The sequence below is a fragment of the Corvus hawaiiensis genome, chromosome 1 (assembly GCF_020740725.1).
Source record: "Corvus hawaiiensis isolate bCorHaw1 chromosome 1, bCorHaw1.pri.cur, whole genome shotgun sequence".
In the NCBI taxonomy this organism is placed as follows: Eukaryota; Metazoa; Chordata; class Aves; order Passeriformes; family Corvidae; genus Corvus; species Corvus hawaiiensis.
In genome coordinates this window covers 42,750,225-42,894,403 of record NC_063213.1, presented here as the reverse complement: position 1 = coordinate 42,894,403, position 144,179 = coordinate 42,750,225, and positions in this window count along the sequence as shown.

The following is a 144,179-nucleotide window of genomic DNA, read 5'->3' as shown; positions in this document are numbered from 1 at the left end:
GATTGTCTGTCCTGTAATCCTCTGTTAGAGGTAGAAGGATCCACCATTACTGGCATCTGTTCACACTATTAACAAGATGAAAGATTTTTTTTTGGTATTGGTTTTCACAGGAAGTGGTTACAGGAGGACTTCACAATTATGAAATACTATGAGAGAATCAAAATGGTTAAAATATATGATTCTCTCTGTTATGTGTTTATATGGGTGTTAAAACGTCCAAGAAAAGTTTAAAAATGTAATACAAATATATAATACATAAAAAACCTACCACTGGACCTGACTTTAATCTGAAACATAGCCTGAGGCAGCAGGCATTTTCTCACTGAGAGCATTTGGTGATTGACTAGCATCAAGGTGTTAGCTCTGCAGCATATAGACTCAATTCACAACTGAGATCACCTATTACATGGATTGTTTCAAAAGCATTTGGAGGCTGTGTGGGTGAGAGAGTCTGTGCTCTGGTCAGATCCAGCAGAGCTGTGAACAAACCTGTATGGACGTGTCCCTGAGTGCTGCCTGCAGTGTAAACACGGAGCAGTGTACACATGTGTATTTGGTGCAGCTGAACACATGCAACTCTGCTAAAATGAAATATAAAGGAATAAATGTGGATGGAAATGCACCATGGAAGGCACTGATCCCATGATGTTGATTTTACAGTGACTTAATAGTTGTTTAAAAGTTATGGTAAAATATTATTGTAGGGTTGGGGTTTTTTTTGTTTGTTTGTTTTTAAGTCCTCATCTTTAAAAACAGCAAGATTATTTATCTGACAAGATCATTACTCTCATATCATTACTTCCCAGGTTAAGTTAGTGACATTGACCATCGGGTCTGAGGAATAGCTGCAGGTGTTCTCAACTAGCACAAACACTGCTACAATTAATTTACTTCTGCAAGACTTAGACCTTGCTCCTATAGCAAATAAAGTGTTTCAAGCAATTGTCAGAGCATTAGTTATTCTTAATGAGAACACTATTGACTATGATTACTCAGGTGCTTTACCCTTCTAACATAAAGCTGTAGCTTGTTAGTGATGATGTGAAAAATAGGTCAGGTGAAAATAATAGAGGCCAAATTCTGAGATCCTTATTTCATTTTTATGCACTTTTTGTCCTTTTAATTATAGATGGATCAAGCTTTCAACAGAGAGATCAGTTAGGAAATTGGCAGAGAAAAACAGTCTTTAGCTCAATACTCTTCACTGATTTGCTTTTTAGGTAGTGGTATTTCCTTAAAGGACTGTAGGTCTTTTAATCTTCTCATATGCTCTGCACTATAGCTTTTTTCATTTGCTTCATCTCAGTATTTTTACCCTACTTTCTTCTTTTATACTTCTTTGACTGTTTTAACCCTATATTTGCCATAATTCCAGACTTTACCTCCAAGGCCATCAAATAAAATAAATCCAAGATGACAGGTACTGTTACACCTGTAACGATGCTCAATTGTCTTCAAAGCTGAAAGCTCTTAAAGTGGGATTTGTATCCTTCCATTAGACTCTTTGGAGTCCCAGGGAAGTTTTAGCTCCTGCATTGTGTGAGCCAATGCCAATTTAGTGAGGCAGGGTCCAAAAGCTCAAAGCTTTTTCCCCTTTTCTCTGTAAGAAGTGACTCACAAGCTTGGTGTACCTCGACTTGTGGGTAATACGATTGTGTTGACTGCACAGCCTGTTCTTCCTCCCTCCCTCTCTGCCTCCCTGCCTCTTGCCTGGAGCTCTCCCTATCCCTGATACATGACCACTAGCATAATTTTGTTGTTGTAGCCACTGTATTATTTCTGTATATTGTATGCAAGATAACAGTTTAAATAACAGAAAAAAAAAGGTCATCAAGATTCACACAGTGCAGAACTGTCACTGTAAGTACTGAAGTGTTCTGAATACAGTAGAGTTGAGGAATCATATATTTCTGAGAATGTTTTAGAATCCTAGATCATGATTCATGAATGTTGTGTCAGCATTATTTATTGTATTTTTTTAAAGAAAAAACACTTAAAAATGTGATACAGGCACACTTATTGTATGCTAAAACAGACTTAAAGCAAGGGGCATTATTGGTAATTGATTACCTTTAAACATGAACAGCATTAACTCATCCCTTATTTCAAGGAAAATTTAAACAAATATGTGACTTTAAATGTTCAGAAGTTTACAATTACTGAACCATTTTTCATTAGCCATGAATAATTTTTCCTTCCTCTGTGAGGATTTATAAAACAACCTGGAATGACGTGTGGAGAATTAGCCATTTTTAAGATTTCCATGCTTGAAAATTTCAATCAGCACATATGGCGAAAGCTCAGTTTATTTTTCATGCTGGCTTAACTCAAGTGACTGAATTGATTTTACTCATGCTTTCCAAAATAATTCATCACTGGACTGAGAAGAGGTGCAGACATTTTTGGCTTGACAGAATTTGCATGAGAAAGTTAGGAGCCACTGATGCAGGGGAGGGCTGAGCAGTGGTTGGAATTCCTCTTTAATGACAGCGGTCACTACCAGCTGGATCCTGAAGAAGCTTGATCTGCACACTCAAGTGAGCAATAATGGAGGATTCCAGCAGAAAATTAATAGACTGACAAATACTTTTTGTGCTTGATGAACTGTAATTGCATGGGAAGGCCAAATGCTAATGGTAAAACATAGCCTAACAAAAAAAGATTTATGCCATGGATATGGGGATCATTATTTGACTGGCTTCTCAAAGCAGCAGTTATAATCAGGGAAAAAAGCCTCTGTCAATCCCTTAAAAAAAATAAAAATTATGAAAAATGAACCACTTCTCATGTTCTCTTTTGTCTTTTTTTCCCAGCACCTAGTAAACTACAAACAGAAAATTAAAACTAGTTAAAACAAAGCAAGTAAAACCGTGGAAATTTCATTTCTGGACAGAACTCCGTGGTGCAATTCTACCTTGTAACAGTACACAGTCCAATCCCCAGTAACTCAAATGGTAAAAAGTACCTTGGCTTATCTGTGTTTAATATCTGGTCCCATTCTGTCCTTTATAGAGTTTCACAGAAATGTGTTGCTTTTCCTATTGGATTGGTTAGCCAAATGAGACTTTTGGCAAGCTCTGTGGAAATTACATCATACAAAAGAAAAGTAGGGACTTGTTGGCAGATCCCAGAAACATCCAGAACAAAATGGTCCATCACAGAGAGTGGTCCTGACCCCAAAGGCAGTGGCCAATTGTCTTAGCCTGTCTGGGGCAGCATGGGTGTGTTAACTGAATCCCTGGGCTAATAAGTCATGTTTCTCAGCAGCGCTAATTGCCTCATCTGTAAAACCACCTTGATGCACTTACATTGTTTGTGGGCAGTTCTTGCCAAGGCAATGATTTTGGAGAACCTGGTGTTCTTGTTTAGTTAAAACAAACAAGAGATGGAGACAAAGCTTCTGAGTCCAGATACACCACAGAGGAGAGGGGGGGGGGGGGGGGGGGGGGAAAAAAAAAAAAAAAAGGAAAAGAATGGTAAGTGATATAAAGGGAAATAAGTAAAATCTGACCATAAGGAAAATAGGCTTAGACTTTACAAAGGCTTCTAGCTATTGGTACAAGCAGGTTTTAGAACAGAGTGCTTATAACAGCTGGGCAAAAAACTGCAGGTGCCCCTTCAAGTGGATCTCCTTAGATCTAAAAAAAGAGTTTATTATGCTATTTGTGAGTCTAAGCATCTAGACTTTAAGGATACAGTCCAGAAAATGTCCCTAAATTTTTGTAATACTTCTCTAGGAGTAGGTAAGGCAACCAGTTGTAATTCAGACAATTTTGTTACTATTCCTTACAGCTTTTCCCTAGCCGATAACTGTTCAGAGCCTTGCTTAGTTCTTCCCTTTCTTCCTGAAGAGCAGTTAATTCGGTTTCATACCTTCTGCTTGTTTGTACAGGAAATAAAGCAAAACTCTTGCTGGTTTGCACTGTGAAAATTCTCCCTGAATTTCAATTAATGAACAGGTTCATTGAAAACTCTTCACTAGCTAGTGAAACATAATTATCCCTGGAAGAGCTAGGGCCAGTTCACTGTGTCCCTGAATGGAGTAGTGTCTCTCTTTTCTGAAGCCTTCTGGATTCAGCCCTTAGCTATATCATTGTTACAGATTAGATAAATTAGAGGAGAAATGAGCAATATAGGTGAAGTTTATTGTCATTTTTGGGTTATGGATTGTTCTTCTGTATCCTGTCTTTTTCTTTCCTAATCCACCATAACTGTGCCAAAGTATATGAAATGGTGTTTTTTCCATGTCTGAGAACAGTGAAGCCTGCTGGAATTAATAAGTGAATCAAGGGTAAATGAACTCTGAAAGCGAATAATGAGAAAAATCTCTAGATAACAAACCTTTTTATATGCCCATCAAGAAGACCAGCAACTTTTAAATGAATTGCCATTAAATGCATACAATGTATCAAAGAAATTTTAATACCTACTTTATGCCTTAAAACATTTTAGTGCCTCATTAATACACTTCAGATCAGCCAGGTTGTTAAGTGTCCATCACCAAATAGTGATAGAGTGCAAAATTTGCCTTCTGTACCAATGAAGTGTCCCCTGACTCCAGTTAGGAACTGGTGTTTTAAGGTTAGCAAGATAGAAATTGCCAAAGAAATTGTACTTTTATTAAATGCTGTTAATTTTTATTCTTTCTGAGCCCTCGAAGCTGTTCAAGTGTTTAATGGCACTCAGATTAGATGTCCAAAACTGTGCTTAAGTATTTCCCTCTGTCTTCTGAAAGAAAACCTGCCATTTTTTAGGAGCATTCTTTAAACACTAATTTGTTCATATTTTCCATACAGATATAAAACATGCAAGTTGTAGTTGGCTTCCAAGTACCATGACAAGTGTTTTGATCTTGTCTGTGCAAACAGGACCAAAACAAGTTATACTGCAGCATGGACAGCCATATCAACAAGAGTTCCTTCTGAGCTGATGAAAAAGCCTGTTTGGTTAGGTTTTTTGTGAACTATGCAACAAATGGTTTGTGCCAACTCAAAGCAAGAGTACAACTGAATCACTGCATAGGCATGTTTTAGTCCCAGGGCTGCTGACCAAGAGTGTTTTGGCATCATGTTAGTAACTGGACCTTACATTTGAAATTCCAGCTGAATTGCATGCTGACCTTATAGGCAGACCTTAGTGTTGGTAGAATTCACCACCTCATAGAAAGAATGTGTTTTATGATGGCTCATAACTTGAAATAATTTCTGTGCTATGTAAATTGTGTTCTAATTTTTGTGAAACAAGATATTTCAGTATTAGAATTGAATGCTGGCAATTTCCCTGTGGTTGAACTGCACCTTGGTGATTGTCAAACATCATTCTGTTCTGACTGGTGTACTAGTTTGAAAACAAACCAGTGGGAAGCACCAAGTCAGAATAACAATTTAATGGAAATTAAAGAAAAGGGAAAAAAAAAAAAAAAGGTAAAAGAAAACACTGTCAAACTGACAGAGTCAAGGTACAACCTGACACCCTGTTAGGCAGGGTGGTGGTAGCAGTCTGGTAGAATGGTGGCTGCAGTCCTCTGAAGCAGTGATCCTGTAGTAAAACAGTCTGCTCTTCCTCAGGAAGTCCAGTGGTGGCTGTATAGCTCCTGTCCTCTGGAAATCCAGTGGGAAGCCGGTGTCTCTGGTGTTCAGCCTCAGATTATATCCACGATGGGATGCTTGGTTCCTCCCTCTGGGTGGAGCATCTCACAATGGGGGTAACGAGTCATGAGGCCAAGTGTTGATTAGGCTCATTAACAGGAGATAGTCCGGAGGGAGTTATCTCTGAGTCAGGAGGCAGGACAATGATGGGCAATTAACAGAAAGACAGTCTGGGGGCAGGAGGCAAGGAAACACTGCCCCACCTGATTTCAACAGCTGATGGGGGTGGTAATAGAATACACTGCAACCCAGGACAACTGGTCACTCCTTTGCTAAGTTTGCTTTGTGTTTCTTCAGTATGGTATTCATGGTATAGGGGCACTTGAGTCAAGGAATGGCTGTCTCAGTTCCACTACCAACAGCTTGACAAATCAAAATTTGCATGTAGTTTTCATTCTGAGATTTGTTAATAATTTTTCACTTCTGTATGCCTCTATTTATATAGAGCTACTTGAATAGCCCTTCAATTTCAAGTATCTTGCATTTACTACCATTGAAAGAATGTATGTTTTAGATGTTTGATTGACAACTGGGTAGTCTACTTTTTAATGTGAGGGTTTTTTTGGATTGATTTTTACTCATATTAGTAGTCCATTGTTCTTCAAAGCAATTCTGGCATCACGCTCCTCACTGCTGTTAAGAAAGAGGACATAAATTAGAGGCATTGGGATGATGCACATGGTTGATGCTTGAGGGATTGTGGGCAGAGCATAGTCTGAGAGTGTTGCAAATGGGTAATTTCATATTCATATAGATGGGTGCTATCTGTCTTGTTGTAAAGTTGAATATGAGTTGGAACATATGTAAGGAGACCAGGAAAGGGGAAAGACTTGGCTAATCTGTAATCTTTGATGCTTGGTTACTCTGCTTATGGTATCAGGTTCTGAAAAAGATTTTACAAGTCTTTTCTGTTAAATTACTTTTGTTATTTTCCTTGAAGACTTGCATTGCTATCCATTTTAATAGGCTTGATTAAATATTTAATATTGATTGTATTGAACTGGGAGGCTTATGATATTTCTGCTGTGTTCCCATTCTGTTTACTGCTAACAGACTGTGACTCCACTAGGAAAATCCCTTAAAGTAGCATTTTTTAGTAACAGCCTCCAGACTCAGATCTTTGGCAAAGAGGACCAAAATGTCTTTAATGTCTCCATTATTTTGTGTCTTCTGCTTCCCTGGTATAGCATAGAGAACAAAAGTGACTTTCAGAGGCCACTTGTTTCTCTTACCTCCATGCTCTGCATAAAAACTATCTGGTCTGAGCTAGAGGTATTCCTTTGCAGAGGAAACTATTGTTTGTTTGTTTGAGTGTTTTTCCTATTATGCCAGGAATATTTCCTAATATTTCCTATATTCATGTTTATAGATGGTTGCTACATCAATCTGTGTAATACAAAAACTAGCACAATAGGGCTGGAACAAAGATGAGTAAATTAACCATACAGTGGCATTCTGGAGACTGCAGATTTAGCAAGGACAGTTTTAATCCATCTAATTATGCTTTATGAAAAGCCTGCTGAAAGAAAACTTTTTTCCTCAAACAGATACTGAACAAGTATCATCAGCTTAGTGGTTACTGATGACCATGCATGAAGATGGGTATGTGGGAAGTTTTACTAATAGCAAAAAAATCACTCTTTCTTGGGTCTTCTCACTGCTTTCAAAATCCAGGATAGGGGTCTAGGGACTAATTGGCCTATTACACACAAATCTCTTAGGAAGGCTGTCTTGCTACTTGATGCACTCAGGACTTATATAATTATATATTTTAATTATAGAGTGGTGAACTTGCGCTCATAAAAGGAGAGCAGCTTCCATTCCTCAATGTTTACCTAGTTTTAAAGCCAAGTTTGTACTTCTAGAGGATCTGTGGAGGTTATGTTCCTAAGGACTGGATACCTTAGCAGAAAAAGCTGCTGATCACTCATATGTCTAAATGTTGTGACAATTTGAGGACTGATTAAAGCTGAAGCCAGAGCGGGAGGTTAAATGGCTCTTTCCCAGTGCCTGGTCCAAGCAGGGAGAGTGCAATCCAGCAGGAGTTTGGTAGCAATGTAATCCACCGTGTTCTTGGTCCGCTAACCCCAGTGGTGAGTTTGCCCTGTACATTGCCATGATGGAGTGTGAGCGCTTTCTGAGCAGATGCTATTCAAATGGAGGAGGGTAGAAATATATTGAAACAGATGAATTCTTCTCCTGAAGAGCTTCTTCACTGCCTTCTTTCTCTATTTGGACCAGTTGGTATAACCTCATTGGGGTACCCACATGGCCCTCAATCTAATCAAGAAGTTAAATGAATGAGTCAACTTGAAAAGAAGTATGAAAGCACCATGTGAATTTGTGACAGGAGGGGAGAGGGAAGTGAGAAGAGAGCAGCAGTCAAAACCTATTTTGATAATTCCAAAAGTCATCCTCTGGCATGACAACTTCTGTCTAGACCTAACAGAGCATCCTTCACATCGGAGCAATCCAGCCACTGTGGTCTCAGGACAGGGAACAAAGAAATAAGGATGTGTGTGTGTGAACTTGTGGTGTGATTTCTCAGCCACATAGGGATGGTAGAGGGCAGCACGGACACAAAGCAAGAGCACCCACATTTCCAGCAAGATGGGGGTGCAAGTAGGGGAAACTGCACTCCCAGAAGAGAGTGGTGAGGGCTCGTTGCCCTTGAGCCCTGTGAGAGAGTGGTGTGTGTGTAACTGTGAACGTGGGGGGGTGCTGTAACTCTTGGGACTAGTTACAGTGTGCTTAGAAATTTATAGGTATTAATTAACATTTCATTCTAATAGTGTGGTTTATGTGTTGTGATACTGATTCTGAATGTATAGTTTGCCAACTGTCAGTTAATCACATCAGTATTAAATCATTGGTTTCTTTGTTTGTGGTTTGATTTAAAGCGTGTGAACTGAGCAGTTTTTCCTTGTAATGCACCCTAAGAAGAAATCCCTTGTGCAGCAGCAAGGTGATTGCTGCTGAGTCACTGCCTTCAGGTGGCTATCTTCAGCTTTGAGTAGGGAGTGGGCTGTCTTAAAACATTCAGGTTCTGAGGGAAAAGACAAGCCCTCTTGCTCTCTTCCTGTGGTAGTTTTCTATTTATGTTGAATGGTATATCTTTGAGTAAACACAAGATATGTCTTGCAAATAGTTGCTTGGGCTCTTTATGCAATCATCTGTTTTGGATTTTAGTCTTCCAGAGACTAGCTTAGACTAGCAAAGAAAGCAGTTTTTGAAAGTGACAGTCAAATAGATTTAAAAACCCAAACCAACCAAACAAAAAAGCCCCTGGACAATTCCCTGTGTAAATTGTTTTCCCCAAAACCATATGGACCAGAAAAGTCCAATAATTAATTAACCATTATATGAAATATTATTTTATTTTGAGCCTTGTTATTGGTTTCATAATTTCTTGAAGGTAATTAAAATTGTGTGAGTTTTAAAATTATTTTTCACCGTCTACAAAATCCCTTTCCACAATAAACAAGTGCAGGAAGTTACTACTGCAGGAGGAGTGTGCTGCGGTTCTGAGTACAGATAAAGAAAGTCTCTGAATAGGTACAAAATGGGATGCAAGGAAGAATTATGAGTAATTGTCCTAGTTGGTTTTGTGATTTTCCAGTGGCATGCTCTCCAGGCTAGTGCCTAGGTTTCTGGATGGTCTGTGGCAGAGCGATCAAAGATGTGGATCATAACTGTAATAGCAAGTGGAGGACATCTAATTAAAAATAAGCCAGGCAGGCCATGTGATACTGTCTCTATTTCCAGGCCTAATATTAGCACAAGATGAATTGTCTAATTACATGCTTCCTAATGTTCTTCCAAAATAGTGTTTCATCCCACACAACATTATGGTTGCAAGTAAAAAATTATTTAAAAATTTTACCTCTTTTTAAAAGAGGTAAATGCAAATAATCTTTGTAAAAATGATCTTTGGAGGAATTACTTCTTTGCTATGACAGCTTGGTTGTCAGCTGCTGAATTTATCCAAATCCATGTGCCTAACATGGGTAAGAGGTCTCGCAGGCAGAGAGGAAGTGTGTGAATGAAACTCTGATTTCTGATGGTAGCAGCACCTCATGATGAAAAGGTAAAGCTTGTAAATATTTACAAGGGAAAACCTGTATCGTGGTGCAGGTTTTTGTTCTCAGTTTCAAGCAACTACTGATTAATCAACACATACTTAATGTTTACACCTCATTAAGTGTAGCAGTAGTCAGTGCTTTTGTTTCATGTAGACCCTGACATATCATTTGGTAGAAGTCTAATGTAACTCACTTCATGGCTTTTTTTCTTTTCCTTTTTAAATTTCCAATGAAATTTCTAGTGAATAAATTAGTAAATTTATCATTTTCTCTATAATAGTGTCACATGGACAGTTTGATGAAATAGCTCATTACAGTCAATGAAGTGAAATATGAGTTCCATCAGCACATTTTCATCAAACGGAGTTACAGAAATTAGCTTGCTGTTATCAAGGACTGTGGAATACAAAAATAAAATTAAGCAAGCTATTAGAGGATAGATTTAGGGAGGGTCCCAATTGAGTTGGAACGCAACTGCCACTGTGAAAAACAGAAGACTGCTGTATGCTTAAATGAATTGTGAAGCATCAGTATTAATTGTTAATGATGTACTTTAGAGACAAAATTAAATTCGGAACCACCTGAGTGTACATGAATATCACACACTGCGCAGCCACTCAGCCAGGAATGAATGAAAAGCGAGTACTTGCTGTTCTGCAATCACTGTCAAAGTTTGTAACTGAGCTAACCTGTCTTCAGCAGTGTTGCTTCTATGAACTCGTAACAGGCAAAATAGATGGAAATTCTCTACTCTCAGTTATCCTTTCCCCAAGTATTTTCCAAAGTCAGAATGGAGAAAGAATATGACTCTGAAGAATCTGTTGTGCTCAATCTGGGAGAAATAAGTACTGAAATATACCCTTGCACACTGGGGTGTAGCTCTCTCCTGCCAAACTGAGAAGCTGTTGACAGACAATGATATGATTCTTTAAGCGCTAATTTTTAAGTCAGCAACAGTCAATAATCTGTGATCAGGTGCGATGTACTCAAGCCTTCTCATTCTTGGAATACTACTCCCAATATTTAACTTTAACCTTGGATCTTCAGCTGATATTTAACATTTTGTTTTAATAATTTATTATTAGACTTCATTTGCTGTGTGCAGAGGGAATTATTTCAGCTGTTTCCACTTATTCATGTTATTTTTGTATGTAGTCCCTTTCTAATTTTACTCCTTAACTAGACTGGGAATGAATTCTTAGTGTCTTGATAATGATGTTACACAGACTAAACACTCCAGGCAGCCAAATGCCAGTTTCATGTGACATTTTTTGCAGGTGTCATATGTGGTAAAGTTCTTATGTATGAAAGTAGAGGAGGCAGCCTAAATCCTGCCAGGCGGGAACTTGAAGGGATTACTGCACTTAAGAAAGCTTGGAGGCTGCCTGACTTCTTGGTGAAATGAGAACTGGCTCACTGTCATACTTATTTTCTCTTGAAGGTTATTGTCCTAAGCAAATTCAGTTTCACAATTATGACTCAGTCTCTAATGAATTCTGATAGACTAAACTGCCCGCTCCATTTAGAAGCATGCATGTGTAACATTCTCTCCTCCACTGAGTCATAGGACTTGACTAATTTTGGAGACTAAAATTAAGTTTAATTTTGGGATGGCATTTCCCAAAAGGGACATGAAGCTATAAATAATGGAAAGCCGTAACCAGTAAAAACTGTTTGCATTTTGATTGTGCTGTCATTTCTATTATGTAATAGTTTCAAAGTGTAGAAACTCAGGCAGTTTTGTAGTTGGGGAATGTTGCGTGGACCTCCAAATTTAGTGAAATACCAAATTTATCCATAAATGTAGCATCACTTGCTTACAAAAGTAGGATGGTATTTTGTCATTTTCACAGGTCTGCTTCAGCTATCCACAGAAAGCATTCCCACAGCCATTTCTCACACGTTTCTTTCTACCCTACTGGTGGACTAGAAAAGCAAGAGAGGATTTGGGAGATGTGATGCCAGTTTTGCTCTTCCCCTGCCTCCCTGCTCCCACATCAAAGGAAATATTACTATCCCTTTCAAAGAGGTGTGATTTTGGCCTGGAAGGAAGGTAAGGAAGGAGTCAAGATAGAGGAGGATTAAGATATACAGTGACTAGGCTAAGGTGAAATACAGTAAGAGATCCATATACTTCTACTTGGAAATTTTTTTCATCCTATTTAGTGCCAAATTTTTAGAATCAACTGAAGTGAAGTGAGACTTAGAAGTTGAGAACAAGATATTAGAAGTCTGTTGCAGATATACAGGCGTAGAAAATAGAGATTTCTGATAGGCCATAAGATTGGGCAAAAAGTGAAGATAGGCTCAGGCAGAGGAGGAATCGGTGGAAAAGTGTGACTGATACTTGGTAAGTATAGATGACTGAGACTGAGACACTGTCAGGGTCATTGCCTATTGAGAACCCTGTAATGGGAGACGGCAGAGGAGTATTACACCCCAGCTGCTGCCCTCATACCTTAAAAAACATTTATATATATTTATATTTGTCACTTTCTCCCACTGACATGTCACATAAGTTAATAACTTTCTGTGTACGGGGATATAAAGAGTGTATACTTGTATATAGGCAAAAGGAAATTTAGTATTGAAAAATTTTGAGAATACCTGTCACCACAGAATCATAGCGTGGTTTGTGTTGGAGGTACCTTAAAGATCATTCAGTTCCAACCCTCCTGCCATGGGTGGGGACACCTTCCACTAGAATAAGTTGCTCAAAACCCCATCCAGCCTGTCCCTAAACACTTCCAGGTGTAAGGCATCCACAGCTTCTCTGGGCAGCTTGTTTCAGTGCCTCACCACCCTCATGGTAAAGAATTTCTTCCTACCCACTTTAAGTTTGAAGCCATCATCCCTGTCCTGTCACTGGATGTCCTTGTAAAATGTCCCTCTCCAGTTCTCTTGTCAGCCCCCTTTAGGTACTGGAAGGTGCACTAAGGTCTCCCTAGAGCCTTCTCTTCTCCAGGCTGAACAATCCCAATTCTCTCCATCTGTCTTCATAGGAGAGTTGCTTCAGCCCCCTAATCAGCCTTATGGTGCTCTTCTGGACAAATTCACATTTTTGTTCCTATTAAAGCTGCTGATGTCATGGATCTGCATTATAGCTCCCTGAAGGTTACTCTAATGAACAAATCTAGATTCAATTATTCAAAAGTGCTGGAATTCTGCCTGTACAATTTTCACTTCACTAATGGGCTGGGCAGATTCTGATTTTTCTCAAACAGTTCACAAATGAAGCTTAACATCATGTTGTTAACTGCTTTTATTACATTTCCCATAACATGAAGCAAAACATAAATTTTAAATGCAGGAAAATGAAAAAATCGAATAAATGCAAGTCTGAGGTTTTGTTCAAAATATTCTGGTGTCATTATTGGCTTTTTGCCATTTCAGTTCACATCAGCTAAACACATTTGCATTCTGTCTGTTTATATAACTGACAGTTTAGGAGAATGCAGGGTAGGAGTTAACCTGATTGACTTCCATTTACCTTCAGACAGCCAAACTCTGGTGAGTTGTATGTGATCATGCAGAATTTCTCCTTCTCAGCTAATTTGTATCTCACATTGCTACCTCTATCAAAGCATGGTATGCACACAGGCACAGTATCATATCAGTATTATTTTATGCTTCCATTTAATGGGTTTCAATATATTTGCAGTTTGGCCCAAGTGGCATGTTCTGTTGTCACAGCCTTCTACACTGTGCTCCATCACCCTTTTGTTCCAGCTCAAATTCTCCAGTAGATCAGGGGAACTTTAAAGAAGGATGCCAAAACTTATTTCTCTTCAGTTTGCATAGCCTCAATTTACAATTTCATTCTCACATGTTTCAAGCCAAATGTTCCACTCTTGTCCTCTGTGACAGAGGATCTTTCACAACCTGGAAATCACGGCTGAAATTGTAGCACACCTTCAAGCTTGTGCCTGCAAACACTGCAGCCTGAGACTTGAATTCCGTAAGACCTCTTTTGGATAAATCCACTCGCCCTCTGCGGTAATGTGTCAGGATCAGAGGCAAGCTTTGGAAGCAGCCTGATCTACCAAGTGACTAAGCCACTAGTAAAACCGAAAAGAAACCTTTTAGAGACCTGTGGTAAATTGTTTGAATTTCACTGGCTTAATCCCTCAAGTATTAAGCAAACAGTCATGAATTGGGACTTGAGGAGGAATCTGAACAAGCCGAGGGTTAGGGTAAATGTTCGTAAAATTGGAGTGGTAAAATTAGAATAATAAAACAAATCCAAACTGTTAAGCAGGCTGATTAAACAGTAAGAGCTCATTTTCCCTTTCTGCTATTCTAGTAATGTTATGTTCATTTTAATGACATTCTTATATCTTTCAGGGCTGTAAAAAGTTCTGTACATCTTTCTGACAGTGATAAGAAGCTAAGGGCATGCAGCAGGGGCCTAAATGACCCTATGATAAATTGAAGCAAGTCTGTTTCTGCTAGACTGGTAAGTCATGACTCGGGACTGGGATGGGAAGCCAGTGCTGCTGCTGGAGAATGACATCCAGCACAGATACCTCACTGCTCTTCCTTTGTGCTCTCTGCATCTGGAAAAAAGGATGATCACAGCATTGTACACAAGAGCAATTGAAATTGTGACCTCATTTTGGATGTTGTGGGTTTCTCCCCTTGTAGGAGCTTGTCTGTCTCCAGTGACTCGTAGAAAGCCTTTGATATCCATTGATTAAAAGTGGTGCCTAGGACTGATTAATGCAAATGCTTTTGTTGAGTGGCATATAACCATAATTCCAGTAGAAAAATTTAAAAGTTTGGAGAGCACAGGCACTATTCTGGTTTACCTTTATCTGAGTAAAATTTAAAGGTTATTACACTAACCAACCACATACAGTAATCTCTGTGGAAGGATCCATTGTGTGTTTGTATTGTGCAGGTTTAAAGCAAGCCATGGCACTTGGTATTTCTGTGGAGAGAAATTTGTGATACTACTGCAGGAGTCTGGTTTACAACTATCCTGGGTTTCCATGGGTTTGAGGTACCTTAGAGATAATTTAGTTCCAACCCTCCTGCCACGGGCGGGGACACCTTCCACTAGAACAAGTTGCTCAAAGCCCCATCCAGCCTGTCCTTAAACACTTCAGGCATAAGGCATCCACAGCTTCTCTGGGCAACCTATTCCAGTGCTTCACCAACCTCATGGTAAAGAATTTCTTCCTAATATCAAATCTAAACCTACTCTCTTTCAGGTACTGGAAGGCTGCAATTAGGCCACCCTGAAGTCTTCTTTCTCTTTTCCAGGCTGAACAATCCCAATTCTCTCAGAGTTCCCTCGTAGGAGAGGTGCTCCAGCCCTCTGATCATTTTTGGTGACCCTCCTCTGGACTCGGTCCAAGGGTTCCTGTCCTTTCTGTGCTGGGAGCCCAGAACTGTACACAGCACTGCAACTGGGGTCTCAGCAGAGCAGAGGGGCAGAATCCTCTCCCTTGCTCTGCTGGCCGCGCTGCTTTGGATGCAGCCCAGGACAAGTTTGGCTTTCTGGGCTGGGAGTGCTGGGTCATGTCCAGCCTCTCACCCACCAGCACCCCCAAGTCCTTCTCTCCAGGGCTGCTTTTGATCTGTTCACCCCCCAGCCTGTGTTGATACCATGTTGATACCAGTTGTTCTGACCCAAGTGCAACACTTGCTCTTGGTCTTGTTAAACTGCATGAGATTCCCATGGTTCCACTTCTTGATCTTGTCCAGGTCCCTCTGGATGGCTTCCCATCCTTCAGGTGTTCCAACTGCACCACTCAGCTTGGTGTCACCTGGAAATTTACTGAGGGTGCAGTTGATCCCTTCATCATAATATCTTCTTTGCAAGACTATTGAAGGCATTTACTGTGGTGTCCTTAAATCTCAGCTGTTCTTTAAATTATGAATGTTATGTGTCTTTTCAGCTTACAGAAAGGATAATGTGACCCTGATCTGGAAATAGCTCAGTTTTTTCTTCTGTAACTTCAGGAACTAATTGAAATTTCCTTTCCTTTAAATCCTCCTTGAACACTTGAATTGCTCTATTTATACACATTTGTAACAATATGTTTAATAAATTTAACATGTTAATTAATCCAACAGCATGGTTATTCAGCCTGTTAATTTTGTAGTAGCAATTGTTCAAAGAAAGACTTATGATCAGGGAAATAGCCAAGGACTAGTCCAACATCCTGAATGGGATTCTTATTTATTTATTGAGAGTTATGGCTGAACTACCTCACCCCCAAAAATATCCCCACCAATTCCCCCGCTAACTTTAAGTGGTGTAGTAATATTTACTTACAGAAATCTTGTTATTTTTTTCAGAGAACTGTCTTTAGAACATTAACATAACCACAAAAATATGTGGTAAAAGCAACAAAAAAAAGAGATAAAATCATTCACTAATGAGGCTCTATTGAATAGAGGTGGGTAAGAGTGAGCGAGAGAAACCCAAAAGAATATTAAAGGAATGAAAGATACCTTCTTCCTACATGAAAAACTGTAACAAGCAAAAGTGGTATATTCTTTTTTCCCTGAGAGAAAAATATGGAAAACTTGCTAGATTTCATTAGCAGGCTTGCATCTTATGATTGTAACTTCTTCAATATCTTTAAAATGAAACATCTTATAAGAAATTGTTTGAACCAAGGTTGTTGAAGTAAACTGATTTTGCCTTTTAGAAACTACTGATTCCTCCAAGAAAATTCCTTCTTTATACCTGAGATTTTTCTGTCTTGTGGGTCTGGTGCAGACATACGTGCCATTCTGACAAGGAATGTCCTTGGCTTTTCCAAATTTTGACTTCTGTTTTAGTAAAACGGAAGAATTTTCCTAAAACCTGAAACCAAATAGATATGGTTGTCTGATCTGGAGTTTCCTTAAGAAAGGTACTTGAATTTCTAAACAGCCAGGTGGGACTTTGACCCAGAGGGAACACAATTAGGTATTTTTCTATAGTCTGCTTGTGGTCTTTCTTGCAGCTTAGGAGCTAGCAAATACCAGGTTTCCACCAGAAACAAAGTTAAAACCACAGCAGATCGTTTGACGTACATTTAGTCCACGCAAAAAATTGCAGATCTTGAACTGGTTTGATTAGGAATAAAATTATGACTGCTTTTCTGAATCTTCTTCTCTGCTTTGCATTTAGATGGTCTTGCTTTTGAATTACATGCAGACATAAATGAAAGATTCACAAAAGAGAGAAAGAACACATTACATATGTCACTCGGGATTGATTCTTAAACTTCTTTGGGACATAAATAATTGAGTGTTTGCAGTATCAGGGAGGGTGGAGATGATGGGTAGTATATTCTTTCAGTGGAGACAGGAGTATTGCTGTCCCATTTGCATATGATATTAAGTAATACTAAGTGTAACACAACAGGAAAGAATGGATATCCTGGGACAGACTGTTCTTATGGTCTGGTAATTAGGCCACTCCTGTGGTAAATATGAGTGTCTTGATGAAAATAGCCAGTATGATTTGGGCAGCTGGAAAAAGAGAATTTCACTTCATCTCTCAAGAAATAGTTATTCAGAAAACTGAATTACAGGATCTCCCAGAAAGTACAAGAGCAAGAGGAAGGGGATAGAAATGGATAGATGTATTTTCTATTTAAATATATTTTTTAACTTAACTGGAAGCATTTGCCAGTTTCTAAGCACTTTCATCAATAATGTCAGATCAACTGAATAAGCACTTTGGGGAAATAAATTAGTTACTAAAAAAACCCAGTTGCTCTGGTATACAAAATTGCCCAAGTTTGCTGACAGCCCTGTCAGTAAACTGGTCCCATTCTATATATAAAATTGCCTTTCCAGAAACTCTTAAGCAGTTTTATTGCCACAATCTCATCTGATGTCCCTGGTTTCTATTAATTAATTAATTAATTAATTTTTATTACAAAGAAATATTTTTAAGGTTCTCATTATGTGGATCTACAACTAAACACCAAGTGTTTTGGCTTATAGCTAAGTGTCAGTAAGCAGATCAGAAAGCATCAGGAACGGCTGGATTAATGAAACATGAGCTTTGATCTCTTTCTCTTTTCTCTGCTATGTTTTTAAGTAGTCCTTTGGGTTTTGGTCCATTACTAGGTTTTGTTTGTAGATTAAGGTTGTAGGTTAATTAATTAAGGGCTAATGTGCAAGGTATTTTTGCAAAAATAGTTGTGCTCTTGTCAAGTGCATTAAGTGCTTTGGAGGATTTACAAAATGTTTAGTTACAGTGCCCATAGCTACACACATTTGAACAGCAATGTTCAAGGTGCCATACAGACCATTAGTGAATGATAGTTTTTGCCTCAGCTCACAACAAAGTGTGACTTTCAAGATTCATCTTTGTATTCAAAGGTGTCTGAGACATGCTAGCATACATTGCTGTGCTATATTTGAAAAAGAAACACGTGAAGATAGTGGCATACAGTGATTTTTTTTTTGCTTTTAAACAATTTTTTTCTCACAAATATTTAGAATCTTGGAGTGATGGAAAACCTTTAGGTTGGAAAGGCCCTCTGGAGGTCATCTGGTACAAGCTCCAGCTGAAAGCAGGGCATTGGACTGCGTTAAACAGGGCCCTGTCAAGCCAAGTCTTTAATATCTCTAGCAAAGGACATCCTGCCACTTCTCTGGAAACCTCTTCCAATGTTTAACTGTTCTCACAGTAAATAACTTTTATGTAATTTCCCAGGTTCTGCATGTCGCTTTTTGCTCTGTCACTTTCCTTCCTTTGGGAGAGAGTACTTACATCCTCTCTGTGACTACCTCTCTTAGGTACTAGAAGGATAATTTATACTGCTCCAGTCCCATTTCAGCTGTTGTCTTTTTACCATTTTGTTTTAACATCTGGCATAGTTTAGTTTAATCTTAATAGAGTAGATTATTAATGATTACGATGCACTAAAACCAAAACTATTAAATGGAGGGAAGAGTCAGTATCCCCTTTGCCATTTATGGGAATAATGCATTTCCTATGCCGGGAAATAAAACTGCAGGAGATCAGAAAGAGGTACTCCACTATATCATCTGCTTTCGGGAAAGAAAAGTTCATTGTAAGGCACCCGTACTCCACCTCTGAATTTAAGCAAATTCTAGCTCATAGAAATTCTTCTTGCAGACACAACAGTGTGACAGGTGACTGACATGTCACTTTGCATTAGAAAATATGTGTGACTGACATGAATGATATAAAATGTCAAGTAAGACACTTGTCAAAAGTGGACAAAATTTGGACCTTTTTAAATGTAGCAAAAGAAACTGTGGCTTAAAACCAAGTTAGGCAGCCTGGGTTTTGTTTGGTTCTCCTTTTCCCTGCTAAAGGTGACCTGAGAATATTAACTTCTATTACAAAGGTTTTTATAAATTTATACTGACAAGCTCTCTCAGTGATGATCAGGAGATGTCATCATCCGGAGGCAAGTAAGGGGACTTTCACTCACGTTTCTTGCTCTGTGTACACCTGAAATCCCAACTTCCTGCTCTGAAGGTAACAATTCCTACATTCCTAATGCTTCCCTATAGATTGTCTCCAGCTCATTCCTGTGTGAGGAGTCATAGGAAAGCAACAGAACTGTGCAGCTGCCTTAATTTTCCACTTTTCTCATCCCTGCTGTTCCCATCAGCAGGAAAGCCTCCAACACTTGGATAAGATGCATAACAGAGTTTCTGTGCCTTACACTGTGATTCTCTGTATCAACCCTTGGACCAGTTTCATCTCTGTAAGGAGATAAGGGTGCTCAGCAAGGGACAGCACTTGATCTTACATGGTGCTGTAGTCACTGTTTACAATATCAGATCACAATCTTGTCATGTGCACTTCTTAGCTCTGTGGGAGAAAAATTGTGTTCTAGACTTAAGGGTATATAACAAGTAGATAATATAAAAATAAGTTAAAGTCATAGTTATAAAATACAAGTAAAAGATCTGAAGTGATTCACAAGTAAGATTTTTATTATCTGGAAAATATTTAATTGGCTAAACAACTCTTAGGGGGTTTTACTGTTGACTTTGGGGAAGCTGGACTATGGCACAGGTACATGTCTATAAGGAAACTTCCGTTTAGATATTCTGGAAAAGAGCTCTCCATGGCTGCTCTTGCTGTGCAGTGCAGATTCATTCTTCAGTGCATCCTGCAGTTCTGCCCTTATTTGCTCTGAGAGATCTAGCCCAGACACACAACTTCCTGCATAAACTCTGGTTTTGATGCACTTGTGGACAGACTTGTTGAGTTCCAAATAAGCGGTAAAAATGGTTACTGTGTATTAGACCACATACATTTGCGGTCCTCTTTACATGAAAATACTCCTCATCATTTTAATTTATGAATAATTTTAATACTGCATAAAATGAAGACTAGGTCCTGAATTTTTGAAAGATATATTTTGTTTGTTAGCTGAGTGCAAAATAAAATGGTGATTTAAAATAAAGCCACCTGCTTCTCTCCCGTGTTTATGAACATAAATGCAATTAAATTCATTTCTGGGATGCTTTCTAGATAGTCATATCTTTGTGCCATGATATAGCTACATACATTTAGATGTAAAATTTAGTGGGAGGGAAGGTGGTCTGTAACAATAAGGCTGTTATGTGGTACTTAAACTATTTTGGTTAATTCTGCAGCAAATATCAAGTGATGACAGGGAATATTTAGAGATCTCAACTCTCCCTCTGGTTATTTTTTCTGCCTGCTAAGGACTCATCTCAAAAAAGAATAGGAAGCCAGATTTGTCAAAATCAGTAAAATAAGACATTGTATGAACTATGCTGCCTTCCCAAAGTTTATTACTAGTATGGCATAGGCTGGCTCATCATGCTTAAAGATAAAATGGACAAGTACAAATTAGGGGATGATGTAGCCAACAGTGGTCTAGGTTAGGAGGCAGAACTCTTTCATCTATGAAATACAAACTGTGCACTAGAAAAAAACCTTTGACTTCTGGCTCAAAAAACCCAACCAAAATTCTTGGGGGAAGGAGAAGATTTTGAAAACACAAACATTGCTACCTCCTTCATTTGGGCGGGAGCTGTTGACTGACATCGACATCCTGACCCATTTCATATACTAGATGTTGAAGCCTGATTTATCATTGCAGCTCCTTTCTTTCTTGTGTTCCTTACCTCTTGAATATTATAATTTTCAGCAAGCATTTACTTATCTCTTTTTGCTCTTCCCCCCCTTCCTCTGCACAAGGATTCTTTTATAGACCAAACAACATAATGTATTGTGGTGCTTCAGCAAACCCAGCTGTGGCTCCATGTGTTCCATACCCTAAATAAAACATGTAAGGCAAGTCCTCAGGTCATGCAGTTGAATATCTGCAATCAATCTTTACCATGCTGGGGTGTATCAGTCATATATAGACCATGGTAGCAGCCAGCATCTTTCAGCTAGGATTATGCAGCAAGAATAATAAAATATACAAATGCATAATTTTTACACTTCTTGCCACACACACATAAATCTTTTCAGGACACTTATACAGTATTTGCACAACCTGATGTATGGAGTAACTTGTAAAGTATGATATGTAGAGAGGAAAAAGCCAATTATTTTTCTCTTAACACATGAATGGATGCTGTTGCTAGAAATTTTAAAGAGATGACTAATCTGCTCAGAACTGGAGCAAAAAGACCCAGTGTTCTGGGTTGCAAAATCTTCATTCTCTGTAAAGGCATTCTAGTAGAAGAGATTGTGGGATAGTAAAGGGGATGGCAATGAAAAGGATATTTAGGGAAGGGGGAGTAAAATGTAAGTAATTTACATTATGTCATAAAATAGGCTTTGCAAACAGCTGGTTTTTAGCTACAACAGTTCAAGAAATTAAATAGTGCTCATGCAATCAGATTCATAAACTCCCAAAAACTGTTCACTAACCATGAGTGAAAAAGAGAAAGATACTCAGTTGAAGGAAAATGCCAACACATTTCTCAGTCATTTCAGATGTTAAATAACTGCATGTTTTTGCAGCATATGTCTCCACGACCTTTATAGCATGGATTGAAGGATATTTTCATAGGATGTCAGAATGTTCCTCATAAAGGAAGAAATGACATATTTTTAACCTGCCCACCTTCTGAATTGTGAAGCAGCATATCATTGGAAGGCTAATAGCACAGGCTGTACCCTATATATAACACAAGTACAAATCCTATTTGTCATGAGCCCCTTCACTATGGAAAATAGGTCATCCTTAAGCATTAGCATTAGGGTTCTGCAGACCTGGTTTTGTCCTTGATTCAGTCCTTAATTTTTCAGCAAGTCATTTTTATTTCTCTGTGTCCAGAAGTCTAAAGCCATGGTGTTTAGTCACCCCTTAACGTAGTTCAAACCTGAGGCCATCTTCTGCTGTTTGGAGAGGATTTAGCACAGTGTGCCCCAGATTCTGTTTGGATCATGTACATGCTACAGTAACCATTATCATGCAGTATTATTTCTGGGTCTGTCTTTGCTGAAAAGACAGGCATTGGCTTAAGGCACACATAGTAAGCTTCATGTATCTAAAAAAGGGAGGATCTTCTTCCGTGTATGTGAAAATAATTACGCAATTACATGTGAAAGAGGAGGAAGATATAGGAGAGTGAATAAAGATGGCAGGAGCTTGAGGGCACAGGTATAGGAGTCATTCTTACACAGTATCCATGCACCAGCTGAGTTCCAGTAGCTGGTCACATGTTTGCAGTCGGCTCTTGGCCCTGGAGAGGTAAATCCTTCTTTGGGGATTCTCTCTGACAGTACAATGGAGTTCCATTTGATCCTGAAGCACCAAATCAATTAAAAAAAAAAGTAGCAATATTTAGATTAATAAAAGTTGAAGCAACAACAAAGTATAGAAATACTGTCCTTTTTCTTAGGCTTTAGAATTCAGAACTGGAGACTCTGAAACCGAAATTGTGTTTTGAATTAATAACCATTGGGAAAGTTTTGCTTTGGTGTATGCAGTCAGCACATGGAAGCATTGGTTATATAGCTATACAATGAACAAGAGTATCTTCTGTATCATGCCAGTAAAGGAAATTAAGAACACATATTCTGTGGAAAAATACAAAAAGCAGTTTTGACCTAGACTAGATGGAGACATTTTTTTTCTAATATAAACCTAAAGAAAAATAATTCTCTTATGAAAGTAGAAAGGGAAACAGGAGGTATTCAATGATTTACTTCTGACAATACCTTCTGCACATCCCACTTAAGGCAATATAAACTGTGCTTATGTCTTCAGAATCAGGATGGCAATAAGCTGTGATTAATACAACTTTAATGTCACATACAGGAAGTCAAGACTAATTCTTCACTTTGAAAACTAAGGGCCTACAGATGGGCTGACAGTCTGAAATACAAATTTCCTCAAAATTCTCTGTTTTGCTTATCCTTATCTCTAACTTTTCTGATTTTTTTTTTCTTTTAATTACATGAGGTTTTCATTTAATTTGTAATCATATAAAGGTGGATGTAGTTTTTCCTGATGGGTTCTGGGGCCCAGCTGCTTTCCTTTTTAGACTGAGTAGTTGGTTATCTCTAGGGTTGGAGACCAGAATAAGTGTCTTTTCTGTGTTACTTCGCAAAAAGGTATGGTTTCTGATTAAAATAATGTGCATATTCTCATAGTATTTTTCTTGATGCCTCTCAATTTCCAATGAAAATAATTTTACCACAGAGTGTTCCATGATTGTAGATAATTCTTACATTTAGTCAGAGACTACTCACCACTGTAAGTTAGGCAGCACTTAAAGACTGCCCAAAGAGGTGTTTTTTGTTTTGTTTTGTTTTTTTTTTTAGGGCAGGAAACAAGCAAACAGCAAAATCCCTCAAAACAAACAGCCTAATTTTAAACTGGGTATCTTGTTTCACAAGATTGCAATATGTTTGGTCTTCTTGCTATTTTTGTGCAAGTCTGGGACACTGAGAGACAGTTTGTGCCAATATCAAGAGTAGATCTGTGAATGAGAGGGATTTATGCCCATTATGGAGTGACAAGTTTCTAGAGTCTTTCCAAGATTAATTTCACTCTTCAGAATTTCTGGTGGAAGAGTTGTCCAGAGAAGCCTGAATCAATGCAGTGAGATAGGCTGTCAGGTTGAACAGGAACTCTGTTCTTACTCTGGACCAAAATGAACCAACATCTGCTTTGTTGTAGTCTTGCTGACTTTTACAATGGTGTGTGTAACTCCCCATGAAATTAGATTGGGCTGAAGCTGGCCCTGAGAAAGTTTAGAAGGTTTGCACCTGCCCATATTTAAGAAAAATGGGCAGAAGTCCATTTTCTTAACTCCTGGCATTAACTGCTCAGTCATCATTGTATTCTAAAATGAAATGTCAACTAAAACACATGGTAGTATCTTCTGCATTAATACAGGAAAATGTACTTTCAATAGTAAAACTGCATGAAAGATGTCTATGCTCCTTTTCTTATCAGCTGTGACTGTCAGCACTTTGCCCTGGTTTTTACAGCTATCACACCTGGCTAAAGATGTGACTTTGGTTAGAAGATCTATCATGGTGAGAGATCAGGCAACAGTTGGCAAACAGGTATGATGCAGTTACTCTGGTGTCTCTCAACAAACATATTCAACTTCCTTGAACGGCAGACCGATCCACAGGCTACTCCATGTGTGTCTGGATAACAGAGTAGGAGAGCAATAAGTATCTACTAGATAGGACATGTTAAAGGCTGTCAACTTTTGGGACTGATGGAAGACTAATCTTTCAAGATCATTAGTGAAAGAAGGTCTTGAAATATTCCTCAGTTTCTTTGTTCTGGATAATTTTTTTTTCCTTAGTGAGTACTGAGCATAACTCTTCAAAGCCCAGTGCAGTCATGCTGTGATTCCCAGTCTGGTTCTGCACAATCCAGCTTACACCTGAGGCACTATAGCTATATTAATGCAATGCTCTGCCCCAGCTAATTAACTCTGAGCTAGCTCATGCTTCTCAAAACAGTGCTGTAAAGCATCTCAGTATTTACTTGTGAGGAAGAAGCTGGTGTAATGGAGGGCCGTGGCCCTGCTTTCCACTTTCCCATTAGTATCATTCAATTACTTACGTTTGCCTGGGCACCTGACAGGGTTGCAGCTACTTAGCTGGCTTTGTTCACTTGGAAACTGTGAGGAGGAGGCTTTAGGAAAGCATTATACAAACACTAAGCTTAGAGATAATTTGCAATGTAGATAGACATGTACCATATGGATAGACAAAACAGATGGTGGGTGAGGGAGGAGGAGAGTTAGGAACAGAAGCACAGAACAGTGAACAGATTTCCTCCCAGTTGTCCTATAGTCTAGTACAGGGTCAAAATAAGAGCCCAAATTCCTTGGCCTGAAGGCTGGTTTCTTATCAGTGTTGCTTAAGTAAGGGAGCATTCATTTTTTATTCCCCAACTCATTTGCCCACTTTCAGTATTGCCATTACCTTCCAGAGAATTTGAACTGGAGTTTGTCTTTATGTCCGAAGAGTTTAGAGATTTTCTATTCACAGTGGTTCTCATCAGGAAAGGTCAAAATAAATGACATTTTTCATAGTCAGTCTAGTTTAAAACCTGGCTGTGGTTCATGCATAACAACAGCAACAATTTGCATTTATATAGCACCTTTCATCCCTTAGGACCTCACAGTGCTTTATAAGCCATATGTGGGAATAACTTCACTGAAATAACAGTTGAAAATCCTCCTTGAAGTCCTGCAGCCTGAGGGATAGCTGAGGGGCAGCATACAGTCCAGCACTGTTACAGAGCCCATAGAGGAAAGCATTGGGAAGGTGCTGTTTCTCACTGCAAAATGCTGGTAGATGAAGGGAAAACAGAGTTAAATTGCATAGGAGGAAATTTAGCTTGAATGCATTTTGAGAGGGCATTAACCCCACAGAAAGAATTGTGATAAAATTTCAAGATCATTGGTCATCAGGGCTTTGTTTTTCTGATGCTTCTGTAGGATGACACCTCTGACAGTACAAGATGTTATTGTACTGGCTCAGGGTGAACATATCCATATATTTTTCTATTCACACTGTCCACAGTCGGTATATGTATTTGGGTTAGAAGCTGCATAGTGAACTAGGCTTGGTAATATATATGGTCCAAATATCAGGTGAACCTGTCTCTGCTTCAGTCTGACAGTATTAGCATGGAGTTTTTTGGTTACACAAAATGCCTTCTCCTCCAAAAAGACCCCCCACAACCAAATTTGTATAGTCTCACACATTCTGCTTGCTTAGAGAGCAATGATGAAAGTACTTTATTAGCACAGACTAAGATGAAAGTGTTATCTACCAGAAGATTTACAATAAATGGAAAAAATTCTGTTATGTGGGTTTGACTTAATCAGGTAAAAATGTGCATTGTTCTCATTCCTAAATTAATCACTTCAGCTACTGAAAAATAAGTTACATACATCCCCGTACTGTCCTTTGGAAGTGATTGAGAAGTGAGGGAGCAAAGGATACAAAGCAAAGGACAGGCTTTCTGTGATGTCAACTTATCTCAGTGCTTTTCAAGGTGAGTGTGAGGGTACTTTTTTGTGTGTGTGTGTGTTATTTTCACTGAGTCATAGGAAAAAAATAGTTTAGAAATAAGTTTAGCCTACCAAATATGCCATTAAGTTTGCTATTGTCCTAATCACTGGCCATACAATTCCTATCAGGAAGCAGGCAGAGTTTAGTGTATGCCTTGAATCAGAGGTAGGCTTGTACCCTACAGCATTCAGTGAAACCAGCAGTAGTGCAGCTCTTTTTTTAATATCTCAATCATCTCTGAGGGCACTCCTCATGCTCTCCTCAAGGACATCTGTGACAGTGCCTGGCTGGCTTCAGCAGGAGTCAGTAGTACACACCTTCTACTCTCAGTGCTGTACGGGCCACCCTCTCAGGGCTGATTCATCGCTGCCACCTTTGTCATCGCACTCATAAAGGTGAGAACCAACATTTCTGCAGGGAACTATTGAGTTATTAAAACCCATGATGGTGATATTAAAAATAATATTCCCCTGAGGACATAATTTGTTTTACATGAGAGGAGGGCTGACAAATGCCCCTGAGAAAGCCTATTATTGTTACTGTTAGAGTGCAAAATGTTGTAATGACAGTCTGAGAGGAAACTGGCTGCTTAAATGACAGGTTACCAAACCTTCCCCCAGGCATAAAGTGCCTTCTTTTTTTCCTAGTATTTTATATTTTACTACTATGACTAGGGAACTCTTTGTAATAAGGTGTTTAGTTCTTGTGACTAATTTGCTCAAAGAAAAAAAAATGCCTGTAACCTATAGTTATTCAGCACTGCTTTTCTTGAACCGTATTTCACTTAAGAAGCACCTGAAAAACATTTTTTCCCCCAGCCCTGCCTTTAAATAAATATTTTTTAGTAGAGGTGTGTGTTTGGTTCACTAAGCTGTGTGGTATTGTTTCAGTTACTTGGCTGGATGATTGAAAATGAGTAAAGTGTAAAAGGAGAAGACTTCAGTATGGAAAAGGAGAAAAGCGAGAAGATATAAGTCTACAAAATTGTAAGTGGCACACAGAAAAATAGAGAATAAAGTAACGGAACTCTGCCATAGGGTGTTGCATAAAATGAAAATTCCTATGGGTGCTTAAAGTAAATGTGCAAACATATGGGACTAACAAAACAACAACAAAATAGGTATCCCCATGCACAGGTGTGTTTCCTTCGGTTCATGAGATCCCTGAGCTACAAAACACTGGGGCTGAGGACGCAGTCTGAAGAGGTGTCACTACAAATTTACACTGTTCTTGTTCCCTTCCCTTGATTTTGCTGCTGGTGAGGTTACTGGGCCAGCTGGATCTTTGGTGTGGTCAAGTGTCTTGTTCTTAATTTACTGAATTTCGTGTTGTTCAGACAAATTATTCCTGCCTATCAAATTTGTAGGTGCATGTTGTATGAAGCATTGCAGGACTCATGCTTTCTAGAAATGTTAAAAGTAAATGGAGAAAAAAAAAAAAGAGAGAGATTTGTTTATATGCTTTACAGGAGGAGATTGAAAGATGTGGAATTCTTGATATCCCGGTCTAACTTCATCATGGTCCCCTGTGCTGCCTTTAATGCAGATGAGCTGAATCTGATGTGAATTGAGAATGGCACAAGAGTCCTCCCACACTGAACTGACTTTCAGCAAAAGTCACAGTCAGAATAGGAGGAGTGGGTGTCCCCAGGCTGGATTCTGACCTGGAAAACACCTCTACTGCTATTTCTGGCTATGGAATGGAGGCAGAGCCCCAAGATAAACCAGTGCTTCAAAATATGATTAGGAAGAAACTTCCCTTCTTCTTCCTTGCTACCTACCCAAGGGATCTAAATGCTTTGACTAGCTCAAGGGATACCTTGGGGCAAAGCATTGTTTCTGATTCTTGTACTTGGTGGGACAGACTTCTAGATTTCTCTGGGTTTAGAGGTGCTTTGACTTGTTGTATATAATGGAATTCTCCCTATCAGCCTCTTTCCTTCTCCCTTTTCTCCCTTGCCTCGCTCTGCTTAACAGACTGAGCCTATGGGGACCCTGGAGCTCTCTGTGGCTGTTTTATTCATAGATTTAGCCCCTTTCTTAGTGCAGCAGCTTCATCAAATATTTTTCAAGGACAACTTTTCTCCCTAAAGGTTTGCTCAGCAGCAATGACTGTCTCATCTAGGTAATCTATTCTGATTAATTTGACTTTAGCTTTCTTGCTGCTCCAGTGGAGTCCAAATTTGTCAAGGACTTAAATATATATGCACACATACACATCAGGGAAGTTTCAGGAAAAAAAAAAAAAAAACAAAAAAAACCCCCCCCCAAAAAAAAAAAAAAACCCACCAAAAAAAAAAAACAACAACAAAACCACCAACCAAAAAACCCCCCAAAAAACGGAACACAATGAACTGCCTCCTAATTTTATTAAGAGGCTCAGTCTTTGGGAAACAGACTGCTGTTACCAGCCTGACCGGAGCCGCATTAAGCGAGATTTTAGGAGTTGAAGCTGCAAACACTGAGTAATTTCTGACATAACCGCAAAGCGTCCAGGGTCACCCTATCTGTGTGTGTATGTTGTATTTATATATTTATTTATTTATGTTATTTCCCCGGCGGTTCAGGTGCGGGCCGCGGCCGCGCTGCCCTGAGGGCGCGGTGCAGGGCGGGCTCGCGGCCGGCAGGGGGCGCTGCCCACGCGCCTGGCGCTGCTGGCGGCGCCCTCAGGGCGCGGCCCCGGCCCCTGGCACGGCGCTCACCCAGGGCGGGGGACCGGGCTGGGGTCGCGTCCAGCCGCAGCCAGGACGTGCAGCCGCGAAGGTGCTGCACTTCAGGGGCTCGGGCCGGCCCCCGGTATCAACACAGGCTGGGGATGAAGGGATAGAAAACGGGATCGAGAGCGGCCCCGCCGAGAAGGCGTTGGTGGATGAAAGCTGCCCATGAGCCAGCAGTGTGCGCTCACATCCAGAAAGCCAGTGGTACCCTGGGCTGCATCCAAAGCAGCGCGTCCAGCAGGGCGAGGGAGGGGATTCTGTCCCTCTGCTCCCGTCTGGTGATACCCCACCTGGAGCACTGCATCCAACTCTGGGGTCTCCAACACAGGAAGGACATGGACCTCCTGGAGCGAGTCCAGAGGAGGGCCAGAAGCTGGTCACACGGCTGGAGCACCTCTCCTATAAGCAAAGGCTGAGAGTTCAGCCTGGAAAAGAGGAGGCTCCGGGGAGACATTATTTCAGGTACAAAAAAGGGCTTTTAAGAAAGATGACGGCAAACGTTTTAGCTGTTGTGATAGGACAAGGGGAAATGGTTTTAAACCTTTGAAAGAGGGTTTGCTTTAGATTAGATATGAGGAAGAAGGTTTTTACAATGGGGCTGGTAAAACACTGGAACAGGTTTCCCAGAGAAGTGGATGCCCCATCCCTGAAAACATTCAAGGTCAGTTTGGACAGGGTTCTGCATAACCTGATCTAGTTGAAGATGTCCCTGTGCCTCAAAAGGGGAATCAGACTAGGTGATCTTTAAAGGTCCCTTCCAACCCACACTATTCTGTTATTCCATGATTCTATGATCTTCTTGTTTTCCCACACTCTTCTCCCTCTCTGTATTTGCTTGTTTTGCTAGAAACATGTCTATTTTTTGTAATCTATTCTGGTAGAGGAACCTAGTTTTTATAAACCCTCTTACATAGGTCTTTCTTACCTATACTCCTTGCTCATAAAACACACTTGACCTTAAACAACACTTGACCACTTTACTGTCTTAGTTTAGCTTATTTAAATGGGAATTGATAATGGAATTCATAAAGAAAGGAGTTAAAGCTTTTCTCCTATCATAAAACAATACAAGCATCACTTTCTTGCATAACTAAAAGAAAACCTGAGGTAAAATGAAAGAGGTAAGGGGACAGAGTACTCTTAAAAATGCTGATAGGGTCTTGGATGATATCAGAAACTGAAGGATAATGTCATTAGAAAACACCTTTACTGATGGGCTGTGATGAATTTCTAGCTCCCCAAGAAAATAAGTCAGTCTTCTGTGGTTTCTCTGCCTCTCCTCCCACAGTGAATGCATGTTTGAGTAAGAGCCTGTTTGACAAAGGAAGCATAAAAGGGGAAGAGAAGGTAAGTCTGGTCTTCATACCCCATGTGGAATTAATATTGGAGTGACTGTGAGTTAACTAGATCGCTTACAGGTATCTTTGTGAAGCTCTTGAGCTGGCAGTGAAAACAAATTTCTCTACCCATGCCTTCAGAGGAAGAGGTTGTGGAGCTCATTATACAGCTTCAGAGAAGGTGGCTATAAATCAGTTTTTGTCCCCTTCCTCCCATGTTGTCTGTCCCTACAGACACATCTGTGCCTGACCCCATAGTGTAGGTGCCTCAGCTGCCCTATGATTCAGGTCCCTTCTGTGGGATGCTTTCACCTGCCCAGCTGCCTTTGCCACAAAAGCTGTTAAGGTGTTGTGCTGTTGCTCAACAACACAACATTAGGTATTGTTGTGAATACCTAACCCTGGTCCTGTGTGTTAAGTGCTTGCTGCTCTGAGCTGCCATTCAATCCAGGTGGGACTGAAAACATTCTTTTACACACCCCCCGAGGGTGTCCTAGCTTAAAAATGTGAGCTGCAACGAGTGACTCTCAAGAGGGGTATCAAAGCTGGGTTTGGAACAACTCACTTAAATAGGGCTGATTCCCCAGAGCTCAGGAGGTCTGAGCCCTTGTGATACTTTTTGTCTTGGTTAGCACAGAAAGGCAGATGAATTTCCCAGCGCTGTGATCTACAGAGTTTTCCTAATTTACCATTTCCCTCCTCTTTGTTCTAAGGTTGTGTAGCTTTGGAGGGTCTGCTCTCCAGGACTCTGTCTCGTTTCCAAGGGCATACCAGAGTTGAGACTGCCATGCCTTTTAGGTCACTTGGTGCTTTTGGTATCGGCACTTCACTGCAAACAAGAAGATTGTGAGAATTGATTCCAGCTAGAATGGGATAAACAGACTGGGTCTGTTCAGAGAGGCAGACTCCAGATGCTTGTCTGTGTGGTGCATTACCTTTCCTTACTTGTTCAAGGGCACCATTGAAAGGTGAACACATTTGGAAGCATTAGCATTCCTCCACACCTTCTGAATAATTTTACTATTTTATAGGAGTTAATTTTGTTTGAATTTCTTCCTGTTGTTTTCTTTCCCAATCCCCACCACTTAGGAGGTCAACAGAAAGCTACAGCTTGCCTCATATTTATTCAGTGACTTATTCAGATCAGCATCTGTCTCTTCAGACTTCTCACATTTAACCCCTTACTTTGGGTAGACCTTTGCTTTTATGTTTGAAGATAATTCACTAAGTGTCCTCTGCAGTCTGATTATGACATTGAATTTGGAGAAAGATTTCTGCTTCACAAGGTTGCAAATCATTCAAAGGATTGTTGTGTACTTGTTTTCTTCTCTGTTAGGCATCTTGTACTTCCCATAGAAGTATAACTTTAAAAGCAATACTTTCTGTGTTATCATATCTAAGTAAAGGCATTAAAAATATCTGTATTATAGCGTTGGTAGATTAAACCCAGGTTGTTCCCACAGGAATCAAATACTCAAATCAATACTTCTTTCCAGGCCAACTTTATTATTTTTAAGCAGCTTTTTATTGTTTAAAGAATGTGTATCTGACAGGAATTGCCAGCCAGAGCTCTGTCTTAGGTAATAAACTAATATTCAACAGAAAGAGCTATTGGGCAACTATCTCCTGATTTTTGGGAGGAGGGGCAGAATGATTTGATTTTACTTCCTATTTGAATATAGTCTTTTAATAAGACTTTCCTGCTGTTTGCCATAAACTTTTGCCTCTACAAAGTGACTTGTGAATGGGAGGGAGACAAACTTGAGGCAGCCTTATTCTGAGGTGCACCTAGCTCTGAATAGCTGCTCTCGGTGTTTAGGCTGTGAGTAAAAACCATCTCCTGTCCTTTTTCCGTGGTGCTAAGTGAAAGTGGTACAAGACATGTAGTCAAGGTGCTGGGTCTCATGGGACCCTTGTGAGCTGTAGGGTTCATGCACTGTGTCACCATGTCTGGTGGCTTCAGAATGAGCAGGGGGCAGCAGCCGGTCCTCACTGCAAACACAGGATCCAAAAGAAGGCATGCAATGGGAATTCTCTGTAACATCTTCCCTTTGGTCCCTCTGCGTCTGAACAGACCTGATAAAGCCCCTTCATGCACAGTGCATAGATTTTTACCCTTCTGTTCTGTGCTCAGGACAGAGGGCAGATATAGTAGACATAGAACTTCAGATGCAGGTATTATTTTTCTCACTGAAGAACAGGTTTGCATTTATCAAAGATTTCAGTGAAGGGGTTTCTGGTTTGTCTTCCACAAAAAAGGATGATGTGAATATTCCATTTTAACATTTGTTCTATGATTTTTTTTTAAACAATTTCTCTGTTGGGAATTTGCTAAATTTTTTAAACGCAGCAATCTATAAACATTGTAAGTACATCAAACACTACTTGTTACTCCCAAAAATGTTACTCTCTTCTTTCTAACAATTTAAAAAGGATTTAGGAACAAAAACCTGCCAAACCTAAATTTCTCTAATTTTAAGAATTGACCTACAGTGACTCTTTTAATGCACAACAAGCTAATAAATTAAGAGGAGCCAGTTTTTATTCCTTCTAGTGCTTCTGTAGAGTGATTCTCCACAGCTGAGACAAAATTCAAATATTATTTGTAAAATTATGAATTTGAGAATTTAATTAGGAATTTGAATTTGATACTTACTTGGAAATTTGTTTCCATTTGAATTAATTTAAGCCTACCTTATTTTATGAGACCAAATGCAACAGCAGACTGTAGAGGAATCCCAAATTTTAATTAACAAAAACTTTTATTTGTTTTAAAGCACGGGAAGAGTCTCGTGCTGAACAATATTTATTAGTAATGTCATTTGCAATTAGGGCCAATATTTGAGTGTGTCATCTAGGTAACTAGATGAGTGCTAGATAAAGAGTGCGGGAGAATTAAAATCTAGATTTCAGAGTGATCTGTTGAATGAACAACTTTGTTTATTGTGCTTGTAAACTCAGCCTTTCTTTGTTTAACAAGAGTAAATATTTTTACAGATGTAAACACACAGCCCATTGTGTGGTGATAGAATTCAGATGATTACCTTCCCTGGACAATGTTAAAGTATCTGTATTATTTTTCATGATCATTTCCTTCCAAGGATGACACAACATGGAATGTATTCACTTGCAAACCATGCTGCTTTGGCCAGGGAAACAGCAACTTCCTTTCACAGTTTTCATCTTCATTTTTGTAATAAGGTGCGTGTTTTGGCTTAGGAATTATTGCAGCTAAATGATGAGGAGGCAAAAGTTAATGACATCATCACCATGTCTGGAATTGTCTGGTGAAAAAATACACTGTGCCATGGTGTGCTCATCCTTATTATGTCTAGTGGAGACCCAGGGAAGCAATGCTGGCTCAGGACAAGAGTTGGGGTGGGCACAGCCAAGGCCTCTGCACAGAAGGAGCACAGAGGATATGCTCTGCAGATGCTTTCCCACACTTCCAGCAGGAGCATGCACTGCAGAAGGCAAAACTAATGGATGGGTCACAATCCCAATTGGTCTCTTAATAAATCTGTACCTAAAAGGAGAAATCTGGGAGTGTCTTTGCACATGATTTGTGAAATTTCTCAGCCCAGATGGGCTTCTATGTGGGTTTAAAGTTGTTTCTTAGTGCAGCTGCCTGCATCTGTAGAATTGGTTAAGATTTTGCATGGCCCTATGTTTTTTGTGTGGGGTTTTTTTTATTGGTTCCTCTTACCCCCACCCCCCAAAGGGGTGGAAACCAACAAAAAAAAAAATCCCTGACTAATAAATTTGTTGGCTTTTGAAAAGAGAATTTCCTACCACTCAAAGACAGGCCAAGACAAGATTTTGTTCCTGAGAACATGACATTTGACATGAAGACAAGACCACATTCTTCTGAAGGTAATACAATCTCAGGACTATATTCCTGGTGCATGACTGGATGTTTTCTCCAAGAAAGAATTGCTCTTTTAACTTTGAGAAAGAGTTAAAGCAACATTTTCTAGGGTGGGGATGAAGACTAATATTAACTGCTTTTATGGCAGCATGCAGCCAAAAAGGAGTATAACTGATGGGTAATTAGTAGAGGTGAGATGGATATATGACCTTATGTCCTAAAGACAAATAATTGCTTATTATCACTTGATCATATGAATTATCTAGAAAGAAGCATTTGGGGCTCTGAGATTGCTGAAAGCCTCCACTGTACCATTCTTGTGTTTGATGCTTTGCAGAGCACTTTCTCCCACTCTGTGTCTTAATGTCTTAGGTCTGCAGTGACCTTGCAGGACACAGAGAGGAAAAATTCCTCTCTTTTGGTACACCTGTCCTCCACTTATGAGTGGGGAAAAAACCCTTTCATTCCTCTTGTCAGGGGAAACAAGGCAAGATTTATGCTGTAGAATGCAAGTCTTATGGAGTCTTTTTTCTTTGCCTTCTGTTTTTAATTGAATCTGGGAGTGATTTCTCTAAGAATGAAGAGAGCAACCAGTCTGGAATACCAAAATATGGCACCTTCTTAATTAACCAAGCAATCACCAACTTGATCGAATCTCTTTGAAGTTTTCCAGCAACTACGTGCACACCATATGCAAAGAGATCAGTAATGTGGAATGCCAGTGCTGGCAGTAAGGTCAGCTTCTGGATCAATAATAACTCAGCCTGAGAAGACATTTAATCTGAAAGGAAGAGGTCATCTCCTATCAGGTCCTTTAAAAGATCGACCAACAAAATCTAATCACTGATTACGGAATATTTAGTCATGCAGTGACCTTGGTTACTATTGTTTAATCATACATTATTAGCTAATTCCTTTTAACTCCAGCTTGTGAATTAGATTTTGTCCTAATTACTATTACAACTGTTAAAGAAAGAAGACATTACAGTTTATATGACACTGACTTCATAGGCCAGAGCCAGCAAAATCAAATTCAAAATGTTTCTGTGAGGCTGAGTCTTTCTGTCTCTGTATCTTTCCTAAAAACTCTTTCTTCAGCCTTTTCTTAAGGATCTCTAGTGTTGGACAATCCACAGCTTCACAGCATAGCAGAAAGTATGTAACATATCTTTTTCTCACGCCCTGGGGAAAGTAAGGGATGTGTCCTTTCACGGGTATGTTGAAGCAGAGCATCTCACTATCAAATGTCATCAGTGTTAGCAATGAACCAAATGCTAGAAGTTGCTTAAAATCAAAGAATTTGTGTGTTCACATAGTGTTGATATGACTGATAACTGGGTTAATTTTTAAGAGTATGTTGTAAGGGGACCAGTTCACAATGGATAGCAGTAAAAGAGCCAGCAGGCTAAATAACAGTGAGGGGGAATAGCCTTCAGTTCCAGATTCACCTTGCTGTTATAAGGTGACTTATCTCCCTCAGGTCTGACTGATCAGGAGTGAATAGGGGATAGGGAATCACTTTGAATTTCCCAAATACTATCTCCAGCAGAAACTACTGAGAATGCCCAGAGTTAATGAAGCTGAAAGTCATTCAGACTGCTCCTGTATTTGAAAAAAAAACCCCAAACAACAAAACTAACAAACAAAATTAAGTAAAATCACACCTGACTTGGGATAACAATACTCTGCTGGCTCACAGAGAGACAGTACTTTAAGGCCAACATTAAATTCAGCGTTATAAAAATAGGATTTTGATGTGATTGTTGAAGCCCCAGCTCTAGCATCCAGAATGTGTTAGGTGATAACCTGCAATAAAACTATTTTTAAAATTTAAGCTAGAATTGTGCTTTGTAGTTTACTTTGTTTTATCCCATGTGTTTCAAACTACATAAAAGTATGGTTCAAAAATAAAGAAATTGTAGCTTTGGTTCATCTTGAAGTCTATGAGAAGGTGAAATCCTGGGCTACTCAATTTTTCCCTGAAAGCAGTAAATCCCCACAAATCAGCCCTCCCCTCAAACCCAGCTGCCCCAGCTGCACTCGACAGGTGGCCTGTTCTCTATCAAGCACCAAAAAGATACAAGGATGCTTTTACTCTCTGACAATTTTTGGAAGGAGTTACCTTAGCAGAACCAAATCAGTGGTTCCCATGACTGAGAAAGGACAATTGACAACAAGCACCAAAACGTGGTGGCATCTCAGCAGGGTGAATTCCAGCAGCTCCTGACTGTGCTTGTCCTTTCAGCAGAGCCCCTTGGTGAGCTGTACCTGCCACGCTGCTCTCTCCAAACCCCTCGGTGTGAAACACGTGTGACAGTTGTGTGCCAGGTGTGTCCAGAGGCTCTTGTGCCAGGACTAGACTCTGCTGGTCTGCAGTGGGACACTCTGCTTTTCTTATTCTTACAGGAGAATCTACTCATCTGCCAGCTTCACCTGCACTTGCTTATTTCTTACACATTCTACTAACCCTTGCTTATGGGATTCTGAGCCCAAAACTGTGTCTGTATTTTTTTTTTCCGAGCATATCAACTGTTCTCACCTGATATGCCACCTAACTCAGTGTGCTTTGTCTCTGTCTCCTTTGACCATAACTCTGTTACATAGACCTCTGTTACTTTACTCTTTGACCATAATCTCAGTTACAATAGAGCTCTACTGACATCGGCTTCCTCTTACGAGCAGTACTGACCCATTTCATGTCTTAAAATTCAGCAGTGATCCATGACAGGCTGCAGCAGGCACAAATTAGAATTTTTGTTTCTTTTGAAGGAAAAAATGAGAGAGATAACGTCGCTGTTGTCCGCAGGGATGGCGAGAAGAGCGGCACAGAATTCAAGTCCAGGATAAAATGCGATTATTTAATTAATTACAAACTCGTTTATATAACTTAGTTCACAAGAATGGCTAAGGCTATTGGTCACTTGACCATCCACCTCTCAGAGTGATTGGCTGAATGCTACAACACCCATTTCAAAATATTTTCTTCTGTGTACCATAACAAGAGTGTGCACAACAAGTTTGCACCTGTGAGATAAAGTCTTAGTTTACAAAACCCTCTACACTGTTTTCAGCTAGCTTGTGTGAGAAAGGAAAACTTCACAGGATGCTGGAAAGCTGGAAAAATTTCTCTGCTAGCTTTTTTAGCATCTACAAAATACTAACTAGACCTTGTTCAATTAAAGTTGGTAATTGGTAACTACTTTTTTTGTTTTGAAATCTTGATACCAGACTGCTTATGTAAAAGTATTTTTTATAAGGGGAAATTTTAGTATTTTGCATCTGTCGGTCTCAGAATTTTGGGTTTTGAATTTATATTCTCACACGAATTTAAGATGGGGCTCTGATGCCTCCCATATCAGTCACACAGTTCGTGATGGAGCTAAGGAAAGAGATTTCAGGTTCTTCTTGGTAATCTTGAGAGATATCACTCTACTGTTTTATGCCTCAGCCATCCAACTGGAAAAGCTGGATGCATAAATCAAGATAACAAGCAAAGTTAAATGATGCCTCAGTGGGTATATTCTGTGCAAGAACTTATCTTCTGTGTTTTATCTTTCCTTCAGATGGCTGTCCTAGTAGACAGTCACACTGGGATTTAATTTTACATGAAAAGAGAAAATAACTTTTATTGAAGTACTCATTGTGACTTAGCCTTGCAAATCTGCAAATATTAGACCTCAAATGTACTGAAATCTGGAAGATTGATCTTGCAGAAGCCAATGTTATAATCTCAAACAAATTGATATGCTGTTTGCTGTGTCTTCTGGTCAGGGACTAAAATGAGTCACATGTTTGTCTTAGTACATCTTTTAAATGTTTTATCATGGTTATTGAACCATGTATGTGAAGTTTTGATAAAAAAAGATGTTAGGAATGCTTTAAATACTGATTTCATAGCTGATAGCTAATTTTAGGAAGGATATTAGTCAGAATTGGTTAAATTTATCCGCTAATGTTTTCAGCCATTTTTCTAAAGTCAAAACTAGGAGAAAAGGGAAGGGTCAAGCTACAGCAAGCTCTGCGAAGTTAGGTTTGTTTTATTGTCAGATAAATACCATAAACCTCATATAGTGTCTGATTCCACAAAAAGATGTCTATGGGAGAAGGGTTTTTTTCTGTCATTTCATACTGTATGTTTTCTTTTTGTTGGGGTAATGTGTCTATTCCCTTACTGCAAGTGGAACTGAATCCTCTGTTCTCTATGGTTAAGGGTTGTTCTGGGTGCTCAAAAGAATGGATACTTTTGAGGTGCAGGACCTATTGGCCTCTGGGTACCTTTACTCCTCGATTCAGCACAGGTAAATGCTATCAATAGCCTCCTAGGAGAGGGAAAAAAAATAGCCTTTCTGCTTAGCTGGTGCTGTTGGAGTGTCTGTTTTCCTTTTATATTTATTGTATATCACAACACCACAATACAGATATATAAACAGAGTGGATATTACTAGGAAATGTGTATGTGTGTTTGCATGTCCTTGTGTGTGTGTTGAATAGGAATTTTTCCCAGAAAAAAATTAATTTGCATTATATTAAAATATTGGCAGGGAAAAAACAGCAGAGGTTTTAACCCTTTAGGGTGCTGTCTGTCTACATACGCAATCTCCCTCTGAAATGCCCTGGGCTAAGCAGAGCACATCATAGCAGGGGAAGCTAGAATAGGCAGCAGATCTTGTTCCTGTGCACAAACCTGACATTTTATATCCCAGATGGTAGTTTTATGGGCCATTATGATGCTTCAGACTGATTCAGTAGGTGAAATGAAAGAATGAAAATAGTCCTATTGCCAAAAAAGAAAAAAAAAGAAAAAGAAAGAAGAAAGGTTGATTTGGGAGCTCAAGATCTGGCCCTCAATAGGGCTGAGTAAGTCACAGACCAACTGCTGTGATTTATGTGATGGTACAGTGTGATTAACTTTCCCCTGGATCATTAGAGAGTCTCTGTGGGTGGTGGTGTGCCAGTAACTGTTCTCAGCTGGAAGGAGGATCAGCAATAAACAGCCAGATGGGGGGAAAAGAGGAGAAGGAAATTCTTAATCAGAGCTGAATTTTTAGATTAAATCTGCACAGATTTTATGTCAAGTAAAAAAGTGCTTACTTTCTTAACCTCAGGAACTTCAGTTGTGTTTCGCTGTAACAGCAGGACACAGGAGATCTGTCACCCAGCTTTAAGTCCTTGTCTGCAGTTTTCAGAGGTCTTGAGCAAGCTCTAGCAGTGCCACGTACAGTTGTATCCAGCCCATTTCCTGACCCACCATGAGCATGTTTGCAGCAGAGGATTGGGTACGTGCGTGTCACAATTGTTCTGTGGGGTGGTGGAGAAAGTACCCAGGGTGTGTGGGTTGGTTGGCACCTCACTCCGTGGCCTTTTCAGTCATGAAAGTTTAAAATTAAATCAGATGAATTTCACTGCGACAGGACTGTAACTTGTATTTGGCACTAACTCACGTCATCTGCAACTGGTTTACTGGTAAATTGGGCTGAGAAAGAAAAGCTTCCACAGTCACTATGTATGTCTTAAACCTGTACCCTTTTTTGTATTGAGTATCTCCAAAGGCAAAAAGTTCAAAACTGCCCTGGGTAACTTGTGCTGGTGCTCAATCATCCTCACAGTGAAGAAGTGTTTCCTGATGTTTAGGTTATGTTTCAGCATTTCAGTTTGTGCTGAAACACAGTCTGTGTTTCAGTTTGTGCCTGTTGCTTTTTTGTCTTGTCAGTGGTTACTATTGAGAAGATCCTGGTCCATCTTCTTTATACCCTTTAGGTGTAAAAGGTGTCCTCTTTGCACTCTCCCTTCAGGTATTTATACATTGTGATCCTCCTGAGCCTTCTCTTCTCCAGGCTGAATAGCCGCATCTCTCCCAGGCTTTCCATATAGGAGAGTTGCCACAGTCCCTTCATCACCATTGTGGCCCTTTGATGGACTTTATCCAATATGCCCATGTCTCTCTTGTAGTGGGAAGCTCAGAACTGAACACAGTATTCCAGGTGTGTCCTCACCAGTGCTGAAGAGAGGGAAAGGATGCCTGCCCTCCACTTGCCTAATGCAGCCCAGGATACCACTCGCCTTTTGTGTGGTAAGGGCACATTGCAAGCTAAGTTGTGCTTTTTAGTTAATTTTCTTTTTAAGTTCGCAGTCATGTAGCAATAATCTGTGCTCCAGAGTCCTGGGGTGTGCTGAGCTGGCTGAAAGCAGACCCTGTAGCTTTGAACACTTTTCATGGCTTCAATCTGCTCTCCTTCCTCTCAGTTTGCCCTCTGCTATTGTGTCTTTTGCAAAGCCTGTCTGTATATTGTCTACCACTGACAGAAAGGCTGTGGTGTGATGTAGCAGGTTTTTACATTCAGAAAATCAGGATGAGTTTAGGGAGAATCAATGCAGGGGCAGCAAACTGTGAAATCACTATTACAAAGGACTAATTCTGTAAAAGAATACAGCAAATTATCTTAGAACATTTCCTCTTGAGAAGGCTCTGCCACCTCAGTTTTGCAAGTGGAGTAATCTTTCAAATCACATTGTAACATTTTACACTGAGGGTGTAAACCATCAGGCTGTGTGCAGTAGTGAATGATAAACAGTCATCTCGTGAGCCCTTTTTCCTAAAATCTTGTAATTACTTTACACTATGTTTTGTATTTTAACTTTTCTAAGCACAGAGATAATGGTTCCTTGAAAAATCATTGTTATAACAGTATATGGCATAATAGCCAGTCATATATGTCTTTATGATATCTATGCTATCCAATTAAACTTATAAACCTCTTTACTAATTAATCTCCGTCAGAGACATATCTCTGTCAAATAGACATCATTGTATTAGATCACGGTTAAAACACCAGACCACAAAAAAATGTATCTTGTGCTTGCCTCAGTGTAGAATTTCAGTTTTACATGGTTTGTTCTATAGCATCATTCGCAGGGATGCCTGCAAGTTCAGTTTCCCCTCCCAAGGGCCCAGAACTGAAAATGCTTGCATCTGGATCAGTGACAGGTCTGAGATTTGCTGCCTTGTGAACCATCAGAGACAGACACTGCAGCTTGCTGTCATTCAAAATCATGACTCACTTTTTCCCAACAAGATAAAGTTTTGGTTTCAAAGTCCCTATATTCAGGAAACGTGAGTCTTAGTATAGCTGAATTTTTGCCTATGGAATATAGAAAGCTTTAAAACTTGCTAATTGTTGTTTCCCTCCATCTGAGGCTTTCATGGTTCTCTCTTACTATAGTAATAGTGCTTTAAGTTACTCATTGAGAATTTAAAGAGCATAAAGACCCTAGCCTTTCTGTAAGGCACAGCTCTTCTGAATGCTGTCTTGTCCTTAAGCTGTGTTTCTCTCTCTGCCACAGATAACCATATAAATTTTCCATTTCTGGTTATTTTTATATTTTCTTATATGTCACATCTTTGTTTTCTTCTGAATTTGGTATGCTTCTCATGTTGTTAGATTGATAAAACTTCAGGGTTTGAAGCAACTCAAAAGTCACAAGGTCAGGTGTAGGAAAGGGAAGAACTGCATGAATATTCTTAGTAGTTTAAAGGGAAAAGCCCATTCATTATAAAGTTGCTTGAATTAGGAGAGAGATAAAGCTCAGGGTGAGTGAGACTGGGGACACCGAATAGTCACTGCTACTCCAATCGGTATTAAATTACATACATGGAACAGAACTTAGTAAGAAGAGAGGACCAAGGCTCACCTCCATTAATTGCTTCCTCTTTCCCACACTGTGCTAACCCACATTTGCATCAGCAGGAATTTTTACTCAAGTGTCTTCAGACAGGAGAAAAAAATGAACCAAATCCTTCTTCAGTGTGGGTGGAAAACAAAAAGGCATTTTCTTGCTCTTCCTTTGTAACTATTGCTTTGTAACTATTGTGTACTTCCTTTGCCTTTTACATAGTTCATCCAAATCAGAACATTCAGTTTTGGACCTCTTGGACTGTTCCATCAGTTAATATACTGATTTTTTTTCTGGACTTCTAATTTTAGCAAAGAAAACAAAAACATGAAAAAACCAAACCTGATGATATACACTAAAGTGTGTTGCTTGATTTTCTCTCTCTTGCAGTTGGGCAGTCCTTTGGAATACTGGTTATTTGCACAGCCATCACAGTGGCAGACAAATCCTCCCCCCTGAAACAGACCTTGCTGAAGAGTCCTGCATCACTCTGAACTGAAAACTGTCTCTGTTGTCTGAGTGACACTATCATTCAAATTTCTGACCTAAGTCAAGTAAAGTCTTACTTGAATGATGGATCTTATCAGTATTTTTTGCCTTATGCAGTGCTAGCAGGTACATGGCATGAGAGAGAATTAAAATCATGTTCATAGATAACTATAAACCTTTTAGACAACATATGCTGCCACAACAATATGCTCAGGAACTGATCCTGAACTATCAGTAATTTTGCAGAGGGTCCTTACCTGGACAAGAAATGCAGATGATGAGTTCTAAGTGGAGCTGCTTAATCCATTCCCCACTTACAGCTGAGCTATAAAGAGTGCCGCTGTTGGTTCTTGTGAACCTTAACAATTTGCTTAGATCTGCTTTTTAAAAGACCTTGTAAAACAATCTAGATGGTTTTCAACCCTAAGTCTCATCTTCTGTCTTTTAAAAACCATTGTTTTATCTTTATAGTGAGAGAGGTCTAGCAGGGAATGGGAACATTGTATCACTTTGCACAGTAATGGGGGAAAAGAAAAGGAATTGTCTATAATTTGTTTCTCCATCCAGACATGTCAAGCTAAGTTATGATGAGAGCGGTGCAGCAGTCATGATCACCTACCGTTTTATAGCTGATGTGATTGTTTTTATGAAGCCTATAACATTTTTAACAGTGCTGTTGTGCTGATCATCGTTCTTGTCTCAGCAGAACAATATTACTACAGTCAAGTTAATTCAGCTTGCAAGCAGGATGTGCTGCTGACAGAGTGTGAGAAGAAATCTGAGAGAGAGCTCTCTTTCCTTACTCAGATGTAGTCAGGGGACAAGAGAGTGCAGGGACACAGATCAGTTGGTCAAACCCTTCAATGAATTATTCAAAGGTTTTTTCTTATCCTTTTGGCAAGGTGACGAACAGTTCTGCCACATTTCAGATAGATAGCAACCTGCCATTTAGCTTGACTCTTCAGCTGTTGTTATTCACACAGTGTCTGGGTGAAGGGCACAAGCATGGATAAAAATAAAGACCGGAAGTAAGGGTTTGGGTTTTTTTCCCCCATTGATCATTCTGAATTCTTCAGTTGCTTTGCAGAAGGTCGCACAGGAGTCAGCATAGTGCTGGCTATGGCAGCCCCCCACCCCAGCAGAAGGAAAAGGCAGGTGAGTGGCAAAGAGGGGACAGACAATACATCCTCTGTTCTTCCAGCTCCTAAGCACATGGTTTTTCTGCTTGCATCCTACTGGCCCTCATTTAACTGCCTTCTTGATTACTCCTAATTCTCATCTGAATTGCAGCAGAACATGACTCATAAACAAATGAGTAATATCTTCCTAGCATGTGGTGGGGTCAAGTGCTGTACTTGCCCCTCTGCTGTCTTGGTGGCCTTGCTGAAAAAACTTTCCTATCTTCTACAGCTTCCCAGACAGCCCAGTGGTCTTTATCACTGTGATAAGAGGAAAGATAAACTCAGCCTATTTCTCTGGACCTCAGATATTTCTCATGTCATCTGACTCTCTCCTTGCTTATTCCCTCCTGTAGGGAGGAAAGAGGTAAACGTAGAAGATTTGGAGAGGAGGGAATAGTTTTTGCTCAAAGTGACCTTGCAGTTTGCAATGCTAAAAATGTCAGTGTGGGAAAACTCCATTTATTATGCCTCGTGTTGTTCATGCTCTGCCTGTTTTGAGAAGTAGAATTCCTGTGTAGTGATAACACACTCTCACAGACATGTTTGAGGTCATAAAAGCACAACCTTGTGATAAATTGCATGTGCGAAGCCCTTTGATGTATTGGAGAAGGCATTGGACCCTGGCCCCTGCTGTCCACTAGGGCGAGCTGAGCCTAACGGAGCCTGTGTCCCTGTGTCTCTGCCGCCTGGCGTTGTTAGTGAGGTAATGACATAAATCTGCTGTTTGCATTTCAGCTCTGGTTTGGTGGTCACCCTGGTTACCTTTTTCCTTTTGGTTTACACACCTCCCATTTACTTTGATGATACCTTAGAACTTTTGGTTCAAAGTGAAGTTAGACCGGTTAAAAAAGATTCTTATTTCCCTTATTCCTTTTTCTGCAGTATGACCTCCACCATTTTTGCTTACCACCATCTGCCTGCTGCTGACTTAAACAGAAGTCCATTGTATGCTTTGACAGCTGTCCTGGTGTTTTGGTCCCAGAAGACATTTTAAAATACTTTTTTTTTTAAAAAATCAGAGTGTTAGTCAAATAAAGGATATTAATTCTAAAGGAATGGAAAAAAATAGACAAGCCATATGAACCTTGACATAGATGGAATTCTCTGTTCTGGAGGAAGGTGAAGAGAAAGCTACTGTGTTTTTCTCTTGCCCTTCATCTTCTGGGAATTACTACTGGGAAAACTTGCCACTTCCTGAAATGCATCTGGGTTTAGTTTTTGCTGCTTCTGCTCTCTTTTCTGTAATAGTTGTTTGGAAATGGGTATTTAAACAAACTGAGAACTCTGGCCTACAAATAAAAGCACTAGGTTTTGAGAAGGTATAGAAAACTATTTAGCAAAACAGCCTGAGTCCAGAACTGGTAATGCCTGTGGATTTTGCTGGGCATTGCAAATAACTCCTGAAGGCAAAATTGTTGATGTAAGTATTTCTTAGTCTAGGCTAACAGAAGGCAGAAGAAATCTAAGACACTAACTCAAAGTTTGGTGATTTTTGATTTGAAATGGGATTTCCACTAGCTGCACATGCAGAAACTTGAAAGTTTTAATGGGGACAGTCTTGCAATCTTTTTCCCTATGTGAGGATTATGCTGTTGACAAGGACAGCAAATTCTCTGGTCCTTGAGTGGAAATTAAGGTGTAAAAGTGTTTGCACTGATTTTGCTTTTTAAACATTTTCATGTATAGAAATGCCTGTGAGCATTCCTGGGCACATGGTTTAAAAGAGTTTAAAAACCCGTAACTGGCACCATAAGATACCAGTCTGAACTCTTCTGCTTATACCAAGTGAGATCCAAATAGCTAATGGACACTGTGGAAAGAATGAGGAGGAAACTTCTGGGTTTGGCTGGTACTTTCCTCCTTTTACCAAAATAAGCTCTGACATCTAGGCCTGAGTTTGAACTAACAACTGCTGCATGACTACACTACCAGTTTCTAAGTAATTTATTTTAAAGTGCTCTAGGATACTTGGAGTATGAAAGGTGTCACAGAAAAGCAGATTTTGTTTCATTCTGTTTGACACTTTGTTTTTGAGCTTACTATGCTATAATGGTACACAGAGATTTTAAAGTTTACTAAAGGTCTTCTGTATATGCATGTGTTTATGCGAAGAACCACCCCGTGGTACAGCTGGGAAGACTGAAAATAAATGAATGTAAATCTCTAAGCAACAGGTCCTTTCTACTCATTTTAAAGACTCAAAATTTCCTATTTATCATCCCATTAGCTCTCATCAAAGCATAATGATCTGCTTAAACTTGAAGACTGTATGTGCATTTGTGTAATGTGTTCCCCTATAAGGTTACCGCTTAATGATTTAATGAACAGAGGCCATACTGGAGGATAAAATTGCTGCATTCCATTATCTGAGAACTTTACTTACATTTTCCATATACACAGTTGTATTCTGGAATATACTTTATATGTGCCTACATAAAATACTTGTAGATATGTGTTGCACATGTATGGAGCTAGCTGTTGGATACACAAGAAGAATGTGACAGAGTGTATTAATGGACACTAGAGATCTCACCCTTGCACTTTTATTTTGCCAGGTCGTGGGCAGCCTGAAACTATGGATTTAACATTCAGGTGCATGGTTCTAGGAAACTGTTCAGCCCTGTCACCTCCGGTTGGTTTTGCTGGCAATCCATATCAGGAACATCTGGCCCTTAATTGGCTTGGATGTGGATTTTCCCAAGCTTTCAAGATATGGCATTGGAAAGACCATTGTTCTCTTTATTAAAAGAACCTGGTTGAAACAAAGACTTATGTCAGCCACAGACTGAGAATGAAGAGAGAGAAAAAGAAAAGTTGTATCCAGCCTGTGAGCCAGATGAGCAAGTGTTTTAGCATGGAGGGTCTGGCATGTCAAGGTTTGCAGAGTCCTGAGGAAGTCAGAGGTGAGCAGGGATTCTGGCTTCTACCCCAATGGAGCAATGGCTGCCTCTGTGACCACAGGCAGCTAGTTAAATCTCCCTGTCCCTTGCCTGGTCCAACAGGAAAACTGGATGAAAGATGAGACCTGGTTAGATACCAGACGATGTTTCTGAATGGAATTTTCCAAGGAGAGGTAAATGGAAACAACTGTGCTTTTACCAAAGGCCTCATGCACTCTTATCAGAATGTTCAAAAGTGATATGTGAGGCTGTCAACTATATCTCTTAATTCATTAGCGTGCTGCCATTTGAAAATCTTCTATGATCTTGGAAGTGTGACGCTAGACAGCTTTTTTCATAGTGCTGTGTTTTTCCTGCGAGTGTTGTCCAGAGTTCAGTACAGGAGAGTGGGCAGAATTTGTTTGTGAGTCTCAGAAAACAGATTTTGTCTCTTTTTCTTTCTTTGTTTCTAAAGTGGATGACATGCTTGACATCTATAGAGGAAGAGATCTAGGTGATGCAAATATTGCTTTGTCTAAGATTCTGTTTCTGATGACTGTGACAGAAAAGGAGAGCAGGAATGGGAAGATTCAGTGACACAATTGAGGTGGTAGAGCACAACTGCTCTCTCAAATGGGGGGAAGTTTCTGTGGTGGAGAAACACTTTTTATGTGGCAATGTTACACCATCCCAGCAATTCCACCATTGAGTAGTAACATTTGTGCACTGCCTCTAATGTACATGGCTACAAAAATGAACTGTTTGTGGGTCTGTGTCCAGAAGCACGTGGACCTGCTATGGGTGGCCTATTTTTTTTCATCATGTCTAGGATTTTTATTGTTTACAGGAGTTTTTTATAATATGTGCAAATCTATATTAAAGAGAACTAACAGGTGGATGGCAATTTACTGATTAGAAGGAGGTTGGAAATGGAAATTATATGAAACATGTGCCAATGGATGAGAAAGCAGGGATAAGAAAGCAGGGTTGCTTTTGTGCAGAAGGGGGTTCAGTAATCACATGGGAGGTCATGATTTCACTGTTGGTGTGAATTTTGTTTGAAACTCTTTATGGGCTTAATTTCCTCCCCTCCTTTTGGAGTCCTGACATGATAAAGCTTGACATGGCACAAATCGAATTGTGGCAAAACCAAGGCTGTGCAGTAGAGAATGATCGTTCCTAAAGGGAAGGATAAAAAAAAATTAGTGAAATAACCTCTTTCCATGCTGAAGCTGAGATCCCTCAAAAATTTGTGTGGATGAGGAGAGTTCTCCACTCTGGAAATACAAGGGGAAATTCTGGGATTTTGTAGCAAATAGTTTAGAAAAGTCACCAGGAGTCCTCTCCTGACAAAAAGCTTTCCTTTCTTTCTGAAAGTGGACCATGATTCCAGATGCAGATCTTTCACAACACAGTTGAAACCATGTGGAGTTTGGTAGATTTTTTTGTTTGTGGGGTTTTTTTAAGTTTTTCTTTTTATTTCTCCCAATTTATCCTGACTTACAGGGTGGTTTGCTTTGTTTTCTGGGCTATATTCTACTTTAGGAAAATGCAATTTCCAAACAGAAATTCACAATGTTTTCCATCGTTCCTACCTTTCCTTACTCACCTCCCAGGACTTTGCTTAGGTCTCTCAGCTGGCTGTCTTTTCACATTGTTGGATTATGGGAAGAGCAAGCATCAATACCTGAAGTATGAGATCTAGTCATTATAAGCATACTGCCTTTGTAGTAAAAATTATATATAATGGATCATACGCTGTTTTATTTAAACAACAGTGACAAGATATTCTGAGTCTCCCACTCTAAAGCAATCTAAATTTCTACTGAAACACAGCTTCTTTAACTTTCTTCATTACTGAAGCTTTTGTTAGGTTGCTTCCTGATGCTTCAAGTATCACAGTCTCCCACAGTCCTGCAGGCAAGCATGACAATTTCTTCTACAGCCACTTTTAAATTCTGGACAGAATATCTGCCATCTGCAGTCCATCTGCTGGGTCTAATACCTAAGACAGAGACTTCAACCATGAACAGCTAACCTCCACAAATTGTCAGTAATGAAGAGTCCATCATAATCACTTAACATGTCAAACACCTGTGTGAGCAAGACAATGAAGGAATGACTTTTGCAGGAGAATGGAGATAGGATTAGATGGAGCGTTACTTGGTGCCTGGATAGGAATATTTGTTTACAATGAAAAGGGCAGTCATTGTGTCACATCTCCTTGCAGCAAATAATCAACCCTGCAAGTCATAGAGAAGCACACATCCTCTTTGGCAGCAGTTTCCCAAAAGAACTGAGGGTGATTCTTAAACCTGGAGGTTTTTTTATGGGCTTGTCCACGACCATGCCACAAATATGTGCAGAATCACACAGAAGTCCTACTTTGATGAATGTCCCCAGTTATTTACAGCCTGGACTGGAGGGATGGTGCAGCACAGCTGCTGTTGCACCATCTACCCCTGATAACGAGGATACACTTAAAGCATTGTGGGATTTTTTAAAGTAACCTGCTGTGTCTGCTGTGCATATTTTCCTTTGCTTGAGCTGCTTGAGAGGGTACATGGTCACAACACTTCATTGCTCTACCAGAGAGGACTCCATTATTTTCAGGATGCTGCAAAGAGGGGGAATGAGCTGAGATACAAGGTAATTACAAGGTAATAGCAAATGTCTTTGCTATAAATCCCAAGGACCAGTGTTAAGAGTTGCTGTACCTCCTGTTTCTGTCACAGAACTGGAATCCTGTGTTAATAAAACTAGAAGAATGCCTATTTAAGACCCTGTCACATGCCATAGAGTGTGTCTCCATGGAGTACTACTTCTGGTTGGCCGTGGCAAAGTGTGTCCAGAGCCTGTGGTAGTTCCTGCAACAGTGCCAGGTAAAATGTTACTATAGATACCTTGCTGGAAGGTTTAATGAAAAATACCTTGAGGATGGTACAGAAAGAAGAATAAATTAATTGGCATTTAAAAAAATGAAAATAACCAGGCAAAATTGTATAGAGGATCTGTTTATTTTGTGGAAGGAAATTAATACACACAGAAAGGGGGAATGAGAATTTGGATATTAGCAGATTGTAGCTTGTGCCCAGGAGATGAGGTTTGTGAGCCTGATGCAGAAAGTGATGGGGAGTCATAGAAGGGTGATAACAAGAAGAATGACCTACAGTGAAATTCTGGCTTAGGAAGTGAGACAAAAATGGAGCTTCTTGAAGAAATAGAAGGTGCTATGCCCTTGGGAAAAGATCAAAATGTTTAGCAGTTGAAGCAGTAATATTATAGAGTTGACATCAAGAAAAGCAGCAGTTTCCCTCCCCTTCCCATGTTATGGCTTTTCCTTTTACTTGTTGTGGATTTTGTTTGTTCAGGGTTTTTATATTTAAATTGAAAAAGATGTGCACACACATAATATTTATTGTATTAAAACATGTATAATATAGAATATATTATACACACACAAACTTAAATTTTCCCATGGACTAGACAATATCTGCATTTGCTGAGAAAAAAATTATATTCTGGTCACTTTCAAAGTGGAGAGTGGTAGTGAAATTGGATATAATGTCAATGGCAGTGAGGAGATGCTAAAGCCATCCATGTCTCTAATTCTGAACAGACCTGATGGAAATATAGCCTTGTAGGATGGCAGAAGCCACTGTTCCATGCGGGAGTTCAGCAGGACACCAAGTATGGTTCCTTAAGAAGCATGCTGTGGATTCAGCAACACCTTGCTAAAACCAAGACGTTTTGGATGGATTTTTTTTTTTTTTTTAAATTATTTAGGTTTCCAAACAGATTTGGAAACAAAGAAATTCTCAGCTGAAAGACACCTATGAATCTGGGAAAACTGGAAATTTAAAGAATGCTTTCATTTTTTTGGTCCATTTCTGCAAGGTTATTGTTGAAAACAAGTTGATTTCAACTGGATGTCAGTTTTGAAAAGAGTCACCAGCTCTGTAGCATTTCAGCAGCAGTGGAAATGAGACACCAGTGTCAAGATTATATACCTATGTAAGCCTATATTAATATTATTCTAACACATTTGTTGTCAGGCTATTTTCACCTGCAGACCTTTAAGTATTTTTTTGAAGCAGTTGTCAGACCTTACAAAGAGAATTCAATCCCAGTGACAGCGATTTTCCTTTTCTTGGTTGTCATTCACTAAATGTAAACATGGACAGAGGTCCTCAGTCTCTGGTTTATACACTGAGAATGACTGATCTAACATAACATGAATCAGATTTGTGTAGTTTGTCCCAAAAATTTCTTTTATTGCCCTTTTCTAATGACCACAGATCAGCCTTCAGCCTTGTGATGTGCGACAGTAGTAAAATTTCTGAATTTTTACACAAAACTCATAAATTGAATGACACAAATTGCTGGGGGTTGCACTGCATATCTTTGGGGTAGCCAAAGGTGATGCAAGTAGAATAAAAAAGTTCTACTCTTAGCTTCTAGCTTCAACTTAGATATTTGTGTGTACTTAGCAAAGAAGTTGATTTACCTAACGGTATTAAGATGGGTTAGTCAACATAGTTGTTCTCCTATATCCAGTAGTATCATTGCAATTATGAGCCTGTCACTGCTTTGGTTGTTAGCCTCCATCTAAAGGTTTTAAATGTGGATAAAAGATGTAGTTTGGACTGGAAATTGGTAGTCAAAGATGGATGTTGTCTTTTTAAGGGCCTGATCACGTTTCTGGACCTCCTTGCTCACTTGTGACCTTGATTTTTTTTTTTTTTTGTTTGTTTTCAGATTGTTAGTCTGTGCTAGTTCTGAGTACATATGTTGTGGTCTTGTCACCTGTTGACAACAGCAAGTTGGCTACCAATTCAAATTATCTAGTCTCTGGAAAATACAAAACTATGGTCTTCTAATTTTTGTTGAGCACGTATGAATGACACCAACATTATATACAGGAAGATTTATTTTTCTGTCTAACCTCTGTTACTCTGTTTTGTCTACTTTTACCTCCAGAGGACCTCAAAATCAAAGCATAATTGTCAAATTTTGCATGGGATTGAATGAAAACAATATATCCTTCAGTAGTACTTAAGCACGTTGACTGAATTTCAGGTTCATTAAATAATGTGCACAGATGCCTGTCCAGGGTGCTCCACTGGAAAGTCTTTAACTAGCTGAGCTGAATTAAAACCAATAATGCAGCAAATTAAAGAGGAAATTTTCATATAAAAGCCAGGAGCATTCGTTCTCCTTAAAATTGTTTTTAAGGTCGAGTTTAAAAACAGAGTCTTTAGAAATCATAAAAAATGTGTCTTTAGCTTCAATAAGCCATTCATCAGAATTTGTTGTGTTGGTGTCTTTTTTTTTAGTTAGTGCCTCTATTTTATAGATGACTTTTGGTTCAGAGTGGAGGTTTTTACTCTTTTGGATTTTGACATACATTTTAAAGCTAATTCAAGAGTAACCCCTCCCTCCCTTTTCTGCTTTCAGACATTCTCTAAAGAAAATGTCACCCTGTAACATGACTACAGTACGAACTTGCAGTCCAGGTTCATTAAACCTCTGAAAGAATGTGCCAGAGTATAGGGATAAAGGTCTGAGTCTTTGCAGCTGGAATGTATGGATTGATTTTTTTTTTTCTTTTCTTTTACTTTGGAAATAAGTGGAGGAAAGTAAGTACAGGAAATTTTAAAGAGTAAAATCAATATAAATGGTTGGGACTGAAGAAGAGTGAAGCACACTTAACAAATTTGGACTCCTTTTTATGGCTGGAGCTTGGAACTTCATGGGCAAGGTAATTTACAGTATTTGATTTTGATCAAGTTTTCTCTAAAAAACAAAACTATTCATGGAAATTTTTCAAGTGTAAAAGACCCACACAAAAATAATCCCTTTTTTGTAGAATGGGTGGCTGGTCAAACAGTCTTCTGGGTTACCTTTCTTTTCCTGAAGGCACTATTAGGATGCTATAGAGTCATTTTTTGTTTTGTTGTTGTCCCCTATTTTTCTCTTGCACTACTCCTGACATAAAATCTGTAACATTTCCTGGGGTTGAAAAATCCTCAGGCACAGGACAAGAGAAAATGGAACTTCCTAAACTACTTATCAAGGTGAACAGAAAAAATCAACAGCTCCCACAGTACTCTCAACACAAAGAGAAGTCAAGGTGGTAAAGCCTTGGCATTCAGAGCTCCATTCTGAAGAGTGGGAAGGAAATAGAGCACTGCTAGTCAAAAAATTAGTTACCACAATTTTTTGTCAGCAGAGCAGTTACTAATGCTAATATTTAATCCACCAACAGCGGTTATGCAAGCTAATGCCCCAGAGAAGCAGACAAGGACTCACAGTTGCTGTTTTAGGCTTTCTGCTGCAAGCATTATGATAGTCACAACTGATTTTGAAGATTTTGATGGCAGCTTGTGAAATGTAAAGAATTTTATAGGAAAGAGAAAGCCTTATCTACATATGAACATGGCACTGAATTCACTAAATCAGCTCTCCTGGCTACAACATAGCAGAAAATAGGACATCAGCCTTACTTCCTGTCATGAGATAATTGAACCCCATCTCCAAGCAAGCTCAGAGATGTATGAAGGAAAGATGATAATCAGTGTTTCAACTAGGATAGAAACATACTGAATTTTCCACCTTTCCAAGCTTTGTGTGTCTGAGTATGTGTGTGATGTGATCTCTGAGTCAATTTGTTTACCTCACAGCACTGCTCCCATAACATCTGGTACATTGAATACAGAGACCCCTTCATGCCAACGGACTGTACACTAGGACATAAATATTAACCAGACTAGTAAAATTTATTTTTCACTCCTGTTCTCAGTAATGCAGTTGAATTAAAAAAGACAGCCTTAAGTGACATATCCTTACTAACTTACTGCTGTTCTACTTCATATTCATAAATCTTTTGCAATTGCACCTGCTCTGATGCAGTATTGTGTCAAGAAAGCAATATTAACCAACTGCTTCTTCTCTCTGCATATTAAGTAGAGTTAAAAGAGCAATACCATGGGAATGAAATAAGGAATTCCCTATTCTGGGAACAGGCAGTGTATTTATAAAGTGGTAGCAGAAATAACTGTTTCTGAAAATACAATGCTTATCTATTAAAACTCCAGTGTTCTGTTTGTGCTACAAGATTTGGTAGATATAAAACTCTGGAGCTTCAGTGGATTCAAATAAAACATGTCAGTTTTAGGCCAGTGATAGCACAGACACATGGATTGGAATATGCATTATTTTTAAGTCAATAATAAAAATCCCTTCCACTTTGTAGAGGATTATTGAAGGTATTAAGGAAACTCAAGGCTTGGTGGAGTCTGTCATCAGGCCCATTTGTCTTTGTTAGACATTTTTCACTAGCTATGCAAGGGCCTTTCCTTAGCTTTATCATGCTTTCAGCTGTAAGATATATTACTTGGATTGAGTTGCAACAAAGTAGTCAAACCTGAGGAGATGCTAAACTTTCTGTTCTGTTTCAAGCACAGCGATGTCTTTAACTGTGCTCTGTGATTCCAAAGCTTGGCAGTTTTACATGCTTCATATGCTATCCTGTTATACCTGGCATGGAGAGCAAATGAACAGGAACAGGACTGGAAACCACGGCGGCCCTTCCTTTGTTTTGGTGTCTTCTGCCTTTTGGCCTTAATTCCCAAAATGCAATAGATTGTCAGAAAGGAAAAATAAATCTATTTTCTCTGATGGGCCTCTCATGTATTTTAAATTGTATTTCCACAGAATACCCTTTTGTTGCTTGTTTGAATGTATCTTGTGTCAAGAACTAATTTTTGGCATGGGTAGGATACTCATTTATAGGACAGACCAGTTCATAATGTACAGTTATTTATGGCTATTTTATTATTTCTTCAATGAGATAACACAGACAAGACAAAAAATCTTTGGGGAAAGCAGCTCTTTCAAAGCCTAGAAGAATCTGGAATATCTTTCCTATTTATTTGAACTAGATTATTAATCCAAACTTCCAAGACAGTGGCATCGTCTATTTTTTAAAAGAAACTTCTTATCCTTTGAACTTTCTGACCTCCAAAAGGCAGATAAGTTTTGACCAGCAGAATCTCAGCTTCTCTTTTTTTAATTTCCAGATACCACAAAGAATGTCTCACACTCTTTCAGCCTCTGATTTTCTCTCTTATACTAGCAGACTGAACCTGTTTTAATAAGGCTATAAGAATGGCAAAAGTTAATTTCAAATAGGTAATTTCTATTTCCTTATGCAGAATCAGTTTCTCGATGACTGCTTTTTAACACTGATTTTAATTTTTAGGCAAATAATCTCTAAAAAGTAAATGAGTTTCAATTACAGACTTTAAAATAAAGTACTAAATATATTGGGTAAACTCTCAGTACATGCTTCTGAATAATTTTCCTCTAGTCTTCTTTCTGTACTTGCAACCTTACTTTATTTTTATTACAGAATATAAATATTTCTACTTCACCTGAAATGGAAAAAACCAAAACTTGTTCTGATGCTATAAAATAAGTTGGAATCAATCTCATTAATTGTTTCATTCAAGCCCCTGAACTACAGATATTACTTCTATACTTCATTGCATTACTATTTTGGTAGAATTACAACTGTCGGTGTCACTTTAAAACGATAAGATTTAAATAATTAAATTATTAAATAATTCCAATGGTGTCTTTGAATAACAAATGATTTTTTTCATTTTGTGAGCATCAGCCAGACACCTGGAATTTTTAAAAATAATATTTTTTAATTATCTAGAAATATTAATCCAGAATTACCTTGAAGGAACTTTTAAGGTAAATCATTGCCTTATGCCTAATAGGATTATAATGTTCATCATTCACTTTGGGAAGTAATTGGGAAACTTCAGTGATTTCCATAGTATTGCATATAATTGGATTTTGTGTAGTAATGAAAAAAATGCCCTTCCACGGAGTTGTGAGAATTTTAATTAATTCACATAGATGAGAATTTTTTTCAGTACCACAATGTCCATAGCCTCATGCCCTAACAGCAGTTCAGCTCTGACCTGGTGATGAGTCCACACCAAAGCCCTTGATCCCATCATGCCCAAGCTCTTGGAAGTTCTGGACTTTGTTGCACACCCACCTTAAATAGCAACTCAGGGGAAAGAGCCTGACTGTAGTGGCCTGGATTTCGCATCTAAGCAATGACCCAAGCTAACCTCAGTTAGCTTGTGAAATCATGCAAGATCACAGCCCAAGATAAAGGATTAAGAAAACAGGAGAGGTAAGTTGAAAAAGGTAGCTTGTTCTTTCGGGGTCAGCCTCAGTATAAAAGGTTAACTCTCCTGCTCTGCCTGTAGTATTGATAACCTTGAAAGAAATGCTGATGGTGTAAAACTACTGTGTGAAGAAATCTTTTGTGTTACGCTGCACCTGAGCTGTATTTAAGACTAATTCCAGCCTGACAGAAGTTATTCTGAAGATTTCATACGGACTGTACTGGCTGGCTGCCACCCACTGTGATTATTAAGCTGAGCTGTGCCATTTGTTTCTTTATCTCGGGCTGCATGTGCTTGAGCTTTCACTGAGCTGTTGTCAGTTTGCCTACACTAATGTATCGCGGCCTCAGGACCACTAATACACAACGCCATGATATAAGTTTCTGTCTTGTTGAATACTTCATAATTCACCAATGCTTGTGTCTAGCTAGTGAATTTCAAAGACAATACATCATGTTGTGCTTTCAAAGACTGAATCCTTCCTTTAGGGTTATAAGCAAATACTACTCTAATGTCACACAGGCACTGAAATATCTCTTGGGTTCAGGCCTCGTTCATCTCCCTTAATGTTATCTCTGTGCAGCCCTGTGCATAAAAAAAAAATAAGTGGCGTAATTTCACTTGATGCTTACTGCTTGTGAAAAGGCATTCAGGCTTCAGATGCAAAGGTCTCCGTGCAGAAAATCAGCAGGCTCAGACAGGGGATCCTTGCCTCCAGGCAGAAAGGCTGCAGGGTTTCCTTTTGCCCAGCACTGCTAGGATCCAGGTCTCCTGTCATCCAGTGCCTGCTGCTAAAAGCTGAGTGGTTAATAAGCCAGCGGGTGGTTTCTAACATTTTGAAAAGAAATTCTTTCTGTTGGCTGTTTTAGTTTCTGAAGTTTATTCGCCTTTGGGTTGTCTTTTCAAAGGGTTCTTGTCTGGTCACTAGATCGAAAGGACATTTGCTGACTCCCATGGCTATTCTAATTCTCTCTCCTAACCATCATGTGCTACTACCTTGTCATGTTCAAAGGCAAAGAATTGCCGTCAGAAGAAGCTGTAACTTCAAGAAACTGTAGCCTCAAAGACAAATGCTTGCTGGCATGGATAACTTAGTAGCACCATGATCAGGACAAGCGACTCCCTCAGATGAAATAAAGCCCACAGAAATGAAGCTTTTTTCTTGCTGTCAGTACAATGCCAATCGCACCAGCTTTTCCAGAGCATTGCTCTGCAAAAACATGAAAGAAGAAATGTCTGTCTTGAAACTGAAATAATTTTCAAAAGTGCTTGGGAGGAAGCTAAGACTGAGCAGCTCCAGCTGGAGCTTTGCTGCAGTTCAGATGACCTGACAAAGAGATATGGTTGAATGAGTGAGTACTACTGAGCATTTCTGAAGGGCTTGGGAATTATATGCTCTCATTACTGGAGACAAAGCTGATTTTTAACATTTTAGTGAGGCAAACTTATCTACTTCAAGGTAACACATAATCTGTGCTAATTAAACAATATCAGGTCTCCAGATCTGCAGGCAACTGACTACAGCAATTCTGCTGATCTTGCTGTTTGGAGGGAAGATAATTTTTCCATTAACTGGTACCTGGGAGTGACACTGAAACTTTAGAAAACATTTTGATTTTTTAAATCTTGTCTTTTTCCCTGCCACTAAGTAAAAATGCACTTTCTAACACTAATAAAAAAAGGCTGGTAGAGATACATCTGTGGCAGACATCCCAGAAATCAGCAACTGAATAAAAGATTAAAGGTGCTTATTTGGTTTAGTGACATCCCAGATGATAGAGGAAAAAAGCTTGAGACCTAGTTTTGACAGATGCTAAGTGCATTTCAGCTTTCATTGAGGGCCAAAGGAGTCAGAGAAGCTGAGCCCCAATGGTTTTGATATCTGGGAATTTTGGCCATTGGCCCATGCTTAAAGGATTATTATAGGTTTTGCCATCCCATTCTACCACCTTTTCCCATCCCATTCTTAAGCTTCTATTTTCTAGCCTGGCTCATTCAGAAAGCCAGTCCTAGCAGCAAGAGGAAGTGGAAACTTTGTTAGCTCTGAGCAGTGTCACCAGGAATTTTACTGAGGGGAATTAACCCTTGAATGAACAAGCACTTGTCATCTGTTTTGCATCTGTGCCAAGGTCACACATCCTGAACGGCTCCTCTAAGTTGTGGTGTCCTCTTTAAAAGAGTGGGTTGCTAGAAGGATGGTAATAAATGGAACATAAATAGAAAGAACAAATACTGCCTAGAGAATAAAATGACACCACCCTCTCTCACGTTCTGCAAATAACTTACATAGTCTATGAACTACTCAGATAAGATGTTAAAGCAGAAATGCCTAAGTAGTACAAAGAAATTTTAATAGCTTTCTGTGGAAATTTAGTTTCATATTTCTTCATTTTCTCTCTTATAAAATACCATTGCAGGAGCAGAGAGAGGATGGTTTACATTTATAGAAAGTGCCAAAAGCAGAGAAGAAATATGGTGTTCAGTACAGTAGAGGAAAAGAAGAGAAAGCAAGAAAAATAGACTCTATTGCTCCAGCTATAAGACACTATGTATTTCAATTCAAGCCTCTGTCGTCTCATGTGCTGAATTCTCCCTGATGGGCTGTTCTGTAATCTTCTCCTCCCTAACAGCCATTTTTCTTATCAATACATCACTTCAGAATGAAGGCAGCAGAGATTTTAGCTAAAGTTGTAGTTGCATGAAAACGTAAATCTGCCCTTGCAGATCCCAGAACTACATGACAAACACTACAGAGCACAGAGTCCCTCTTCTGGTTCAAGTGCATTTAAAAATTATTGGCAGGCGAACCTGGAAGCTTTGTGACTGATCAGCCTTGCCTGTGCCACTCGTCTCCCACCAGACTGGCACTATCTGCTCTCTTCCAAATCCAGTGTAAAGCTCACATAAACTAAGCTGGACTCATTGTGTGAGCTGGATTATTTGGCAGAATTTGGCAATTATTAGGAATGCCATATAGGCAGCCATGCTTAAACAAGACTAAACATGTGCAGTGCTTTGTTAGCACAAAGATCTGACACTGATTGGCATGTAGAAAGGGAAAAATCCATGGGACTTGTGGGCATTCACAGTGGTGTCTGCTTCTTGCACTGGCTTATCAAAGGTTTCTTACTCCCTGTGCAGGACTGCTATCCATGTAAGAGGTTCATCTTTCAGTGAATGATTTTTCTTTTGTAGTACACACTTTCAATGTCACACATGAGAGACATGAGCTCAACTGTCAGCTTCTTCTGTGATGTAATTGATTTAAAAGACAGCAAAACTATGCTCATTGGTAAGGCCTTGTTGGCAGATACATAGATTGTTTAAATGATACATAGTGAAACATAAGTTTAACAGCTAAAGGGCTTTAATCTGACATGAAGGATGTACAGGTTATAGTTCAGGAACTTTTTCAAGTAGATAAACTTATACTTTTATGCCTGTTTTTCCATTTTTTGCTTGATATAAGTTGTTAATAGTATATGCTGGGGTTTTCTCATAACAGTGCTGCAAACTTCCATCCTTTACATACTAATGTGTGGACATCCATTTTTAGTCCAATATTAATTTAATCAGTGTTATATTTGTCAATAACACGTATTTAACAATGCTAATAAAGACAAAGCAGTGTAATTACAAGAAAGCAGAGTCATGAAAGAGTCATAACTCATGACTTCCAAATAAGAGTTATGACTGGAAACCAGAAGCAAGGTCTGAACATGTTGATTTGTAGTTGGAGGTGATATACTGCCTTACACTTGTGAGGAGTAGTACCTAAACTTAAAAGCTGGTTATTAAAATTAATAACCCTCTTTGAGTTGGCTTTTGTCACTTGCCCGTGGTTGCGCATCAGTTCCCTGGCAAAACAAGGAATGAAGCTGACTCTCAGCTACATATTCTAACCTCTTGCAGTACCATACTGCTACCCAGTCTGAGGCTACACGTGGCAATTGCAAAGTCAGTTCACGAGATCACCACCAGGTACCCAGGAAGTCAGAGGACTTTTCAAAGCACATGTGAAAAGTCCTCCTGGAGGTCATTTAACCTGTTAGTTACACTTTAATTTCCTGATCAATGTAAGTCTATGCCTGATCATATGTAAGTCTATGCCTGTTGCTTCACTGTGTGGTGCAATCTATAGCACGAGAATTTTTCAGTGGCACAAGTATGTTAAATCACTTCCTTTCAAATTTGTGAGATGTAAAATAGCAGCCTGAGCTTTTCACCTTTGATTTTATAGGGGTAAAAGGTTTGTTTTATGGACCCAGGCGGTAGCAGCTTTTACTTTGCTGAATAATTTATCTTTTGCAACCTGAATGGTATTTTCCAGTTACATTTAGAGAAGAACATCATAGGAGCCTTTTTCATAATTTGATGTTGCATTTTTAAATTTAATCTGACTTTACCACAAAAATCTTTTATTTCATACCTTTTTGCTCTTCACTCCAAAAGTTATTGTATGAAGATTATCTTATTTTTACTTATAGCTGTTTCTCTAATACTCATTTAAAAAGTTAGTGGAAAAAAAAGACAACCACTAGCCCAAACAATTAAATAAACCTTTCAGCTTGAAAGCTGTTAATTTTGTCACAATTTCAGCATAAAACTCTTAACTGAAAAATAAATGTTTCAAGATAATTTTCCAAAAAGCCCAGATTCTGGATGGGCTTCAAAAAATTACAAATGAAGACTAAATTAAGGCTTGTTTTAGTTTTTTACATATTTCACAGAGCTCCTAGAGTTAATTAATAATGGCTAACTACTATACAGTGTAATCCAGACTAGGTAATTGTTTTGCATTTTTATTACATTTTAATACTCTGTAAAGCTTCCTTCTTGATGCTCTGTGTGCTTTTCTCTCACTTGACTAGTTGTCCAGGTTTGAGACAAATTCAGAGGAATGCCTGAAATGAACGTCCTCTGATAGAAGGCAGGTTACAGCTGCTCCTCCCCCACCAGGTTCAGGAAGAAATTTCTCGGAGAAAAATGAAAAAGAAAATAACTATTTATTTAACAAGTAAAGTGCACGCAAGCATGGAAAAAGAATAATGCTAAGTAATAAAACCTCTCGCTGTGGAGAGAACCTGGGTAGATTTTCAGAGTCCTTTCTGGGTGTGACTTTCTCCTCTTTGGAGCTGGGTCGGCTTGGGCCCCTCCAGGCCAAGGTGTAAGGTCTCCTGGCTGATATTCTGGTATTGTTGAAGATAAGAAGAAGAAACCGAAGTTCCAGGAAAACTCCCTGCTTTAGCTAACGAACAAAAAGCTAGCTAGAAAGCGGGAGAATGCCACTCTCTTCCCTGCTGCAGAGAGCCAAGCTGAGCAGCCAGGCAGGAGAAGCCAGCAAGTTTATGTCTGTTTTTGAACATTGCGCAGGAGGAATTCCACTGGCTCTCCCCCCTCTCCCTTACCTAGTTTTACAGCTACAGAAAAGGCACAGGATTCATGTCTGGGCATAGAGCAGACAATAGGGGATACACATAATAAAGTCACTCCAAGACACTAGCCAAGAAATTTGAACAGGCTAGATGAAAGGGTATGGTTTTTGTAGTTTGTGCCATAAATATTTTTAAATCTTCAAAAGTAACTTTAGCAGTTTGGCTGAAAATTAGATACCAATTTTTAAACAGTACTTTAGCTCTTCTTCTTAGCACTTTGTGCTGGGATAGCAATGTATTAATCGTTCTTTTTCCTGACCTGCTGTAACATAATGGGGAGAACATTATCTGTGCCTATGCACATGTGGTGTCAACAAGTGAATTAATATTTTCAAATTTTTCTTAGTTCCAGGTGAAGATAAGGGAACTGCACATCTTGTGTTTTTCCTTGTAAAGCTCAGTAGGAAATTTACATTTTCCTAAGGAAACCACAGTGGTTTCCTAATATCAAGTATTTTGCACTGACTTTTGACTTCCAGACATGTCCTGGTGCACTGAAATCTTGAATGACTCACCAAGCCAAAAGTGGGTGTGAGTTTGACAAACAGATGAGGGTGGTGAGACACAGGAGCAGCTTGCCCAGAGAAGCTGTGGATGCTCCATCCCTGGAACTGTTCAAGGTCAGGCTGGATGGGGCTTTGAGAAACCTGGTCTAGTGAAAGGTGTCCCTGCCCATGGCAGGGGGTTGGAACTGGGATGATCTTTACAGTCTCTTCCAACTTCCATGCTATGATTCTATGAATGTTACTTTAAAGATTATTCTAACTGGTTCCCTCTAACACTCAAGTGTCATTAAGTAAACTCCAATGAAGAACAAGTGCAATTTTATTCTTTTCACTTTTCTTTGCATTTTGGGAGTAAAATACAGAAAACGAGTTATGGAAATGAGATAACCTGTAGAAAATCATGGCATGGTGTGGTAAATGGGAGGTATCCATCAGAGCTTCACTGACATGCTGGTTTTTGGGAACAAAAAATACTGCTTTTAAAATCAAGGATGCTAAATAGGATTTGTTGAAGAGAGTAGTCATGTTATGTTAAGAGCATCATATGGACTGTCACTGCTCCAAGTTATGTGCAACAGAATCCCAGTTCAGGACTAGATGCAGGAAGTTCTTTATCTCCAGCAATTCCTTGTTGCCTACAGTTTGCTGTGTTCTGTCCTCATGTGTTTTCTATCTGTAATCTTGTATGTGAAATATAGTGGAGGAAGCTCTGGTGAAGACTAAAACAGCAAGGTTCATTAGATGTACATGATCCCTGTGCAACTTTCCTGGATCCAGGTAACACCCTGAATTTGAACAAATTCAATTGTATTTTGACACAGAGAAATATGCAAAGATACTAAACAAAGATAGCAGTTTCCTTTAAACTCTTTTAATCTGCATATTTGTGCTTTAACTTGCTTCATTAATTTGTATTCAGATATGGAGAAGTTCAAGATTAACTGCATTGAAAGTTGTATCCTGATCTCTGTCGTAAACATTTACACAGCAGTAGTCCAATTATTTATCCATAAAGTAAAGTAACTGATGATAAACTAGATTTCTGGTATGACAACACAATGGAATTTTCCATTAAAAAATGTTGAATGATTAAAATAGCACCTAAAACTGGATATGATAGAGACCTGTTAAAATATTATCCTGAAATCTCTTTTTACTTTTCATCCCAGTAATTTACAGAATCATTAATTTCAAGCTACATAAAGTATTTCCAGTCAAAGGTTTTAAGAAGAAATTATTACTGTTCAGCACACAAGATGCTTTTAAAATCAATATTTTTTTTCCATTACTCTTGCATGTGCTAAAAGTCAGAATAAGGTTTCTGGGTCCTGTCAGAAAAGAAAATGTAGAATTTTGGAGGGAATATGGTTCTTTGGCTGCATGATGCTCCTGCAAACTAAGCAGGAGTCTCTAAAGCTATGAGCATGGATGGAATTTTATGAACCCATTAAACTTGAAACCTAAGGCTCAGCTTCAGTGTGCTTGATGTGCTTCAGACATTCCTGCTTAATTATTTTGGAAGAACACATCAACATTTCTGTTCCTTACCAACCAAAATGCCTCAAACCTTTCAACAAATTATTCCCCTATGCATTGAAGATCTGCCAATACTGCTTTTCTTGTCCTGCAGCAAATACATTTTAGGAGACAAATATGACATTGTTATGAACAGATTGGAAGGTAGCCTGCTGTCTTTATACAATGTGTTCTCAGCCTGCAGAACCACTGGCATGTTTGTAGGCAGGCAGTGCACTGGTGTTCACTTTGAACAATTTATTAGGGTCAGAATTGAACCTCTCTCTTCACCTCGCACAAAAGCACTTTGATAGAGAAGGCAAAATGGTGAAGAATCTGTTCCTACTTTTAGCTGCTTAACTCCTTAGTCAGCCCATTTCCACTGGCATAAGAGTTACTATGCAGAACTTTCTTGTGCAGATAAGCCTTGTGCAGATAAATCCCCTGCCTTTGGAATGTGTGCATTTTCACTGCTGCCCATTAAAGTGGCAGGTATGCTGCTATCTGATGTCACCTCAGACAAATGTTCTGTGTCATTGCTATGCTGCCTGTCTTATGCTAGAGATGGATGCTTCTCTGCTCATAATAAATCACAAGTCAGGGAAGAAGAAGTGATGTGGTTAGGCACATGTTGGCTGGTGTGCAGTTAACTAACAGGTTATTGTTGTTTAAATAGCTATAAATGTTGCTCCTGACTCAGGCAGGGCTCACCCATTTCTTCAAAGGTGAACCCAGGTATATCCCATATCTTTTTCACTCTGCGAGTGGCTGTGGCCATTATGACCCCAGAGAAAACAACAACATCCAACTCCTGGTGGTCAGGCACCAACATCTAAGGTCACCTCTGCAGTGATGGTGAGCTCCCAGAATCCCTGGGCTCCTTAATTTGTTTATTACAAGTTGGTTGGTTTCCGTTCTCCTCTCCCAATTTTATGTAGAGGCCAAAAATATTTATTCCTTTAGTTGAGTATGTATCAGTTCTGGAAAGTTCTATGTTCCTTGATGTCCCATTGGTTGTTCCCTGTGATCCCGCCTATGTGTTGCTCCCATTGGCTACCTCCTTGTTAACTCCACCCCTATTGCTTTACCCGATTCGCTGTTACCCTTGTCCCCACCTTTCTTTTCCTGATTATAAAATCCCTGGACGCTCTGTAGGAGATTCTTTGCCCCTGGATCCTTCACCTGCGGCAGACCTGGTTGTGGAACCTGTACGGAGAGTCCCTCCTTCTTCTTTGCCTCCGCCCACACGCCCTAACAGCTTAGCTTGGGGCTAGCCCCCTCGGGTGAGGAGCTCACTCTTTGGCTGCAGAGCCGCTGTTTGTGAGGAGCAGCCAGACCTCCTGGCTTTCCCCTGGCTCAGCGCGCCCTCGTTTCCCACTGTTGCTAACAGCATACAACACAAGTCTTCTTGTTCAGTCTGACTGCTGCAAAGTTCTCAGCACTATGAAATCCAAAGCATCAGTTCAAGAGCCACATGCATTTTTAAATCTCTGTGCAATATAATTTTTAATAGTTTCAATAGTTAAATTCAAAGTAAGCCTTGGCAAGATTTCTTACCAGAGATTATAGCATGAACATTTTTAGTTTTATATTAACTCGAAATCATTGGAATTCTACCAATGGGAAAAAAATGAGGAGGAACCAACTTTTACTTTATTGAAGTTTAAAATTTGCCTCAGCAGGGAATCAAGCCTGGATGAGTTCACTTGTATAGGAAATTCTTTATAACCTCTATTTTAGGCATAAAGCCTAGGTGTTCTGAATCACCTTCTCTGGAGACTGCTTAGCTCCTTCCTCTGATACAGAAAAGTTAGATTTCCACTATGCCTGAGGTGTTTATCCTCTTTTGGATATTTGGTTCAGTGAAGGCCACACAATATGAAAAATTAGGCTTCCATAGGAAAATTTCATAAGCTTTTAATTAAGGAGAAATTTTAACAACATATTAGTGATAATATTTAAATCAAATCATAAGTGGACTTGCAGAACTTTGTGGACTGTAACTATATTTTGATAATTCATAGTTAAAAGGGAAATGACAAATGCTGATGTTTTACTCTTTTATTTGATATAATCAGTGCAAATGGATTTAAGAATATGTGAGTAGGGAAATCACTCTGGATTTAATAATTAACATATCAGTGCAATGCTATTTTTTTGCTCCCTGTTGAATCTAGTTCACAGATACAGGGGTGGCAAACATTAATAGTGTCACTATTGCCTGTTAACATAGCTCATTAACATGTTGTAATAGTCATTAACTTTGCAAGGAATGATTCATTCCTATGGAAACGAAGGCTTCAAGTTAAAAATAAATAAATGAAGAAATGTCTCCAGGAACAATCTGTGCACTGCATATGCATTTAATTTGTATAATTATTGTACTTGCATGCTGTTCGCAAGACTGCTTGCTCATAGTACAAATTCTAATGGCATAATGAAAATCCATTGTATTCCACTCTCACCTGATATTTGTTGCTTTTATAATTGTAATGCCATTTTACAAAGAAAAAATTTCCCTGTGATCAGAATCATCTTGTAATAAGATGGGGAAATGATTTTTGTTTATCGATGCCATATCTGTAAGTCCTGAGTATAATCCTTCCAGTTTTTGAGGCTTGAAGAATAGGCCTGTATTTAGGTGTAAATAAGGTTACATAATTTTGTTCTGTAAATACATAGAATTAGTATACAAATCAAGTACACCATGGCTATGCTTTCTTTTCAGTATTCAGGTGAACATACCCTGTTGATTGTCAACAATGTGGGCATTTCCAGACTCTTCCCAGGGCTTTCATCAATTGTGAATACAAAAGAAGTTTCTGCAAACTTGGAGTCTGGCTGTTATTCTCCTTCAACAGCATGATGTGTCTGACTTGTCTCTTCTGGTTCTATTAACATTCATTGATGCTGAAGCATCCCTAAGATCCAAAATGTTGTGGAAGTTTTTCTCTGAGCTATTTGAGCTCTCATTTTCTTACCATGCGGTTATGATTTGGGGGCATTTAAGCCTGTGAAATTTGCTTTTTAATTTCTTCATTGTTTTTATTTTCTGGAAATCCTTAAGTCAGTGGTCTTTATGTGTGTTCGCAGATTTTCCAGGTAAAGTAAGCTGCTACTCCGGTGCCTTTCTAGGTGTCTGATGATTTCAAATATTATTTCTCCTCATTGGCGTTCATACTTGTTTTTATAAATTACAGATTTTTAGAAATTCCTCTGAAAGCTTAAATTTCACTTGTATGCTGAGTTAAAACTAATCTCATGGTTCGTCCAAAATATGGTCTAAAACGCAGCAGTAATTTGCTCAAGCTAATATGGCCTACCTAGGATGGTCCAAAAAACTTGATTTGCTCACACCAATCTGAATGTTTTTTATGATTTATGACATGATCTTTGTTGTTCTGTCAATGACTTGTTATCCTCAGTATTTACAACTCCCTTAATCTTTGTTTCAGTTTGACTCCTTTCCAACAAATTATTTATAAAAAATATTAAGTAGCTAGGCACCAGCAACTCTGTTCTATGGAAATGCCCTTGGAAATACAGCCACAGCCTGGTGCTTTCCAGTGAGATCAACAAGACCTATCCTTAACAGGTTTTAATTCTTTTGATGTATGCAATGCTGATTTTGTATCCTTCTTTATTAATTAGGATATTGTGCTGTGTGCAGTTAGTTGTGCCTTGCAGGGATCTAAGTGTATTGTATAACACTATTAAGCTTTATCAATCAAAAATGTAATCTCATAAAAATATTGAACTATATTGAGATCTATTATATGTAAGAATATTTAGATTAGTACTTCGTGTATTGGTGTCCTTAATTAAGTCCCCTATCATCTATTCCATTATTTTCATTGGGATCGACACAGGATAACAAAGTCTGTAATTACTTCAGACATTGTGCCCCACTTACCCTTTCTATGTCTTGGCAGAAGATTATTTTCTTAGCTTGCTCCTCTGAAAATTACCATTAAAAATTGGAGACGAGTCTTTGGTCTCATTGAAAATCCACAACAGTTCGGTCTTCTCCTATACAAGTTCTCCTCCGGCTGTTAGTTGAGAGTTATCTGGATGTGCTGAGTTAGAACTGCTTTTGAATTAAATGAATTTAAAGTAGCCTCTATTGTATTATATTGTCTCAGTTCTAACAGAGTGGATTCATTATAACCACATAATTTACTTTTTACAAGCAAAGTACATAGCAGAAATATTTCTGGAAAATCTCTGTGTCTGTGTTATTAACACTTGCCCCTTGCTTATTGAACAATATCCCAATACAATTAAGATACTAATCATTATTAGTGTAATAAAAAGTCTCTTCCTTATTAATTTTAGTGGTCACAGGCTCTTCTTATGACTTTCAACTTTCCTCATTAGTGGTTTGCTTTCCAGTGGCTAATTTATATTCATTGCTATTATCATCCCATTTTCTAAATGACATTTTCCAAGAGATTTGTTTGTTTTCCTGTGCTTCATCTGGGTTATTAATTAATGTCTCCTCTTGTCTTGATCATAGGTTTGGAAATTTTGTGGCCGTTAGGGAAATGTTCAAATCTCAATTTCCTTCTTTTTTATAAGTATTATTTATTTTAAATTATTTTTCACAGAAGATCCACCTTATGTTTGTTCCATTTCTTAAAATCAGTCTTTGAAAGCCCCAAACACATCCTCTTGATATGGGCTCCACTGCTTTTGCACACGATGAGTATAATGATGTCATGTACTCAAGCAACTGCTTTTTACTGCTGGAACCAATTCCTGTTTCTGTCTAGATGATGTAAACTTCACTTTTTTTTTTTTTTTTTTTTTAATTTGGAGTCAGTGCTTTTTGACCCAAGAAAGTGTCATCTGTAGTTTGTGTTTCTGATGGCTGTAACAGTGGCAGTATGACACTTCCCTTCTGATGTGTCCCTGTGTGGCAATTTAACAGTCTTTCCAGTCAAGATAGATAGGGAAGGAGCTGAAAACAGTATTCTTAGATGAGCAATTTGAGTATCACTCAGTCATTGGTGATTCTGTGTGAACATTTGATGATACCGATGTCTCCAAAAATACCTGTTGAACTTTTTGAACGGGGTAAGTAGGACTTGGGAGGGACCTGAGGAGGTTAGAAATCTGTCTCACTCTCTTTCAGTGCTTACAGTTTTAATTCCCTGTCTCTTAAGAATATTGTAAAAGAGAACTGTGTTTCACTCTACATTTTGGACATTGTGACCAGTATATGTATATTCTTCAATAGAATATTCTTGGAATAACAAGAATACTCTGGAAAAACTTTTGCTATAATATAGGCCATGCTTTTGCAATATTTTCTCTCCTTACTCCCTTCAGTCATGTCTCTAGTGAATTTTCAAAATAATTGCTGCAGCCATAGAAAAAAAGAATGTTTTTTTTTAATTAGGTGGGCACAAAAGCAGAATTAAGGTTTAAAAATCTCATCAAATCTTTCTCCTTCTACCATTTATAATTTTGCAGTCAGGAAGGTTTCCTACGTGCTTAAATAAATTGTTCCCCTCTTCTATGAATTTCAGTACAATCCCACATAGTTCAGACATTTCAACAGCAGTGGTTGCCACTGTAACTGCTTCTTATGGGAAATATTCTTGTAAGCTAAACTCTCATATTAGATTAGTGACTTTTTATTTAGATGTGGAAATGTTCAATGAATAATGAGTCACTGCAAGAGGCTTTTCAGCAGCGATGCTCTAGAGCAGTGCACTGAAAAAGAGAATGATGTGGTTGGATTAGCAATGGCCATACCAAAAGATATATTGACCCACTTCCACGAAAAATCCATCAGTTAGTACAGGAAGATGAATCTAGCAATATCAGTAATATTTCCAGCTGAAAACCTTTCGTATCAAGCCATGCAGCCTATGCGTTATTGTTTGAGAAATTGTAGCTTTGCCTTTCTCTCTGCCAGCAACTGGCTGCTGTACTGCAAAAGCACAATTGTTCATTTCAGTGGGAGTGACTTCTGATAACACCCTACCCCCAAATTCCCTCTCTTCCTCATTGTGTTCTGGCTGAAGCGTCTCTTTATCCCTGATTTATTACAGGAAAGAAAAATATTTTTCAGCTCTTTATGATTTTTACATTTTATTGTGGTTATGTGGTTTTGATTTTTTATTTCTTTTTTACTTTGTCCTTCAGCCTATGTGGCTTTGTTCAAATCTAGATTGAGTAAGATCAGTTTAGGTTTTGCTGATTTTGTTAATTGTTCCTTGGCTATTGCACAGTTTCAGATCAGAAACGGGTTCCACCTGCTGACAGTCACTATCCCCTCTCAAAGCATGTTGGCTATAAGCCTGAGGACTCTTTGTGAATGACTGCCCATTTCAGAATCACTTATAAATTAAAGGCTGCATAGACTCTCTGATTTAGTATATATATTGAAGGAAGTGTTTTTCAGAATGTTGCTTTGGCTCTTAAGAAACACTGGTATTACTTTAAAAATAAAATTTAAAAAAGCAACAAAAAAGTAAAACAGCAGAAGATGAAACAGAACAAAAGAGGAATCTAAATTCTCACATTTAACCACTTCTGTTTCCTAGTGATTATGTATTTGCTGTACTCGGAGACTATGTGTCTCTCCCCACCTATCCCATAGGATTTAAAAGAAAGGAAAGAGTAATGTCATACAACTTTGGGTCTTCTCTGTAGGAGAAATATTGAAAGAACAGGTTCTTACTTTGCAGGACCTTGTAAAAGTATAAAAGGAATATCTGCTAGCAATGATTCTGAAAAGCAGATACGTATGAGACTCAAAAATGTTGATTTGAACAATATCATAGTGCAAATCCAGATCATAAAACTTACCTGATTTCTCTTGATTTAAACTATTGGCCTGACTTTCCTTTTTTTAAACCTTACTGTTTTCTTTCTTGTCAGTGGGAAGCTTGGCAGCCTAGATTGGAATGTTTGCAGTGTACTAACATGATGTGCCAGCCTGGCTGATGTATCAACTCCAGACACACTTGGATCAAACCGTAGATCTATTTGGCAAGTCTAAGACAGAATTTCTACCCACCTACTGCCCCATCACCTCTACTTAAGATTTTCTGTCAAATGTCATTTATATTTTGTAAAACTTTCTGGGAATGGATGAATTCTGTCCGGTAGGAAAGGCTAATAAGAAAGTTTTCACACACTGACCAAAGCCTATCATGTCAATGCAATACTGATGCATCGTCCACGCAAAAGTGGTTGGATTTAGTTTCATCTGAAGGATGATTAATGTATAATTTAACAGTCTCAGACTCTGCTCTATAAATACACTTTCTTAAAGGATTCTTCTTAGCAAGGATTTTGGGTTTTGCTCCTTTTCAGAAATGTATTTCTCAAAGTGAACCCAGATCTGAATTTCTATTCAATTTGATTGTGTTTGAAAAAAAATTCTAACTGCTTATTTAAAATAATTTAGTTACACTTACACTGATCAAATACATGACAAAGACCTTAATCCTCAGAAGAATCATTGATTATTTCAGGGGAAAAAGTAAAAGGGAAAAAAAAGGAAAAAGCAAATGGAGAGAAAATTATCAGGAGGAACTGGGAGGGGGGGAGCAGGTGGGAAGAAAAGGAAAAGCAACCAATTTGGCACCTGTGAGGGCCTACATCTGGAAGTGGTAAAGAATAAATTGTTTTAAAAGCTTGTGATATCACGTAAAAGCAGGCAAACTCATTCTAAGGGAATGATGGAAACCTTTTAACTGGAAAAAAGAGAGAAGGAGTGAAAAAAGAGACCTTATTCCAGACTTGTAGTTTTCCAGCAGACCTGGTGTGACTACTGAAGATGCCTCAAGTACAAATTAAATATATAAATATATAAATATATATATATATATATGCGCATGTGCTGTTTGTCATTTTTTTTCAATTGATCAAGGATTTTTCTATGATCATTGAAAGCAAAGAAGAGAATATATTACCAAGCCAGTTATGTAATTTGTAAGATTTAAGCATCCAGCATGCCAAATGAATCTCCTCTGGAGACAACACTTTTTACTTTTTGATTAAATCCAAAATACCGAAGTTAAAACCCAATGTTGCAAGGCCTGTGTAAAAATTCCCATTATCTCAGGAAGAACAATTATTCTCTGATGTTAGTTACAGTACTGTCTTGGAATGGCAAAAAGCCTAAACTAAGATCAAAATGGTATTCTAAACTAATTCAGCTGGGAAGAGGCATTAGCAAATAATTACCATAAACAATGTTCAATTATTATATTTGAATAGGACTTTTTACTACAGTCTCAAGCAAAAAGATTTGTTTATTCCAGTAACCCATCTCTGTGCTAGGAGTTTTCATACTATGCTTCACAAATTTGGAACCATTAAAAAGCAAACAAACTGCAGGAGATCACATGCAAATAACTAAAAATCTGAATATTCATAACTGCAAGTGTGACCCTGAATTCTGTTGACAGTGGATGATGGCATAGAAAAGGGATTGATGCTCTTTCTGGATTTTATGACTTTAATTCAAGGTCCATTTAGCATATTTGTTACTTTAGTTTAGCATCCATAATCTAGCAACACAAATTTTGGCATCTTTGTTTTGCTAACAGCATTTTTCTCTTTTTAAATCAAACCTGTTTTAAGAGACAGGTATAGCTCAAGGGAAAAAAAATCCACTATTAAAACTGAATTCCAGTAGCAACATCTTCTTTTGTCTGGTCTGCTAAGGAGGATCAGTAGAACACATGCTTTAATGAGAATGAGGTGAAGTGCACATCTAATGTGTGACATCCTGAAGCCTGATCAGGGAAGAGAGGTTATTCGTCTGAATCCAGACTGCATCCTTTGATTTGAGAAAGAAATATAATTTTAAATGGTTAATTAAAATTTGTAATTTTTTTCCTTCCTTTGGCTAAAAATAAAATAGCATATTACAAAATTTTTAATTCCCTGGTGCTTCAGGGAAGAATTTTTTTTCAACAAATAAGATTCTATAAGCTCTGATGGTGCAGCTGAAGGGCTTTACACTAAATCCTAAAAAACACTCTTAACTTTTCTCCAGTAAAGGTCTATATAAATTTAGCTGCTCTCAGCCCAGAAATATCAGATATCTGGAGACTGAATCCTATTCTTTAGATGTGTTTGATATAAAGGAACATCTTTATGGGAGTCTTTCAAAAGAAAAACATTTCTGCTGTTGGATGATCTGTTGACATCAGGGAAGAGAGGATGCAGCTGAATGTAAGACTGATGAGTCAATTTAAGAGAACCTCTTAATCGCCTATATTTTTTATTTGTATCCATTATACTTTTAGTGTAGCAAACTCTTATTTCTTTAATTAAATTTATAGTCCTACATACAAGGTTTCACATTAGTGAATAGAAATGCTTAAGTGAGTATGCTTCTGCAATGGGAAGAATGAGACAATAATACATTTTAAGACTACCTAGAAAGACTTTATACAATTCGTCTGAAGGTAAAACAGATACTTCCTGTGTTTGATTTAGCTGATGTTATGCATAGCAAGATGCTGGCATTAAGGAAAGAATTGTAGGGGAATAAGGTTTTGACTTAATCAGAATTACAATGCCACAGGTTATCAGATATTCTCTACCCTTCATTCCTAGACTGACTCCTCAAGCTATTTGAAAGGCAGGTTGTCCATGCCTTAGACTCAAGATAACACTTCTAGAGAACACCAAGAGCACACACAGGAAGTCTATCTAGATTATCTAGATAAGGGGAGGAAGAGCTGGGTTCATCTGGTTTTTTACTTAAATTTGTTTGTACATACATCAAACATTGTATCTATGATAATATCTACTATCATTTGAACTATCCCCATTATTTTGCAGAGTTACAATTATTTCTTTCTTTAGAAAAGATATTATCCAACAGTTTTATGTAAGTGATAAGACTTGGCTCAGTCTCCCTTTATTATTTATAGATTAAAAAATAAAAAAGGACATAAGAAGCCATAGATTTTTTTTAAAAAAGCTTTATCAATAAATTATATCCTTCCTATGAAAAGCATGCTGTGCAAATGCATTTTCTGCTAGCTATACATTAAAATCTTACAAGGGCACGAGGAATGGAAAGTGTCTTTCTAATGGATCATCCATCTTAGAAATTATTTGAATTCATGGATTAAATGTCAGCTTTGAAAGCTTTTGGTGATTTATTTTGGATCTTAGAAGAAATAACATCTCTACTGCAAAATAAAATTATTGTATTTTCATATTCTGTATTAGTTATTTCTGGAAAAATAGTTTTAGAAAAATAACCTGGGGATGCTTCCTCCCCCCAACTTTGAAAGTTTTCAGCATGCCATGTTGCATTTGTAGTGGAGTTACTGAGACAAAAGTGGAAAAGGGCTATGGGATTAGTGTGCACCATGCACTGAAAAGAAGGTGACACTGGCTGAATGTACTGATATGGTTTCTCAGGTGCCAGTACACAGAACTTGGACAGAGTTTAGCATAGAATTTCCGCTTCAAAAAGAATTGAAGTATTGGAGCAAACCTTTACAAGTTCTTGCAATATAAGTAAAGGGAAATATCAAGAATATTTATCAATTTGACATGGTCATTTAAAAATGGGGTAGAGAGAAGGCTGTGTGTCCCTTCCCCCGCCCCAGGCAAAGTGAGAAGTATTGACAGAGAAATGATTGACAGTCAGTTAAAGCAACAGAAAGATCCTTTGGCCTTTTCATGGGTTTAAATCAGATTTGGAAACACATTAAATAAAATTAAATTCAGACATTTAATTGCAATGCCTGAGCTAAGAGCTGAGTTACTTTAAGCACCTCTGTAATTGGAGAAGATTGATAGACATGTCTGAAGGCAATTCAGCCTCCTTAGTATCTGGACTGTCCCTCTGGTACTATCCCATTTTCTCCTCTGTGATAGTTTCCAGACTGAAATTTTTCAAGTAAGTGGCTAAATGAGACAGATTGAATCCAGGTTTAAGAAGCCAAAATCATTTTGTACTGATGAACAGAAGCAGGGACAAAATTATTTATGGAGCTTTACAGGCACTGAACATAGTGGAGCTCTGTTGGCCTTAGTTTACCTGTATTTTGATAGCATTTGTTGCTGAAGTGTCTCAGGAATTGTCTCTCAACTGATTTTTTCATAAAAAAGCAAAGGCTACTGATCTGTTCTTCAAGTGCCTGCAAAAGTATTCTGGCAGAGGAGCTTATAGGTAAAGATGCAGTCTCCCTGTTTAAATAATCAGGAAAAATATCAATAAGGCAATATACAGTGATCTCTTTTTCTTTTTGAATATGAAAGTACTGAATCTTACATGTTCTCTAAATGTACCTCTGGGAAAGTGCTGAGGAGATTCTAAGATTAAGATTTAATAAGTACAGAGTTAAGAGAGTTAAATTTAGGTTGTCAAAAAATGTAGATGAAAAAATTGAAATCTTTGTTACAAAGAGAGGATAGAGAGAACTTCAAGATCTTCATGCAACTCAGAAGATGAAAGACTAAATTTTAATGAATTAATGCCTGTGAACAGTTTCAGAAAAGGATTGCCAAACAAGCAAGGAAATTTTTGTTTTAAGTGAGTAAACAGATTTAGGTAATCAGAATTGCAGATTTTCTCTTATAAGCTAAGAGAAAGCCTTGATATTCTACTAACCTTTGCCTAAAGGCTCAGTAAAAGCCTCTTTATATATGAGTACAATACTGAAAATAGGAAAAACAGCAAGAGACTGTTTGCAGCATGAACAAGGTAGGGGAAAAAAGTCCTAAAGATGCTCTAATGTCATTATGCATGTTTCAGAAACAAGTTACTTTTGAGTACTGTGGTCAAGTATGGTTATTTCTCCTAGAAAGTGTTATGGAAAGAGAATTTATCTAAATATAGGAGATGAAAGTGGTTGAGACATAGGGTAATAAGTTTGTATAAAAATAGACTATAAATGTTTGGATTATAATGAAGCGAGAGAATGAAAATGAAAGGAGGTGAAACTGGCAAATTAAGAAAATAATTTGTGTGTTCCCTTTACAGGAATTCCATTATACAAAGGAATCCCATTATACAAGATCAAAAGGAATTCAGATGTATTGAAAGTAATGCATATAAATATGAGGGGATATTTCAAGTTGCTGTGTTTTCAGTTGCTGTCCACTTCATCACCTGCTTTCACACTGGTGCTATTCCCTACTGGCAGAAGTCCTATTCAGACCTTGTAGGACATATTTTTTCAACAATAGAGAACAAAATCTTGTTTACATTTATAAAGTGAGTGTTAGCTGATGGCTATGGCTTAGACTGTGTCACATGAGTTAATGCTTTCCAGCCATTTTTCCAGGGGACAGAGGATTGCACCACAACTCTTTCTGCGTAGTCTCTAGGGAAGGCTAAACACTGCTGACATTCCTGAGGTGCTAGACTTTTTCTTTTACCTAGGGATGCCATTCCTTTGCTGTAGGAAGAAATCCTCTAGTAGATACTACTTTACAGAGTAGCCAGACAACTAAATCCAAGCTTACTATATCAAATGGGGAGAAAAAAATAAAGTTAAAAACCAAGTGAAAATAAAGATATGCTAGATCGAATAATTGACTCTGATTTTGTTTTGTTTTGGTGGAGCTTAACTTGCATTTGGTGGTATTGAACAGAACAGTCTTGTTAAGCAGAGTGGAAACAGGCTGAAAGTATGTGGCAGATACGTGGCCCAAAATATCAGCGCTAGTTTGTTGACTTTAAAGTAGTCAAAAACATATTTTGGGAAAGGGCATATGGTCTGACAAAGAAGTCTGCCATTAGAAATGAGGGAAACATAAGGACATGGAAAAACACAACAGCATTTTAAAGCACTTACATTCTCTTAAAAAGCACTATAGGATGTTAAAAAGGCTGTTAGAAACATTTCTGAAACTTGGGGCCATGGGCTACTGCTCTTTAGCAGATATATTAAAAACCTTTATGGCTGAGGAGGACATGGCTTTCTTAGGTACATAGATGAACAAAACCTCTCAAGTTTGTGACCAGTAGATGAAAAAGGTTTCATATGTGGTCAGAACAAATGTTTGTACATGCTGTTGTTGTCTTGATGGATAGTTATTGTACCAAACACAGTGCTGCTGTAGAAGATAAATACCTGAAATCAGAACATTATTCATGGCCAGTTTAGAAACAGCAATGAAACAAGCTTAAAACAATAATTTTATAACTTCATATTTATGTAACTACTCTGAAAGACACTGACCTTCTTCCCTTGGGAAAAATGAAATCTGAAAAATTGATTCAAGTTATTCTGAAGATATAGTTAACCCAGAGATAAATATTCTGGACTATTCTGGAGTAACCTTCATGAGTAAAAATGCATTAAAGATTCATTGCCTTTGCTTTGGCCAGGATGGACGAGGGAGAAAGAAATAATTTGGTTCTGTGTGAAAAAGGAAGACAGGAATTTTAGTATCTTTTTAAAAAGGTTTGATGCCTAAAAGATTTAATTTCAAGTACAAAAGAAATCTCACAAATTAAGTGAGATAAGTATTAGTTATAGCTATTTTAGGATGAACTAATGCAGTCCTGAGATTTTGGAATGAGACAGGACTGTTGTTTGCGTGTTTCTTTTTAAAAAGGCAGGAACATGAAAGGAAGATTCAGTGTCTGCCTCACTGGGAAATGCTTAGGACCATGCTGTGTTTGAACACTCTGCCTTCCCCAGTTTTGTCTGAAAGCCAAGTGAATGTTTTAGTCTGAATCAGATGACTGTGGGAGGTACAGAAATGTGTGGCTGCTGGTGAGTGATGTTCTTCCTGAGGTGAGGTGAAAAGTCAGTTGTACATGTTTTGGTCTGCCAGTCCACACCTACAAGAGACTACTAAATGAACAAGGCATCCACCTCCCATGTAAGCCTACTAGTTCAGTCAGTTTCATCCAAACTGACCTCTCAGTAGTTCATGTGGGATGGTGATGCTGGAAGCCCTCCCAAATCAAATTCTGAGGGGAAAATGAAGATTTGAGTCTTGATTCTTTACTCCATTACTTTTTCAATAGTTTGATTTTTAATTCTCTTGTGTTTGTTCTTGCACTCTCAGAAAAAGAATTATATTGAACTAAAAAATCAGGATTGGAATATGGCGTGGGAATTAACTGAACTGTGTTATAGGAGTGGATGATCCAATTAAAACCCAAACTTTCATGCACAGTCTGTCTCTTCTATCATCTGATCAGAGTGCCTGACATTTAAAGTGAAGTATGCAACAAAACTATTTCACCTACCAAGTATATGAGGTATCGTCTCTCACCTTTTAAATGTTAACACTGGCACTTTAGACAACTATTACCCTGTTTCATCTCTATGTCAAATGTACACTCACGCCACACTTAAAGCTAAGGATCTCTGGAGGAACAAATACTTTACTGTGGGGTTATATCTGATTCTTTGTACAGACTATTAGCCTAGGAAAGGTGGCTAGGAAAGGGTGGGATGAACAGCTTGATACCCTGTTTCCACAACTGCATTAATAATCTTAGCCAGTTTGGTTCATTGCAGTCCCTCATTTGTGCTTATATTGACTTTTAAGATAATTAAATACATTATTTTACAAACTTCAGAAGACTTTAAGACAGAATAATGAATGGATCATTGACTAAACTGCAGTCAATAGGCTATTATAATTTCCCTTAATACAGCGATACTGAAAGGTTCTACTTAATTTCAAAGATTACAGTTACTGAGCAATAACTGCAAAAATAGAGAAAAAGTCACTCAGAGTGTTGGATAATAAGGAGATGACATGAAAAATTGTGAAAAAAATTAGAAATTAGTTTTCAAATTCAGTTTAAGTTGAAAGGTAGCTGTCTTTCTCATTTGAAGGTAACACTGATTCTGCTGCCACTTAGTTAGAATGGGTGAACTCCTCTTGCCTAATTTTGGATGCTCTCAAACGTTGTGAATTCAGAAGTTTACTTTTGAGGCCAGTCAGTTCATCACTGTGTTAACATTGCAGTTAACATCCCATGTGACAATGAGTAAGAGATGAGGACACTGGGTCTGACATGGACACTACAAATGTTATTAAAATGGAACTCGAGGAGTTGCTCTTCTCCAAAAATTTCTTTACAAAGAACCCTCACTGAGTCATCATTTGACATATGATGTGGACTTTTCAGCACATTTGAACAGGTTCTGAGATTCTTGGCAGAAAAAAGGAAAAACTATTATGGCCCACTGGAATGATGCAAAAAACTTGTTTTAGTGTAGCTATTGTAGAATAGATAAAATCTGATCTCATCTTGGAAGACTCCTTTTGGAAAACTCTGAATAGTCATAGAAAAATGATACATGAAATAGAGGAAGTTATTAAAGAGCTTCCACATACAGAGGAACTTGTTAAAAGAAGGTGATTATTGATTTTGTGATTAGTGGGGAGCATTTAGACTAAATGACTCCTGTGAGTGTAGTCAGATAGATTAATGTCTTTATGCCATTGGTTGCACCTGGCATTAAATGAGTTCACAATTAAGGGAAGACCACTTTTTGAAACCAGTGCTGGAGAGGATTGCGTGGGAACATAAAAGACAGGAACATTATTGTTATTTGATAAAGTGAAAATAAAGTATTTACAAAGTATGTAGTTGAGGTGTGTGAGAGTATTTTGGTACTTTATAGAATATTCAGACTTTTTTAATGCTCTTTTCTGGGTAGCTAATACAGTAGAAGGGAGATAGTTACAAAGACAGGTGTAACTTCTAATAAAAGATAAAGCTGGTAAATAATGTGAGCAGGTGAGAAGAAATGGAAATTACCTAGAAATGGAAACATAGTTCACTTGCAGCAGGTAAATAGGGCAGGAAGCTCTGCCATGCAGCGGAGCAGCTCCCCAAGCTGGTCTTGGGAGTACGTCAGAGAGATGTTCCAGCCAGGGAAGAGCCAGATCCAGTGGAAACAGCCAATGGTGGAAGTGCTGTGGGCACTCTCAAGAAGATGTATGATGTGCTCAATGAGCTGGAAGCAGTAAGCTTTACATTAGTGGATACATTGCTTCCAGCTTGTGATGGATGGCTTCACACTATGCATCAAAACAGTACAGGAAAAAAAAACCAAACAAAAAACCTCAGGAAGGATTATTTACAAGATGGTGTTAAAAAAAAGAGGATAAGTTAAAGGGATATGTTAAATTAAGCCATATCAGGGAGAAAATGCATCAAAGCTCAGTAAGCTATTTGGCAGCACTTTTCTCCCACCATGAGGCAAATGAAAAGATAGTGGCAAAAGATGAGATTTATTTTAATGAAGTGTTGTCTGAGACAACCTTAGTGCTGTAGATTATGGAATGTAATGAGGAAGGGCCAAGTTCCTCACCATTTAACCAGGACTCACTTTAGGTTAATATTGAACAGATATTCCTGATGTAGAATTTAACCAAACTCCTAAAACATTAGATATCAAATGATGGTAGATAAGTTTTGTAGTTTTGTGCAGCATTTGCACCATTTTATTGCAAATAATTATAAAATGTGAACTCCTCAGGAAGCAGCTGAAAAACTTGTGTTTCAACAAGTCTATCAAATGTCCACTTGAAGGTACTTCCAGGGTAAGGATAAATACAATCAATAATGACTTTGAACAGTTGACAATAACAGCCTTCAAAGGATAATTTCTTCAAACATCACAGTTTTAAGACTGGTTATTATATAAGAGCTAAAGCATTAGTCTTCCACTTGCTATTGAGTGGGACTCAGGCACTTCCATTTCCTCTAAGTGGTTTGCAACTTGTAACATAAAAACATAGAAGAATCACCTTCAGGATTTTGTGTGCCCTTTAAAGGAAATGCAAATGGATGCAGACAGCATCCTCAGAATAGTTGGTTTTTTATATGCAGACTTGGTTTATACTGTTTGGAAAATAAATGCCTCCAGATGACCCACCTGATTTTATATATGTTAGTAAACTCATTTTTTAATGAGTGCATTTTGCTGAGTCTCAGCGGTCCCTCAGGTTTTTTCTTCTCTTGCAATTCAGGAATGTTTATCTTTGGCTTATTGGGAGCAAAAATAGCCACGTTCCTTTGCCTTGCAATGCTGACTTATTTTTTCTTTACTCTCCTTGTTTTATTATTGTGCTTACATGAACTAAATATTCAGTCTGAGACACATTTTATACTATGACCGAATCTTCAGGGTTAAGGTGTATAATCTGGTAATCAACCATATCTGGAAAAAACGTGTCAATAAATGTACCTGTCTCTATGTGTACTACTTGAATACTGTACTTCAGGCACAATTTTGACTATTTTCCCTTTAATTACCTTACGACATATCCACACATTTACATGCATATAATCCTATAGTTGCATGCATAAAACATTTAGCATCTCACTAGTGAATCTGCATAGCTTCAGCGCTAGAATCATTCCGGCCAGCAGAACAGAGTAGGAAATTATGAGGGTAATGGTCTGTAACTGTGTAAGCAGCTACCCTTTAAAAAGATAGAGTGATCTACTGTTGTAAAGAACTTTTTTAGCATCTTCCTGTAAAATAATCTTTTGAGTAATCTTTTGGACTCAGAAGTGAGGCAATGCTGGAGGTTTGTTCCCATATAAGGCACAGAAATCAGAAATCTCTGACTAGACCTATGCCCCACAATGTGTTTTTCTCATAATCTAGATGTGCATGCAAATCGGATTTCAAAACCTGAAAAGTTTAGAAGAAAGAAGAAGAAGAAAGAAGAAGAAAAAAGAGGAAAGAAGAAAAAGGAGAAGGAGAAAGAAGGAGAAGGAGAAGGAGAAGGAGAAGGAGAAAGAAGGAGAAGGAGAAGGAGAAGGAGGAGTAGTCTTATATTTCCATGCACTTTTTGTACTGCTGATGGTGTTGTTGATGCTGCCCAGGTGCATAACCATGGGAAGTAAAGCATGTCTCATTCAGAGGACAGTTGCATTTGAAGAGAGTTTCTCTTGTTTCTGTCAGCAGTAGCTGAGGAAGGCTGGAAGAAGTGTCCAACTTATTAATTAATATCATAATAAATAGGGAGCCAGGATAGAGCTTCAGAAACTGATAATTGCTATTAATGAGGTGCCTACAATCCATTCCTTGTAACACTATCTTGAATCAATAAGTAGTTTCTAATCGGAACATGTGCTGCCTTGAAGGGAATTCTGATATAACAAGGAAACAAGGTACAAATTTTAAAAGTTTTTTTTTCTCCCAAAGACAAATTACTCTTCTTGAAGTGAACTAAAGAACTTAGAAACAATATACATTTTGTGTAATGCAGCATGTTTTTCGTTCTCCTTCCTTATTTTCATCTGTTTGTATTCAGCCATTGAGATTTAATTTTCCTTTTTATTTTCTTCCTTCTTCTCTTCAGCCCATGGGTCATCCATTTATCGTTACTGTGTTCAGTTCTCATGTTAATGGCCTACCCACGTGAAATAAAACTGTAAAGTCATCACATACTTGTGTCTAACACCATGGTTCAGCTGTTCCATAAATCAAAAGGGCTGTCCAATCACTTTGAGTCAGGCTTCATCTCTCATTGCAGTGAACAAGACTGAAAAAACTTGATTGCAGCCCTTAAACATTTAGATATCCACGGGACAAAGCACTGCTGACTCCTCCATTCTTTCTTCATCTACTAGAGAAAGGATTAGAAATAAGTTTATGGCTAGTATTTAAAGCCAAGCAAGTTCCCAGTGGAGTTAAGTCACAATATTTTTACAATAAAAATGACTAGTCACCATGGAAAAAATCCAATAGTGAATTCTTCATGTACTGTCTCCAGTTCAACTTTGGATCTTTTTCTAGGAGATAAATAAGAAATTTTTCATCTTAGTATGTGGGTTCTAAGCAAAAGATAGAATCATGAGGCTTATGCCTCATAGTTGTTCCAGAAAATTACTTAATCATGTTATCTGGTCCTAAACTCTTTAGGAGCTATTAAAGTCAATGAATTCTGAATTGATCACTAGGATTTTTTGTGTCTCCATTAGCTTTTGCTCTATCTTAACATAAATCTTCTAATGAGCTATATAGCCTTTTTCTCTTTTCTTGAAATTCAGTTATGGACAATGGCTGTATTCACAGAATAAAATCAACTTCTCTCATCACCCTGTATGAACACCCACAGTTGCCAATAACCTCCTGATGGGGCTTGCAACAGCACAAAGTTTAAGGGGAGATTTTGTGGCAGCATATTCAATTTCTTCTGATACTGCTGTTGGACTCTGAGGAACCTCCTTGAGGAAATACAGTTGTTTGATATTGGTGATGGCAAGAGATATTCAAGGTACCCATGCTGTTTCCTTGAGGGATTTTACAGCAATTAAATGAAGGAAAATTTGTGAAGATCTTAATAGTCAAAAAGAGTACCCGTCAAGAGTACTTCAACTAGTGGAGACTTGGGGATTTGGCAGCTAAATTATTCTTTTTAATGCAGTTCTTTAAAGGCCCATGCATGCCACACTTCTGCATGCTATCATTTTCAGATGCTGATTTATTAGGACTTCCTGGATATGACACAGGGGCTCTTTCTCAAGAGCTGCTTCTGGAACACAGCCTGCAAAGAATTAGCCAGCTCATTTGCCAGGAAAGAAAAGCAATGATCAAACAGAAAGACCGGACAGAAAATTGCAAACTTTCCCCCAACTGTTCATCCGTTTTTTCAGAATATCTTAAACTGTAGTATATGAAAACCACAGGGAGAGCCATAGAATGATATAAATAACATGTATGACTAATAAAATAAACCCTCAGAAATCCCTGTGCAGACATTCAGGCATTGGAAGAAGGAAGCTAAAAATACAGACTCATACCTTCACAGTCAAAATAACCTAGTGTATGGTCTTGCATAGGAATAATAGAAAAGCAAGCTGTAAAGAAGCCAGGGGAGGAACCCCATACTGTGAATAAGGATATTTATGCACAAGCTAAATGTGGTAAAGGAAGTACTTGGGGAACAAGGTATGAACTCTGATGACCTATTTAAAGGGTCACAATAAGGTCTCTTCAAACAGAGCATGTCTGTGGTTTGGATACCTCCGAATTTTTGTCATGACTGTTGCTTACGTATTTTCTAAGGCATCCTGGAACATTCTGCAGCACCTCTTCCATGCCTTTTGTGTTTAATATGATAATGTTGCAAGGAGACTGCAAACTGTTTCTATTAGCAAGTCCTGCAGCATGCTTATTACAGTAATGGAAATTACTCCTGAAGTGCAGTCAGTGGAGTATAAGTCGCTGAGTATAAATGGAACCTGACACCGACACTAATAAACAGATTAAAGTCACTGATACTAGTTTCAGAAGGGACTCCAGAAATTTTAGATGGAGCAGCCTGTTTCACTTTGTGCCATTGCCTCTTGTCCTGTCACTGGGTGCCACTGAAAGCAGCCTGTCTCCACGTTCTTTACACCCTTTAGATATCTATACACACTGATGAGATCTCCCTGAGATCTGCTGCTGCTTTTTAATTTCATCTATACAGTAATACAGTACACTGTTCTGTTGTATGTTCAGTCTCATAAGCTATAATACAAAGTGTATGTTTCCATACTGTGACCAAACGAAGTAGTTTAGCAGAGAGTGAAGTGAGATTATATTACAATATTGTTGGCTTAAATATATACATTCCTGAAAGCTGTTTAAAAAATTATCTTTACTAGGCATAAGTTTATCATGTTCTATTATTTCAAAGCCTTTTAATTTTGTCTATAGTATGTCTACTAATATACTTGAAAATGTCAGTATCTTAAGAGACAACCAAAAGGTATTTTCCCATGGATTCTGAGCCTTTAAAAGACCACTGTCCATTGTTTTCTGTTTTGTAAGTAGTTAATATACAAAGCTTCCTTTTGTATATTTAGGCATAGTGTCTGAAATCTAGAATTTAACAAGATATCCAGATACCACAGTGGGCTACAGCATAAAATTAACTGCCCCAAAAAACACAGGAGAGAATTATTGGAATCAGGGTGGAAATATATGTTTAGAAAACATAAAAAATAATCCTGAGTTTAATAAAATAGAGTTGCAATCAATGCCTAGTAAATCAGGCCAATACTTATTTGCTTTCATAGGGAATGTAGGAGCCTCCTTTACCTTCATTAAGTAAAGATTTGGATATTGACACCAAATGAAGAAAGAACTTGTTTGACCTTGACAACTGATATTTTCTACAGTTTTTGGTCTAAAAGAAAGAATTTTGTTATCTATGTGTGGGTTTTTTCCATCTGAGCTGGATAAGAACATGATTAGTCAGGGATATGCCAGAGCTATTCAGCACATCTCTTCTGAGACACAACTACTACATCTTTTAACACCACATGGAGTTTGTAAGTATCTTATATATGTGTTATGAAAGATTTCTTTATACACTGCAGCACCATTCTCAAGAGAAACAATTGATTTTAAAAGACACAGAAATTATTTTTTTAGTTCCTGCTACCTGAAAGACAAATTATTTCTAAATCAGAACCTTCCAAGGGCAACTGCTATGTTCTAAGGTGTATTTTTTGATGACTGTGTATGTGACTAGAGAGAGAGAGGAGGAAAGGGTGATAGAACTAATAATCTATTGGATTATTGTTTTATCTTTAGATAAAAATATGTTGTCACTGCAAAGAACTGTACAGCATACTCTGTGTGTGAATTGTCCTTTTGATGCTTTTCTAATACTATACTGACAAACTAATTGCACTTGCTTATCTTGAAGCTATCATAATTTGTTATTCATTGAATTTGGAAAATGTGCTCAGCACTCTATGGGCAAAAGTGTGGATTAAAAAGTACCTGAGTTATTTACTCAATTGCTGAGTAAACTCTGTTTGAGGGAAAGGTCTTTTTATGAGGCAATTCCATTAAGAGGGAGATGAAGTGATGGCTTCCACCATTATAATGAGACAGTTTTTTTGCATTCATTGACAAAGTATTCTCTAGAGATAGCTGCTCTTCCTTCCTCTTCCTTCCAAACCAATAATATTGCATACAACATACTCCACCAACTTTTCAACACCCACATCTCTAGGCTGTGATTTTGCCTTTTGCAACAATTTTAAGAAATTTGTTGAGGCAGTTTCTTTGTTCAAAAGTTTGTTCTTACAGTTGTAGCTCTGAGAAGAGTTTCCAGGGGGTCAGACTTCTGTAAATTGCATCCCTTCAAGTCTGATAAGGTTGTCCAGCGGTGGTTATGTGATATCTGCTAGCAGTGGATGCAGTTGTCTACTCGACATTACCTTCCTTGAACTTGGAAGGATTTTACTGTCTTCAGCTTTCTTCTAGGTAATATAGTCATTTTTGGGAGAAGAGCTCCATCCTCACTGTGGTAAATTGTATCAGTGGATTTTTCATCTTCAGTAGATGAGTGAGTGAAGATAATGTGAATAAGGTTAGGCTTTCCTTTCCCATTGAGATACCTCCCAGCTTGTGTAGGGCATCAAGTGCTATCAGAAAGGCAAATGGACAGCAGAACTTGGTGTGTATTGTAATTATATACACGAATGTAAAATAGACATATTTAGCTTCTTGAGATATCATTCTGTATGCATGAACATCTCTTTTTCAATTGAATGAATTTGAATATTTAAATTAGCACATATTAATGTCACCTGCTGTGTAGGTCTTTCAAGTTATCTTTAAAAAGCTCTAATGTACTGCTAAATTGTTAAAAGGTCAGCAAATAGCAAAAAAAATCCTCTCCAATAGACAGGTAGTTATTTTTTAGTGGAATTATCCATGCAATCAGCTTTTCAACCTATCCAGGAGATTTCTTTATGCTAACTTCTTTCCATTAGTGCCACGTGTATACTGTCAATACCAAAGGCAAATTGTGTCTCAAACAATAGGCACACCTATGCTTTATTAGCAATTACAACCGGAAAAGTGACATATGTCTTACTTTATTGTTATAATATCATAAAAAAGTACCTATACTTTCTGACTGAGAACACTTATGTCATGAGGACAATAAAACATGGTTTTTATTCTTTCATTCTGATGTGATTTTGCCAGGAAATATGTGAGAGACTTGAAAAATGGAAACATGTAGTTGAATAGAACAGTCTACATTTTCAAATATTCTATTATATGAATAATTGCTGAGGTTGGGGTGAAACTGTGAAGTCATTTGAAAATGTGGGAATCTAGTGGTACAGTCTAACAAACAAACGTGTGTTGTTGCTTAATTTTTAAAGTGATTTGGTTCTGCATTACATGTTTTCTTCATTGCATCCATGATGCAATTCACCCCAAAGAAGTGTGCATATATCTTTCATGTATTTTTTATGTACACAATGGTTACAGCAGAGGCAAAATAATATAATTGAGGAAAGTTTCCAATTATGGACCCAATTTTGAGCTGAATTAGGTCAGTACAGTTTTGAAGTCTAGCAGCAGATAAAAGAAGATAATGCCTTTTCAGTAAGTGCAAGATTTCACTGGACTTTGCTTAGACACAAAGTGCAGTAAAAAGGTCACTTTCCTCAGGGCAGAGTGACTTGTACCAGGTTCCCTCAACTATTCTACTCCATATTAATTTCAGTTAATTAAGAAACTTGTCATTCCTTGTAATGAATAGTTCCAAGCTGCGAGTGGAAGGTGGCACTTACCTGACTCATTGGTGGACTGGACTTGGAAGCTATCACTTCTTACTGCTTGAGAAGTACTATCTTAACTATTTGATTAGTCTTTCAATGGAAATGCTAGAAATGCAGTTAATTAGCTATGAAACTTGCCATTAAAAGTTCAAAGTACTTGTAGATATTAGAAATGCCAGTCTTTCTCTGACAGAAGATAAACAAGTGAATGATCCTCTGCATTTTCCTTATTTTATCCTTTGTTTTCCTGTCTGAATGACCTAAGATTTTACTGCACTTTCCTCTCTTTGGTTAGGATAGAGAAAGCCAGATTTGTTATACTTCCATATTTCCAGGAAAATGAGGCTAAAAGAGAGCTATAGGCCATTTTTCTCTTTTATTTCTATCATTATTTGCGTAGGTGCCTAAGTCTTGGCCTGACTCTTGGGAAACGGATTTCTAAGAAATCGTAGGAATTACAACCATTACTCATAAAACTGAATTATAAGACTATATGGCTTTGGCCATAGAAAAGCTCCTTCCATAATTCTCTGCCAGTGAACATCAGCCCTGACTTCTAACACCACCAGTTTCTATGTCTTGGACTACTCACAAACTGAGGCTGCCAATTAAATTAGGACTTAATAAAATTAATCTCATTTGAAACACACACTTTCAATAAAAATAGGTGGCTTTAATAACAGTTGGTGCAATAATGATGGCATAAACCAAATGCTTTTACTTACATCTGTGCGCAGATACTCAACTCAGTGCAACTGAGTGAAACTTTATGGAGTTACAACAGAGGGGATCTAATTTTCTGTGAGGTAAACTTTTTGGGGGCATATAGTGTATGCACTGTGCTATAGTCCAGGCATGCTCTGCATTTTAGCCATTTCTTGAGTCTTGTATTTACAATTTTTTATCTTTTCTGCTTCATAATTTTCAAATGGTTACATGATGGACTGCCGTGCAGCTAGTAGGCAAAATGAGATGCTACAAGAACAACATTGAAAAGAGAATTTCTTTGTAAGACCAAAATCCTATAATTCCTTTTTGATACTTCAGGGAATCAACAACCAAACATTATTGCTTTCCCTGTTTGCTTAAGTTCATAACAATGCAGTCAATTCATGGTAAGAAAAAGAAAATATGGACATTCCAGCTTTGGGGAAGAAAATGGATTCTGCGTTCCTTTTACAATTCAAGCTTGTGCTGTTTATGTGATTCAGATTGCAAGTAAATTTTACATTTGAAAGGGTGCCATAATTAAAGTATTATAAAGAAACTGTCTTTGCACAGGCAGAGCCTATTAGTTTGGCCTTTAACAGGCATGTTATATATAATCAGTATAATAGAATAAAATTGTATAATAAAGCATGTAATCTGGCTCCTGATGAAACTTCTCAGGAACCACAATAACACAGGATCATACATATACGTACCCAAACCTCAGTGTTTCATTGCCAAGGCGCCTATAGCTGTACTCCAGAATATAAAAAATATCTTCTGAATAATTCTTCCTGTAGACTTAGGCCAAGAAGATTGTGGATACCTTCTTTTATGTGGTTCCTCACACTCCACACATTAGAGTGGATGCTACATGCTAGCATATTTGCTCACAGTATTGGAAGAAGAGCAAAGAAATCTTAGTTTGGTTACTTTTTAGGTGTCATATCTTTGCAAAACCAAGACAACATTGCTTATGCTCTGAAGCCCACTATCTGTCCAAAGTGGAAAGGAAAGCTGGTATTATTCTAGGTGGAGTCCTTGCCATCGCCAGCTTTGGTCACTTCAGCTGCCCAAGTGTTCAGCCCCTAAAATAAAGTTATGAAATCCTTGCAGCAGTTACAGAGCAATTTTGGAATACCATCAGTGCAAGTTTGACTGAGCCACTTCTATTTCTTGCAAACAACTGTATTGCAAATAAATTGATTAGGAATGTGTTAGGATCAGTCAGAGGCATGTCTTGCCTCTCTGGACCAGGGGCTTAGTGATGAGTGGAGCAGCAGAAAGTATATTGCAACTCTGATCCTAGCAATAGCATCCTTTATCACTGTCCTAGACTGATAAACTTTTCTAACAAACATTGCTTGCCTTTAAAGATTTTAACTAGATATTTTGGTAGCATGGGAAGTAAGAATGACAGAAGGTCATTTGGTAATTGATAGGACTTACACAGATCTCAGGACTTAATTAACATTGTTATTGTACAAATCAAATGAAGATGATCTGTTCAGCCACACAACCAACCACAATGGAGACAATGCCTGAGATTTATACAATGCTGAAATGAGAAGAAAGTGAGTTAAAACACTGGGGTCTTTTGAACACGTTATTAGTCAATTCACTAGTTGGGTTGTATTCAATCTAGATGAAAGGAATCAATGGTACATTTAATTAGGAGGGTTATTGCTTTTGTAAGAGGACTTGCAGAAGGAATTGCAATTCTCAAAAGGTGTGTTCAAAGCGTTCTTCATAGAGCACAACATGGCCCTTTTATACCAAAGTCATACAAATGAAGGCATTTCCTTCAAATGTGGGTAACTGTGTATCTGTGCAGCTAAGTAAGTGACTTGATTTTCAGAAGTGCTGTGTGCTGACTTATTTTTAAGTTTACAGGTCTTCACTGCCTGTATAAAGCAGGCCATTTATATGAGTGCCTAAATATATATTTTGGTGCTTGACTTTAGGCCGCCAAGGTTAACAATTTTGGCTTGATAAATAAAACAGGCTTTCTAAGCTGAAAGTATGGCAGTAAACTTGGCTCTAGCTAGACAAAAATTGACTGTATTGCAGCAACAAAATGTATATCTTTTGCATCCATTCTACAAATTCTAAGTACCATGAAAAAAAATCCCAACAGAAATGGGAGAGTGAATTCTGAAACAAAACTCTAGGCATAAGCTAACACTGACATTTGTATGTTTATTTCACCACATTGACCATTCTACTGAAAAATGTTTTGATGGACTATCAAATAGAAATTCATATATTTGTGTATATGTACCTCAAAAGCATAATAATCAGAGACTAACATGCAGTCGAATACATAGCTTTATAAACTTTATAAACTGTATTTTTGCCAATTTTATCACTCTTTGTACCTGGTAGGTTACTCAAAGTTAAAAACTCAAGCAAACAATTCAAGACTAGAGCTACAGCTGTTGTAAATCTATGTGCCACATGCACTTCAAAGAAGGGAATGTGCTGATATAATCCAGCTGAACATTTGGTCTCTAGACATGAGTTTACTTTACATTCAGCACCCAGAGTGAGATCTACAGGTGGCATAAGTCAAAGCAGATCAAATGCAAGTTAGTAGAGCAGCACTGATTTGTGGCAGCTGAGGTGCAAGAAAGATGTTTCTCGTTACCTTTCCTAAGCATTTTCTTATTTTAAACAGGCAAACAAATCCACATACTCAAGTAGAATAGTATGGAGTTGCAGTTTCTGTTTTAGTGATGGTTTCTTTAGCATTACTGTATGGCTGTGACTTTGCATGTGTATGTGAGAGATCTGTCTCTGCTGAAGAAATGTTTTTTTGTAGTGCAAAGCAGAATGTAGGAGCGCTGCAAACTTGTTAGATCCTGAAGGAAGAAGAGTGGTGGAATTTCTTCCCATAATGTAGATGCCAGAAGCTTCCGGAGGGACATGGTGGAATTTCTTCCCATAATGTAGATGCCAGAAGCTTCCGGAGGGACATGGGTGATTTTTTTTGTTGGTGTGGAATTAGGCTGTCAAAATACTGGATCTCTGACTGACGTAAATTAGGGTCAATCTGTTGAAAATTAAACTGTTCTGTTGATTCAAGTTCACTGTAAAGTTGATTTCAAAAGTGCTTATTCTAGTGCTTCATGTAAGACTCATGTAAAGTGTATAGTCTTAGAAGGAACAAGATAACTACAGAGAGGTAGGAAAAAGGGACTTAAAATTTTGAAGTAGATTTACTTTTTCTTATATAATAAATAAAGAATGAAATTGGGTGCTTTAATACCTGGCTTTTTAATTAGTCTAGATAAAAGTCCAGGATTTATAGCTCTGTATTAGGGGGATTAGCTCTGAGGCTAATGAACAAGGTAAACTGTGAGAAGCTTCATAGCTTTCCTGGAAGGGAAATAATTTGGGAAATGAAATGTGATTAATTTGTGCATAATTTATATATAGAGTTACCTTTGATTTGTCTGAAAGTTCAGTACTGATGGCTGTGTTTATAGGCTTGACAAACTGTGACCAGTTTCACTGTGACATGTTGAGGAGAAAAGCATGTTGGATTGGAGGGCCAGGTCTCAAGATGTAGAGCCCTGAACTTGCCTTGAGAAATATTTTCAGATGTTATTAAAGACTGTGTGACAGTGGAAAGTGTGTGAAAAACTTCTATTTAAAAACTACTGAAACAACAAAATTCAAAAGTATGCTGAAAAAATGTGGGATCTTTGCCACTGACTCATCTGTTTATTGCAACTAAGTGCATGAGGGAGTATTCAGGGAATTTCCATGGCTGTATCCTCTAGCCCTGCAAGCAAGGCAATACCTGCCACCAGCACACAGCCCAACAGTGATCCTGATCACTGGAAGGTATTGGTAAAGCACGGAAGGCCTCTCACAAACAGGAGAGTCTTTGCTCTTTCTGATCATTAGCCTCACGTTAGTTTTTAAAAAATGTTGAGTATGAAGTTTGGGTCTGGCCTGAATACAGAGCTTTTTAGTGTGAGACCAAGGAGCAAAGGGAGATGTGACTCTGCGGTACTTTGTACGTTTATGTTCAAAATCCCAAGTGCTCAGACTTGGGTAGCTTGAAAGGCTTTATTACTTTATACTTTAATGCAAACACTTGGTGTTATGGCTACAAATGTTCTCATATTTGCTCTTTAAGCTGATGTCTGCTGCATATACAGCCAAAGTGAATAAAGTGGATTTGCCTGTTAATACCAAATCCATGTGCACATATTTATTTATTTATTTATTAAATGCAGATGAAGAATTTCAGGAAAGGTTTGTGAGACTTTAAAATCTGGTTTTAGGGTAAATGTTAAAGAGGTTCGATTCTTTCTTAAACATAAAACAATTTTCATATACTTGTGCAATTTAGATGGCTTTACTATTCAAAATCTGTTTGCTTCTTTGAGTGGTAGAGCCCATTGCACAGAGAGAAGGCTTGTCATGCCTTCTGCCACCAGGATAGTAAGAGCCACAACCACTCTGCTGTAAAATTTCAGCTAAAGTTTCTTGATTAGTATTAATTTTTGGACTTAGAGAAGAGCTTTACTTCTCTAAATGCTTGAGGAGGAAGGAAGCAAAACAACATTTCTGCTCTGTTTTGCTCTGGGCAGTTGTCCTTTCTCACACCTTTGGGGAACGTCTTTGTCTTTTTACCGCCTCTCAGATAGGAAGGCCTTAAATTTGACCTCTTCTGTTTCTTATGGGCCAGTAGTTGTTCTTAAATCTGACAGCTGGGAATTAAGTCTTTGTTCTAATACCTGCCCACCGAGTTTTCTTACACAAGTTCTGTCTTTTTTTTCTTTTCCTTCTGCATTTAACTATATTGATCCTTTCTAGAGAGAAGATATGTGCTATTGATTAAACTATCTGTGTTCTGTACTAGTGCTGAATTTGTCTAATATAGCTATTTTTTTTCTCTTTATAAAGTATTTCAGTGTGGATGAGGTGTTCGTTGAACTCTTTTGAACTATATATTGTAAGTCCTACCTATGATTGCTAACTCTTTTTTTTCCCAAAAATGCATCTTCTCCATCTCTTTTGATCTAAACCAATGTGATTGCTTTGCAATCAGTTTTCAGTAGAACCACAGATGAGGGTAAGCTAATTTGCCCTTTGTAAAGTGTTCCTCTTCTCTGTAATTGTCACTCTCAAGTAGGATAAAATATTCTATTTTTATTGATCTCTAAATGGCGTCAAATTATTTGGTACCAGCAAGGAGAAATAAATGTTCTGGGGACAGGAATAGCAAGAGCTCCTTTTCTGAGTAACAGTGTGAGAAGAAATTGTAATTGGACCTACCATCATTCTAATTCATAGAAAACCAGAAGAAAGTATTTTCTTTGCCATTTGTGGCTTAATACAAATCTCAACAAAACACAAAATCAAACCCAATAACCTACAGCAACAAAAGAGTAATGCAGCATCCATTAAGTACTGATTTACCTTAAAACAAGCCAAACCCCAACAGTCTTGCCTTACCACAAATCCTCAATAATTTGTAGCCTGTTTGATTTCTACCAATGAAAAGATTTTTCTACTAAAGTTGCTTTGAGTCAATCTGATTCTTGGTTATCTTGCTGACAGTGTACCAATGTAGTTCAAATCCTGAATATTTTCTTCTCATTTTGTCTCATCTATTCTTTTTGGCTACTTGAGAAAACAAAAATTTTCTGATGGGGAAATAATTTTTTAGCTCTTTAAGATGATCTGTCAAGTTTAAGCTATCAACTAATGGCATTTTTAATTGTCACTGATTTGAGAAATAAACTATTCCCCCAAATTCTCAAGTTTGTCAAGATTTGTGAGATGAAAAGATGAAAAGCTTTGAGCTTCTCTGAGTTCATATAACCCATTTCTTGTCTTTAGCATGAGCAGCTTCTCTCTTTTCTTGTTTTACAGAGCTGGTGGTGACTTACAGTGGGAAGAGCAGGTATCCTTGGTTAAGTAGTTTAAAAAAATTGTAAAGAATTGAGGAGCTGCATATTAATTCTGGGTCAGAGGCCTAGCTGTGCTTATGTCTTCATATATGCTAAGTATAAAACCATTTTGTCTTGCTTGTGCCAAACCACAACGACTTTCATGAGCTGGTGGGGCAAAGATAGGAACAGGTGGGTAAAATGATTCAATTGATACAAAGCAATTTAAGATACAAGAAATTGCTTCAACACATACACAGCAAGGTTCGTGTTTTAGTACAGAAATACTGATTGTTGGGAAGAAGGGGAAGGCATTTCCTCATCATTTTAGAATAACACCATGTGGGGTGAATTTTCTAGGCTGTATTAATTTGCAGCAGCTCTGCTCTTCCACTTTTACACCAGAGAGACTGAGTTGTGAAGAGCAGAGAAGGGTGAGGCCTAGGGATGAGGACAAAAGTCCTCCCACTTCCCTTCTCTGAAACTAGAGCTGCAACAGTTTTTCAACTTTTCTTAAATTCTTAGAGCATTTGGACATTTGGGATTTTCACTCACTTTGTCAGACCTATCTCATAAAAGCTTTTCCCCAGAAGTATAGCTAACACAATTATCTCCCTTAATTTTTGCATTAGTCATGGAATGCTAATTAGGAAAAGTCTTCCAGGATCAGCCTTTTGTTCCATGCAAGTCAACAGGCTAGGACAGGAACACAGAGATGGTAGGAGCTTGCACTCAACCTGCAAATAATTTGAGTGTGTATAAGTGCTCTCATTACAGATGAGTTAATTGTGTTTTCCTGAGGGGGTAGCTGAGAAATTGGTAACCTTTCCCTTAAAAAAAAAATCTTTCTCATGAGTTCCAGATTTTTAGGTGTTCTCTGGTTCAGTGTACTCCAGAGGCAGCAGCAGCTCTTGTATCAAGGGCCAACTTCTCAAAAGTTGGACATGCTTCCACTACAAACCTGGCAGCAGTGGCAGGGAAAGGTCTATTCCTCTGGAGAAGAATGGGTTTGTATCTTGGAAGGCAGAGAGGGGTTGGTCCTCTAGCTGTAGAAGGATTTCTTTTCTTGAAAAAAGGTCATGCAGCAGTAGGGCTTGTTCTGGTTTCAGAAGCATCAAAAGCAGCCTGTAGTACTTTTCCAATGGTTCTCTGATATGTGTCTGGTACTGGATCCAGAGCTGGTTGTAATGGATCTCTAAGAAAATTGAGACCAAGTTAAATTTTACAATAAAACAATCTCCATGTCTGGGGTGAGGAAAGGAGGGACCTTAGCCCATGAGCTGAAGGCTTTATTTGGAAAAGCAAATTTTGGAATAACCTCTTCCTTTTCATAACACACCTTGTTCCATCTTTGTAGATACCACACTAGGAGTTGTAACCATGCTTTCAAACTAATGCCTGTAAGAAATTTATTTAATTCTGGTCCTGCCCTTCCCCCACTGTAATCAAACAAAAATAAACTATCAAGGTAATGAAAATCTTGAGTATTTTTGCTGTGATTTTCTGATTTCAGAAGCAAAAAAACCTATACTTTATCACAATCTAATTTTGGGGATGACCTATTCCAGCTTTCTCCAGTTTACACTGAGACACCTGAACAGACCCAGTTGAGCAGGTGATGTTCAGGTAGTCCCACAGGAGCACTTGTGGGGCTCCAGGGGGTGAGGTGGCTCAGCAGTGAGGTCAGAGCCTGCCTTTTGGGGCTGCAGTCCTTGTGGGCAGTCTGGAAGCTTGTTCTGAAAACCTGCAAAATTTGAGTGTAATTCTGTGGTGTTATTCACCTACTCCAATTAAAAAAACAAACAAACAAACACACAAAAAAGCCAGGTGAATGAGGTTAAATGCAATTGTTTAACCAGTTTACAATTAAATGAATTAATTGGGGGGTCAGTATTCTGTTACTACATATGCTTTTCTATTCAGAAGTCTCATGTTAATTGCTCAAACTGTTTAAAGATTCTCACTGCCTGACCTGTTCATCATATCAATCTCTCAGACTGATTCTCACCTGCTTACGTGTTCCCAGAGTGTTCATTTATTGCTTCTCTGATTGCACACCTTGTTTTGCTGGGACTTAATTTCTACTGGGTCTCTTAAAATAGACCCACAGAGAATATGCAACTCAATTTGTACTGTAAAAATCTTAAATAGAAACCCTGAAAATCTTGGAGCTTAGTCCAAATTTGGCGTTCTACAACACTTATTTTTACTTTACAGGAAGTAATTTGGCTTTATTCTGGGTCTAAAGCAGTTTTTTTTTTTTTTTTTTTTTTTTTTTAAGTGGAAGTATAAATATTTGACTTAGAAGTTGCCAGATGGGAAGGGAGATTTATCTTTTTTTTTGCTTTGAATCTTTCACTCACTAAGTAATATAATGATTTTTTCTTTATGATTCTATAGCAGTGATTAATGAAGGCTGCTATAATAGGATGAAGGGTGGCTTTGCTAAGGTGTCTTTCAAACCAAAACTATATAAGTTTGATAAAAAACCCAAAACAAAATACAAAAAACCCTAAATTTTTTTTGAAACTATCTGCTGATGAGCTGCTTCTGTTTTTGATTAGCCATACCAGCTGAACATTCCTAGAATTTCTAGGGCACCACCTTTTAAATTGCATCTTTCTTCTTCTAAAAGTACTGCTCTAAAGTTGGAAAACGAAAATGAAATCAGTTAAGCTGGGTTAAAAGGTGTAATGAGATTGTAACTGGGGCCAAAGTGTAAAACCATCCAGGTATCTTCTGTAGAGATTTTGATGCACTCTGTGTATGCGTGTGGTTTGTTGTGGAGTGGTTGTTTTGTTTCTTTGGGATTTGTTTTTTTCCCTTTTTCTTAAATCTAGAAGATTTAGACCCCACTTTTTCATTCTACCATGGGTGTTCCTGTTCACAGAACAGCAAACAAGCAACAATCTCAAGGAACTTGTTGGTTACAGTGACCTGTCGTGGATCTGTCTTTTAAAAGCTTTAATTTGTGTTCATTTCCTACAATTATCATGCTATAAACTCTCCATGCAAGACTCCATTTTTGATTGCATTCACCTTGGTTCACTGAGCAGGATGATAGGAAATAGTGCATCACACTAGTCATTCAAGGTACAGGTGCCTGCCAGTCTCTTAATCAAGATTCAGCCTCCTTGTAGCTTTGTAATTTAATACCAGGCACTAAAAGTATTTCATCCCTGTATTCAGTCATTATGACTGCTGAACCAGCAAATCCAACTGGCTGAGAAAGTCTGATCATATTCCTTCAAATACTGTGACATGCTATCTGGGTATTGAATGGATGTACATCATGTTGAGTCAACCACTGTACCTTTCAGAGTGTAGTGACCTCCAGTGAGAGACATTCCCTTTGCAGTTGCTTTTACTAAGTGGCAGGTGCCTGCTTTAAATGGCTGCTTTGGACAGATTGGAGGAAAAATATCCTCTGATAGAAGGCAGGTTACAGCTATCCCTCCCCCACCAGGTTTGGGAAAAAAGAAATTTTCCTTGGAGGAAAGTGAAAGAGAAAATATTTATTTAACAAACACACAGGAAAAGGATAATAATGCTAAATAATAAAACCTCTCGCTGTGGAGAGAAACCTGGGAAAATTCAGAGTCCTTCTGTAGATGGTCTCTCTCCTCCTCCTTGGAGCTGGGTCGTAGGCCCACCTCCAGGGCTTTGGTGAGAAATTCTCCCGATGTGTTCTGATGTTGAAACAGTCCAGAAGAGAAGAAGATGCAGAGAACCTATGAAGGAAGAAACAAGCTGTAGATCAGACATAGAGACTTTGTCTATATACATTTATAACTCATTCTGATGCTTGGCCATAAATTTCATTTATTTAATTTTAAGCCATGAGTTACATATATGCTTGTGAATTTCAGAGAAAGCAGCACTACAGAGAGCAGAGTTCAGGGTAACAGTCCCAAATTAGGATCAAAATCACGCTGTGCTGGGTGTTGTACAAACGCATAAACACTGTAGCTGGTCCAGAGATTTTGCAGCCTACATGATGGAGATCCCATTTGCTGGTAATAAACAGCAGGAGGGTGGGAGAGAAAGGAAAAAGAAATAAACGAGGAAATTGAGTACCATTGTGTGTTTGATGGTGAGGATCATTAACTGAAAACAAATAGCTTGTTTGCACAGCATAAGTGTCATGTTTGTGAACTTTATAGAGAATGACTCTGAGAGAGTTGAAGAGCAGTGAGGAGATGCACTGGGTGTCTGTGAAATATAGCCTGCCCACAGTCATCCTGCGTTTTTGTCACAGAGTCCATAAGCACCCCGCTTAAAGCTCAAGATGCTCAGCAACAGGACTTCCAGGAAAGCTCAGTGATGTTTGCCTCAAGTTCTGGCACAGAGGAACATCAGGAGCAGTTGGGTCTATTTATAGCAGTAGATCCTATAGGAATTAAAACAGGAGGATCAGTCCGTGTCTTGTTATCAACCCTGTAATGAGTAGTACCATGCAAGGATGGCAAAATACATACATGTATGCACTTAACATGTGACTTTGGCATCTGATTCATATTTTGGCATTTCTGTTATGGTATTTCATTTTCAAAAGGTTTCTCCACATCCTTATGTCATCCATGAACTCAGAAGCTGGCTGGGAGGTTTTAATTTGTTTTTAAAGGGTTTCAGAGAATGAGAGGTTGGATTAAATATGGGACTATTAGCTGCCATTTTTGTTGATTTTCATGAGGTCTGTAATATGTTCTTAATGGATGTGAAAAGACAGGTGGCATTGCTAATAATGCACAACTCTAACTATATCACAGTGAGCAGTTGACCAGAAGGAAGAAAAGCACAGTACTTTTAGTGCCAAAGCAGGTGGCATAACTTGTGCTTTACAGCATCCAGACACGTTCAATCACTTGGGACTTGTCTAACTTCATGAATTTTCTCACATCTGTCAGATGAATCAGGAATCCAAATGCAAAAATGTGTCATTCATATCCACCACGTGTGTCTCTGAATGATTCATGTTTCTCTTGTGGGCATATGCTTGCAAAACCATTGTATAGTTGCTGAAGTAGAGAGACAAATTCTTTTTCTGAGGTTGCCTCAGTAGGGAAACTAATCTAATATGGCAGGGTTATTATTATACTAATAATAGTAATAATGCTATTTCTACTCACATTGTAACAGCTAGCCATTCCCACTTGTGGAGCATGACACATCTGCTTCCAGCCCAAATATAACACAGGCATGCAGATAGAGGACGCATAAAAACGGAGTGGCGTTGGGTAACATGAAAGGATCTTTGGGTGAGGACATTGAAAGTGTAATCTTTTCAACTTGTTAGTAGCTGTTGTGACATAATGCACTTCAATAAGGGATTTGAAGGACTGTAATGGGGTTTACTCACATTTACTTACATTACTCACACCTGTTGCATGCTCATAATCCTCATGAATCCTCCACATAATCTTGATGTTTAAGAGATTGAGACCTTCAGTAAGGGCCTATGCATTTTCACAAGAGTACGGCTCTGAAATGCTCATGTAAAGGTTTAAAACACTCTTATTTCTTGTTATACAGCCTTCCTATTCTCTGTCAAAATGACATCTAGTGCTCCTTGATGTTCTCTTGGCACATAGATTTCATCAACCAGTAGGATTAGTAAATCAATATTTCTTATATTCTATACAATCCATTACTGATTCTATGACGATGTTCTTAAGGGATTTACCTATGTTAGGGAAGGGATAATAATGCTAACATTTCAGATAGGCCATGGTTAGTGATACTAGCCACCAGACAGTGTCTGTTTGCCAACATAAATTTCAGAAGTTCCTTACTGAATATTCCTCAGTTGCACTGTAATCAGCTGGGACTGGTCTGTATTAAACACCTGGTATCTCTAGTGGTGTCAGCTGCATTTAGTGTAATGTAGTGAACTATGAGTGAATTTATAGTAATAACTATAAAATCAAAAATTCCCCAGAGGAGAACTGATCAGGCAGGCAGGTGCACAGTGAAATTTGGTGAATGTTTTCAAAAGAAGCTAAGATAGAGGAGTTGTTTTTTTTCACTGATCTTTTGTCTCAGAACCCTACATTTTCTATTGCTATTTTCTATGGTGTGAGTTTGAGTACCCGGTTTGGGGCTGATCAAGGAGTGCAGACAGGAGAGTGGGTGGGGATTAGGGAAGATAAAGGTTGTCTGCAAGCATAGTTGCTCTTCCATCACCTAACCCTGAACAGGGACACATCCTGTGCAGTCTTTCTGGCAAACTAGGATTCAGAGATCAAACAGATAAACCTGAGTTTTGAAAGCCAGGTATCTCAAACAGCAACATATATCACTATCCTCTTCTGAACACGTAGGTCACAGTCTGGCTTATGTTTGGTGAGATAGTGTTTCCCTGAGCCCTTAATTCTAAGCAACATAATTTAACATGTAGACCTTGTTTTCCCATTTCCCCATCCCATTGATAATTCCAGCAGCTGGACTGTTTCTATTGGTTTTCCCTCATGAATATTCGTGCATGTTCATTTAAATATCTTCAGTGCTTTTATAGGAAGAAACATCTTAATATAGTTCTGAGAGAATTTTAACAACGCCCAATGGAAACTTGCTCTGCTGCATAGTCAAGGCTTCCCATTTCTGGTTTAGATGCTTTTGGGAAGTAGCTCAGGAATGATGGAAGAGTGCCGCATTTCAGCCAGGGGAATGTAAGTCTGCACGTGAGCCAGCTGAGATCATGTTCATTGAAAAAGTTATCTAAAACTCACAGTGTTGTAAATTACTAGAAACAAACTATCTAACATGTGGACTTTATGGAATCTGGCTTTCTCGTGCATCAGGTGATTTTAAAAAAACCCGAACATCAACTCTGGAGATCATGAACTGTTCAAAATCTCTCTGGTACATAGAGGAAGCAAAATGAGCAAAATTCCTCCTAAGGAAACCTTCTCAAGTGTGAACTTTTCATCAAGTTTAGAAAGGTGAGGCACAAAGTTCAGGAACTAGTTTCTTTGTTTCTTTTTTATCTATCTATCTATCTATCTATCTAAGTACAACCTTGCGATTCTACCCTGTAAATTCTGAATAACAGCACTGTCTATCTCCGTAGGATATTAAAAAAGTATTGCCTGCCAGAAGCTGCCATCCCTTTGGGTGTGCTGTATGTGATGCAGAAGTCCTGATGAGCCAGACAGTGGCATAACTTTTGGATTTAAATTGGAGTCCCATCTGGAAGTGACTTCTTGCATTAAGTTAATCAGACACAACTGAGTGGAGCTGAACTCTGGCATTACTTAGAGGTTGGGGTCCTGTTTGGCCGGAAACAGATGGGGGCCATCTACTTAGAAGATGGACAATGTGTCCTCATCATATTGTTTTCCTTGATTTTTACAGATTTTCTTTCTTTTTTTTTTTTTTTTTGTGGGAGCTTAGGATTTTAGCCTGCATTCATGACTATCTCTGAAAAACAGACGAGGACTCAAGTCAAGCTGTGTACTGTTTAAGCTTAGAAAATGTGTACTTTCTGCTTGGTTGCACAGGCTTTGATTCTGCTGTGACCCCAAAGCCAGATGCATGGTGTCTTATGTATAATTTATTTTTTTTAACCCAGATATAAAAAACCCCACACGTCTCCCCCTCCAAACAAAGAAAAAAAATTGCAAAAAGTGAAGTTTCTCAATTTTAAAGCAGGTGGTTAAGGGTATACCCTGAATTTCAGTAGTATCAGACTGACAAGCCAGTCCTTTCACTTAATTTTTAAATTGTGAAATAGTACAAGGAAGAAACCAGAAATGCTCTGAGATGTCCACCAGAAATTGAGCAGAGGCTTCACAGATTTCTGGCTTTCATTGCACGCAGTTATTTTATTTGTTGGTTGTTTTTTAGTTTGGTTTGGTTTGGCTTGGTTTGGCTTGGTTTGTTTGTTTTCCCCCTAGCTTTTTCTTGGAAGTATGTTCCCTTCCTGGAGACAAGGTTGCATTCTGAGGCCAAACCATTAGTCATCCTTACTGGATGTATTAAACTTAGCCTTTAACCTTTACCTGAGCTGCATTATGCTTTTGACAGTGCATGTCATCTTGTTACTGAGACACTAGTTAAGCTTTTCAAAGTGGCTTGAATTGAAGTAATTTTTACTAACACTGCTCATAATGGATATTAGATTCTTAATTGAACAGGGATACTTCAGACCAGATGAAATACCACCCAGACAGTCAGATAACATCTGACAATCAATTTGTACCTCAAAGAGAGAAAGATAAATGCTGTTGAACAAAAAGATACCTCTTCCAGCAGTCTCGTGGTGATTTCATCCAAGTTCAAAAAAGTGAAATTTCTATCACACATAGCAAGCAGTGAGAGACTCCTTATCCTTCAGGCTCAGTAACTAATGGATTTCTCAGACAGGACCATTTTTTGAATACCAGCAGAAAGGTTGTTTCCTTAAGAATACCAAAACAAATACAGTATGGATTCAGTTTGACTCTTGCTGATAGTTGCTGCCAGCTGGGGAGTTGTTTCAGCAGCATAACATGATTGCATGACAGTAACGTAGAGAAGGTCCAGTTGTCCTGCTGCAGTCTTGGCAAATGCCTCCCTGACTGTAGCCGGGTTTTTACTGATATCTCTGCTTTATGAATTGCTTCATGTTTTTTCTTTCCATCAAATTCCATTTCCTTCCCATCCTACTTCTCAGGCAAGTTAGGCCCAGATATATGGTTGGAGTTTCTTCAACAATAAGTGCATGATTTGGGAGGCTAATGACTGATTCTGAGACCTTCTCCAAGGACCATCCTGGTTGTTTTGTTGGAATCATCTTGCACTCTGTCAATATCCAGGTGCTGCCTGTCTGTTGGTTGTGCTGTGTGTCTGCGAGTTAGAGTGGCAGTGAGAATAAACTTTAGAAGTTCCTTGCTGAAGGTAGTGCTGTCACTTGCTGTCTTCCAGCTGGCTCTGGCAGTTTGTTGCATGAGGTTTTTGTTCCACTTCAGTCTAGCTGACATCTAGACAGGATGATTCTAACCCCAGGCTGTATGTTTGCATCTCCTCTGCCACCAAACAGTCTTGTGTTTTTCACTTATTCTTTATAAATCTGGTTCATTTTTCAGAAACATATTAGAGACCAATCAGCCAGTCAAGCTTAAGGTCAACTTCTCTCAGTGCAGCAGTGACAAGCAATGAGTATGCTAGAGGCAGTAGCATCTTCGTGTCTCGGAGCCATGCCGAGCGGAGCATAAACAGTCCTGTTTGAATGTACGAGGTAGAGGAAAAACTTCACACTCGGTCTGTGCTAAGTCAGACACAAGTAATAGGGCTTTCATGCCCCACATTTGTGTTTAGATGAGAAATCCAACTGGTAAAGTGTCTAGCAGTTTTCAGACTTGCATGGATTTTTTTCAAAATAAATTCAGTTGCCAGGAAGTCTGAATAATTTTTATTTCTCTCTTTCTTTAGTTTATATCACTTATGACTTAGATGATTTTCTTTTATAATGTTTTATTATATTTTCAGCACAGTTAAAAGAAAAATAATTACAAGTACATTAAAAGTTGTTAATCAATTAGTCATACTGTCATATCAGTGAATAGAATGTGTAATACACCCAAAAAGGCATGTTAAAAATGTCCAAAATTATATTAATTATTAACTTTTAAGGCAAACATTGAAGAGTTAGGAAATTTGGGAATTCACCTCATCCATCTTCATTCATCCCCATGTTGTGCTTGTGTTAAAATGAAGTCTTCAATCACTGGGCCTTGTGCTTTCCTCTCCCAAGGACCCATAATTAATTTGGTGCACAGCACTGACAGAATTTGCCCATGGACTTCAGTGAATTCAGAGAGAAATAGAACTTTGTTGTCTAAAGCTTAGTTTTCTCTGTATTCAGTGTATTTTTAAAGGTTTTGATGTATTCTGATAAACAGAGAATGAACAAATTATATTTGTATTACCCACACTGGAAGCTGTGTGCCTGAAATGCAGAGAGAGTGAGATCATTATTGATGGAGATTCATAGGGTCTGACTTCTCCATATGCACCTGCACATATACACTCTGTATGTGCAGCTCCAGTGACTACTCACAGAGGGTCTTCAAATGAGAGCTGTGCCGTGGCAAAGTAAGAAATGCATCTGTTTGGAGAATGACATGATGTAGAATGACTGTGTCAGAGGCAAGAACAGAGGCTGGTATAGGAGCTCTCATCTCACTCAGTGGTGCAGCCATTTGGTGTCCTCCCACAACATGCTGCCTTCTCTGCCCCACGCCTTTCAAATTCTGCACCAGTCAGGTGGGGTCCTTCCACCACTCTGAAATCTCTACTCACCCCTTATACCCCAATGCATTGTTCCCAGTACAGAAGATGGTAAAGATACCGTGGGAGTATGTTGAGATTGAGAATTAAAGATTTTCTTGTGATTTGTATATATAGGAACAGGGATGAGGCAATTAAGATTGCTGTTGACTAGCTGGGCTTTGTGGATCTGGCAAATGCTGGATACGCAGGCTTTCAGGTAGGCAAGACTTATTCCCCTCTGTATACTTTCTGTAGAATTTCCTTTTTTTGTGGCACATTCCAGTTTATCATATCAATAAACTATAATTAGATAGAATAATTCTCAATTATGTTCACCAGCAGTTTTATACACAAACTTCAGATTTGTGCACAGTATTCTTTTAGAGGGGACAAAAAAATTATCTCCAGAGACACAAGAAAAAATGTTTTAACCATTTTTTTGTTTAAATGCATAATCCTTACAAATGGAAAGAGCTAAATCCTAAGACCAGGAAATGAGACTGAGTAGAACATTCATTTTAATCATCCAGATGGGGGAGGAGGAGAAGGACAATTCCTTTATTAAAAATAATTTTCCTTTTCTGAAATATGTTATGCTAATTATTCTTGGACGGAATCTTAGTGCTAAAATGCAAATGAGTGCAAAGAAATTTAAAGCCTTTCCTACTCCACAACTGAATTTTGGTTCAAGCTGAATCCCCTAAGGATCAGAGATTTTTATTATCATTATAGCTTCTATTTTTGTTTTTATTTAGGGACTATCTTTCAAGGCTACTTCTTGCCAAATTTCTGCCAGGTACCTGGCATTGTATAGTTTTCAGGGTGTAATAGACTTATATTTGTTAATGTAAAAATAATGGTTAAAAAAACTTCCTGATTTCTTAAGAACTTACTTAGAAGATTCTGCTCAATTTGTCATCCATTTGTCTGCAAAATTTGTTGCCCCCCACTCCCCTGCTCAGATGCTTTTATCTACTCCATTAGGTGATCTTAACAGGAAGGTAATTATGTGGATCTCTGTGGGATCCACTGAACTGAAATGTGAGAAATGACTGTTGGCAACAGTTTTTCTCCCTTCCCTTGGAAAGGAAAGCTCATCACTGTTTTTACCACTGTTGCCAAGTTTTAATCCAGCTATTATAAACAGATTTTTCTTATTTAAGTACTGTTTGAGAAGAAATCCAGATTTCTGGAATGATTATTTTATCCTAGCCGATGTGGTCTCAGCATTAGTGAGGAAATAGATCTGCTGTCAAAGCCTTTGAGAGAGTGAATAAGGGGGAGTCTTTGTCAGCATATCCCAACATGCTGTCTCTGGCATTACTTGCATCTGGGCTCAGGTTATTCAAGGAGTGTGAATAAGGGTTCCTACATGAACACTACAGAGAGAGGATCATGAACTTACACTTTTCTCAGCCAAGAAAGCTTCATTCCCAAGGGTACCAGGAAGGATTGATGCACTTGCATTGGAGTACTATATGAAAATTCTGAACCAAGTTGAATTATTTTTGAAAATGTTTCACATTCAAGGAAGCACACAATCTGATCATTCTAGGACTGGAAAAGCTGGAAGAATGTATTAAAAACTCTCCATAGGCTTAACTGATCACTGGACCTCAGCCTCCATTGACAGCAACTCTTCATTAATATAGTAGTCTGCTGGGATCATTAGTGGCCATCAGTGCAATGTTTCTTTCTGAACTATATAATGTCCTCAGCCAGATCCTAGGATCCAGACCGTGTTTTCTAAGGTGGTTGGAGCTGAGCTGTCAGGAAGACTCAGTTGTTTTCTAGCTGTTTCATGCTTTCCAAGCAGAACAGTGATTAATGAGAATTTTATTATAAGCATTAATGGAGTAAACTTTTCTTTGTACAGGTCTTTGATGGCTGCTCCTGACCTATGAACAACACAAATACTGAGACAGTCTTTTACATGGTTCCTTTAAAGCTTACTGTGCAACATTTCAAGTACTTACCTTAAAATATAGTCCAGAAGCCTGAATATTTTCACATTTAAAATTCCATTCAGACCCTTCACTGGGAATGTTTTCCATTGTGATAACTTAGAGGATGGCCTTGAGTCTCCCAGAGTTAGTTTTAAAGGAAAGTGCTATGCAATTTGTGCACACAGACAAAGATAGAGGAGGAAGGATCATTACTTTTTCATTACTAAAGCTAGATGGTGATGTGTGCAATATTTGATAAGGACGTTCTAATCTGCAGTTTCAAATGTGCAATTATCATCTTCTGATTTTTGACAACATCCTCTTCTCATCTTTTTTTTGCATTCTTTCATGTAGATGTGATATTAGGAAGCAGGCAAAAGGGTTGTAACATAGAAGGTAAAAGGTAAGATTAAGCTGTGTAAGGTATGAAGCAGAGTGCGTATGTTAGTACAAGCATACAAGACACGGAGTCTACTTACAGACAGACTGAACTGCAAAAAAAAGCAGAAAGCTAAGAAGAACCAAGTCAAAGCTTTCACCAAACTTACCTTATTGAGATCTTGCCTAAATTTTTAGGTCTGTTCTGCTTCATGTCCACTCAGAAATTTAGACGTAGCTCTGGAAGAAATAAATCATTAGATGAAACCTGAGTAATGCCTTGTCTTGTCTTGTCATGGGTTGTGTTTAAATCAGATTTAAGATTCTCAGCCTCTCTCAGGAGATCCTTCTTATCTCTAGAATATCCTTTAGTTGTAAATCAAACAGCTCAAAGCAGCAAGGCTCTAAGAGCTATTCATAAAAGAGTTTAATGCAGGTATTTCAACAAGTACATTGCCTTATTGCTGTCCTGTATGCATAATGCACATTGACTGAAATATGGCGATTGATATTTGCTCTTCAGCTGTATTATTTCTATTATTGGTATTAACATTACTTTTCTGTATCAAAATTCTGAGCTGCAGATTTTACTACATATGATTCTCGGAAAGCAAATCGTGACAATTGTCTGCAGGAGATGAAATTATGACTGAGTTATAATCTTGTGTTATGAAAGATGTGAATTTAAACCTTATACCTTCCTCAAAGATTTTTGTTTGCTATGGTTCAAGAGCTTTGACCTTTGTAATAACTCTTGTGTAAAGAAGTGAAAGAAAATAACTCCATGGTTTTTTGGTTTGGTTATTTTTTCTTGGGAGAGGGTGGTGGTGGAGGGAGGGTGTGTGTGTGTCTATGAGGACGTCAGATACTATAGAAATACCAGCAATGCACCTTTCTACTCAAGGAGGTTAACAGACGTGTCAGAACATCGGACCAGGTGACCAGTCAGGTACATTTTGAATATTAATAAGTAACCCAGAAAATAAAGCATTTTACACTACTTTTCATCTATTATTGTTGAAGAGTGGTAAGGTTAGAATTACAAACAACAGTTTACTGTGTGTTCTAAAAGTAAAAGAGGAGGAGACAGCAGAAAAAAAGGATAAAAAGGAAGCTAAATTCAGTGGACAAATAACTTCCTATGCATTATTTGCCCAAATGGCATCATATCATAACTCCATTGGAACTCTTGGAAGTTCATATGGGAAGGAAGGGGGTGCTGTCTCACAGAGAATTGATGCAATTTGTGCAGTTGTCATCTCCAGCATGTACATTACAGCAGGAGTACCTCTGTCATGACCTCGATGTTCCTCCTTTCTGTTCCAGATCTGTATGTCTCCTCACCACTGCCTAATTAGGTGATACGATCTGATAAAACACAGATGTCCATTAGGGACCAGGCTGAAATTACCAGAGTTACTTTGTTTGCAACCTACTTTGAATTCAGGTCTCGAGAATTGGGAAGTGGGTAATTGTATTAATCCATATTTTAATAAAGCCTTGATAATTTATCATTAAATTGGGCATCCTTCCCTACCCCTCTCCCCAGTCACTCCCCACAACCCCTCACCCTCCACTGTAAAATTTGCTGGGACCACTTTGGCATCACAGTAAAGTCTAATGAAAATTAATTGGTAGTGTTGCAAGCTTTCCCTTTCAGGCTATTGCAATTGCAATTTGGATATTTTTGCAGATGGAAGCAGCCTATAGTTTGTCCATTATTTAGCACTTTCTAGTACTTGAAACTAACATCAGGCATTTGCCCTCCAGGTATCCCATCAGGTGTCCTTATAACAGGGTAACCAAGAAAGTCTAATTTGATGTACCAAACTGGATGTTGGTGTGCATACCATCACAGACTTCCTACTAATATCTCCGGCTGAGATTGAATTCAGCAGCTAACAGGAGTAGTTAAGCGTCTACCATTAAGAGTGAAGAGAAATCCTTTCACAATTTTAAATAGCTTTGCATTTCTAAAATGCTTAGGGATCACTTAAAATCCACAGATGCTTCTGAAAGAGGCACGGTTCACTGCACAGTCAGTCATAATGTTGCCTTGTCTGAGTACAGAAGAGATATGCAGCTGACGTAGCTTTGGAAGGTCACAGTTGCTGTATTTACTGGAGCTTATTATTAGCTGGAAACTCTATTTTTGCTATCAAGTGCTCTTGTCAAATCCAGGCTTGCTGTCAGAGGGCAGTGAAGAAGTGATATTCCCTGAGAAGCTGTCCTTCTTATGACCGTTCAATAGTGTCCCTAAATGAAGATTTAATGTATTTTGAATGGAAAAGAGAATCTGCGTTCCATCCATTTTGAGTCAGGAAAAAACAAAAGCATAAGCTGCACTCAGCCTATTCTCCATGGATACATTTCTGCAGAGCAGCAGGACTTTGGCAGCAGAGCTCTCTTCGTAAAGCAAGCCGTTTTCAGGAGGGTTGCTGGGGTTATTTTTTTTCTTTCTGGTTTTGGAAGAAGAAATAACCCAAACAGTGTGTTCTGGAAGGAACTTGCTTTAGTGATTCCTGAAATTCTCTCCTTTACTTTCCAGCTTTAATTTTATTATCTAAGTATAATTTTCTTTCCTTCCCATGTGTTGCGCATCTGCTCTACAGGCTCCAGCCAGGAGAATAACCATATGGGGACATGAAAATCTCCACTGCATTGATGCCAGAAGACAAGTTTATGTTCATTCCAAATGGCATCAAAGGCTGCTTGTATATTTTCCCTTTACATCCCTTCCAGTGGCTTAAATCTGTGGTGTTGTCTAAAACACAAGAAAAGGAAAGGCCTGTCAGATTATGAACTGAAAAATACTCCTCATAGTGCTGGAATTTGGATGATCAATGAGTTTTACTTTAAAGCACTTATACCATTGAGTGTTTTCTGCTTCTTTCTTTGTCAGGTAGCAATTACTACACAAGGACAAGCTCTCCTTCTGACTGATCCCAGTACTTTTCTTCATTTTTGCTCATGACAGATTCCTTCCCCAGACCTGCATGGAGGCAGTATTCTCTGTAGGAGTGAAAATCATTCTGTTAAAATTTCTCCAGTGTCTGGGGCTCTCATTAGGTAAATGCCTCACCTGCTGCACTATCTTTATCATTCAGTGCTGGTTAGAACTGGTATGAAAGTACTGTGTAGGCATTGCTAAAAATGACAGTCAACATCAACACAGCTTGATCCAAGCTGATGCTGAGTTACTGACTTGTCCTGGGAAGGGGTAGTTACCTCATGTTGGACAAGCAATTGTTGTGCACAATTGCTTGTCATAAAATGAAAGGTTAAAGAAAATTGTGCCATCGTGGACAGAATGGCATTTAGAAAAAGTAAAAATACTCAAAAGTCCAGGCTGTACATGACCAAAAGTAGCCAAGTACTGGTTGCTTTCTAAAGAACTCAAACTGTGTGATATTATACATATTTTTATCAATAGCTATTTGAAAACATATGCAAACTTCTGGCAGACACGGTCTTCACCTAAAAGTCTGACCTGAAAGAAATTTGGTGTATGGAATTCATTTTCACTCAGTAAAATCCATTTCACTTGGAATGAATTCGTTGCTAGAGGGAAAAAAGCAATACCTACTATTCCTGACACCGGGCCAGGACCATTACTTGGTCTATCATGGCTAAAAACCTCATGGCCACAGTGCAGTTCCACAACATAGTGCTGGTTCCTGTGCCAGCTAGGACTACTGAACCTTGGTGTTGGTGTTGCTCTCTGAATGATGATTGCTTTGAGAGATATGTGCAAATAGAAACTTTACCCTAGAAATTTATTTGGATCAGGCTGAAATTGTCACTTATTAGCTCCCTGGGATTGAGCTTCCTTGTAGTATTTTTCCAAAGCTTGATATGCCCTGCTCACCAGGTGTGGAGAACTCTGGCTCTTTAGAGAAAGAGTCAGTGTTCCCAAGTCACTTTAAGGAGTTGGCTTCTTTCTCACAGCTTCACAAATGCCTATGTCATGTTCCCACTATTTTTGTTCTTCTGGAGTTCTGTCTCCAGATCCCACTGACTTGCATAGTTCCCAGTGCCATTTCTTATTTGCCAGATGTGAGACACAGACGTTATGGTCCGGTAACACTGAGTATCCCCAAAATCTGTGCAAATAAACACTTGTTCTGAAAGTCAATGCTCTTCTGCAGCCCAGAAAGTTCAGGAGGCAGCAAAAGGAACAAATGGCTACCCAGAGTGTCAGCTCCTTGTTGTGTGCCAGTGCTGTCCTCTACTACAAGAGGAAGCAGCCAGCACAACTTCTCATGGAGTTACAAGCAGGGCTCTGTGGCTGTGGTGTGCTACATGTCCAGGGTATCAGTAGACATACAGCTTAATCTTTGTTCATGTAATATCAGGCAAGTGGCAATCTGTAAAATGCTCAACTCATCCCACCTTAGAAATACATATAACCATAATCTATTTCTATGGAAAGCCTGTCAGCTTTTGTTCATCTATGATACAGCTCAGTCTAGAACTGGGAACATATGTTGTTTGTGAATCATAAATAATTAATTCAGGACTAGATGTGGTCTCAGCAGCAGGAAATTCTTGCTGGTCAATGCCTCTGAAAGGATGAGTGTTCTACTTTTGCATGTTCCCTTCCTTCTCCTGGGCTGCATGTCAGCTGAGGCTGGGGAGTGAGTTGTTGATGTATGCTTATTAATTAAGAACAAGGGAGTCATTCTAGATCAGATGTGCACAGCTCTCCATAATCCTTAAGTTTGTTGCTCTCTATTATCTTTCACAATGACACTTGGCATTTCCTTAATTGTTAAAGATGTTCTAAATTGATCTTTCTGAACTGATTTTCTCTGCTGTCACATCTGCCACTTCATGTCAGACTTCAAACATTCCTGTTCTGGCTCAACCTCAGTATCCATACAGTACCTGATGCTTTTTTTTCTGGGGAACCTCTGCCAGATTCCAGAATAATTTCCTGTTATTAATAAATGCCAAGGTTAATATTGGATGTGACTGGTTTTATTACTGGCCTCATTATTGTAGCCATCCCTTAGAGGACCCATTTTCTTTTTCCTAAACTTTTGGTTATTTACACTAGTGAAAATACATCGCATTCTTATGGTGTTGAATTAGCAGTGTAAATATCATCTTTGATTCTTTTAGGCGTTGTCTGTCTATTTTCCTGTTCACTAAGGAATGATTCCTTAGCTCTCCCCTCCCTTTGATCTTGAATGCTACTTTTCTCATTACCATTGTCAGAACTTTAATTATAAAGCACCACTTGCTATGTCATTGAGTGGCAGAACCTGGCCTTAAAGTAATACATTTTTGTCTTTTATCTTTTTATTTCTTTTTTATATAGATCTACTTAGAATTGGCTTCAGAAAGATTATATTCAAAGAAAATTCATATTGAATTATAGTTTGATCAGTATTCCAAATGCCAGTTATTAGACTTTAAGCAGACTATACTTGTGTACTGTGTTCATCAAATAGGCTGTGCATACCTGTGCTGGAGAGGGCAGGGAGAGAAAAATCAGTTATATTAATCTGTTATTTAAAGTTGACAAAAATAATCTTTAATATTCTTCCCTTATGTACATTTCCTCCTGGTTATCTTGACTAAAGAAAACAGTTTGTACCACAGAAGAATTTTCATAGGCTGATTTTCAATAGTTTGAAAAGATTAGTGATAAAATGACACAAGCTGTGTGCAGAATGCTAATCGTGAAATTATATGTTGTTGAATATCACCTTGTTTTGAATTAAACAAGGTCTGTGTTCCAACAGACATCAAGGCTGGAGATTCTGCTGCCTAGAGTACTGCTTCTACTCTGCAGAATTCAGCCATTGCAGGGGGAAGAGTATGGCATATACTGAGGTCAAATGAGATTCCTTTAAAACTGGTGAGAACCCAGCCTTTGTAAGGACTGATTCAGATATTTAAGCCAGTTGAAATCTAAGTGTACATGTGGCTTTTTGCATAATTGCTGAAGACATACAAGTAATAACTTCATTAGTTATAATTTCTACAGCTTTATAACAAATATTTAAATCAAGCCACCAGTTATGCTGGAAATGCAATTATATCTAAGTAACAGCTGCTGTTTTACATTAACCTCTGCTTCCAGTCAACATGTAAAACTGCAGTATGAAAAAAGTGTAAATTTAGTGGGAGTATCCTAAAGTCAATAGCAAACAAAAAAACCTCTTTGTTAAAAGATTTTCTTTTTTTTTGAAACAAAAAAAAAGAAACAATTCACAAGAACTTTTAAATCTCTCTATTAATGTGAATTATTTGTGCTTGTTTGTTTGCAAAACATTTGCTATACTGTTTTCCCACGTGTACATGCCTGTTGAATATAACTTTAAAATACCCTTTTTAATGGAATTTCTATAACTTTATCTTAATTTCAAATGGATGCTTCAGAATAGGTGCTTGACAGATGTTTTGCTGGGCTGATGCTGAACCTTGATATATGCCCCATCTTCTTTGAATGTTCCTGCTTTTTTAGTTTTCATTTTTCTCAGAGAAGCAAAATGAAAGATCTTGGCAGGGCAATTCAGCTTGACACTCTGAGGCATTGCATGAGTCGTTGGAGGAGACTGGAAGATATTCTCATTCTTGCCAGCAATTCAGCCTTTTTACAAAGTTCTTGTTTAGAAGTAATGGACAACCATTCCATTGCAATCTCTTCCTCATGCTTTAATTCACCAGTAGTGCCAGAATAATGGACTTTGCCATCACAAATACAGGAGCAAGTGTAATTATTTTGAATATTTCTAAGAAGGTTTTTTAAAATGTCTTCTGTTTTCTATTCATGATTAGTCAATTATTTTCATGGATGAAAAAAAAAAAAAGTGCTGTTTCATGGGGGAACACAGTGAATCAAACTAATTAAAGTAGCTAACAGTGCTGGAAGTTTATTCACAATACTTCTTACTGAGTTTCCCCTGGACAGGACAACCGAGAAATAATGCATGACCAAAAATTTTTCAGTTATTTTCTAATTCTATATTCTATTCCTAATTCTATTTTCTAATTCTAATTTCTAGATTCCATTCCTTCTCAGCTCTGCCTTCCATTGCTATTATGTTCAATAAAAATCTCTCTGCAGTTAGTGCTGTCTCATGGTTTGAAAGATGTAATAGCAATTTGGGTTTATGATTTCTCCATCAGCTTGAAATAGAATTGAAACTGTTGTGAGTTACCCTCAAATTTAAGCCTTCCAAAATTTCAAGCCAGATCTCACTAATCTTCAGAAAATCATCTTTTTATTTTAAACAGAATCCTAAGTGTCTTTCTCCCACTGCTATATCTTTAGTCACTGCAGTGAAACAAAAATGTATATGGGGATCCAAAACCAAACAAAAACTAACACAAAAACCTAAACTCAAATTGGTGTATCTTAGCCTTGTGAAGAATCTATGAGGTGGTAAAAACAGTGTCATGGTCTTTGGACTACCAAAGAGTGAGGAGTAATATGACAATTACTGTGGAATACATTAATGTTTTTCTTTTACCAAGTTTTTTTTTTTTTCAAAGGATATTGAGACTGAAGGTTTTAGTTAGGTGATGCCCAAAAGGAAGATTTGTTTTCTTTTGAATTTTAGATTTGTTATCAAAATTAAATGCTCCTCTTCTGCCATCTACAATGTCAAGATAAGTATATATCATAGGTATGGTGTCTAATATGTTGGCTGGGACTGTTCTTCCGCTGAGGCTGTCATCAATTTTGTTACTTCTAATTATATTTATTGTATGATTTTAATTCAGTCATTTTATGTGGTATGTGACAAACCCAATGGTTATTTTTGTCTAGTTCTAGTTTCTAGAGCAGCTTTTTGCGCAACGTATCCACTCAGCAACATGGTCACCCATGGACAGCCTGCAGTCTCTGTGAGGGTGTGCAGGTTTTGGCTTGGGCAGAGTTAATTTTCTTCATAATAGCTGCTGTGTTTTGGACAGAGCTGTGCTGCTGAGCACTGCTTGCACAGGGTCAAGGCCTTTTCTGCTTCTCACGCTCCCCCCACAATGAGTGCATTGGGGGCTGCAGGCGAAGCTGAGATGGGACAGCGAGGACAGCTGACCCCAAATTATCAAAGGGATATTCCATATCATGTGGCATCAGGCTCAATATATAAAGAGTGGGGAAGAAGGAGGAAGGGGAAGGTGTTCAGAATGAAGTAACTGTTGCATGTGAAGGAACTGTTACAGGAAGTTCTTCTTACCTGGGGATGGCTGAACACCTGAATCCCCATGGGAAGCGGTGAGTGAATTCCATGTTTTGCTCTGCTTGTGTGTGCAGCTTTTGCTTTCCCTGTTAATCTCTCTTTATCTCAACTCACAAGTTTTCCCATTTTTAGTTCTCCAATCCTCTCACTCAGCTGACTACGAGGGGAGTGATCAAATGGCTGTTAGGGACTTGGTTGCCAGCTTGGGTTAAACCACATGGGGAGCCTGAGTCTGAGAGTCTAAACAGACATGTTCCTCAGAGGACAGTTGAACTGTCTCTGAGCCCACATTTGGAAGTTCATTGGCTTCATGATCCATCAACCTGGTCTCAAAACCAGCTATATTCTGGAAACAAGCCATGTGGGTAGACATACCTAATGAAATTTATTTTAAATCATAACCCTGAGATTGTTCTCTGGATCGATGTCTCAAAATATTAGAGGCTGACATGAATCCAAATAGCTGGATATAGAGGTCTGTGGTATGGATGCTATTGCTGCCAACCATTATAAACAGTCTGTTTTATTGCTTTTTTGGGGGAACAAAGCCCGCATTCACTCAAGAAATGACGGGGTTTGGCCATTTCTAATAAATGTTAAATAGATTTTTACCATTTGCAGTTTTACTAGAGCAAATTGATACAACCTTCCTGCCAACTTGTTACCACTCCTTTAGTTGTGAAAAACAGATGAGCAAATATATCGTGCATGTGACAGAGTGAGAAACAGGTTCTACTTCAACAATTTTGCTGGAGTTTTATGCCTTATAACCTGCTTGGTAAGCTGCATGCTTGATTGAAAAGGAAATGGTGTGTTCAGTTGATGTCAGACCAGTGTCAACATGATGTTCATGTTAGTACAGATTTAGATGCAGAAATCAAACACTGGTTTGGGGAAGCAGACATTACTGCTTAGAGGCACTGCCAAGCATGGGAACTTATGCAGCTTGTCATTAGTTGAGTGGCAGTAGATATCTACACCGGTGAACTGTAAGACGGTCAAGATCTGCTGGGTGTAATAATTATACCATCTTTGCTTTGGTAATTTAACTGAAAACCAAGAAAGAGAATTAATGTAAGCTAGGGTGAAATACTTACCCCTTAACTAGAAAAGTCCAGCTAAACTGTTTTCCTAGTGAGTTAAGCTGCTTCCTTGCTCTACTGAAACTAACGTAAAAAATGATGGAGCTTCTGCTAATGTATTACTTGAGTCACTTCTTTTTCCCCTTTACAATTAAGCGGCAGGAAAAACAGCTGATGTTAAGGATGTGCAGTAATGAGAACACGCAAAGAGACAAGGCTAAAGCTCTGCCTAAGCACTATTCTTCCTTCAGTGGTGACAAATGGTGAATGACTGGGGAAAGGTGCAACAAGTTAAATACATGGAAATGTTTCTGCTCTATGTCTTCTCAGGTTCTGCTGATCTGAGGCTCAAGGGAAGAAATTACATCAATCCAGCAGTGGTTTCTCACCTTCTGAAGTGTGTTTTTTCTAATTCCAAAAGCTCTTTCACTTTTTTGTTAGGACTTACTTTTCTTCCTCAGTAAATTTTGGGTTTTCCTCCAATGTGCAAGCAGATGCTATGTCATGGAAGATGTTTTCATTGTTTTATAGTATTTCTTTTTTATCTGTTTGGCTCAAGGCCTAATTTTGCTCAGTCTACCATTCTTGTGTTGTGCGTTATTTCTTCTTATTTCTTATTTCATTATTATGAATGTCCATTCAACATGGCAATGTGTAGTCTGGAATAATTATTATTCTCACTTCAATCTGTGTCAGTAGTTTTCTACCATTGTAATTCAGAGTCATATGACATTGTGCTGTGTGCCGAGGTTTTCACAATGCTGCAAATTTCACCATGCTGCTATCTTTCAAAATTTCTTTCAAAAATCTGATGTAAAAAAAAACCCCAAAATGTATGAAATTGGATGTAAAAAAAAGGTAAATTCTAGTATAGAAATACTTAGAATACCTCAACAGACCTATACATCAATACTGTCTCTGTATTAACAAGTAAAGAAATACATTAAGAGAAAATTTGAGGAGTGAATCGTTGTGGCCGAGGAACTGATGTTTGAAGCGTGTTTATTTCTCCTGAATTTACCTCAGACTAGCTTCATTCTTTTCCCTGAACAGACATTAGCAGCCAAACAGAGCGCATATACTGGGTTTGTTTCTCCTGAGAGATTTCCAGTTTTCCTACTCTGACACCAATTTGCAAATAGGGAAAATCAATGAACTGTTGAAAACCACATCAGAACCAAAGTAATAATGATATCAGAAATTTCTGCATTTCTCTTACTGGACTTTTCCAAGACAGATGCCACAGCTGCTGGGTTTACTTGTTCTCCTACAACCTCCTTGCAGCAGTAACCTGTTAGTTGCAGCAGAGAATAACTTTGGATCTTGACTTAGGTTCTTCACCTAAAGAGTAATAGTGCCATTTGAGTTTCCTGGATTGTTTCATATGGCTATTTGAAAAGCAAATCTGACCCTGTTATATTTTCAGTAGTGCTCATCGGGAAAGCCTGAAATGAAAAACTCGTGGACAGTTTTCCTGATGATTCATGGTGCTGATAATTCTATTCCTCTTCCTTCTTGACTGCAATAAAGCAATGTGACTTAGCAGAAACATAAGTAAGCCTTTTCAGACAGCCATGTGAACCACGACATTAGCATTTCAGAATGACAACCTCTCACCAACATCCCACCTGAGACTTGCCCACTCTCTGCAGATACAAAACAAATACTCACAGGAGTGACATGATCTGCAGTTGGGGATGGGCAAAGGTTTTCTCTAAATAGTAAATCTTTAGTACTTCTAAAGCTCTTAAATCATTTATGTTTAATATAGCAGCAGTATCAGCTGTCGAAGGGAAAATGTCATGGTGATATGTTCAGTACATAGGGGATGAGAAACCCCATTTAAGTTGTCTGTGCAGCCTAGCAGGAATGTGGATCTTAATTTTCCAGCTTGCAGGCTAGCAAGCACACAGAGAAAACTGTGAGAATTTTCTGTGAACTCTGTCTTATTTCTGTGTAGGCACATTCCCAGGAGCAAAGAAGAGAACTCCGGGATGTCTGGTTCCAAGAAAGATGCCCTAACTGTGAGGTTAGAGTGTTACTTTCTTGCTCTCTTGTGCTATTTTTAGAAACAGTCTTTTGTAAGAAGTAGAATGGCTCCTGTAGAGTAAGGTAAATGGGTACATTTTATGATGTTCAGAGTCACTTCAAAATACTCTGTAAATATTCTTAAACATCCCTTAGAAAACCCAATGGTCTTGAATATTTAGCTGGAAGGGAGAGACAGTCCCAGATTGTTGATGTGATCTGAGCCTAGAGTTCATTTGCACTTGGATTCCTTAACTAACACCTGAGCTTCCTTGGAAAAGGAACTCCACCTGAATTTTGTCTCAGTCAAGAGTATCTGCTATTTTTTATTTTAAGGGACTGTTGTTAATGTTAGGATGGGGTTTTTTTGTACCCTGGAGTGAAAACCGTTTCTAATTTTAAAGTACTGTCCTATGTTTCACTAATTTTCAGCATGAATAAAGCTGAAAAGCAGTTAATCAAAGCTCCACAGAATGCTCTGTCAGTGTAGATCAATTCTGTTTTCAGTGCAGTAATCATTTGAAACCTCAGAGTTTTAAGAAAAACTGATCACACAAAAAATTCCTTTGTGGCTTAAGAAGACAGTATAAGGATCCTGTCTGAAGTTTAATTCAGAGATGTAACTTTATGTTTTAGACTTTGACTATTAAATAAAAATTCTTTTAGAATCCATTCCTGCATTTGTAGCCTAGTAATAAAATTGCAGAGTATGTAAACATGCTGTGCTTCCCACATGTTTTATCAGAAAGATTTAGGTCACACTGTATGTACTACCTAACCACTGCCCTTTGGAAGACCTCAGAAGTTATGGACATAGACCTTCCTGGAGCAGTGTGGAAAGCAAGCAACCACAGCAGAAATTACAGAGGTTACTATATTCTGTTATGCTGAGAAGATTGTGTAAGAGAGGGGTTTGGAACCAAATGGTGTTGATAGAGAAGTGGTGATTATATCTGTGAGCTTCTCTTGAATGTCTCTTTGAGAAAGAGTATCTCAAAGTCTCAAGATTGCCTTGAAGAAGCATAGCTAGGACTAACTCATGTGCTCATCCTCTCATATCTAACAGTTATTTTTTGGTGTGAGTACACAGCATCAAGGAATAAAGAAAAAAAGTCTTTGATTCTTGGAATTTTTTGTGTGTGTGTTTTCTGGTTAACTATCTCCCACATGGATTGTGACTTTGAGGGTAATGTTCCATCAACAGATCCTAGAATGACAGAATAAGTTGGGTTGAAGGGGTCTTTTAGAACACTCCTCTGCAGCAGTTTTGCCTTGGGGTTGTGAAGAGTTCCTTTTTCAGCCAAGAGAAATTTATTCCACACCTGCATGACTTTCTATATGTTTAAAAGGATTGTTCTTATATTTGAGAAGGCTGTCATAACCTCTCACCAAAAATAGTTCTTTGCATTCTGAGTAGAGAAATTATTTTGCCTGGATCAGTGAGCGTAGCAACAATAGCCATAAAGCTTACTGCAGTTTGTGCAGAAGAGATTTCTTAAATAGCCAGAGTGGGCTGTCAGATGCAAAAAAGCATGCAAATGAACTGGGTTATAAAAATAATTCTAACATATAATTTTATGAACACAATCCTTGAAACTCTTTTTCATCACTGTGAAGATACAGAAAATTACAAGGCACAATTGTTTACTGCTACAGAAGTAACAGAAGCACACTAAGCCGTCATCCAAAATCATTCCCATAGATCACTTGTTTGGGATAACAAGCTATGCTCTTCTGTTTTGCAATAAATGAAGCATTTTGGTACAGCAAAAGTTTCATGTACTGCTAGTGTTATTTCCTCTCGCAACCACATAAAAAAGGGCAAAATGGAGAAAGGGAAAATTATTTTCTGTAACTCTAGATGACTCAATAAAAAAAAAATATTGTAAAAATGTTGCTGATACATATAGCTTAAATGAAACAATCAGTTGTCATCATGGTGGTTTTCAAGAACACTTGAAAAGTAAAAAGCCTATATAGGCAAGAGGTATAAACTTGGAGATATATTTTCATTTATGAGTGGAAATGAGAGTGCAACTATAGAGATATTGCTTTATTAACTGAAAGTTCAAAATGAGAATAAATATATATTTCCACCAATTGTTCATTTCATAAGCTGTGTAATAAAGCAGAGAATCCTATGGCTAGTTATTACTGTTCTTCTTTTGCTGAGAGTTATACATGTTTCATTCTCTAAAGTCTGAATGAACGAAAATTTTGAACCTTATGTCCACAAGATGATGATTTCCACAGTCTTCAGCTGCATGAATCCTAAAATAGTCTCTATTTTATTTGAAGTACACTGAAGATTTGGTACATTAGGTAAGATGTGTTTTTAAAGCTCTTTAAAAAATATAAGGATCTTCTATATGTAATTTTCAGTGAGGCATTTCCTTCATCGTACTGTGCTGTATGCTTTAAACTACATTTCTAAAATTAAAACCTCTTTGTGTATTATATGCTGAGCTCTATTATGCAATGATTTTCTGATGGAGGTTAAATTATGCTAAAATATGATTACTTTTTAGAAATTATTAATGTAATCTTAATTAAAAAACTATAATAGTAAAATAAATTTATAAATAAAATAAATATACATTTCACTAGAAGATTCCACAGTGCATTAAGATGACTGATCACTATGATTCTGTGAAGAACATGGTTTAAGATAAGAAGATGATTTATGAGGAAATTAAGATATATCACAGAAATATGTCTGTCATTTCTTTGTCTGAAAGGTAGCATCCATTGAGAGATGCACGCATTTCTGCTTGCACAAAACTCAGGTGTTTTAAGAAATAGTTTGTTTTCTCTGTTACTCAGTCTTAGTGATCTGAATTTCTTAATACTTGTGGAAGGAAAATTTAAATGTTTTTCTTCTAGCATAAACAGTCTTGGACAAGTGGAAAAACTTTTGAATAATAGTTCTCTTTGTGCTAAAATCTGAAGTTAATTGCACTTGTAGAAATGGTAATGAACTGAACTAAAAGTAACAACAAAGCAAAAACTAGGTTGTATTTCTGCATTTTAAAGCTGGTCATATAAAGGCATTTTAAACACTGCTTTGAAATTCGTGATAATTTTTACTCAGTGGAATTAAAAATGGAAGAAAAGTATATGATATATCAAGAGGTTCTCCCTCACCAATGCTGGAAATGCATCTGTCTTGATATTGCTCTTATTATAAGTGAGCTCACTTTCACCTCTTCCAAGAAAGATGATTGCTCTGTTGCAGCCATTTCTGATAGAACTGTCCATGGTTATAAAGGCTTTTCCATTTGAAATTCAGAGTACTTTGTTTGCCTAATAAAAGCCTTATGTAAAGCCCAATTTTTACATTTTCTCTCCCTAATCTTTCTGTGATCCTAAGCTTCCCTGGCAGCATGAGGACTGACTGAACTACACCCAGGGGGAGCATTGCAGGTGTCTTGGGCAATTTATCTCAATGGGCAGTACATTCAGATTATTGCCTAACATAACCTGGTGGTGGTAATTTTGGTTACCATCTGACCTTGCAGATCTTAGGAAGATAGTATTGCATAGGCAAAACTGCTACTTTGACATTGTATATCTAATAATCATAAGCTGTGAGATATTTTAGAGACTGTGCTCTCCAAATAGCACTTGTCACTGGTAGTTTTGGCTAGCAAACAGGATAGAAATAAAATTCAGTGTGACAAATCATCTCTCATCAAAGAAGGCAGAAAATATTTCTCATTTTTTTTCCACTGCTACTTTGCTGTTTGGGGAAGGAGCCTTATTCTTTATGGAGTCTCCAATTATTTGAAGAGCTCTAAACCTCATCCAGATGGAGTTCTATGTGATGCTGAGTAAACAAAGCTGGCTATGGCAGCTGTGCTTTGCAGCACTGTATAACTACAGGCCAGGTTCAATGACACATAGGGTTGGCTTCTGCAGCACTGAAGCCCACGAAGATTACCTGCTACCTGCAACAGAGGAGAGTGCTAGACCTAAATGTGTGTGTAGACATCCTACACAGAAATGCCTGCCTGCTCTGTCCACTAGTCTATTGATAGTGCCTTACTAAAAACCTTGTTTGAAAAATATGAATTAAAGGGGTTATATGCCTCTGTCACTACAAAATGTAAAACAGCATTCAGTGTTGCATATAGACAGGCTTCAGTCTGCTTATACCCACAGCAAACAAGATAAAATGTTGGTAAGTTTTTATTTAAAGATTTAAAAAGTTGTGGTGTGGGGGAATCCACTCAGTCTTGCAAAGCATTAAGAAAAAAAAAGCATGTTAACAGCCAATATCATTCCCTTTCATGTTAGCTTAGAGTGTTTCTAGGGAGATCAGTTTTCTTTTTACTCTGCTTTTAGAAAATCTTGTCTGACAGTCTTTTAGAGAGTACTGAGGATGATAACTATTGGAGGAAAACTGAAGAAAGAAGGTACTAGGGATTTGAGCTATTGTGGTTCTTTTTGCTGATGACAAAGCAACATGCACAGAGAAGGGGGATGGGGCGGGAAAGAACAGCAAAGACTGAAAATGTAGTTGCTGGTTTTGGCTCATGCTGCAAATCTTACAGTTAAAGGCAGAGCACCTGGTCTGCTCACCCATTGTGAAGTCTGTCAAATATCAGCATGCTTAGGACTGTGCTTTTAGCTGCCTTTCTAACATGAGAGGTGCTCACAGCAGTATCACAGAAACAAATAAGAAAAGCAGCTGTAGTAGACTAAATGGACAGATAGGACAGTCAAAAGACAGAGAGAGAAAAAAAATCAAGTGAAAGGAAAGAAAGGGTGCTAAAGCGTTCCGTTTAGCTCGTTCATGACTTATGTACCTAGAGAAGCCAGAAGTCTTTTTTTCAATCTCTAGTGAGACCATCTCTTATCAAGGAGATGATAAAGAATGATACTGATCCTGGATGCTCCTGCTAGCCTACCCACCACCCCAAAACTTTGGGTTAGAAACAAAGCGTAAATTAGTAGAGTAGCCCTTCTTTTCATCAATTTATTTACCAGTGCAAACTAGGATCTAGGATAAAAAAATTAAGTTAACTCATTTCCACATCTGTACATCTCATGTTCACTAATTATGAGCATAGTAGTTTTGATTTGGTAGTTTAATTTGGTATTTTAATTTGATTTGAGTGAGCTTTTTTGAGTTGTGCTAAATGTTTTCTCTACCATGATCTTTTGATGACATTTCTAACCAATTTAATCTAACAAGTGAAGTTGGACTTTCATTATTTGGACAAATACTATGCAGCCCTTGTCTTAGGGAATGTAATTGCATTAATAGGGCGCTCTCATTTTTGGGATTCTCAATAAAATTAAAAAACACCAAGTAAACCATTATCATCTCAGTATCTTTCTGAGAGCATGCTAGTGATCTTCCTCCCCACCCCTATTTTTCTTATATGAAAAAAACTGTACTCAAGGAAATGATGCAGCTTTCTAAAGATCATTCAAGATGTTGGTGGCAGAGCCTGGAGCTTTTGGCTCATGTCCTTGTAATCCAGGCAATAAATTAATCTCCTTTACCGTACTGTAACTAAAAGACAAATGTTTGTAGGCAATGTGAGCAAAACTCAATTTCAATAAAAACATCCTTTATTTTGTTTTCTCATGGGCTCAGAAGCTTAACTATATAATCTTTCATGAGTAGGGCCTTTAAAAGTCTAACTTCTTTTAAAATGACATAATCTTGTTTCATGGTTGCAATTTTAAGTAAGCAAATCTAAAATAGTCATGAGGCAACATAACCAGCTGCTCGCTATTCGTGTTGAGCACTGCGCTGTTGTACTAGATGCCATTAGCATTTTGCAAGCAAGTGTGATTGAATACAAAATGAAGAGTTTCTATGCAGCAAGTACTTGTATTTTTATAATTATGAAGACCTACCACACCAATATTTTCCTTATTTTTCCCCAACAGCTGACAAAGAGGTGGTTGGGGATCCATGGCAGTGATGATGGCAATACTGCTTTCAGTTATATGTCTTCCCTGAAGTTAAAACCTCTATGGATTAAATTTTTGTAAATACAGAGGTAGAGTTTGTTCCTTAATAATATGCAATGGACTGATTAAAATACAAGTAAATAAGAGAGAAAAATCCTCTCATATTAATATTATCATATTAAAATTGTTTGTTATATGGCTACACACTGAAGAGCAAGAAATGACTTCACTAAAATTAGTGGAAGGTATTTCAGTTAAAAAAACCCAAATGACCGAACACCAGAAAACCGTTAAGAATAGAGTGACCTCTATAGTGACCTCTAGAAAACTAAGTTAATGTGTCATAATTCAAGAGATTTTCTCTCTTTCTGCTCCCTGTCCCTGAATATAACATAGAAATTGGTGGGATGTATTGCTAGTTAAGAAAGCAGTTCTGCCTGTGCTAAACAGTATCACACATTTTGTAATGGCTGGTGATGTGCTGCCTTCTAGCCTCTAGCTGATTATTATCAGTTAGACTCACTGGTGGATTTTGCTGAAAATGTGTTTGTTGCTGTGCTGCAGAGTCTCTGCTGCCTCTCTTATATCTTGCACATCTTGGAGGATGTCACTGAAGGTGTTGCAAATGCTGCTCAGCACAACATCCTTCCTGAGTCAGTGAGCCTTCCCTGGTGAGTGAGGCTGATGAGCTGCCTGAAAGGCAGAGGTACAGCTGAGTAGCGTGGTGGATGGGGAGACATAAGACACTGATAAAGAACCATTTTGTGAAGACAGATGAGGGTTTCTTTTCCCCTGTTTTTCTTTCCTGAGTGGAGTGTGTGAAGAGTGCAGAAATACGTGCTGATTCACTGGCATTTGTTTTAACTGGATCAGGAGGCAATGCCTATACTTATATTAACAGTAGGGCATCACAATAGTACAATTAAAAAAAAATAAATCAGCATTTTCATAGATGCTTACCTAGTGTATAAGTCATTAGGAGAACAGCCATCTGAGTCCAGCACTGCACTGAAGGGATTTTTTTGGCCATATTCTTGCCCAGTGTAGTGAAGGGATATCAGAGGCACTCTGTTACTTAACACAGACATCCTGTAAGGAAAAAAGTTCTGGTGAGTCTGATCTAATCTTCAATATATGGGAAGATCTTGAGACAATCTGGAAGGAATTGCTGTGTACCAAAAATAACTTTTATTTTTTAAAATTTTTTGCAAAGAAATAATGTTTCTTTTGTGGATAATTTCCTGTTACCCTAATTTCTGTGTTTCACAGAGATTTCTGTAAGTATGTATGGAACAGAACCCTACTGTATTCATTTCACAAGCTCAGATACTGAGACCAGATAAAGGTCTTGGTACATTCATTCCCAAATGTAACTTTAAATCTAGACTAGATATCCTAGTTCAACACCCTCTCCCCATTCACCTGTTGTAGCTGAAGGTGTTGTGAAAAACAGACACTTCTATACACATCTCACAGCATTTAAATGTCTTTGCAGGTATTTACAGAACTGTAGAATTTTTTATTTGGTAATGTTTCTCTGTCAACCTTGCTTGCAGACACTGACAACCAGGATGTATCTCATGGAAATATTCCTGGCATTAGTGATATAAATAAAAATGCTCTTCCTCTCTTCATAGTTCCATACATAGAAAACTCCTCAAGGCTTTGGGAGCACTCCCTATGATATATAAAATGACTGAAAGACATTTCAGAAGTGAAGAATCAGATCCACTGTGTCCTTCACCTGCCTTGCCAACTGGGCTACTTGTATTCCTGAAAACACACCCAGTTAAAACAGACTCATGCCAGAATTTTGAAATTATGCCATTTCCACATGTTCGTTTCCCATTTGAGTAGCAGCAATCAGATTTAACAGCAGAATTTCAAAGACTGCTGAGCAAATCTCACTTCTTTGTATGGAACTCAGTGTCACCTCCTCCCAAAGAGTAGTCTAAAAATAAGGGTGACAATTCATTTGCCTCTATGAGAGATGTGGAAGGTAACTGCAAGTAATGTGAAGTGCTGTCTGGACAGTATCTTTTCAATTCTTTTTTTTGGTATCTGTGTATGTAGTGGATACATGCAATACATACATGCACTATATATACTCAACTTAGCTCACTAGTGTAACCCTGACTTCCACTTATGGCTTTCATTTCCATGATGACATTGCTGTTTCTGGCACTACATGGGCATGTTTATGTATATTCATGAGCAAAGAACATACATGAAAATAAAAGCTCAAATGACTTGCCAAAGAGATTCTATTTTATGAAACATAGGTTGCAGACAATCCTCTATTCTCTATAAAACTGGAATAATTATAAGGGTAAAAACAGGAAAAACTATGGTCAAATATTTGATGGAGTTTTTGCGGGTATTTTTTGCAGACATGCAATGCTAATGGAAATTTCTAGCTGGATCTGCCACCATGTAACCTTTCTTTTTTTTCCCCCCCATTTTCATTCTTCGTTTATCTCTAGATTTTACTGGAGTTTGAAACCAAACCAAGTTTGTAGATTTTAGAGTAACTTACTCAAAATGAAAGGTAAACCAATCCAAATCTATGTAAAAATCCACACTATATTGCTTTAACCAGAGCTTTAATGGACACTGTTATACAACAACACTTTTTACCAAGACTTGCAAAATGAGTGCTGCCACTTTATGTCAATACTGCTCCAGCAAAATGGATTATGTGGATATGTCTGTCCCAACCACTAGGTTACCTGTTCATTATGTCTAATATATTTATGGAAGATGAGGACTTTAAGACATAAGGGTGAAGCTAAGATTAAACTTTCAGCCATTATTGCTTTTCCTGTCTTGCACAATTCATCTCAAAACCGTATCTGTTCCTTAACACTCTGCTTCATATTCTGCTTTCCTGTAATGGCTTTACTGGTGATTGGAGCCCAGCAGAAAGGATTTTCGCTTCTTGTCTCTGTAATCCAGGGGTAATTTTGTGAACTTGGAATGTTACTTTATAAAATCTGCTAGCTTTATGATTGAAACCTTGTGTCAGAGGTTTTTTCTATCTTAGAAGATAGATTTAGAAATTAAGAAAGTTCTTCCAATTACTTTAGAATCATTTGGTCTTCTCCAAATTCCTTCTGTCTCAATGAAGTATGCATCAATTTTAGTTTATGTTTGGTATCTGTGTAAAAAGTATATGGTCCCTATAGATGACCTACCACTTGTATTTCATGCCCAATGGCCATAGTTTTACTTTTATCTTAGATAGGGTGTCAATCCATTATCTAAGAAAAGAAGAATTCTTCAACCACAAAGCTGAAAAAGAAAGATTAATGGGAAATGTCACTGCGACATAATATCATTAGAATTTGATTATTTCATTTTTAATGGGTGCATGTCATTATAACACTGAATCTCAACTTTAGCTGTTCTTTAGACAGGATTTTGTGCAGTAGTGGGAAGGGACTCAAAACTCTGGGTCTGTATGCAGCAACATTTTGAGGACTGTTGAACTTTACCTTTTGTCTTTTATTTCTCACAAGCTTCCTCCCTCCATTCCTTTTGACAATGTCTGGTTCTTAAATACCTTTTTGAAATAATATGAGTAAGGCAAAAAGTAATTGGTAATTCCATGGCTATTCTTCAGTTTAAATAAATGTCAATGCAAATGTAGAATACTGTTCTGCAGTGGAGTAGTTAAAAAGGAGGAGGTTTGAATGCTTTGTTTTCTTTATACCAACAATTCTATCTGTATTACAGGAAGAGCAATGTCATTTCAAAATTCAGTATGAAGACCTACTTCATTTTGGATCATAAAAAAGCAAAATTGCAGAGTAACATTTTCTAGCAGATAATTTACAGAATAAATTTTATTTTGTATTACAGTATGTTTTTCATAAAAAATCCAAAATTGCTATCTAGGTTGTATTGTACATCCCATTCTGCAGAATGGCATCTCAGAACATTTATTTTTAATGTGCAGTAGCTTCTGAGAGTTCAGGGTTATTGCTATAGTAGTATAGTTTATCAAAAGGAATATTAAAAGTAGAGGAAAGGAGTACAATTACTCTGCGGTAGAAACAAAATCATATGGTTCAGTCTAGAAAAACATGTTAAACACTGACATTCTGGCAGTAATGGAGTTTAACAGTCATCATGGTGAGTCAGTGCTCAGTAAATTGAAACAATGAGAAATACAGCTGAAAACTTATGACCTACATTTCTAGTGACGGGTGCTTCGGAGCCTGGAGCCTTTGCATATTCAAGGCAAGGCACAGTGAAGGGGACTAGGTCTCAAAAACAAGATCTCTGGAATATCTCCAAGACTGACTTACTCAAAATCAAGTCTCACTTTTTCAAAAGTGCATCACACTCTCACATCTGATTAAAAAGTAGTGAGGAAATCATATAGTTAGAATGCATATACTGCTGCTTTTACTGAACTCTTTGACCTCATACAGTTCATTCATTTGTGTGACAAAGTCCTACAGTGTTGATGAAAGAAACACTAAAATAGCTTTTGATCAACCCCCATTGATCTATATGAATTTGCATCATTTGGGGATTTGGCTTTCAATGCCCATGAAACCTGGAGTATTCACTGTAATGTATTACCTGTCTATAACTTCTGCATGTATATAATATATATTCTTATATATACAAACCATACAGTCATAGAATGGCATGGGTTGGAAGGGACCCTAAAGATTATCTAGCCCCAACCTCCCTGCCACAGACAGGAACGTCTCGTCCTGGACCAGGTTGCTCAACCTCCCATCCAACCTGGCCTTGAACACTGCTGGCTTCCTTGCCCTCTCTGGCTTCTTTGCAGTCCCCCTTCAGATACTGGAAGGCTGCTATGATATGAGATCTCCACACAACCTTGTCTTCTCCAGGCTGAACAGCCCCAACTTTCTCAGCCAGCCAACATCATCTGTATTTACTTTATAATCATTTCTATTTATTTACTTTATAATCAACATTTACTTTATAATCATCTTGTTAACGGGCTTGCAAAACAGTCAAACTGATGTAAAGGAGTATTTCATAGCAGGGGTTGAGCTCCAACCCGTGCAATGAACCAGCAGTTAACCTAGTTATCATCTGAGACAGGCCATCCCTACCCCTGGAGATGCTTCTGCCAGAGGACATCAAATCTGGTTTTGTTCTAATGCACACAAAAACATGTGTGTCCATGCACATAAAATGTAATGATGTACAGCCACATTGTGCATGAGTTGAATGCACTGAAAAGTGAGGTAAATTTCGATATCAGAAAGCAGGTATAAGAGCAAACAGAATACCTTTTAAACCAGTTAGACCTTCAGGGCTGAAGGGATGGTTGCAGTTGTCCCCAGACTAAGTATTACAGTTCTCATCATATTAAAGTACATTTTGTATCTTAGCCTGGAGAACCCAGTTTATGTTTAAGCTTCTCTCTAAGCCCCCTATATGGTAATGTGCAGATAGGAGCTCTTTAACAATCTTAACTGTCCTTGTTATGGTTCCATAGAATAACCATGTCAATTTCAGTAGAAATTTCTGTGTTATCCTAATTTGGATACTTCTAAGAAGACCAATCTGTTTCATTATTTCTCTTTCTTCTGTTACATTGAGGATACTGCAACACGTGTATCAAACAACGAGGGCCTTGGAAAAGAGATATTTATGGACCGATTCTTGGTAGATGTTTCAGAGATGTTTATTTCTCCAGCCACATGGCTGAGGATCTGCCAAGGAACTGCTCAATCACAGGACCCGAGGGTCCTTGCCCGCGCAGGGGAACACAAAACAACCAATGGGGAACGAGGCTGAGCAGGGGCAGGGAAACCCCGTGTCTGTCCCCTCAGGGCCCCTCTCCCAGGACCACATGGCAGGGGGGAGGGCCCCAACATTCTTCTACAACATTCAGAAATGTTTTCTCCTCACTTCTGAGCTGTAGTATGTTTCCTAGTAAAGCAGAAACCACACTTAGCTCCTAGAGTGGTAGTGACACCAAAATTCTCAGTGCTGGCAGGACCGACTGCAGAGATCTTCCCTTTACTTTGTTTTTCCATCTCTCCTTTCCCGTGTGAGTTTCATGGTCATTCATGTGAGGGTTTCTACTGTGTTGTGTGTTGACCTTTTCCTTTTGTGATCACAGATTCTCTGTGATGGCTCTGCTTTGTTTTCTCACATCTCTTGGGAGAGATCCTTTTTGTAGGAAGTCCTGTTTAAGGCCCCCTGGCCATGTGCTGGTTTAGACTTCTGATCTCTTTCCCAGTATACATGCAATGTTCTTTGATGAAATGAGCCTTATGATTTCAAAGCCTAAATATTTGGAAAAGATATGAAATATAAGGATATTTATGGACATTAGTGAAATGAGCAGTTTCATTTCTAAATCATCCATGTGTAGGAAGGAGCAACTTGAATTTGTGCTACTGCCATACGACTATGATCAGTGAATAATGATTGCTTTTTTATTGTTTGTGATTTTAAGTTTGATTTAACTGCTTTTTCCCAAGTGGCTTCTACTGATGAAATCCCACACACAAAGAAAAGAAGTAATGTATTCGATGCATTTTTCTACCTTGACATGTTGAAATTAACTTTGTCTCTAAGTTTCCAGGCTTTATATTGCTGAACAATTCTGTGTTCCCTGAAGGGCTGTTATGTTTTTGTTTGTTTGTTTTTAACTGAAATTGTTTATATTACTGGTTTTGACTCTGAAAACTTTATTTTAATATATTTTTGTTTTGTTTTTTAGTATTTCTCTGTTCCTTAAAAATATTCAAGTATCCATTTGCTCAGTAGCAGCCAATAAAAAGATCAGGCATGTGATAAAATTATATGGTACAGTTGAACAATCTGAGAAAATGTAAAATATGTATTTATGTCTTACTTTGTTCTCACTTTTAAATCAATAACACCTTGTCTTCCTCCTTATGTTTATGAGTGCCATGTAATGCTAACTCATGACACTTAGTCTTCTAAAACCAGGTTTAGCACCAACTAATCATTACATATTTTTTACTGTTTATCTCAGTTATATTTGTATAACTGAGCTACAAGTGAAAGACCGAGTATTCATATCTGGGCTATTCAGTGCTTCATGCTGAAATATTTAGTTTAAAAGTTGAACTGGAACAAGAAGAAAGAAAGAAAGAAAGAAAGAAAGATATGGGAAAAAAACCCCAACAAGGTAAGATGACGTTTCATCTGCTCCTTGAAGTAAATTTATAATAATAGGCAGTGACAGTTGTTGAAGAATGTATTTAGTGTTTCAGTGAATTTCTGAAAGCTATTAACTCAGCCTCAAAGTAAATAAATTTTGTTTTTCATCTTCCCCATATTTTAGTTATCTGAAAAGCACCATACAATGCCTGTGTTATATTTTAAGAGTCAAGTATTTCAAGAGTCTTCAAGTTATTCTCCTTCAGTTCTTCAGGCCATTGTCAAAAACAATTACCTGCTTTTTTTCTCAAGATATCTAGTCTCTGTGGGAACAAGGTATCCTTGAGCACATTGCCACATCAGAAGGCTGATTATGATCATGAATGATGGTGCTGAGTCATTTTCTTCTCTTTCTTGTTAGGTGGAGCTGAAAGAGCCCAATATAGGTTTCCAGCTACCCTAAAATTGCTACTGCTGAATTATTCCAATGTAGGTGAGAGTCTGCTCCCAAGCACCCACTAAATCCAAAAGTGGATGCTTGGGAGAGAAGTGCTCTAGTAGGAAGGGACTGCAAGAGTTAGATTTTTCTACTCAGTGCTGTCATTTGTTCACAATTTCACCTTGAGCAAGAACTTTAAACTACCTTCTGCTGCATGTGACTTATCTGAACAGTTGTTGAGGTTCTCAGTAGGTATGTCTTGCTTACCTCCCTGTTAAAAAAAACCAAAACAACAAAAACCCAACAGCCCATGGGAGTCTTAATTTCTTTTCCTCATTTTCTTTTTCTCCAAACAAAAGTGAGAATAGATTGTCTTTTGGCCAAATTCTATGCCAGGGCAAAACTGAACCACAGAGGGAAATGAGTTTGAACCTTTGCTTGTTTCTGACACTTAGAGCAATGAGTTCCGACTCAGAACAAATGAGAGACTGTCTGGAGATGAACAACCATTCTTCCTGGCAATTCCCAGCTTTAGCCTGTTAGTCCTTCTATTTGTTTGCATGTTGTTAAACAAAAGTGGTGTTGATAGAGGATTAGAGAGCCCAGGGTGCTGAAGTAGTCCTTCACTATAGGGTTATCAGTGTAAATCTGGCTGATTAAATAATCTGCCAGGAACTGACAATAACTAAAAACAGTGCAGAAGAGAAGCTTCATCAGGAGTTTTCTACAACCTTTCACATCATTGCCGTGAGAATTCCTCTGACAAGATGATACAGGGACAAAATCTACTGGGTGCAGGATCTCCTCCAAACCAGAATTTGAAGATCACGGTGCTGCAGCCAGGGAAAAAAGGATGATATTTCAGTGGTTGGAATTTCACTACCATGTCATTGGCATCCAAGTAGCATGGCACTTAACCTGCCAAAAGGCTACTGAATATGGAATGAATTTAGCATCTCTTGATTTTGCACTAGCTCTACTTATTAAGGAATTTAAACATTTTTTCTCTTTTTAAATTTCTGAGAACAAAAGTAAATATCATACTACTTTCCATTATGAGCAGAATGAATCACTTATTGAGTGCTCCATAATAGCACTTAGGCCATAAGACAGTTTTCTGACAAATTGTGATGTTATGCTTGGACGGAAAAAGTGACAGAACAAATGAAAGAAAGAAATGAATCCTTGTCATACTTCTCCAAAGTAATTTCTTTTTGGATAAAATAGATGTATACTACTTTTACATCCTTTTCTTCCAGAATATAAATGGAAGTCACCCAGAAATTGAACAGTTTTTCACTATTCTTCTAGAAAATTAAAATAAAATTCTTGCATTTTTCTTTGGTCTTATTTAAGCACTCCTATTTGCATCCAAATGCAACTCCTATTTGAAGAACAACATTGTATATCCAAGTGACTGTGATTTGCAGACACTCGAAAACGAGAATAAAGTTTGGAAATGGTGAAGGGATGAGCAATGTACATAAATTAGCCAGTTTATACAAATAGAAATTACCTCCCTTTCCTCTTGAATCTAAACAGGCACTTTGGAATTTAACTTTACGTAACTTCCCTTACTTGCAACAAAAGCATTTCAGCAGGAAGCAAATTCAGGAGTATCCCCAAAACTGTAAGTGCCCATTTTGAATTTATTAGATATTTTAAGGGATTTTTTGCTGGTTATCTATCTAGATTATTCTCCTCCAGCCACAGTAACAGAGAAACCTGCTGATTCTTAGCATCTCTTGGAGCACAGCTGTAATTATTCAAGGACAGGTATTCAAAAATGTAGAAAAGTGAAATCAGCAGACTGACATTTTGACCTGTTTATCTAGATTGTTCTATTCTCTGCACTGAAGCCTACCATCTTTAACAGTGCATCTTGGTAAAACACCTAATATTTATTCTTTAAATGCATTTATTGCCTCTACTGCATTATGATTGCCAGGCCAATTTAAAAAGAAATCATTATTTGATGGAATTGCAGATTCTTCAGTTACCTCCAGAGTTTTTATCTGATTGGACTTCTTGAAGAATACAGTGTGCCAGACAGATTGCATTGGGATTTTAAAAAACCCATTTATTCCTTAGCACCTTCATAGCATTATAAAAGTAGTAAAAAAAGTTTCACTCACTTGCATTCCATCCCCTCTAAGTATGCTTCACAAGCTTTCTTAAATTTGTTCTGACTGCTATTATGTTGATTTCTGCTTTGCCATTTAACCCCTTTCCAGCATTCAAGAGAGACAGCTGGTTGCCTGTTGATTATGACAGTGACTTCCATTTCTCATTTCTTGTCTGGAACCAATGTTTCAAACTTCTTGTTGATTGCTGTATGATGGCTTGTATGCCACTTGTATGGCACCTGCAGTCAGTGCTTTAACTATAGAAATCTCATTCCTTTTAGTGTGATTAGAGCTATAACAGTTTACAATAGTTTCAAAAGTTTGGTAAGAACGATATTGTTGGGGGCAAATAGTTTGAAGTTGAGAGTTAGGATGCAAGAAGTAGAGAGAGTTGGAGAAATAATTTCAATTCCTTTCATGACCTAAATTTTAAACTGAAATCTGTGGGAAGATGAGATTGTTGTCTTCCATCCAATCCATTGTGCTGTGGCTGTTAAATTTCATGTCCACCTTTTAAGTTAAGGAGTGTCTTTTTTCCTCTGTTGAAAAAGGTAAGGACACAACCAGATATATTGTCAGGGAAGTATTTGTTTCCTGAAATATATCATTGATATGATTATTTGCTACATCAAAATGACATCAGTGAAGTTATACCAGAGAGGAAAGAGGCTTTAAACAGACTCAAAGAAAAGAGAATTTATTTGCATGTTGTGTGAGCTAGGAGAGGAGTCTTTTTGACCTTAGAGATGAAAATAAGTAACAAAAGCATCACAAAGTAACATGTTGACATTTGACATCAGAGGAAGATGAGCTCATCAAAGATGAAATTATTAATTTGGGTTTCTAAAGTAGGAAGTAAAGTCCATTTTCATATTTTCCCACAATTCCACTCATGAAAAAGGATGATTTACATTAATGTTTAAGTCATATCCTTCCTAACTAGATGTTTGTTTAACCTCGTCCATAGAATGTGAATTGAAATTAAAAGCAGAGTGTTTTCCACAGAAAAATAAAATGTGGATGATGATGTAGACTGCAATTATCTGGTTATGAGTTTGCATAACCTTTCTCTCCATCCTTGGTTACTGGGAAAGCTACTCTACAAGCACTCCAGCCACGTATAAGAATGATTGAGTTTGTCAGCATTCTGCCATTAGCCTGTTCAGATGCCTCCTCTCTCAAGAACTGGTTCAGAGGGCAGTTCCTCTTCTTCATGCTCATTAAGTGAGGACTCAGAAGTCTTCATCCCTGGGTTGATTGTGGCCTGCTGATTTCTCCTTCCAGCCTTCAGGTGGCTGCTCCTCTCCCTCTGCTCAAATTATTTTCAGACCTAGATAATCACCAGTTTACCATCTTAATCCTATACTTGCTGTCCTTACCATAGACTTGGTCCCTATTCTAAGGGCAGTGTATCCATAATGATTTCTCCATTTCTACTGGGCTTTGTTATAATTATTTAGTCAAATCCTACCCAAGTCTAGATTTCACCCAGACTATCCATTTCATAATCTCCTCTTTTTAGGACAGTGTCTTCATGTTCCCTGTGTTTTTAAAGCCTGTGGCCTGATAGGATCCCATCTGGCTAAGAGCAGTAGCTCCTTCCGCAGTAAAATCCACTGAGTGTGGTGATGTACAGCAAGATTGGATTTTCAGTTTCAGTGTAATAGATTACTGAGTAATATTTATGTTAGTTTCTCTAGTAGTTTTGTGAACTGTTTCAACATATGCTGTGAAGAGATTCTGCAAATACCACCACTGTCCCATGGAAGATACTACAGGGTGGTATCATGGAAGTGTGCTCATTTATTTTTGCTGAACATCTATCCCATGGATGAAATTCTGGCAAGTATTACGTCCAGTTTCTTTTTGCATAACAGTGGATTTTCTTTATAGAAATCTTCTTTGTGCACTTGGTAGGAAATTTCAATATGGCCATATTCTGAATTCATTAATTTCTGTGTGAATCTGGAGTCAACTCTGAAGATGTCAGTAAAGTTGTCCTGTATTAACTTCAGTGTTACACTGATGAGGATACTGCCTGCTGTCTGTCTTGGTGCTACATCTGGTCTGTCACCAGTCATGTGCATTTTCAGTTGATGGGATTGCCCTTTCCCCAACTGCTTCCTTGACAGGTGGATTCTGTAGTTACTTTAAAATACTCCAAATCCCAGTGGATAGAATAATCAGTCTGGTCATTACAACAAGCTTTCCATTGACTGCTGGACCAGTGTGTGTTTAAGCTGCCATCCATCTCAGAGGCCTTTCTTGCTGCCAGCATGTCAGCTGACATTATCCCTCCTACTCAGCTGAATGAAACTGGACAATACTGGCCTCCTGCCAGCTAAGCATTTCATCATTAACTCACCTCCTAGAATCTAGTTTTTTGTGGTAACCATTTTATTCCACCTCAGCCACTTTCATTTAAAACTCTTCAATCTTCTAAGCAATAACCTTTTTAATCTATGTGCTATAATGTTTTCTTAAGAATTTATGATTTTTTCATTCCTCTCTCCCTTCCTAGTTGTGAATTGCCATATTAGCCTATTTATAGAAATAGTCTGCAAATGCTCTTTGGAAGGTCTTTTCTCGACCCCTTTCTTCTTCTACAGATAAAAAACATAGAGAAGGAAAGGACTTAACCTTTGATAAACTTGCTGCTAAAGTAGATTAGCCATTTTCAGTCAGCAAGATTGATGCTGCTATCAATATTATTAAGTAACTAGGTATGAATTCCTCATTGTGTAAACCTGAAGTAATAAGTGCTATTAGAGCTCCAGGCAATCCATCTCACTCTTACCTTTCCAGTGTTCTTTCCTAAGTGAAAAATAAATAATAAAACAATGAGACTGTTGACTTAAATTTTACCAGGTTTTGTTGTTCAGTTTAGATTGGAGAACCTAGAATTGCAAACTGCTCTGAGTTGTGGCTGTGTTTCACAATTTTGGAAACAGAATGTGTTAATTGTGGGTTATTGTGTTTTTCTGTATTTCTCCTTGTTTGGGAGTGTTTTTAAGGTTACCAATGAAAGGGGATGCTGGAAGCAGAGAAAAGACAGACAAAATGAGTTGATTTTCAAGGAGTATTTTATCAGAAGGGGTCAAAGTATATGGGAAGGAGAATTCTTTTTCAATGTTGATTGGTTCATCTTTTGTTGCTTCATAGAGGAACATATGGGTACTAAAAACAATCTTCAGTTTTCTATGCCTCCAAACTGTCTGTCACAGCAACAACAGTGATCCCTATTCTAAACTTGGACATCCCATTCTATTCTTATGAAATTAATTCAAAGATCTGTATTAACAGTGATTTTTTTCAGTAATATCAAGAATTTTTGAGGGTGTTGAGTCCCTACATCTCCTGCTTGGATGAGAAAATTCAGGACCTTGAGCAACCTTGGCAAAAGCAGGAAAGTGGAAAAAACATGAAGCGAGGAGGTTAATGAGTCACAAATATGGAGAAGTTGGCAATATTTTTATTTTTGTTGATTGGTTCATTTAATATTTTTATTTTTGTTAGGTTTAAGTTTAGTTTTGACTAACTGACAGAGATGAGATGCAGTTGAGTTTTCCAAGGCAAATAATGTAATTTGGTTCTCTACTTCTTTGGAATTGAGTGGGTTTCTTTTCCTTCTAGGAGAAGATATTAAGTCAGATTTCTAAGATGTCTTACTCCTTTAAGAAAACACTTTTTTCTGAGATACTGAAAGTGAAGAGGCACTTGCTCCCCTGTCACTGTCCAGATAAGTTATCTTTTGTATTAGGAGAAAAAATAATTAAGACATGTGACCAAATAATGTCAGCTATAATGCAGTTGCATTGAGATGCAGGAAGTGAAGTTTCCCTTGCTGAACCTCCAGTGTTCCCACATTGCGGAGTTACTGTGACTTTCTATGCTTTGTGCTTCATGGCTGTTGGCTGTGGGCAGCAGAGAACGGAGCCGGAGTTGACAAAAAGTCTGAATGTTTCAGAAGGGCTGGAGAGTGTCCAAGGCTATCCATGACCCTTTGACCAAGTGCTAAACTGCTGTGTACAAGGAAGTGAAAGAATAGATACGTCATTATTTTGGCAACCAATGCAGAACTGCCTGTGCCTGTCAGCATTTTCAGGGCCACCATGACTTCTTGTCTAAACAGATCTCAGAACTTGGTGAAACACTTTTCTTCATTCCTTCCTCATTTGGAGATTTTCAGGGATTTTTAGTTTTGTCTTTTGATATACCTTTTCTTGATCAGGAAGATAAGCCTTACTCTACCTGAATTTTGAAGTTGCAACTGTGAACTTCAAATCAGTTTTGATGCCATTTAACTGTGGGCATAAATGAAAGGATCTAGCCAAGTAATGACTTAATTAACAAGAAAGTGGGAGCCCAGCCTTGTTTTCTACCTTTCCATAGCTGTATCTGCAATACTAGATTGCCAGCTGAGTTGGCCTATTTACCAAATGAGCTGCTATTCTGATCATACTTTTCTTCCTTTGCTATAGATAGAGTGTTAGAAGAACGTTTGCTTATTACATTTAGATCAACTGCGCTATTCCGCTCTTTACTGTCAAATGTCATAATTTTCCATATCAATGTTGTGTTTGGTTGGACGTGCTGATGTGGCGGTTTCTTTGTGCTTTTCTTGTGTTTGATGTTCAGAACGTGCTGTAGCTTTAGCTGTACAAAGCCTGAAGCAGAATTTAAAATATGTACAGGACTCTGGAACAGTCCCTGATTTGTTTTAAAATCTGTTGCCTGTGAGAATGAACTAAATGACGATGCATTTGCTGGTAGTTGGAGCAAGAGATTCTGCATATAATGAAACTGAATAGGTTTGTGTGGAAGTTCTTGCTTAATTAATTCACTGTGGTCTGTACCAGTTACATAAAAGTAGTTGTTTGATTTTGTGAAAGCCCAGAAGAAGTATTTATCTTCAATAGGAGGCTGATCCTTTTTCTACTCAATAACACTGTATTTTGAAACCCTGTGTATGAACCATGATAGTCAGCACTCCTTTGTCAACACTACTGGTTTATCCCTTTCCCTTTCATACCATTCAGAACATTACAGAAAGCAAGTTCTGGAGGCATCAAAATTTTTTCTGGGATGGCATTTCACACACTACATAAGCATTTCTGGAAAAATGGGGGATGTGCTGCGTGGAAATGAAGATAACCAACTTAAACTAATATAATTTGTTAATAAACTAATATTCTATAGCAACATTTCTCTTAGCTTATAACTTTCCGGGTTACTCCTGAAGCACAGGGAGGGACAATCCTGTGAGGAAACCATCTTTTCTAACCTTCTTTTCTCCTTTCTACTCAAATCTGAAAATATTCTATGAAATGTCCAATAGGCTCCAGGTTAACCTCAGCAGTTCTGCTTCAGATTGCAGCCAATTCGTTGCCAAAAATAAGCAGGCTGGCACAAAGCTTCTGTTAGCCTGTAAACCAGATTCTCAGGAACAGACCCATACCTCTGTAAGGACTTAATGAGAAGCCATGTATCTGAAAGAAAAGTCTGAATTAATAAAAAACTATATGAGTTCTACAGGTTAGAGCATTAGCTGGTCCTCAGAGAACAGTATTAAATTTTTTACTGAGTTCTGTCAATTTCTATCTGAGAGTTTAGGGAAGGTAAAAATATTGTGGTCTTGGAAAATCTTGACATAAGCTGGAAATCAGACCTTTGGCATGAGGGAGCAGTCATGAAAATCCGTGTGAGAAGAATGTTGCTAGTGATAAGGAGACACTGAGGGAGAGCATAGTAATAGATGACAGGGAATCAACCAAGAAAACCATCAAATAGGCTGCACATGGAAAAGAAAAACCAAAAACATTGCGAAGCTGTAATAACCAAAGCACTGTTTTAAATCCCAAATATCAGAATGAAGTATCCAGGGAAACTGATTTCTCTGGCATTACTTTAGTCGTGATGTAAGTCAGTGGTGCACAATTATTCAAATCTCTCTGCACCTCTCTGAGTCGTACTGATGTAGCATTAGGACCACAAAGCCTGTTCTACTCCTTGTTTCACTGTTAAAATCTGACTGGAAAGGCATATTTCAGTGATGAGATATAGTGAGCAGAAATCATAAGAATAGGGTACACTAACATTTTCTAAGTTTTATTCTGACAGTTACCTTATCTAAGGTAGTTTGTGAAGAATCACAGTGGTAACCCTGGACTACTCTGGAAAAAAGAATGAATCTTAATCTCACTCTGACTGCTAGTGGCAATGGGTCAGGTTTCTAAGAGAATTTGTACCACAGGTGAATATACGACAGGAGAAAAGCATAATTGGAAGACAGGAAAATTAGAGAATAGACAAGCTTTATTTTATATAAAGAAGCATTATAATTTGAAGACATGCAAGGATCCATAGTGTTCAAAATCATGTGCTCTTTTAGGACTCACTCCTAAACTTCTGCACTGGTTCGATATTTTTGGAAGGAGGAAACTATAATTTTCTTATTTCTTTTTAATTTTCTTGAGATTTTCTTTACTCCTTTGCTTTTTTTCCTCCTTCATATCCTTTACTATTCTCCTCAGACTTGAGTACAATAAACTCTCCTCAACTGAAAATGCAACTGTTCTCTTTTGTCTGCACTACTTCATTCCTCTCTTTTCTTAACACTCTTGCTGTTGATCTCTCAGTAGTGCATTTTAACTATGGGAAGCATTTGAGAAAGAGAACTATATCCAAGATATATCAAATGTTGGGGTTTGTTGTGTTTTGTTTGTTTGTTTATTTGTTTCCCCAGGACTATAGTTAATGAATTTCAACAGACAGAGCTGCTTTCTAAGAGTACAATTTTCAGCCACAAGCTTGCTTCTACAAGATCTCTGAGCAGATTTAATAGAAACATAATCACGAGGAACAGGGTTGCTTAAGTTCTGTTCCTGTCACCAGCAAATATTTTTTTTTTATTTCTGGGATAAGCATCGGTTGACTGTGAACATACTGGAAGCCCATGGTACTTTAAATTCTGCCTTTTCCTCTTCCAATCACTCATTTCTACATCAATAAAAATGTTTCTTTTGGTTTTTTCCCCCAACAAATTTTCTCCATTGTTAATATCTCTCATGCACTCTTATGTATTTTAAGTTCCAGGTGGAGAAGAATTACTACTCCTTAAAACATTTTCTCTGTGCTGCTTCCATGAAAAAAGTCCAGCAATTTCTGCTTGTATTTTTGCTGCTTGACAGGAGGTGTCCACTTGGGGATTTGCTACAGGCTTGGCCTACAGGCAGCAAATGTTTAGAGTTCCTGATAGTATATGTATTTGAGGGACTTTTGTGGGGCCAGTGAAAAAGGAAAAAGATAATGCTAAATCAGTATAATGGTCTTGTAAGGACTCATAAATTCATAGATAGTGGGTTCTTTTGCTTTCCTTCATGATTAGAATACTGCAGCTGGAGGAAGGGATATTTTCAGGGGTTTGAAGCTTCAGGGAACAGAGATTATTAATCATATAATTACAGAATATGCTGAGTTGGAAGGGACCCACAAGGATCACTGAATAGCGCCCATCACTGAGCCCCACCATGTGCCTGAGAGTACTGTTCAAACACTTGAGCTCTGTCAGGCTTGGTGCTGTGACCATTTCCCTGGGGAGCCTGTTCCAGTGCCCAGCCACCCTCTGGGTGAAGAAATGTTTTCTAATATCCCACCTAAGCCTGCCTTGACTCAGCTTGATGCTGCTTCCTTGAATCCTGTCACTGGTCACCACGGAGAAGAGATCAGTGCTGCCCCTCTGCTTCGCCTCATGAGGAACCTGTAAACAGCTGTGAGGTCTCCCCTCAGTCTCCTCTTTTCCAGGCTAAACAAACCAAGTGGCCTCAGACTCTGCTTATACGATTTCCCCTTCACCATCTTTGCAGCCCTCCTTTGGATGCTCTCTAACAGCTTTATATCTCTCTTATATTCAGGTGCCCAAAACTGCACACAGGACTCAAGGTGAGGCTACACCAGCATAGAGTAGAGTGGGACAATCACCTTCCTTGACTGGCTGTTCATGCTGTTCCTGATGCACCCCAGTACTTCTTTTTTTTTTTTTGGAACTTTTAAAAACTTAAATAACATGGAAATCTTATGCAACATTACATGTTATACTGGTAGTGCCATTCTTTTCTCTTTTTCATATTCAACAAAGTAACAAAAATGTTATTCTGAAGTAGCATCAGCAGTTTGCCACTAATTCCAGATTTTGCACTCTATTGTGCTACTCTATTAGTTGTTTATAGGCAGAAACGTGAGGCAATCAAAAACCAACAAGTGATATCCTCCTGCTAATAAGCATGAGCTTCCAGCTATGTGTTTAGATATGGGCTGCTAGAGAGCCTGAGGCAGCTGTTCATATTCTTTCCACTCGTCCTGCTTTCTGTTTCTTCAGATTCTGGCCCACGTCCTTTAGTTGTCACCTTAGACACTGGCTGTACTACTCCTCTGTTGCTTGTGCACTTAGAACACACATACAACCTCCCCTTTATTTACCCTCTCTTCTCAACAACTTGTTTTAGTAAATAGCTAAGACAGTAATTATTCATTAGAGTTCTATTCAGGATGGTATGTCCTATTAAAAAAAAAAAGTATATTAGGAATATACCCTGTCCCTTTTTTTTGTAGAATCAAGGAAAACCCATATTGGAAGGGACCTTGAAATATCTTTCGTTCCAACCTTTGCAGAAACAAAAGTTATAATTTGTTATAATTTCTGAAGTCATCTAGAAATTTAAGGAAATTTCTTTATGCATTTTAATTTATCAGTAGTCAATATTTTGTCAGACTAGCCACTTTGATGTTCTCTATATTGCTTAATAATCACAATAGTTATAAGATGAGCTCCTCTGCAAATGTAACAAAAAGATCCAAAGAAATTTAAAAGGCAGGTCATCTGTCTAAATATTAATAATACAGGAATGGCAAGATGGGATGTATGGAAGAATATTTGGTTTGGAAGTTGCTAGTCTGGGAATGAGAGACCATATTCTTCCATGTAAGATGTCTGCTGATTCAGAATTAGAACCTAATGTTTTAATATTTATTTGGTTAACAGTTTGTTGATGACTGTCCCTTGTTCTGATAATGTTATTATCACTGTTTTTGCTGCTTAGTGCTTTTGTAAATATTTTTGCAAATACATTGGGAAACATTATCTAAAAAATATATTTTACTCTGTCAAAGAAGTATTTTGCCTTCAATTTCCATCACTTTTCTCCTGTACTCAATTTTGCTAATATCGTCTTGTGAACTGTGTTCTGGATATGTTTCTAACAAGATTCAAAAGAGAGTATTGTCTCAGTTATAGATATGTATATATAATTACTTATAGAATGAACTGCAAACTTACCTTTTGAAAGCTGTGGAATACTGAAATTAAGTGTTAATTAATTTTCTAGCATTGTTCCTGTATGATCATGATATTAAAGGCTACATGATTATAGAGATAATGTTTTCTTTAATTTCATGATCACATACTTTTTTTTGTTTTAAGTAGTCCCCACTCATCAAAGTGTAAATGATCTCTCAACAAAGAGGGATTCACCATTCCATCTTACCCTTACTGCTAAACATTTGGCCCATGCTCTCTGTATAACATGTCATTCAAACTGTCCTCTAGAGAAAAAGACATTAATTTCTTATGTATATGAATATATAATTCTGTATGAATTCTTAGCTATTACTGAGCAGACTTTTATAGTGTGCTACAAAAAGGGGTTGTGACATTCTTGTATTACAGATGGAGATACCAAGTCATGAAGAGCTCAAGATTTAAATGTTTCACTTTGGGGTAGTCCTAACGTTAAATTTACGAGATTCAATTGATGTTTTGCTTTATTTCCAGAGCACTTAATATTATGTAGCTTTTTATAACTCACCATCCATTGACTGCTACAGCATTTTTGTGTAGCAGATTGACAACTTGAAGGCTTACATGATGGATAGAGAAACTGCCATCACTGGTGCAGCTGTGGTTACTGCAGGCCAAGACATTAACCTAGCATTGCTTTGATACCATGTGAGAGAAAGCAGGTGTTCAAATGTGGTGTTCATGCACTCTTTCTGCAGTACTCCCTCATTCATCATTTGCTTGCAAGCTCTAGAAGTAGTTAAGGGTACTGTGTTCAAATATCTTGTTCACTGCAGAGTTCTTCTTATGCCCAACAGGATGAGGAGCATGTTGCTGTCAGTAAAGGTTGCTTCTTTCTGAGTAAAGAAAGCTTCAGGGTCACTTAATTGTGGCCTTCCAGTACCTGAAAGGAACCCACAAGAAAGATGGAGAGGGACAATTTACAAGGACATGCAGTGACAGGACAAGGGGGGATGGCTTCAGTCTGAAAAACTGTAGGTTTAGATTAGGTATTAGGAAGAAATTCATTACTGTGAGGGTGGTGAGTTGCCCAGAACTGTTGTGGATGCCCCAACCCTGGCAGTGTTTTTGCCAGATTGGTTATGGCTCTGAGCAACCTGTCCAGCGGAAGGTGTCCCTGACCATGGCAGGAGGATTGGAACTAGATGATCTTTAAGGTGCTTCCAACCCAAGTCATTCTATGATTCTGTGAAGTAACTGGGTTGGATGTGAAGATGTTTTGTATCTCCTGTATCATCTAGAGAATGAATTTCTCTACAGCAGTAGAGAGCCTTCTTTCCAAATGCAGATGAAAATGGGTATGGTGTTGAACTCATGATAGACAAGAGCTTGGTTTTCACTTTGCTTTTTTTTTCTCTTCAAGCACTGATTTATTCAGGAAATCTAAAGACACATTAGCTTTAGCTTCCAGTACTGTCCTGTATGGGGCTGGGTGACACAGTGTGGAAACAGTCATGTAATGAAAGGGCATCAGCCTGAACATACGTACTGCTGCCCCAGTGCTCTCTCTGTGTTAACAGAACTGTTGCTTGTGATGCACCGTTTGCTACTGAATCAATGTCCCTTTCCTACAGCTTTGGTTTAGGAGGTGCTCATTAGTGTGATTTTGTTTTGAGCAGTCCTAGATCTATGTCTGGCGTACACATAATAGTTATCCTGATAAAGTCGCAACGACGGCATTAAGTGAACATGCTAAGTTTGCTTCCAGGAAAGCGTTAATGTAATTTTTAGTGAAGCAGAGAGGGGGTTAATTAGAAAATTATGTAAAGGAGACATTCATAATTTTGTATTGAAGCTACGATCTGTTAAACAGGCAGGAAAATAACAGTGAAAGGAAGGATGTCTACCAGGAGAGATGCAACCGTAAAGGAGATTCAGCGCCTTTTGCAGCAATTAGGAAATCATATGTTTCAGGCCCTGTTAAACATCAAACTGCAGGTGTTTGTTAATAAAATGCTAATCTCCACAACAAAGGATTTCACACTCGTTTCTTATCTCTTATTTCAGGATCAGCTGAAGTGACACATTCTAGCACTTTCCAGGGAGACAGCATTTTGCTCACATTTTGCTCGCAGACCAGACATGTTGTGTTGCTGATTCCAGAGATACTTTGATTATGGGAGAGAGAACTTTTTTCTTAAGTTTTTAGCCTTTACCATCAGTAAT